At 38.8% G+C, this 139752-nt stretch overlaps 2 protein-coding genes, 1 non-coding gene and 1 pseudogene across 4 annotated transcripts; 1 reads left to right on the forward strand and 3 right to left on the reverse strand.

Annotated features, from left to right (window-relative positions):
• Positions 1 to 7761: 7761 nt before the first annotated feature.
• NDC80 (NDC80, kinetochore complex component) lies at positions 7762 to 53731 on the reverse strand. Its single transcript, XM_025365431.1, has 17 exons — positions 53559 to 53731; positions 52162 to 52271; positions 50173 to 50250; positions 47383 to 47506; positions 47111 to 47283; positions 46227 to 46329; positions 39560 to 39649; positions 36844 to 36937; positions 35461 to 35567; positions 34635 to 34779; positions 28910 to 29115; positions 25977 to 26129; positions 23662 to 23751; positions 18676 to 18768; positions 16382 to 16512; positions 14303 to 14405; positions 7762 to 7960 (listed from the first exon to the last, which is right to left on the reverse strand). The coding sequence occupies exons 2-17, from the start codon at positions 52260 to 52262 to the stop codon at positions 7823 to 7825; spliced, it is 1929 nt and encodes a 642-aa protein (XP_025221216.1). The 5' UTR covers positions 52263 to 52271; positions 53559 to 53731; the 3' UTR covers positions 7762 to 7822.
• Positions 53732 to 53739: 8 nt separating this feature from the next.
• On the forward strand, positions 53740 to 86902 carry METTL4 (methyltransferase like 4). Of its 2 annotated transcripts, XM_025365432.1 has the most exons (9): positions 53740 to 54108; positions 57601 to 58424; positions 61123 to 61185; positions 67831 to 68200; positions 70151 to 70220; positions 75300 to 75474; positions 78108 to 78214; positions 78580 to 78671; positions 85292 to 86902. In XM_025365432.1, the coding sequence occupies exons 2-9, from the start codon at positions 58029 to 58031 to the stop codon at positions 85435 to 85437; spliced, it is 1419 nt and encodes a 472-aa protein (XP_025221217.1). In that variant the 5' UTR covers positions 53740 to 54108; positions 57601 to 58028; the 3' UTR covers positions 85438 to 86902. The 2 variants fall into 2 exon arrangements, with proteins under 2 accessions (XP_025221217.1, XP_025221218.1); XM_025365433.1 differs by lacking the exon at positions 78580 to 78671 and having other exon boundaries at positions 85292 to 86893.
• On the reverse strand, positions 56076 to 56861 carry LOC112611719 (annotated as a pseudogene).
• LOC112611773 lies at positions 67369 to 67503 on the reverse strand. The gene has a single exon (XR_003116746.1). It is a non-coding gene; the product is annotated as a small nucleolar RNA U109 (small nucleolar RNA).
• Positions 86903 to 139752: the final 52850 nt, after the last annotated feature.

The following is a 139752-nucleotide window of genomic DNA, read 5'->3' on the forward strand; positions in this document are numbered from 1 at the left end:
TTTTTGAGACGGAGTCTCGCTCTGCCGCCCAGGCTGGAGTGCAGTGGCCGGATCTCAGCTCACTGCAAGCTCCGCCTCCCGGGTTCACGCCATTCTCCTGCCTCAGCCTCCCGAGTAGCTGGGACTACAGGCGCCCGCCACCTCGCCCGGCTAGTTTTCTGTATTTTTTAGTAGAGACGGGGTTTCACCGTGTCGGCCAGGATGGTCTCGATCTCCTGACCTCGTGATCCGCCCGTCTCGGCCTCCCAAAGTGCTGGGATTACAGGCTTGAGCCACCGCGCCCGGCCTCTCCAGATATTCTAAACCCGGATAATCTAATGTAATTTATCATCTTTATGGGACATATCTGTGTACCTATCAACTTTTGCATCCACATTCATAGTTTGCATCGATTTTCTGAAGTCCCTGAAGTCCCATGATCCCCAGATCAAGAGCCCTGACTAAAATTCCATTTATCTCTGAACTAAGGAGACAGATCTCTGAAGGCCCTGGAGTCATCTTAAAGATTTTGTACTTTGTTGGAACTCAAGAGGCTGAGGCAGAAGGATTGCTTGAGTCCAGGAGATTGAGGCTGTAGTGAGCTATGATCATGTCACTGCACCGCAGCCTGGGAGACAGAGTGAGACCCTGTTTCTAAAAAAAGAGAGATTTATCGTACAACACGGTGACTATAGTTAATAACAATGTATTGTATTCTTGAAAATTGCTAAGAGAATAGATTTTAAGTGTTCTCACCACAAAAAATGAGAGTATGTGAGGTAATACATATGATAATTGATTAGCTTGACTTAGCCATTCCATGATGTATGTATACTTCAAAACAACATGTTATACACTGAATGTTTACAATCATATATATTTAAGTTGTATACAATAAATATGTACAATTTTTGTCACTTAAAATAACAAGAAAAGAAAATATTATAAATACAAAATATATTTTAAGTAAAAATAATAGAAAATAAAAATAATAGCATAAAAAATAGGAGGGGTTATGACTGTATTATGGACAGATGTGAAAGACTTTTAGGAAATGAAATTGACAGATCCTGGATAAAAAAGTGAGGAGAGGGCTGGGCACGGTGGCTCACGCCTGTAATCCCAGCACTTTGGGAGGCCGAGGCAGGTGGATCACAAGGTCTGGAGTCCAAGATCAGCCTGGCCAAGACGGTGAAACTCCGTCTCTACTAAAAATACAAAAATTAGCCGGGCATGGTGGCGGGTGCCTGTAATCTCAGCTACTTGGGTGGCTAAGGCAGAGAATTGTTTGAACCTGGGAGATGGAGGTTGCAGTGAGCCGAGATCGTGCCACTGCACTGCAGCCTGGGCGACAAAACAAGACTCTGTCTAAAAATAAAAAAGGTGAGGAGAGGTAGGAATCACAGATGACTCCCAAGTTTAGGATTTAGGCCACTGGGTAGATGATGATGCTTTCATTGAGCTGGGGGAGAGAAGTGCTATGACTGCAATAGAAGGGATTCCCAAGAGCACAGTACAAAGGGATGGAAGAGAGTGTCACAGGGATCCTCAGGAGGCTTCTGCATTTAGAAGAGGAAAGAGATTCTCATAATGAAAATAGTAAGTATATAAGGTAATACATATAGTAATTAGCTTGATTTACCCACTCCAGTATGGTATGTATATATATTTTGAAACATTCTATTGTACACAATAACTATGTACAATTTTTATTTCTCAGTTTAAAAATATGTATTATTTTTAAAAGCCTAATTCCACTCTGAAAATTAAAAACAGAAGAAAAAGAGACAAGGAAAGAGAAACTTTACTTGCTGTCAGTATAAGGGTGTCAGACTTCTTTCTGAGAAAGCCAGAAAGAGTGGCTCAGCAAATTCAAAACACAAGTATTTAAAGGGAAAGAAAGACAAAATTATCAGGACACTAAGTTTGTATCAGCCTGTTGAAGGTGGGGAAAAAAGCCACTTACTCATACAGGTATCATATATGCAAAAATCATTCATGTTGGCCAGACACAGTGGCTCACAACTATAATCCTGGCACTTTGGAAGTCTAAAGTGGGTGGATCGCTTGAGCCTAGGAGTTCGAGACCAGCCTGGGCAACATGGCAAAACCCCATCTCTATAACAAAGTACAAACATTAGCGAGGTATGGTGGCACACACCTGTAGTCTCAGTTACTGAGGTGGGAGGATCGCTTAAGCCTAGGAGGTCGAGGCTACAGTGAGCCATGATTGTGCCACCGCACTCCAGCCTGAGTGACAGAGTGAGATCCTGTCTCCAAAAAATTAAAACAAAAAAAAAGAAAAAGATCATTCATGTCTTTAGACATCAGCATAGCAAAAGTCAGGGACAGCATTATTTAGAGAATCCAGGCTCACTGCAAATTTTTTAGAGTTTATTATTTTGGAGACCAGAACCAGTCAGGATGACCCTATTTTTTAAGTTTTTCTTAAGAGTGTGAAGTGGTTTGATTTTGTTCCTATCTATAGTATGTGATGTGCTTAACCACACTGGAAGCAGAACAAAGTGTGAGTTTTGCTTCTACAGGAGATTAGCATGGCATAGGGCATGTGGAGGGGAGGAAAGGTGAGCAGGAAGGAGGGGCTGACCACACAGAGACATAGAGTTGGTGTGCATGGCACGCATGTGTGACAAAGAGCAATATAAACTATTATTGGGGCTCCTGTGAGTCTGTGTCATCACTCAGGTGTCCAGGCCTCATTAGGCCACACAGCCGACTGATCAATAATTTCCAACCTTTCATTTGGGCTCCAGATCAAATAGTGATGAGGAGTCTTTGTAGTACTTGGAGAAGGTAGAACTGAAACTGAAGGGAGATCCTACTAAAATGGTTACAGAAGGCATTGTCTAATTCAAAGAAGATCACTTTCGAAAGGATTTAACAGTAGTCCAAGTTGAAAACCTCAGGCTTCATGTGTTGGCAAATAATACATAAGGTATTTCTGGGCTTCTCCAGAGAGAAAGAGTCAAAGTCTGCAGGAAATCACTAGCTCCTGCAATATCAATCAAATTGAAACCCCACAATTGGCAAGAGATAGGCAATTTACACATGGGCTCTGTAGAATAGCTAGAGTTTGAAGCCCCAATCTTCCCTTTGGGGTCCCTTTGTATTGCTATCACTGCCACTTCCTTTTTCGTAAATTCTACTACTTTTTTTTTTTTTTGTGGTGGGGAGAGGATCTCTGTCACGCAGGCTGGAGTTCAATGGTGTAATCACAGCTCACTGTAGCCTCGATCTCCCTGGGCTCAGGAGAGCCTCTCACCTCAGCCTCCCTAGTAGACGGAACTACAGGTGTCCGCCACTATGCCTGGCTAATTTTTGTATTTTTTGTAGAGACGGGGTTTTGCCATGTTGCCCAGGCTAGTCTTGAATTCCTGACCTCAGGCGATGCACTTGCCTCAGCCTCCCAAAGTGCTGGGATTACAGGCATGAGCCACTGAGCCCAGACATTATCACCTTTTATGAACACAAGTTCCCACCTTAACTCCTGGCAGCATAATTGAGACTTTGCTGGGTGTTCAGACTATGGTATGTGTAAGAATAACCCGTACTGTGTGTTTCAAATACAAATTCCTAGGTTCCACACCTAGGTAGTAATATTTTCAATCAGTCAAATATGAGACTGAGAATGTATATTTTTAACAGCTTCCATGTGGTTCTAAGAGAAATAGTTCAAACACCACATTTTGAGAAATACTGAACCAAATGGGACAAAAAAGATGACGGATATAGAAAAGAATACATTGAAGTCAATCTGAAAGGGCTACATACTGAATGATGTCAAGTATATGACATTTCTGGAAAAAGCAAGACTATGGAGACAGGAAAATGATCAGTGGTTGCCAACCGCTGTGAAGAGGGAGGAATGAGCAGGCAAAGCACAGAGGATTTTTAGGGCAGTGAAATTATTCTGTCTGATACCATAGTGGTGAATACATGTCACTTATACGTTTGTCCAAACCCACAGAATGTGCAACATGAAGAGTGAACCCTTATGTAAACTACGGACATCCGGTGGTTGTGATGTATCTGCACAGATTCCCTCATTGTAACACATGCGCTGCTCTGGTGGGCTATGTTGAAAACCAGGGAGCTGGCACGTGTGGGGGCAGGGGGTACCTTTCTTTCCATTTTGCTGTGAACCTAAAACTGTTCTAAAAACATAGTCTATCTCTCTCTCTCTCTCTTTTTTTTTTTTTTTGAGACGGAGTCTCGCTCTGTGGCCCAGGCTGGAGTGCAGTGGTGTGGTGCAATCTCAGCTCACTGCAAGCTCCGCCTCCTTCCCGGGTTCACGCCATTCTCCTGCCTCAGCCTCCTGAGTAGCTGGGACTACAGGCGCCCGCCACCACGCCCGGCTAATTTTTTTTTTTTTTTGTATTTTTAGTAGAGACGGGGTTTCACCGTGTTAGCCAGGATGGTCTCGATCTCCTGACCTCATGATCCGCCAGCCTTGGCCTCCCAAAGCGCTGGGATTACAGGCGTGAGCCACCACGCCCGGCCTTTGTTTGTTTTTGAGACAGAGTCTCCTTCTGTCCTCCAGGCTGGAGTGCAGTGGTGCGATCTTGGCTCACTGCAACCTCTGCCTCCCGAATCTCCTGTGAGTCTCCTGCCTCAGCCTCCAGAATAGCTGGGATTACAGGCACACGCTACTGTGCCCAGCTAACTTTTTGTATTATTGGTAGAGACGGGGTTTCACTCTGTTGGCCAGGCTAGTTTCGAACTCCTGACCTCAAGTGATCCGCCCACCTCGGCCTCCCAAAGTGTTAGGCATGAGCCACTGTGTCTGGCCCACAGTCTCCTTTTGTAAAGAAAACATATAGATGGTCTGATTTACAACACAGATCGAACTTGTTTGTCTGTCGTAGTCCTTGTTGGGTGGGCAGAGATCACCTTCCCTAACAGTGACTAGTACCCTCAAATGTCTCCACTTTATTTCAAATATGGTCCCAAGACAGAGCCCAGAGAGAAAGAGAAGTTCTTCCTATGGACTAAATTTCCATCTCTCTCTCTCTCTCTCTTTTTTTTTTTTTTTTGAGACGAGCCTCGCTCTATCGCCCAGGCTGGAGTGCTGTGGCTGGATCTCAGCTCGCTGCAAGCTCTGCCTCCCGGATTTACGCCATTCTCCCGCCTCAGCCTCCTGAGTAGCTGGGACTACAGGCGCCGCCACCACGCCCGGCGGGGTTTCATCGTGTTAGCCAGGATGGTCTCCATCTCCTGATCTCGTGATCCGCCCGCCTCGGCCTCCCAAAGTGCTGGTATTACAGGCGTGAGACACCGCGCCCGGCCTAAATTTACATTTCTTATCTAAGTTTCACTTTCTTTAGAGAGAAACAAATCTCTTCTCTAAAACTATGTATTACTCATCCTCCCCTTACAAGGAAATTGGCCAGTTCTGGAGTTAGAATGTAGCATCCCCACACAAGATACACAGATCATATAGCACACAGGTCATTAGCCATCCACAACCATATAAATTATGAAAAATAAGGACACTTTTTATTTGTCACATTCCTCAAAATGTATATTTTTCAGTTCTAAATATCGCTATTAATAGTTAATTTAAGTCCGGGCACGATGGCTCACGCCTGTAATATCAGCACTTTAGGAGGCTGAGGCGGGCAGATCACTTGAGGTCAGGAGTTTGAGACCAGTATGGCCAACATGGTGAAACCCCATTTCAACTAAAAATACAAAAATTAGTTGGGTGTGGTGGTACGCACCTGTAATGCCAGCTACTTGGGAGGCTGAGGCAGGAGAATCACTTGAACCCGGGAAGTGGAGGCTGCACTGAGCCGAGATTGTGCCATTACACTCCAGCCTGGGTGACAGAGTGAGACTCTTGTCTCAAAAACAAAACAAAACAAAACAAAACCGTTAATTCAAGCTGACATTTGCCAAGCTGGGGTCAGTTCCTCCTCACAGTCTGTACTCTGGCTTGATGTGAATCTGACTCCTATAATTGCCCCGTGCTGTCCTGTGGGACATAACTCCTGATACTTCTGAGATGTGATTTAGAAAACGAATACTTCTCCAAAGGAAACAATAAATTTGCAGAGATAAAACTGCCTGAATCATGCTGAATACACCGCACAAAGAGAAACAAGCCCTCCCTATTCCCAATCATATACATAGAAGTGTAGGCTTTTTCAAGATAGTTAGCAGGAACAAAATATGCTCAAAGACTCTGTTTTCGTGTTTTTGTACTTTAGTTTTGTATTAGATGTTTCCTGCTTCTACAGCTGTTGGGTGTGTCCCTCCTCCTGTTCCGGTGATGTAAACCAAAAAAAAAAAAAAAGGAAAANCTAATTTTTTTTTTTTTTTGTATTTTTTAGTGAAGATGGGGTTTCAGCGTGTTAGCCAGGATGGTCTCGATCTCCTGACCTCGTGATCCACTCGCCTTGGCCTCCCAAAATGTTGGGATTACAGGCGTGAGCCACCACGCCCGGCCTATTCTTGTCATTATTAGTTATCCCTAAACTGTAACGTCTTTTTATTCCACTCTAAATGCTCTTCTCTTCATAAAGTCTTGCTGTAATTCCATTCCAAGTTTTTATCGTATATTACTTACATTTCTTTTTATGTTCTGCATTCTGACTCACATTTGAAAGAACAGAAATTTAAACCTCACATTCTAACATCCTGAATATTCACTTGTCATGGCTCCTGCGGCTGAACCCTGGATTGTGCACCAGCTCGAGTAAGTTCCATTGTGGCTTCCAGCACTACTAAGAGGTGTAATCTGAGGGAAATCAGAGCTTCTCTAGACATAAACTCCCATCTCTAAAATGAGGGGGTTGAACTCTTTTATTATTTCTTATGTTTCTCACATTCTATATTCTTCTGTTTCAGGGTAAAGACAGCATGAAGCCAGAAAGAACTTTATCTTCTTGGAAAACTGTAGGGCTCTGGATTAGGAGTGGGTTGTACTATATGCCTAGAGTCATTGAAAAGTTTAGTTAGTACCAACCTTTGTATAATTTGTACAAGGGATCAGCAAACTTTCTGTAAAAGGTCAGACAGTAAACATTTCTAAACATTTGTGGCTTTGCAGGCCACATGGTCTCTTTGGAATATACTCAACTCTGCCATTGTAGTAAGAAAGCAGTCATAGACAATACGAAGATAAATGGGTGCGACTGGATTTGGCCCACATAATGTAGGTTGAGAACATCTCTAATCCAAAATGTCTCAAAATCTGAAACTTTTCTTTTTTTCTTTTTTGGAGATAGGGTATTGCTCTGCCACCCAGGCTGGTGTGCAGAACTGTGGCAGAACTGCAGGTGTGTGCCACCACGCCTGGCTTATTTTTACACTTTTTGTAGGGTCTCACACCTTGGCCTCCCAACGTGCTTGGATTACACGCATGAGCCACTGCAAACAGTCTAAAATCTGAACTTTTTGAGCTCTGACATAATGCCAATTGGAAAATGCCACACTTGACCCCATGAAGGATTGCAGTCAAAATTGTTTCATGCACAAATTTATTAAAAATATTGTATAAAATAACCTTCAGCCTATGTGTATAAGGTGTATAAATAAATCTCATGTTTAGACAAGAGTCCTGTCCTCAAGATATCATGAAAATTCCAAAATCTGAAAACAAAACAAAACACCCAACCCCCAAAAATCCAATTCCAAAACAATTCTGGGCCAAGCATTTTGGGCAAGGGATCCTCAACCTGTATTTTGCCAACTTCTGGTTTAAATCATACTACCTTGTCTTCTCACCATTTGAAGTTATTAAGAAATAAGAGAGAAAAATACACTTTACTGAGACAATTTTATTCACTATGGATATATATACATGATCAACATTTTATCTTCATTCTTCAGAAGACTTAATTAGAGCAGCTTTCTTCTCATACTTATCTCTAATCTCTTTAATATTTTCCGAGAGATCTTCTGACACGCATTCTTCATATTCTCTATCAGCTTTAGCAATCTGCTCCTCAAGATGTTTCTAGTGAAGATAATTAACAATTGTCAAAGTAAAAAAATATTAATTTCTTTAAAAATGTTTAATTGTAAAATTTACAAACAAGAGGATAACATTTTAAAGTTAAGAATAAAAAGGGCTGGGCGTGGTAGTTCACTCCTGTAATCCCAACACTTTATGAGGCTGAGGTGGGCGGATCACTTGAGGTCAGGAGTTTGAGACCAGCCTGACCAACATGGTGAAACACACTCTCTACTAAAAATACAAAAATTAGCCAGGTGTGGTCGTGTGTGCCTGTAATTCCAACTATGCAGGAAGCTGAGACAGGAGGATCATCTGAGATTGGGAGGTGGAGGTTGCAGTGGGCCAAGATTGGACCACTGCACTCCAACCTGGGTCACAGACCAAGACGCTAGCAAAAAAAAAAAAGTAAAAAGAATATATTTGTATTCACCATGTAGGCTCTCTTTTTGTGCCCTTTCCTAATTGTATCTTCTTTTTTCTCCCCAAGATATAACCTCTTGCCTGAATAGTGTTTTGCTTTTCTTTTTTTTTTTTTTTTTTTTTTTTGAGACTGAGTCCCGCTTAGTCGCCCAGGCTGGAGTGCAGTGGCGCGATCTCGGCTCACTGCAAGCTCCGCCTCCCGGGTTCACGCCATTCTCCTGCCTCAGCCTCCCGAGTAGCTGGGACTACAGGCGCCCGCCGCCTCGCCCGGCTAATTTTTTGCATTTTTAGTAGAGACGGGGTTTCACCGTGTTAGCCAGGATGGTCTCGATCTCCTGACCTCGTGATCCGCCCGCCTCGGCCTTCCAAAGTGCTGGGATTACAGGCGTGAGCCACCGCGCCCGGCCTTTGCTTTTCTTTACATTATACCTTTATTACACACACATACAGAGATGAATGTATCTCTAAATAATATATTGATTTAATAGTACCTAGTTTTAACCTTCATATTTATCAAATGATATTAAATATAATGTTCTATGACTTTTTCATCCAGTATTTTAAAATTCATTCATGTTACTACATATGGTTGCAGTTTATTCAATGTACTGCTGCATAGTATTCTAGAATGAATATATCAACATTTACTTATTTTGCTGGTAATGAAGTTTTGTTTGTTCCCAGGTGTGGCAGGCTGAGTAACAGCCTTTCCAAAAATGTCCATGACCTAATTTCAGAAAGGAACCTGTGACTGTTAGCTTGCATAGCAAAATAAACTGTAGATGTAACTAAGTTAAGGATCTTGAGAAAAGGAGATTATTCTGCAGTATCCAGGTGGGTCCTTAGAAGAGGAAATCACCAGTGTCAGAGTCAGAGAAGGAATTTAAGGACAGCGGCAGAGGGCAGAGAGGAGAGAAGATGCCATGCACTGGCTTTAATGATAAAGGAAGGAGCTACAAGCCAAGGACTGTAGGTGGCCTTTAGAAGCTGGCAAAGGCCCCAGAAATATTACAGCCCTTTGGACCCATTTTAGACTAACCTTAATAACTCTAAGATGATAAATTTGTGTTGCTTTAAGCCATTAGGTTGTTGGTAATTTGTTACATTAGCAATGGGAAACTAACATGCCACATTATTTGTTTTTTTTGTTTGTTTGTTTGTTTTTGCTATTTCAAATACTGATACTGTTACAAATTACCACAAACTAGGTTGCTTAAAACAACAGAAATGTAATCTTTTAGTTCTAGAGGCCAGAAGTTTGAAATCAAGATGTCAGCAGGGCCATGATCTCTCTGAAGGCTCTAGGGAAGAATCCTTCTTTGCTTCTTCCCAGCTTCTGGTGGCTCCTGGCAGTCCTTGGTGTTCCTTAGCATGGCTGCTTCACTCCAATATCTGCCTCTGTCTTAACATGACCTTCATATAAGGATACCAGTCACTGGATTTAGGGCCTACCCTAATCCAGTATGACCTCATCTTAACCAGTTACATTTGCAAAGATCCTACTTCCAAATAAGGTCAGTTTCTGTGATTTAGGATAGATGTGACTTTTGCGGGGGGCACTACTCAACCTAGTAAGCCCCCTAGCATATAGTGTAAATATTTTTTTAGGGCAAATATACCTAGAGTGAAAGTTGGCTTTGGGAATTGACAAATTACTTTCTTTCTTTTCTTTTTTTTTTTTTGAGACAAAGTCTTGCTGTGTCACCAGGCTGGGGTGCAGTGGCGCGATCTCAGCTCACTGCAAGCTCCGCCCCCTGGGTTCAAGCGATCCTTGTGCCTCAGCCTCCTGAGTAGCTGGGATTACAGGCACGTGCCACCACACCCAGCTAATTTTTGTATTTTTAGTAGAGATGGGGTTTCACCATGTTGGCCAGGATGGTCTCGATCTCCTGACCTTGTGATCTGGAGATCACAGGTCTTTGATCTGGAGATCACAGGCCTTGGCCTCCCAAAGTGCTGGGATTACAGATATGACCCACCATGCCTGGCCACCAAATTATTTTCTAAAATTATTTTATCAATTTACATAATTGCTAACAATAAATTAGAACTCACATTTCTCCACATCCTTGCTGGCATTTGGTAATGATCAAACTAAATTTTTGCCAATTTCTTAAGTGTGGAATATGACGTATATTTTCATATGTTTATTGGCCACCTTGGTTCTTCTGTGATAAATTCTCATTCAAGTAGAAAAATTACTTTTATTGATACATATTAGATGTATATATTTTCGGGGCCCCTTCAAATCTTTGGTCCATTTATTTTTCAGAGGCCATTGTATATCTGGATGGTAATCCTTTACCAGTTGTGTTTTAAAAATCATCTTATATCAGTTTGTGGCTTGTCTTTCCACTCTCTTTCCATGTATTTTGATGTAGAGAAGATTTTAATTTTAATAAAGGTAAATTTGTAAATAATTTTTTTTTGTGGTTTGTACTTTTTGTGTCTAATTTAAGAACTCATTTACAACCCCTAAAGCATAAAGATAGTCTCTTATAATTCTTGTAAAAGTTAAAAAAGTGAGCCTCACGTTAATTTCTGAATTCATCTGGAACTGATTTCTGTGTAGAGTTTAAGCTAGGGATCCAACTTCATTAATTGAACAATTCATTTTATCTGACTATTCTGAAATACTGTTTCTCTCATAGACATATATTTCCTGTCTATGCTCATGCATCTATGTCTGCACTCTTAATCACAGAGACTGGTCTTTCTGCATCAATACTACAATGTGCTAGTTACTACAGCTTTATAATAATTCTTGGTATGCCTAAACAGACCCCTTCCCCTCGACAAAAAAAAAAAGGTGATTTTGTGTACTGCAGGAAAAGCAAAGTTTTTCTGTAAAGAACCAAATAATAACTACTTTAGCCTTGGCAGTCTAGATGGTTTTCTTAATAATTGCTCAATCCTGCCATTGTAGCGCAAAACCAGCCAAAGATATACTAAAACAAATGAGGTGGCTGTGTTGCAATAAAACTTTATTTACAAAAGCAGGCTGTAGGCCCAATTGGGCCTGCAGGTTGCAGTTTGCTGACCCCTGTTCTAGAACATCAAGCGACACGTGAGACCTTTATGGGGCTCCAACCAGGAACTGCTCAAATAAACACTTTGTCCCACAAGAAAAATATTCCATCTAAAGGTACCTTTAGACCTAAACCCCTCTGTTTTCTTTTCTTTTCTTTTCTTTTTTTTTTTTTTGAGACGGAGTCTCGCTCTGTCGCCCAGGCTGGAGTGCAGTGGCCGGATCTCAGCTCACTGCAAGCTCCGCCTCCTGGGTTCACGCCATTCTCCTGCCTCAGCCTCCCGAGTAGCTGGGACTACAGGCGCCCGCCACCACGCCCGGCTAGTTTTTTGTATTTTTTAGTAGAGACGGGGTTTCACCGTGTTAGCCAGGATGGTCTCGATCTCCTGACCTCGTGATCCGCCCGTCTCGGCCTCCCAAAGTGCTGGGATTACAGGCTTGAGCTACCGGGCCCGGCCTCGGTTTTCTTTAGTCCAACTTCATTACTCACTGTAAAATTTCTTCATTGTGCCTTATTCAACCAGTGTTGTTCATTGGACAACCAAACTAGTGTGTTTTGACTTTCTATGGTTCTTCCGTATTTTACGAAAGCTATTAAGAATTTATATTGATTAATCGGCCGGGCGCGGTGGCTCAAGCCTGTAATCCCAGCACTTTGGGAGGCCGAGGCAGGTGGATCACGAGGTCAGGAGATCGAGACCATCCTGGCTAACATGGTGAAACCCCGTCTCTACTAAAAATACAAAAAACTAGCCGGGCGTGGTGGCGGGCGCCTGTAGTCCCAGCTACTCGGAGGCTGAGGCAGGAGAATGGCGTGAACCTGGGAGGCGGAGCTTGCAGTGAGCCGAGATCGCGCCACTGCACTCCAGCCTGGGTGACACAGCGCAAGACTCCGTCTCAAAAAAAAAAAAAAAAAAAAAAAGAATTTATATTGATTAATCATAAATTTTGCATAGTGCAAAGTAAGTGCTTAGTGTTTGCTGAATTTGGTCTAATTTTCCCAATAACACCAAACTGTACAGAAACTAAAAAATAATAGTAACTTACCATTAGGTTTTCAATTCTAACTTTAACTGATTAAAACATTGATAACTGTGATTACACAAATCCCTAGTGATAAGTTACTACTGAATTAACAAAGAAGACAGACAGTAGAGCTGCAGATAATAGAAAATCATGGCCCAGCGCAGCGGCTCACATCTGCAATCCCAGCACTTTGGGAGGTCAAGGCAGGCAGATCACTTGAGGTCAGGAGTTTGAGACCAGCCTGGCCAACATGGTGAAACCCTGTCTCCACTAAAAATACAAATATTAGCTAGGCATGGTGGCACATGCCTGTAATCCCAGCTACTTGGGAGGCTGAGGCAGGAGAATCCCTTGAACCTGGGAGGCGAAGTTGCAGTGAGCCGAGATCACGCCATTGCACTCCTATCTAGGCGACAGAATGAGGCTCTGTCTCAAAAAAAAAAAAAAAAGAAAGAAAGAAAGAAAAGAAAGTCAGAGGTGCTAAGGATGTTCACAACTGTTTAGCACAACTGCTTCATTTTTACAGATGAAGAAACTAAAGACCCAAAGATGTAAAATGATATATACAAACAGGCTCTGTCAACCTAAGCCATCAATTGTATGCTATGAATAAACTTTTCTCTTATGCATCTAGAATAGAATTATTGTACACTATCCTTGGGAAATTGAAAACACACTCACTCAGATAATTTTTTGTCATATGGTTCAGATGAGTAACACTGGTTGAAAAGGATCAGGCAAGGTTATAGAACCACCAAGTGCTTGAATTAGAAAGTGAGTAGAACCCACATTTTCTGACATAGTATCTAGGATGCTTTTCTTAGTTCTTCACACTAAAAAGTGAAGACCATTGACACCAAGAAAGCAGCAGTTCAATGGCTTTCAGGAGATAGGATGGGTAGTAGGGTATCACATGCTCATGTTTTCAATAAATGGAAGTCTATTAATATGACAAAGTGAATTTTTTTCTTAAACTGGAAATATATTATCACCTAATACATTAACCAGGAATTCTATAGCTCAGCAATTTATCTTAGCTTCTGGGGCTCCGTGCAGCAGGTTGGAGGGATAATTTTATTGGTGAACTTTAGCTGTATGAAGAGTGGGGATAAGGTAAATCAACCTCATGCTTCTGAAACACTTTACTTGGTGCTTATATGAAATCACAGAAAGGAATAACAATCATCATAAGATACGCCCTTTCATCTTAAACTTAATGAAATCCTAAATGTATGAATGTAAATGTACTAATATGTTTCCAGTATGTAGAACATGGCCTGGCATAGCATCATCATACATTGTCGATGTAATACATAACATGATATGTTGTTTATGCAAATACAATAGATTACTTTATAAAATGCACAAGTGGGCTGGGCGCAGTGGCTGAAGTCTGTAATCCTAGTACTTTGGGAGGCGGAGAAGGGTGAATCGCCTGAGGTCAGGAATTTGAGACCAGCCTGGCCAACATGGTGAAACCCTGTCTCTACTAAAAATACAAAACTTAGCTGGGTATGGTGATGGGATCCTGTAATCCCAGCTACTTGGGAGGCTGAGACAGGAGAATCACTTGAACCTGGGAGGTGGAGGTTGCAGTGAGTCAAGACCATGCCATTGGACTCTAGCCTGGGTGACGAGAGTGAAACTCTGTCTCAGAAAATAAATAAATATAAATAAAATAAAATGCACAAATGTTCCCCTGCATCATGTTGCCATACCACTAGACAAGATTATTCTGATAAATTTTTGCTAGATCACACTTTAAATAGAAATAAAATTCATCATTCAATTTCCATGGAAGAAAGCAGAAATACATCAAACTTTTAAAAACCTTTCTTGGAATATAGGAAAGACTATCACATACTTACCTCTACCGACCCGACATGTGTAGCAACCATCTCTAACAGACGTTGTAAGTTATTTCCCACTTTTCGTCTTTCTTCAGTCGTGGTTTGCACAACTAGTTGGTATCTGCAGAACAAAAACTCTTGTTTAAGTTGTCCAGGAAAAAAATGAATACATCAGTTCTAGTTAGCTCACTTCCCATTTCCACATTCAATAAAACCAAACTGTGATTGATTTGTATGCTGCATGCTATATGCATAATCTGTAGAGGTCCTACTATCAATCATTAAAAGAGAAATATAAACATTTTCAAAGATTCTTTGCAAGCAACAAAACAAAAGAGCGCCAAAACTTCATGTTTTAACGTCTAAAGCTTTGGAGCGAAGGGTTGTAACTGAGTCTCCAAAGGGATTGTAAACTCAAATGCTTTCTGGGCAAGACAAAACTTTGCAAATGGGGGAGTAGAAGTCTTACTTGTAGGAATTCAAATTCAAATTAAAACCAATAAAATTGCAGGCCAAATAAATCTCAACTGAGTTTTCTACCCTTGGCCTACAAATAAAGAAGTGAAGAGAAATGACTCTTACAAGGCTTGTACTTGCAGTCTCAAAGTAGGAAATTTTTCAGTTATGTACTTGCAGTCTCAAAGTAGGAAATTTTTCAGTTATTTGACGGCAACTTAAGACTTAAAAAATGCATATTTTACATAAATGTACACAAAGCCTATGGATTAACTGTTCAGTATATTGATTTTATATAAGTTGCACAAGAGCATTATACACACAGAGACAGAATATTATTTAAAGAAAGGATGCCACTGTTTGTTGTTGTAGTTGTTATATAGTGTGGCTAAAACTTTTCCTATGTAAGTTTAAAAAATTGTAAGGAAACTGAGAAGGAGGAGATCCTGACAATGTACAATTTGATTATACAGTACTTCTAAGAAATACAATAAAATATATAGGCAGTTCTGTTATGTTTGTTTGGAAATATGAGCATAATCTGGCAAATTTCATGTTTGCTTATGCCAATTTCTTCCCTGAGAAATACTTGGTGAATGCAGAAAACTGCACCCAGCTGAATCCAGATGCAAAGGAACACACAAACGTAAGCACACACATCAAATGTACACTAGCCACTCAGGGCACTACATATGTAATGAGCCACATGCATCCACTACTGATGTTGCAATTTCCATCCCACTTCAGATAACCCACTTTCTACCCTTTACAGTAACTCAGTCTGCCGCCTCCTGAATGCCTGTTTCTCAAATCAAACTAGAGGTCTTTTTAATACGAAGGGTCCCATATTGATCGTAGCATTATGTATTTCTTAACCATTAAATATGTGTATCATTGTGCTAACATTTTTGTTTGATTCTTATCTTTTGTTTATATGTGTCACCGATGGAGTTTTAAATTTTTTTTTAGAGACGGAGTCTTGCTATGTTGCCCAGGATAGCCTTGAACTTCTATGCTCAAGTGATTCTCCTGTCTGGGCCTCGCGAGTAGCTGGGACTACAGGTGTGTGCCACTGAGCCTGACTACTGATGAAGGTTTTTAATGCTATGCCTCAATATCAGTTTTCCCATAGGTCCTGTGATTTTTATGGCATGATTTTTGCATAGCATGGTAACTACTTAGAAGGCACATGCTGTGTTATAGTAGACTGACTATAATTTATAGTATAATTACATTTTATTATATAATATACATAATTTCTAGGAAATAAAAACATGAGCTCAGTGGAGTTTATTAAAGCTTAGTGGAATTTTATTAAAATTCACTAACAAATAGCCAAATTTATTTGAATTGATGTAAAATATTTTATGTTTTTTTCAGGGATTAAAAGCCATGTATTAACTAGATCTAAAGATTAATGATTTCTTGGTAGAGAGTAACTGTAATATTAACAGAATGTATCTGTTGATAGGGAAAGCTCTCAGGTTGTGAGTAGTTGTACTTAAGTTCTATATACCATTCTTTCCATCCTAAATACCTGTATACTATAAATTAAAGCAAATAAAAATAGATAGAATTTTACAGAACTGTTAAATTAATAATCTGAAAAGAAAGGTATAAATCTTGGTGATATAAACTTACTCCCGCTGAACAGCATCTAATTCATTCATAGCTTCACTGAGCCCCTGGTTAACAGTACTTTCTAGCAGGTGCTTGTGTTTCTCCAAGGACTCAAGCTCACTGGCACATTTTTCATCCTCTTCCTCTGCTTCCTATTAGGATAAAGTCATGGTTATAGGTTTCTTGATATTCACATTCTGTATACTCTAGGTGGATTTAAAACAATTATAAAAAGCACTTAAGTAAAATCAGGTTGCATCATTTGTATTCTCAAGATGCTTACTGTTTTACATGCAAGAGACTTTAAAGCGCTCCTTTGGGAATTCTGTATTATAAAAACAAATGCGGCTGGGCGTGGTGGCTCATGCCCGTCATCCCAGCACTTTGGGAGGTCGAGGTGGGAAGAGCACTTGAGGTCAAGAGTTTGAGACCAGCCTGGCCAGCAGGGTGAGACCCCCATCTCTACTAAAAATACAAAAATTAGTTGGGCATGGTGGCATGCGCCTGTAATCCCAGTTACTCAGGAGGCTGAGGCATGAGAATCGCTTGAACCCAGGAGATGGAGGTTGCAGTGAGCTCAGACTGTGCCATTGCATTCCAGCCTGGGCGACAGAGAGAGACACTGTCTCAAAAAAAAAAAAAAAAAAAAAAAAAAGATTTTATTATTATTTTTTAATTTGAAAATATTTATTAAAATTTAAAATATATATAACCTTTAACTCAATGGTTCTGCTTCAGAAATTTATCAAAGGGAAGGAATGGAAAAATACATAAAGATATACAAAGATATTCACAGCAACATTATTTGTCAGTTGAAAATTTAGGGAAAAAATTAATAAGGGGCTAGCTAAATAAGTTATATATATACTTATGTATATATGTAAAATAAAAACACAATAGAAGGATTGCTCTCTCTACATTTATATGAAAAGATATCATGGATATCCTGAGAAAGACAGATTATGAAAAACTGCATAATTTGGTACCATTAAAAAAATATATGTTTGTATATCTGGAAGACACTCCCTAAACTTTAACCATTGTTTCTAGTGATGGCATTATGGTAGACTATAAGGTACATTTCAGTTCCCATTTTATACTTTTCTCTCTTGAGTCTCTATTGTTTGTAATGAGCATTTATATTGTGAACAAAAAATACTTTTTCCTTTAAAAAATTAAAAGTCATTTTATTCTCAAAGATGCAGAAACTAAATAAAATTGGTTCAGTTTTTAGGGTGCCAAGGTCAACTGGCTAGAATTTAGGAAGTGAAGTTTTTTAGTTTTTTGGTGAGTTGGAAGTATTTACCAAATGTGACCTTTTCAAAAAGCTTGCATAGGATTCATTCAGCAGTATTTTCCAGTTTGAACAACAGGAAATTTTATAATATTTTAATTAAGATTTTTTCTCAAGAGCTTCAAGGAGGCCTTATGTAGGTCCTTATTTCACAGATGTATTAACTATGCACAGGCAAAGTAGCCCAAATTCATCATTTCTAAGGTTTGTGAAGATGAAGTATCATAAAGCCTTTCATTTAAGTGCATCAGAGAGTAAACTCAAGCATTGTCATAGAGGATGTGTGAAAAAATAAAAATGATTACCAATGTCTTATATTTCACATTTAGATCATATTATGTGGCGTATTTTCTAAACATTTCACACTGTTTAAGAAAACAAATAGGTCCTAAATATAATACAAGCCAAGAGAAAAGTTTTCAGTTCCTAATACTTCGTTGACATAAGTAAAAAATATTGGCATAGTTAAAATTTTCACATGAATTGTGTAAGTGGTAATAAATAGAATCATCTGAATATTTTAAAATGCTGGTCAGACAGTAGAATGGTGGAGAGTCAGTCTTTTTATTTTACCTACCTTCTAGACTGCATGTAAACGGTCTTTGGAATGTGACCAGGATAGTCAATTTACAATGACTCTTGGCAGGCAACTACATATTCAAAAGACCTTATTGGGGTTCAGGCTTTAGCAGTACATAACACTAAATCTCTATAAAAAGGTAGGAGAGATTCTGTTTAGTTTTGCAAGGATATTGAGTCACATATGCAAGTATAAAATATCAGATAAAGGAACAGTAAATGTGTTCTATGGTAAAATAGCTCTAATCCAGAAAAATGTCCTTTAAAGAACAAAATAAAACGACTCCTTACCATAAACTTTGGCAGAGAAAACTAACCTAAGATACAAGTTATAGGATGTATATAGCTTAAAGATTTTGGTTTTGATGTCAGAATATATGACTCATCAAGCAATCATGACATAGCTTTGGATAACCTACACAAACAGTAGCAAAGTTCTTACCTTAATTTTTTGTTGGTAAAGATCATCCAGCTTTTGAACTTCTTCTTTCAGAGTTCTCACACTTCTCTTACTTTCTGTTATCATTGCATTCAACTGGGGAAATAAAACCTTGGTTGAGAAATCATAACTATACATCAAAGTTATTTTAACAAGTTATAGAGTTTTTATATTATCCATCAATTAACCGAACAATGTTATTTCTTCTAATCCTTTTGGACTCTCACTTATCATTTGTCCAAAAATTTTATTATTCTCCAAAGAGAAATTAATTTCAAAGAAACCTCAAAGTTAAGGAGGTTAATATCTGTTTTTCCACTAGTTGTTGTGTGAGTGCTTTTTAAGCTCTCATATATATTACATATATTATTAATATTGCCATATTACTTTATTCATATATAAATAATTTTTGCCTCTGGATTTGAAATCTAGCTTTATTTAGACTACATCTACTATAGTTATTTAGCTTTTCATTTTTATGTTCATTTTCTAAAATGTTAAAAAAGAATTGTTTGTATTAATTTTATTAGATGTTTGCTATTAGTTATAGTCATGCTTTCCTTCAAAAAGTAATAAGGTAACCACATTTAATCTTGTTAAAGCTTGAACTTTAAGATCAGTTGAAACCAAAACTGAAAGAAAAAAGTGTTTTTCAAGTTCATTTCCTGTTGGCAAGTGCTGATACCAGTTGATGTCAGCAATTAATAGAGAATGTTCTTCAGCTATACCAAGAGGAAACTGTTTCCTGCAGGAAACATAAAATAGTAAAATGTATAATAGCTGACTTTTTTTAAAAAGGATAATTCTACACACATATGAAATTAAAAAAAAATCTAGGGGTTAAAATTTAGTGAAGCTATTGCTATTTGCTAAAACACAGGTTAGTGACACATACAACTAGCATACGCCCAGAACTCAAAACCAGATCTAACACCAAGAACTTTTTCTAAAGGTATGTTTTATCTGCAGTAACTAACAAGTTAAACAAGTTGTTTTAAATTCACCTATAATAACACCAACAGATACTCAAGCAACCAGAACTTCCACTGATCCTCATGGTTGGTCAAAACCATGTTTACTCATCTCCGAGCAGCTTCCACTTTCCATGTCAGCAGTACTAAAGCTGCATCAATTACTTAAACCTGTTTTTCTGATTCCCAAAGTACACATTTCATATATATGTATACACACACACACACACACACACACACACACACACACACACAGCCCAGCTCCAGTTACCTACTGGACATTCTCCACTTTGATGCCCCAGAGACCTGAAACTCAGCATATCCCAACCTACAATTCTCTCTTCTATACCCTTCTCTTTTACATTCTCTATCAATCACTACATACCCATTTGCCAAAGATAAGACACCTGGGCATTCTCGATTTCTTTCTCGACCTTCACATACAAATGGACAACCAAACTGTTGCTTCCAACTTTAAATCTCCTTTCTCCATCTTCACTGTAATAGCCTTGCTTTGGGTCCCTACCATTTATTATTCACTGTATAGGATATTGATAGGTCTCTTAATTGCATGGTCTAGTCTCATGTACCTCTATCTATTCTTCAAAAGGCCAACAGTGTGAAATTACTGAAATAACAATAATTATTGTTATTTCCTTACTTAAAAATCTTCAATGATCTCTACTGCCTATAGAATAAAAAAAATTCAACCAGTAAGCAAGCCCCTTCATAATTAGGTTCTTGTCTCTCCAGGCTTCTCCCTTATCTCACTTACACTCATGGTAATTTATTAATATGCTGTGCTCTTTGTTTTTTCTGTTTGGAGAAGGGGTCTCACTTTGTCACCTAGGCTGGAGTGCAGTGGCACAACCTCAGCTCACTGCAGCCTCCACCTCCAGGGCTCAAGCAATTCTCCCACCTCAGCCTCCAGAGTAGTTGGGACTACAGGTGCACGCCACTACACCCAGCTAATTTTTATATTTTTTTGTAGCGGCTGGGTTTTGCCATGTTGCCCGGCTGGTCTTGACCTCCTGAGCTCAAGCAATCCACCCACCTTGGCCTCCCAAAGTGCTAGGATTACAGGTATGAGCCACCACGCCCGGTCCATGCTGTAGAATGTGTGTGTGCATGCATGTGGATGAGCATGAGCATCCTTTGGTGTATCCATTGGCCAACTCCTACTTTTATTCACAACTCAGCTCAGCTATCACTTCTCTCAGGAGCCTGTACTTAAGTGTATTATGAGAATCCATAGTGCACTGTATTCACATTACAAAAAGTTATGAGAGAAGAAGTTGTTTTCATGCCCATCTTCCCACTTAAAATGAAGTTCACAAAGGCAGATGCCACACTGTACTAGTATCACCATCTATTACAGTACTAGGCACATAAGCACTCAAAAAATATTTGCTGCATAAATTTCAGTTTCAAATATTTAACTTTAACCTTTATTTACATTCATATTCACAAGTGTGATTAGATTAATTTCTTCTTTTTGTGATCTATTTGTCAGGTTGTGGCATGAGGCCTACATGAATTTGGTCTCTTTATGCTCTATGATAATTTACATGTCACAGAAATCAGTCAGTCTTCAGTATTTGAAAACACTGACCTGTGAAATTATCTATTATTGGAGTCTTTTGAAGAGCAAATTTTTTTTTTTTTACTTTAGTTTCTGGTTACTTACATATTTGGCTTTCTTGGGATTTCTATTGTTCAGGTTATAATCCATTTCATCAAAAAATTTTAAATATAAATTTCTGTTTATACTATATTACTTCATAATTCAAATAGATTTCCACCATTGCTATAAGCCATTTCTCATTTTATATTTTCCTGCTTTTTCTTAAATGGTTTTGGCAATTATTTTAAAATACTTTTCAGGTTACATGTTTCGTTACTCTAATTTATTAATTTCTCTATAACCTTTATTATTTCCAGTTGCATTTTACCCCATCCCACCTTAACTTAGTTAAACTATTTGTCCAATAGGAAAAACAATTTTAGTTGTTAGTCTCCGTATGACATTATTGATCTCTCCCTTCTTGAAAAGTTTTCGCTACTTTGGCTTATATATATTACATATACATATAAGCGTATTCTCTTCTGTTGTTTTCCAACTAACTTTGTCTACTTTTTCTAAGAGTTTTTCCCAGAATTTCCTTCCTTTGCCAGTCTCTTAAATGTTGTTACTGTTTAGGATTCAATCCTCTGTCACTTTCCCCTCCACATTCATCCACATATATGGCTTCAACTATTACATATGCTCTAATGACCCTCAAATCTGTATTTTCAGCCCTGATCTCCTTCTTACACTCTGAATCTATAGCTTCTGCTTCCTCCTGGATATCCCACAGACAGCAAGCTCAACATCTCCAACACTGTCCCCACCACACCCTGCTCTCAGTTTTCCTCCTCTAGGTTAATAGCACTATGATCCACTCAGTTGCCCACATCAAAAATATGGAAGTCATGTTGATATTTCTTTCTCCTCAAGCTTGCACATTCAGCCACGAAATCCTTGGGTTCTACCTCCTTAACATTTCCTAAACCTGTTTCCTTCCCTCTAGTTCTGCTATACATTGGTTTAAGTCTCCCAACATTTTCAGGAAAGAAATCAAGAACGCCCACGTGTCTTATCTTTGGCAGATGGGTATGTGCATCCCCTCTAAGCTATGTTTTCCTGTAGCCCAAAGGGTTTTGTAAACCTAAAAATCGGATAAGCATAACTGTACCTATGTCAGCCATTTTCTCTAAATGGGAGTGCCTGAAGGATGTATTTATCTTTAGGACACTAACATGGGGCCTAGTCTATAGTAGGCATTTTATAACTTTCCCCCATCTATATCCTTTAAAAACTTCAAGTCAGTTTGAAAGATGTTTTGGACATGAAGTTCCTGTTGTTTGGAATTCATACCTTTTGAGAATCTCCAGGTTTTAGCACCTATTCCAACAAAAACCAGAAATCAAAATGAAGCAGGCTAAAGGAAGACTTCACTGCAAATCATCATCATTCCCAGGCAGCAGTCCAAATTCCTCATCTTTTCTCCATAGATATTTTAGAAACCTCAAATTACAGTCATAGTATGAGGTGATGAAACTCTTCACTTACCTAATGTTACAAATTTTTCTATTTTTCTGAGAATGTAAAAATTCTAATACAAACGAAGTCTTGATAGAATTTATTAACATTGGAAAAATGTCTTTCTGTGAGTTGCCAGCATAATTATTTGTGAAATGCTATAGGTTTTGTTTCCAGATGAGAAAAATAAATAAACTTCTCTTCTGAGAAAACTTCATTTTCTGAGAAAATTTCATTTTATATCTTGAAGTCTATTAGCCAGATCATAGTAGTTCCTGAAGAGCTGAATTAACAAGGGGTTTCCTTTAACTGCTTGGTGTCTTATAAATTAAACCCTTTGTGTGTGCATTTGAGAAGTAGCTTAAATTTTCTTAACTAACAATGTTTACTTTAAAGGTTACTAAATACAATAATAGAATTTTCCTTTTCAGGGACATAGGTGATATTCAGGATCTCAGAAGCAGAGACTACCTGAAATTCACTTTTGGAAATAGACTTCAAAAGGAATTTGAGTTCTCCTGAAATTCCATGATCCAGAATGCAAAAACTTGGTAAAAAGAAACCTCTTAATCTATCACAGCTAATTAGCCTCTAACCCCATAATTATACTTGCCTACTTTCAAGGTAGCCACCTGAAACCTCTTTTAGTATAAAAATACTAAATTATCTCAAGTTAGAGGCACTTCTCTATCAAAAAAAGGAAAATTTACTTAGTTCCATCTCACTCCATCATATGTGATATGTGAAGGCTAGGATGTTTAAATGTCTTAATAAATTACTTCAAATATTTCTGTCGAGGGTATACCCAATTCTCATTTTTTCATAGTTTTATTAAAAAATTATTTCCTTAGCAATCAGAAACCACAAATAACATTTAATTTTAGGTTTTAAAATCTAATTTTTGCTTTTTATGACTTTTTATGTTTTATTACTTACTTGTTCTAAAGTATCCTCCAAACCCATTTTTTTATTTCGAGCTTTATTAATTTCTTCTTCAGTTTCGTTCAGGAGTTCCTTAAGAGGTACCTATAAAATACATAGGAATGTGGGTGACATATAACATTTAATTACAAAATATCTGTCCTGAGGCATTCACACACTGTGATAGGAGGAGTCACTTTTGGAGAAAAAGTGAACCTATAACATTTAAAATCTAATATACTGTCAAATAGAAAACAAAGCTAGTTTTTAATCAAATTTCTGTTAAGTGTAGACTATAACCTGCTTTTGTTTTGAATACTTGCAAAATTCAAGATTCGCTCACCTATCCTGGAAATTCATTGCTATTATTTAAACATTTTACAAGTACACTTAGTTTACTGCAGTATTTTTTTTGAAAAGAATTTATATGTAGGTTGTATTTTTATGCTATGTTATCCAGAAGTATCAATTTCTCTTAATCCTTTTCAACTGTTTAGTTTTAGGATTCTCTGCTTGTATTTCTTATGTTTATTCTGTTCTACTGACTTTAACACAGCACTTCATTGCTTGTCATTTTTAAAAATTGAGGTGAAATTCACACTTTAAAATGGTTAAACTGAAATATTTAGGTTAAAATGATGTTAACATAAAATTAAACATACAACATAAAATAAACATAAAGTTTAACATAAAATCATAGTGTGTAATTCAGTGGCATTTAATACAGTAACCATCACATCACCTCTAGTTCCAAAACATTTCATTATGCTGAAAGAAAATCCCATATACCATTATGTTTTAAGTAGGTCTTTTGAAGTTACTGCTGAGTTTTAATTTTGGCCTGCTCCTTTCAAAAGATGCAATGGCCTCTTTAATCTCTCTTTTTCGCTCTCTTTTTTTTTTTTTTTTTTTTTTGAGATGGAATCTCACTCTGCTGCCCGGGCTGGAGTGTAGTGGCGCGATCTTGGCTCACTGTAACCTCTGCCTTTGGGTTCAAGCGATTCCTCTGCCTCAGCCTCCCAAGTAGCTGGGACTACAGGTGCGTGCCACCACACATGGCTAATTTTTGTATTTTTAGTAGAGATGGGGTTTCACCATATTGGCCAGGCTGCTCTCGAACTCCTGACCTCATGATCTGCCCACCTTGGCCTCCTAAAGTGCTGGGATTATAGGCCTGAGCCACCGTGCCTGGCCTCTTTAATCTGTTAAAGAACTTTTCACTAAGTACGACTTATAACACTTGGCTTTGTACCTTATTGATTCTATTTTATTTTTCTATTATTATGTAAAACTATTTCTAGAGATGAAAGCAAAATTTCTCCTTGAGCATATTCATTCTTCTTTTTGCATTGTGTAATCTTTTCTACAAGAATGTGATTCATGTAATTATTTTCTTGCATCAGCCATGTCAAACTACTCGAAACAGTGTTGAGCAAACTCTGCCTATCTATAGATAGATTACTAACAGACTAAATGTTTACTGGATGTATTTTTTCTATTGAAAATGAATATAGCTTGATTTAATCAGTGTCTGTCCGTTCACAAATTGTTATCTCTGGGAAAGGAGGGATGTATGTTTCTTGATAGTTTATCTCTAACACGTACCTGGTCTGGAACATATTATGCACTTAATAAATACTTGTTAAATGAATAATTCTCAAGGGAAAAATGTATAGCTTGTGACTTTAATATTCTTCTATTAAAAACTGAAGTATTTTGAAAATTGGCATTTTTAGGGGCAACTCTAAAATCTATAAATAACTGACAAGTTACAATAGAGCTATTTAAAAATTTTCTTCCCCAACTTACTGCCTTGGCCATATTTTAAAATTAGGCACGAATTTCTCCTTGTCAATTACCAGTGTTCTTAGTACTCTAACACATTTTATGCCTTCATGTGTGCCTTTGTGCCTGGAATTCTTTCTACAGACCATTCCCATAAATGTCTCATCTTTCAAGATTTCATTCCACGGTTACCATCTCCAAAGTCTTTTTTGCTACATGGGAAGAACTGATCTTTTCGTTACCACTTGTAAAGATTTCTAATGAAGCACATATATAGCATCTGACGTCTTTCTCCTCTGGGGGGATCATTAGCAACTTGACAATAAGGGTTAGGCCCTCTGTCTTTATAGTACTGGTATCTATTTTACATGTAATCAACTTTTTTTACTGGATAGTTCAAGATTTCTATGATCAAGAAGAAAGAAGATACAGCTTCAGTGTTTTCTTCCTTTGTTTAGCACTGGGTTATGAACATGCCAAAGTTCAAACTCTAGAGATATCAATCATAGAATTAAAAAATCTTAAAAGTAGTCATCATTACTTACATAAACTTGAGCCCTGTATTTGACAAGGCAGTTGGCACCAGCCTCGGGATTAAACTTAATTTCAAAATCATAACCTTTGGAATTCTCAGCACCTTTAGGAATAAGTTTTAATTTTCTAGCCAATTTGTGATACTCTGCTAATTGTGTTTCAATCTGTAAGAAGAGAACACAAAAAGAAATGTTAAAGCAGCCCCATTCCATATGTTTTTTTCAATTGGCATTTCTGCAATTTTTTTTTTTTTTTGAGACGGAGTCTCGCTCTGTCGCCTAGGCTGGAGTGCAGTGGCCGGATCTCAGCTCACTGCAAGCTCCGCCTCCTGGGTTTAGGCCATTCTCTGCCTCAGCCTCTCGAGTAGCTGGGACTACAGGCGCCCGCCACCTCGCTCGGCTAGTTTTTTTTTGTATTTTTTAGTAGAGACGGGGTTTCACCAGGTTAGCCAGGATGGTCTCCATCTCCTGACCTCGTGATCCGCCTGCCTCAGCCTCCCAAAGTGCTGGGATTACAGGCTTGAGCCACCGCGCCTGGCCTCAATTGGCATTTCTGCAATTTTATACAAAACATATTACACCTATTTTTAGTAGTTTAGTAATTCAGTAATCTTTAGTAGTAAGACTAGCACTTTTAAAATATACAAAGAAGATAAGGTTTTAGTAACACTTAAATTTACAGGATAATGAAGACTATCAATTGGTGTGTGATGTACTGGTATCTTCCATTTACCTGACAGCTTGGAATACGAGTCCACATTTAGGTATTAACTAAAATTTACTTTTTGAAGTGCCAGATAAAGAAATTATGAAACATGTAAAACAAACAACCTTAGTTTTGTCAATGTACAAATTAAAACATTTCATGTATCCAAAATAAGTAGAAGGTAATCATTTATGTCTGAAAATGTTATTTTAACTCTATTGATAAAAATATTTTAGTAACATATTTCACATTTCCTGCACTCCTTCTTCCTTCAGGGCTCTGTTCAAATAAGGTCATCAGAAAGGCTGTCTCCTAATATAGCCCCCTAATTCTTCTAAATGCTTATTTTGTTCTATTTTTCTTCATAGCAATCATCACTACCTGACATATATTGGTTCATCTCCACTTCCTGAATATAAGTTCCATGAAAGCAGCTCTATCCTCAGCACCTAGAACAGTGCTTGGCATATAGTAGATACTTAATATTTGATTGAATAAATGAATTTGCAGAGTCTAGGCAATTTGTTTTTAATCTGCTTCCTCCATTAAACGCATACTTCGTTTCTCATTGTTATTACTCATCCATAAAAATCAATTTGAGTGAAGGAATGCAACGGTAAGAGGACACATTGGAACTTGCTTAACCAATTTGCAGTTTCCAAAAATGCATTAGATCTCAAAAGCAATATTACTTATACATTAAAATTTGGGCTTATTACTTATACATTAAATGTTGGCCAAATTGGTAATGTATTACCCATAACATTGAAATTAAGTTGAATAATTGGCTTCTCTCATGCCAAGGCCCAGATCCAAATATATAACAGCCTATTACCTATTTTCACTTAGACATGGATATAATACATCCATCCCCGTTCCTGTCTCACAACTTCTTCCTTCTCTTCTCTCCCCGAGTGAGTGGCACCTGCCCAATTACCCAAGCCAGACAGGGCAACCACTTCCTCCCTCTTTCATCAAGTCTCATTCACTCCACCTCCTAAGTTGTCAGAATCGACTTACTTCTTTGAATTTTTACTATCTTTAACTTTTTTTTTTTTTGAGACAGAGTTTTGCTATTTTTGCCCAGGCTGGAGTACAATAGTATGATCTTGGCTCACTGCAACTTCCACCTCCTGGGTTCAAGTGATTCTCTGCCTCAGCCTCCCAAGTAGCTGGGATTACAGGCACGTGCCACCACACCTGGTTTCTTTTTGTATTTTTAGTAAAGACAGGGCTTTGCCATGTTGGCCAGGCTGGTCTCGAACTCATAACTTCTGATGATCCACCTGCCTCGGCCTCCTAAAGTGCTGGGATTACAGGCGTGTGCCACTGCACCCAGCCCGGATCCTTACTATCTTTTAGAGAATGATAGTAATTTCTTATTAGATTGCTGCCACAGATTTTCACATTATCAGAAATAAGATCTTTCTAAGACGTAACCACATCTGTTTAAAAATGTTAAGGCCTTCTTAGAGCTTTCTGGATAAAGTCCAATCTTCTAAACAAGAAAAGACTCCTCATCCTCTGGTCTATTCTTATCTCTTGATTCTCATCTCTTGCTCTGTCCCACTTGCTATGAAGCTCCAGCTGTATGAAGAACTTACACATCAGACTGTTTTATCTCTGAACTTTCCCATACACAGTTCTTTGGCAAATCCCCTACCTGTGCCATGCTAACCCTTCCCTATACTTCCCAATTCAGTTGTTTTTCCCTCTTTAAGAAATTCTCTTCTAAAAACCTCTCAGCCATCTCCCAACACCATGTACACTAAATTTGGTACCCTGTGCACCAAACATCTATTAAAGGTCTCATTTCATGGGAGTAAATGCAAACTCAGCTGGAAGTTTTTGAGTGGAAAGCCAATGTTTTATCTTTATTTCCTCTATGCCCAGCGTACGTGACACACAGCAGATGTGCAATCTTAATGTTTAAGTAGTGAATGAAGGACTCATTTCCTCTTCTACAGAGGAAAAGGAGCGGGACCTAAGAACATTATTTTCATAGTTTTAGACTTTTTTGCTTACTTTTTGGTTGAGTTATGAAATATAAGTTATCTTAAATTTGAGAGAAATTGGGACGTTACTGAATTGACATAAAGGGATGAGTGTTTCATTAAAATGCCAATGCTAATGTTTTACCTCTTAAGCCAATTTACCCACTGACTTCTTCTTAATTGGGACAGACCTTTAGAAAGGTCAGCTATGATGACTTGCCACTTTGGAAATGGTAATGACATACCGCTTCTTTGCCTCTGGCATATTTTAACTCCTCATTCCACAGCTTCTGTTGTTCAGCTTCCAGGTCCTTAGTTAATTTATTAATAGTCTGCTGCAATTCATTTCTCTCATGATTTATTCGCTCAATGTCTGCAACTGAGTACTTCTGGTTGTCAATAATATTCTGTAGTCGAGTGTTCTCCTGTTTTATTGTTTCACATTCTAGTTCTGTGTTGGAAAAAACCAAATTTTTAATGTATCTTCAATTACTACAAAGAAACAGATGCCATCATGTAATAGAGCTAAGATAGCTAAATTTCCAAATCATATATATGTGTGTATATATAATATACATATGTTTTTATATATACTTCATATATATATAAATTTCCAAGTCTCATTTACATATATATATATACATTTCCAAGTCATATATATACATATATATGTATATTCTCTTTTTTTGGGATAATTCTTTTTGATCTTTCATAAAATATTTCATAAAAGATTTGTTATAAACAAATGTTATTTGTTTATAACATTCTGGAAGATAGTAAAATTAAAGTTTTATGTTAAGAAACTTATTTCCCTATTAGCTTGCAATGGTTTTCAAAAAGTACTACATGAAAAAAAATGTGGCTTCATAAATAATGACTGTCATTAAGAATTCTGGGTTCATGCATGCACCTACATTTGAATGGCCCTGCACGGGACCAAAGGACATTCTAGGCTGAGGCTCCATGATACCACAAGGTGTCAATATTTAAGAGAATATGACACTTGAAACTCACAATGTGAACAAAATGAAACTTTTGTAATATCGAGGATCACTCCATTGACCTTCCTAGAAAAAGGATCTCTAATTTCACTAACAAAACATGAAGAAGGTTAAGAAATATCCAAAACAGCTGGCTGCTTACATAAACAGAACAGTTGGACAAGGTGAAAAGCCCAGATTAAACCACATAAGGCAGTCTATTTCAGAAAGTTAAACATCGCTTTCTAAATTCTTGTTACAGAAAAAACAGTCCCCTAGAAGTGGGGATTGTGCCATGGCAAACAATAAATGAAGTGACTTGCGTAGGCTACCTGCCTGAAAAACTAAGCCATGACAGTTGAGTCACACATATTTGGTTAATCCCAGTGATTCTGGTTCTTCCCAAACAGAAAACCCATAATCAAAATATAGTGTTTTTTTTTTCTAAGGTTTCTCAGGACCATGAAACAATGGCCAAAATTTTGTTCAGCAGGAAAACTTTTGATTTTTTTCAAAAAGGCTCATTGAATGTAGTTTTAACTTTCTGGAGAAAGAAAAGTATAAGTGAAGAGCTTGGAGTTGTAGTGGATTGCCTTCCTGGGCTTACCAACAGTTTACAGAAGAAAGCCAGTACATTTGTTATTTCTAGTTAAGTCACTGCTTTAAAGCAAATTTGAAAAGTATGTAATAGTACATTAAACTGGCTTCAGTGGCCAGGTGCGGTGGCTCACGCCAGTAATCCCAGTGCTTTGGGAAGCCCCGAGGCAGTTGGATCACCTGAGGTCAGGAGTTCGAGACCAGCCTGGCCAACATGGCGAAATCCTGTCTCTACTAAATCAGCTGGGCATGGTGGCGCATGCCTGTAATCCCAGCTACTCGGGTGGTTGAGGCACGTGAATCACTTGAATCTGGGAGGCGGAGGCTGCTGTGAGCCGAGATCGCGCCACTGCACGCCAGCCTGGGGGACAGAGTGAGACTCTGTCTTGGGAAAATAAAGTAAAATAAAATAAAATAAAATAAACTAGCTTCAAGCAGTCATAAAAAGGTGGTGGTCAGAATTATCATCCGAACAGAAATTATAAATGACAGAAATGTTCTGATTTTAAAACAATTAAGTGGATTGTAGGAAATCCATAGGAAAATCATCTTACTTTGGTTCCAGGATATATGTATATGATGAGACGCCATAAATAAGAATCAGGATATAGATGCTTATTTATTACAGTCACATTGAGAGATTTCATCTACTAAAGAGCATCTGGTTATTCAAAACGTAGTTGGACTATATGATTTACAAAAAAGGTTACTGTCTGAGAACTGTGAATTGTAGAAGAATTGTCAAAACCATTTTTTCTTTAAAAGGACACATAATTAAACCCCTAATGAAACCTTACCAGTCTACTTCACATTGAAGTGGAAAAATATAGTAAAGGAACAGCTTCAACTTCAATGAGATAAAAGTGCACTGTGAAGACTGTCTGCCTTTGGGACATGTGGTTATTTGGTAACACTGTTTAAGAACTACTGGGTCTTAATGTCGTCCTGCATAAGAATATGATTTATACTATGTGAAAAAATGAGATAAGACTTATTATGGCTGAGGCAGGTGGATCACCTGAGGTCAGGAGTTCGAGACCAGTCTGGCCAACATGATGAAACCCTGTCTCTACTAAAAATACAAAATTAGCCAGGTATGGTGGCACATATCTGTGGTCCCAGCTACTTGGGAGGCTGAAGCAGGAGAATTGCTTGAACCCAGGAGACAGAGGTTGCAGTGAGCTGAGATCATGCCATTGCACTCCAGGCTGGGTGACAGAGTGAGACTCCAGCTCAAAAAAAAAAACACACACACACACACACACACACACACACCAGAGTTTATTCATATTTTACTGACATTTTCAGTGATAACTATACCAAACTGGTTAGGTTTTTGCTTTCTCTGTTTACCAATAGTGTTTTCCAACCTTCTGTGACTCATGACCTATATAGAATATGATAGCATTTTTATAGCAGGCTGGGACGAAAGGATGAAGATGACCAAGGGGTCAAGAAAGTCATCCTGAAGGTGGAGAGGATTGGTATTTTGGTATATTGGTTTGTTACAACCTATTTGCAGCACAGTGAGCTTAAAGCAAATTCATGGTTAAAGTCAAACTTTATGCATTTATCACCGGCATCCGCACAAAAAAATCCACAACATATAATATCTATAAAATTTATGGTTGGGCATAGTGGCTCATGCCTGTAACCCCAGCACTTTGGGAGGCTGAGGCGGGCGGATCACCTGAAGTCAGGAGTTTGAGACCAGCTTGGTCAACATATAGTGAAACCCTGTCTCTACTAAAAAAGATGAAAATTAGCTGGGCCTGGTGGTGCATGCCTGTAGTCCCAGCTACCTGGGAAACTGAGGGAGGAGACTCGCTTGAACCCAGGAGGCAGGGGTTGCAGTGGGCCAAGATTGAGCCACTCTACTCCAGCCTGGGCGACAAAGTGACACTCTGTCTCTCAAACAAAACAAAACAAAAACAAAATAAAATTTAAATACGTCGCATTCACTCAAGCCATGAATGGCTTTACATAATCAAAAAAGTTAAAACACTCATAGGATAAAAACATCTTAGATTAACAGTTATAAAATTAATGTCTCAAACTAAATCACTCTGGAATGGCAAATGATTAAGTGTTTCTCTCTCACCTACTGAGTTTGCAGCTGTCAGAAAAAGTTCTCACAAGAACAAGAAGGATGTCATACGCTGACAAGAAAGATAAAGTATTAGTATTAGAAAGTATTGATTAAAGGCCAGGTGCTGTGGCTCACGCCTGCAATCCCAGCACTTTGGGAGGCTGAGGCAGGCGGATCACGAGGTCAGGAGTTTGAGACCAGCCTGGCCAGCATGGTGAAACACCGTCTCTACTAAAAATACAAAAAATTAGCCGGGCATGGTGGCACGTGCCTGTAATCCCAGCTACTTGGGAGACTGAGGCAGGAGAATTATTTGAACCCGGGAGGCAGAGGTTACAGTGAGCCGAGATGGTACCACTGCACTGCAGCCTGGGTGGCAGAGCATGACTACATCTCAAAAAAAAAAAAAAAAAGAAAAAGTATTGATTAATTGCATTATAAAAATTGTTATAATAATAATTTAGTCCAAGTTTCTTTGTCATCATGGAGAATAAACAAAGGACATGATTGGGGTGAAGTGTAAAGTAGTTAATATATTTAAAGAGTTGGTTTAGAGCAAATCCTATATATATATATATATATATAAAAAAATCAGAGTTATTTGGGAAAAAAAAAACAGATTCAGCAAATAACCCTGGTAATTACTAGTCTTGAGTTGACAATCAATACTCCATAGACTAACAGTTAAATCAAATATCCTAAGGGCCATGTATACAACTTCCACATGGGACAGACACAGCCTGCAAAATCCCAAAAGAAACAAACAGAAGTAGGCAAAGTCCTGGGAGAATAGTACAGTTGTCAATAAATTTATTTTTAAAACTGTAGCCCAGTGGCTCTGTGACTTATAGATACCTTTCTTTACTCTCCTTCAGGCACTGCAGAAGAATCAAACAACTGCATGTGCCACAGTGTTTTACAGAATTTTATGATTAAGATTGCTGTGTTTATGAAAGTAAGCTTACAAGACATAAAAGAGCTTTCTATAGTTGCTCTTTTCCCCAAGAACTGCAGTACCTGCAGCTTTAAATCAGTTTCAGCTGCCCAGCTGCTTAGGCGGTAGTGATGGAGGATAGCCAGTTACAGCCACTGAGACAGGCAGAGATCAAGAATCTGGCTTATTAGAGCCAAGCACGGTGGAGCCCACCTATAGTCCCAGCTATGTAGGAGGCTGAAGTGGGGGGATTATTTGAACCCAGGAGTTCAAGATCAGCCTGGGCAAAATAACAAGACTTCATCTCAAAAAAACAAAAGAACCTGGTTTATCTGGTTTATTAATTACAAAGTGGAATAGAGTATATATTTGTATAGAATATTTTATATATTTCTATATTCAGGCAGCATGTTTTCTTAGGTTAGGCCCTTCTTGGCTTCAAAAAGCCAAATGCTTGAAAACATGTAAGGAGTAGTAGGCTGAATAATGGCCACCTAAATATATAAAGTTCTGTCTCTGGCAACTGTGAAATTACCTTATTTGGGAAAAGGGTCTTTGCAGATGTGATTAAGTATCTTGAGATAAAGAGATAGCCCTGTATTATTACCCAGGTGGGCCCTGAATCTCATCCTAAATGTCCTTATAAGACAGAGGCAGAGGTAGATATTTCACACAGGTAGTAGAATACAAACACACAGAGGAGAAGGCAATGTGAAGATGGAGGCAGAGATCGGAGTAATGTGAACATAGCCCAGTAATGCTGTCAGCCACTAAAAGCTGCAAGAGGCAAAGAATAGATCCTGAGTCATTGGAGGGATGCAGATCTGCTGGAATAGCCTCTAGAACTCTGCGAGAATACATTTCTGTGTTTTTTTTTTTTTTGAGACGGAGTCATGCTCAGTCGCCCAGGCTGGAGTGCGGTGGCGCGATCTCAGCTCACTGCAAGCTCCGCCTCCCGAGTTCACGCCATTCTCCCGCCTCAGCCTCCCGAGTAGCTGGGACTACAGGCGCCCGCGACGGCGCCCGGCTAATTTTTTTGCATTTTTAGTAGAGACGGGGTTTCACCGTGTTAGCCAGGATGGTCTCGATCTCCTGACCTCGTGATCCACCCGTCTCGGCCTCCCAAAGTGCTGGGATTACAGGCGTGAGCCACCGCGCCCGGCCCACTTCTGTGGTTTTAAGCCATCCAAACTTGTGGTCATTTGTTACAGCAGCCTTAGGAAACAAATACGAAACACACTGAAAACTTGGTAGCCTGCTCTAGGCATGTATCACAGAAGAACAAAAGATATGGATAACAAAGCTGTTTTGACACGTGATAAATCCCACATGGGTTCGCATCCCAGTCTTTCAGCATTAGCTCTGCTTACCTACTCTAGCAATTTCCTCATTGAGACCATTTAATTTCTGGTCAAGAATGGCTGAATGAGACTCCAAATTGCTCATGTATGCCTGATACTTTTGAACATCTCCTTGTAAGGAAGCCTTCAGTTTTCTCAACGACTCTAGACGATTCTTTAAGAGAAAAGAATATCACTTCAGTTATTTTCAATAATCATTCCATATTTTATTTTAAATTAAAGCAATATTATTTAAATTTATTTTAGAGAAAGGTAGATCTGAGTTTTCCTTTCACTTTTAGAGGGAGTCAAAATAACTAAAGGGGGACTACACTGTCAGTTTGAAATAGGAAAAAAACAATGGCTAGAGTCGAAAAAGCACAAACATTTAAAATCTGGTATTTTACAACAACAGTTTGAGTGCTTCACTAATAATGCAGAAAATAAAGTTAGATATCTGAAAAACTCAGGATACAATATACTATATAAACCCATTTATTAACCATTCCTTTTGCACTATCTCCAAAACTCAGGGCTTCTTGTGACTAATGCTCCCTAGAGGTATATAATACAGGGCCTTTATTCAAAAGTACTTTTGGTCTTATGTAAGCAGGTAAGAATCTTTCATCATATTCAGAGCACCATTAGTCTAAGACTGATAGACCACAAGGGAAAACAAGGCTCCACAGATACCAAACATGTTTTCATTGGGAGTTCACTATGTGAAAATTTAACTTTTAAGAGGCTTAATTTGTTAATCTATTTTAAAAAAATTTTTGATAAAGACAGCTAATATCCAAGGACACTCAAAAGTCTAAAGGAGCTCTCAAGTAAGTGTGTAAACATGTTTACTAACCGGTTCCTTTTCTCTTTCTTGTTCCAATCTTGCAATCTGTTCATTCAATGCTCTGTTTTTTGCTTCTAATGATTCCAGCTTAAAAGCATCCACGTTAAATAAATCCTCTGGAGACAAAATCCAAAAGCTTTTTAAGACCTCAAATTTGCCTAGAACATTCTGTCCCAAGTTTTCACCATTAGTCCCTCCCTCACTTCCTTCTGGTCTCTGCCCAAAACACTATTAGTGAAGTACATCCCATCCTTGTAAAATAGCAAACGCTTTCCATTACTCCACTGTACTTCGACTCTCCTTGTCCTGCTTGATTTTTCTCCAAAGCACTTATCACCATTTGACTTAGAGTTGCTCACTTCATTGTTTTCCTCTTTCTGTCTACTAAAACGTAAGCTCTTAAGGGCAGAGGTTTTTATCCTATTCATTACTGTATCCTCAGTGCCTAAATGGTGGCTGGCGCATAGTAGGTATACAATAAATATTTATTTGAATGAATGAATGCAGTTTTTATGCTTGGTTAATTATATACAGAGCTATCAAATTCCTCACTAGATGCTTGGATCACTCTAAATTTTCCTCTCTTAAAGCCATTTATTTTGCTCCCTTTCCCATGTGAACAAGCTGAAATTGTCCTGTTTACTCTTTAGGAAGATACAGATCCAGAGGACTATAAGGGAATGCTTTCACCTTTGTGCTAATACTGTGCAAGGTGATTGATTCCATTGTCTTTGGAGGAATAGCTTCACCTCCATTTATCTACTTTACCTTCCATTTTGGCATTTTATATACAAGACTATTTCAATAGAAAGAACAAAAATGTAAAATAATACCTCTGGAATGTTTTAGAGTCAGCTAGTAAATACTGTATGTCACTAGGTTGTAAATGAGTAAAAAAAAAAAAAAAAAAAAAAGATTTTCCTTACATATTTGGAAGTATGTCTTGTTAACTTTTGCCACAAATTTTGAAAGAGACCTTAGGTCTTTTGACTAATTGGTGCTTTAATTTCTCAAATAGTAAGCAAGGACAACATAGGGATATTATTCCCCAAGAGGAATAACATTTGCTAATTATCGTCTGTGCTTCTGGTAGCATGTTTGGTACTTTATTACACTGACATCTACTGCTGTTAAACTTTGTCAGATAGGTCAAACATTTTATTAAGGCCTCACAGACTGTAAGAGGTTCTGCCTCAGGTCTGGCTCCAACACTAGTATTCTTTTAGCTTAACTACTCTCCACCAAAGAAACCACAAAGATAAAAATCACTAGGCATCCAGATACATTTAAAGTAAGTAACTCATATGAACATTGGATATGGTACATAAATTACCACTCCATGAGCTGAGTTAAATGACCAAAAGCAAACACCCTAAGAACAAGATCACTTACTCAGTTTTGACTGCAACTCTGCATTCATCTCATCAAAGCTGTCGGCACCACTCATAAAACTCTCATAGCATTTTATGGTGTAGTCCAAAAACAACTATGGGGTTAAGCAGATTATAAAAACAAAGTCATGATTCTCTATTTGGTTTGTTTCACTTTTCTAGGTGGAAATTTAAATTTGAATTTAAAAAATAGTCAGAAACACTAAGTAGTCAGATGAACCTATAAATAAGAGACAAAAACCTAGGCTATATAATTATGCTATACAGATGTATTTAGTCTGATACTTCTAAATATGAATAATGAGGATAAAATAACACTTAAATTTGGATAAAGGCAATATTTAAAAACAGTAAGCCATACCTTCAGAATTTTGAGAAGGTCAAACAAACAAGGAAGCTTATTAATACATGTAATTCAACATGAAATATACAAACTTAATCATCTTTAGGAATAAAGCACCTGATGAAAAATTTAAATAAACTGCTAATCATCTAAGTCCAATTGAATTGAGAAGGTCTAATTGCAAAAACCCAAATGTAATTAATGAAGGCTACAATTACATTGTAACTTCAGTCTACAAAACGAGTTGCATGATGAATAGCAATCCAAACAGCACAATACTAGAATTCTTAACATTTATCCAAGAGAAAATAACACTATATTTTGCATTCATGAGATGTTTTGGTCACTGAGAATGTAGATTTTATGAGAAGGCAAGAATGGATGATCAGCATTTTCCATAGCCTAGATGAAGTAAATATCCCTCAAGACAGACCAATTCCCTTTGTGCTAATTTGTTGCTTATTAAGGTGACTTTGAAGTGAGTACTCTGAATAGGTAGTCTGAGTATTCCTGTAACTGGAAAAGTGTATCACTGATGGTAAATTAATACATTTTCATTCTACTTCAAATCAGTTGCTGTGAATTTGGTAAGACTGAATCAGTTTCCTTAAGCTTGGTCAATTTTGATCTTATAGGTTTAAAAATATTGAGTTTGTTGACTCACAAAACTGAGTATCAGAATCTTGTGAAGACAGATACTCTGACAACTTTAATTACAAACAGTACTTTATAGTTTCCCATGTGCTTCTTTATATATTGTCATTTGAAATAATAGCTATAATAGCTCAGATAGCAAGAATAATTTTTAACCTTTAGGATGGATGTCAAGACATTTAACACTTTTTTTTTTTTTTGAGATAGGGTCTCACTTTGTCCCTCAGGCTGGAGTACAGTGACATGATCTTGGCTCACTGTAGCCTTGACCTCCTGGGCTCAAGTGATCCTGTAGCCTCAGCCTCCTGAGTAGCTGGGACCACAGGCATTCACCACCATACCCAGTTAATTTTTGTACTTTTTGTAGAGATGGGGTTTCGCCATGTTGCCTAGGCTGGTCTTGAACTCCGGAGCTCAAGCAATCTGCCCACCTCGGCCTCCCAAAGTGCTAGAATTACAGGTGTGAGCCACTGTGTCTGGTAAGACATTTAATATTTAATAGATGTTGTAATGTACTTGGGTGAAAACTGAGGTGCAATTAGAGGCAGCCCAATATACATATTGCAATGTGTGAGGATAATTTTCTCAAGGGGAGGATCAAAGGTTTTCTAGGAGCCCTTGCAGCTGGGATCATTGTTGAAGTAGTAAAGGTGCGTGTTTATTTTTTGTTAAAAAGAAAAAGGCAATGATGCCAACACTAGTCGGTTGATGTATCTTTGAACTACATCCCAGGCAGTCATAAAAGATGGGACTGAAATTATTCCCACTTTTCTTTTGTGACAAAAGTTTCAAAGAATGAAGGTTAGAACAGAGAATAGTTTTTCTTCTAAGTGGCCTGTGTGATGACTGGTTTTTTATGTATGCTAGGAAATATTAATGTATAATCTTAACGTTTCTTTTATCTCAACCACTTTTGGAAGTGGTGACTCTGAGCTAAGTGGCAATATGACTAATAAAAAAGGTCAAAACAAAATAAACAACCCACCCACGTGCAATATCTTAAGACTCAACCTATTATGTTTTGTATTGACAAAGAATTATATTAAAATAATGTTGCCAATATTGATATCTTCAGTCTACAACAGAAAGGAGGAAAATAAACATTACGTCTATAACATATAACGTGTTATGATTTAATTCAATCTCCTTCCATTTTTTACTTAGTTAACATTTTCAAATTTTTGTGACTAGTTAATTCTAAGAAATTATAATGTGATTCAAACAGATCCATTAATATTAAAAAAATCAAATTTAGAATGTTTTCAGGAAGCAAAAAGACAACTTTACAAAAGAATATACAGACAATCCCTGACTTAACGATGGTTAGACCTCAGATTTTTCAGCTTTCTGATGGTTCGAAAGCAATGGAGTAGCAACCATCCTTTAAGTATCCATACAACCTTTTTGCTTTTCACTGTTAGTATAGTATTCAATAAATTACAAGAGCTATTCAATACTTTATTATAAAAATACGCTTTGTGTTAGATAATTTTGCCCAACTGTAAGCTAGTTTAATTGTTCTGAGAATGTTTAAGGTAGGCTAGGCTAAACTATGACGTTTGGCAGGTTAGGTGTATTAAGTGCATTTTCGACACGATATTTTCACCTTAGAGTCGGTTTATTACTCTATCATAAGTCGAGGGGCATCTGTATTAAATCCAATAGTGACACAATAATACCAAAGCAATTCATCATTACAGTTTATGATAATACATGGTACCTTATTATGCATAATTCCATCTTCAGTTTCTTCTCCCCAAGGCTGCCCATCATCAAATAAAGGTGAACTTTCTTTCATGGCAGTATGTATCTAATTAGTACACAAGCAAGAAAAGCAAGTTGATTTGAAAAATGCAACTTTCATATTTTGGCAAATTCTGTTTTTAGTGTCAATTTTAGAAGCATTTACATTATTGTGTAACTAAAAGTCTCCTTTGATAGGTCATTACATTGAACACATTAACACTTTTGACTTTCTTTTGAATAAAACAATTTGAAGGTATCCTTTTGATAATTTCAAAACCCTTTCGTTTAGTAACTAAACTCTTCAGGATCTAGAAAGGACGGACTCTATATTTACTTCCGTTCTACAAGGAAAAATGTTGACCTTTATGCTGTTATTAACCCACTGAGAGCAAATATACACATTTTAATGCAACTTTAAGAATCCAAAACAGAATTGCCACATAAAAGGTGAGTCAATAATAATTTTTCAGTATGTACAATATGAACTTTAGACGAAATTTTACAATAGAAAATCTTTAGAAATACAATAGTTTCAATTGAAAGTGATAACATAAATTATAGCAAAACATTCAGATGTTTAAAATTGACAAGCTAAAAGGAAAATAGTTAAAGGTTTTTAAGGCATAGAAATTCTATTTTGGAATGCCTGTTTTTATATCTTCTTTTAAAAATATAACATTTAAAACATGAAAAAATAGAAAATTTAAATGAAATTGCTATAAATATACATACATGTAGATATAAACACAGATATACTAGATATAAATATATCTATTAATATCTATTATTATCTTGATATATAGATATCTAGATATAAATATGTATTTTTTTTTTTTTTTGAGACGGAGTCTCACTTTGTCACCCAGGATGGAGTGTGGTAATGCAATCTCGGCTCAATGCAACCTCTGCCTCCCAAGTTTAGGTGATTCTCCTGTCTCAGCCTCCGGAGTAGCTGGGATTACAGGCATGAGCCACCATGCCTGATTCATTTTTATATTTTCAGTAGAGACGGGGTTTCACCACGTTGGCCAGGCTGGTCTCGAACTCCTGACCTCAGGTGATCCAACCGCCTTGGCTTCCCAAAGTGCAGGGAATAACAATAATAACAATAACAGGGAATAACACTGCACCTGGCCAAGATATAAATATGTATCTAATAGTATAATGAACACTAAGTATAAGAATACTAACTTCTAGGAAAAGGATTATGCATTAGGAGTACATAAAAGAAGAATGGGGTTTCGAAAAACAATTAAGTTTTGTCATCTTGGAATTCACATACAGGATTTCTCAGGGAGACAATGTCCTTCCCCTAGAGTTGTTTGCCCTGCTACCCCTTTCCTATTCTAAAGGCACTCAGAAGATTCTTTGTTTATCTAAGGAGGATGCAGAAGAGCTCTAACAACTGGGTCTTTTATCTTGTCTTTTTTTTGACAAGGCCTCAGGTGGCAGATAGATTTTTTTTTTTTTTGAGACGGAGTCTCCCTTTGTCGCCCACGCTGGAGTGCAGTGGCTGAGATCTTGGCTCACTGCAACCTCCACCTTCTGGGTTCAAGCGATTCTCTTGCCTCAGCCTCCTGAGTAGCTGGGATTACAGGTGCCTGTCACCATGCCTAATTTTTGCATTTTTAGTAGAGACAGCGTTTCACTATATTGGCCAGGCTGGTCTCAATCTCCTGACCTCACGTGATCCACCCACCTCGGCCTCCCAAAGTGCTGGGATTACAGGCATGAGCCACCATGCCCGGTCAACACATAGATTTAATAAAGTCTGAAAGACATGTAGGGCAGAACCCAAGATAAGGAAAAGAATCTTATATCTTGTCATCAGGGTAAAGACAGTTTCTGTCACCTTGTCAAGGTCCTTATGAAAACTCTTGCTACTTTGCAAGATTCAAGGAGAGCCTTACACAGGGACATACAGATCCCCAAGAGCTATAGAAAAGACTACTGAAAGGACTGAAGAATTACGAACTAGGAAGACTGGTTGAAATAGTATCAACCTGTAATTGTAGATATAAAAAGTATAGATTTGGATCATGTTTTCCTCTACAGGTGGCATTTTCTACTATAACACCACTTCTTAATATTGTGAGACATCAGAGGAGGAAAAGGACACAGAGGGATCTGGGATAAGTCAGGCCCAAGTTCACTTTGATCACTAACCAAAAGGCTAACAAGACGCTCCTGAAGTGTATGCAACCCTCCTATTTATGGTCCTTAGTAGAGAAGACATGGTAACTTTGGCTAAATTATTATCACTTAGACACCATAATAAGGACTGATTATCTGCCAAGTTCTGTGCAAGGAGGCATAGTGAGATAGGAAATCAAAGTTTATTTATAAAGCATGAACAAACAATTCAGGAGCATAATGAATAATAAACAATGAACAAATAGAGGTCATTAGGAAATCAACATATTAGATCAATAGGTCAAGACAACAACAATAATTTCAATACATCCTGCAAAAGCATAGGATAACCTTCAAAGACCATTCTTGATAAAAGTGAATAAACTTCAACACGAAAAACATTATCTTCTATTGAATACATCATACTAAATGATAAAATGAAAAATATTTAATTTAAAAACAGTGGTTAGTAATAGAAATCAACTGAGAACAGTAGTTGTAATAAAGCAATTCGATAAGGGTAGTAAACACAAAAAACTCTTTTAGTAATAATCACCATAGAAATAGAATTAAAAAAAGAGAAAACCTGTTCATCATAGTAACAAAACACATGGCATTGATAAAAAATATGTTGTTTGATATTAAGAAAACTACATGGCCAGGTATGGTGGCTCATGCCTGTAATCCCAGCACTTTGGGAGGCTGTGGCAGGTGGATCACCTTACGTCAGGAGTTCAAGACCAGCCTGGCCAACATGGTGACACCCTGTCTCTACTGAAAACACAAAAATTAGCCAGACGTTGTGGTGGGCACCTGTAATCCTAGCTACTTGGGAGGCTGAGGCATGAGAATTGCTTGAACCTGGGAGGTGGAGGTTGCAGTGAGCTGAGATCACGCCACTGCATTCCCGCCTGGGCAACAAAGCAAGACTCTGTCTCAAAACAAACAAACAAACAAACAAACAAAAAACAAACAAAAAAACCCCATAAAACGAAAAAACAAAAAACAAAAACAAAATCTTACTGAAGGAACAAAAGAGATGAATAAATGAGATTTAACACATTCCCAAATGACAAGATTAAACATTGACAGGATGGAAATTTCCCCTTATATATCATGAATTCAATGTTATATCAATAATAACAAAATCACAAGATTTTGTTAAAATCTGAAAAAATAATTTAGAGAGTGAGGATATGACAATAGCTAACATTGTAAAAAGAAGTTCCTCCTCTACATAAAATATATTAGAAAGTGACAGGAATTAGTATGGTCATGAAGCAGGGATAGAAAAAAAAGAGCAGAGAAATAGGTTTAATTAAGAACATACTGGTGACAGTTCAAACTGTGGGGAAAATATCAGCTATTTATTTTTGAAATGGAGTTTTGCTCTGTTGCCTAGGCTGGAGTGCAGTGGTGTGATATTGGCTCACTGCAACCTCCACCTCCTGGGTTCAAATGATTCTCGTGCCTCAGCTTCCCAAGTAGCCGGGACTTCAGGCATGCACCATCACACCTGGCTAATAATTTTGTATTTTTAGTGGAGACGGGGTTTTGTCATGTTGACCAGGCTGGTCTCTAACTCCTGACCTCAGGTGATCTACCTGCCTCAGTCTCCCAAAGTGCTGGGATTACAGGCATGAGCCACAGCACCCGGCCAACATCAGTTATTCCATAAATGGGACTGAGATACATGAGTGAATCATTTAAAAAAGAAGGCCTTGTCTTTCTTTTACTAACATAAACTGGAGATGAATTAAGATTTAAACACAGCACAAAGATTTAAATACACATAAAAATACTAGGAGAAAATTTGAAAAATTGTTTTTTAAAAAACACTGGGGAGGAAAACAAGCCTTCCTAAATGTGGCTAAATTTCTAGGCTTATGTTAAGTGAGAGAGAAAATTAGAAAAAGAAACCTGCAGTCTCTCATGGATTAATACATCACATCATGCAAAGCAATATAAAAAGGAGGGGATTCCAACTTAAATAATGGGCTTGGAGGGCCGGGCGCGGTGACTCACGCCTGTACTCCCAGCACTTTGGGAGGCTGAGGTGGGCGGATCACGAGGTCAGGAGATAGAGACCAGCCTGGCTAACATGGTGAAACCCCATCTCTACTAAAAACACAAAAAATTAGCTGGATGTGATGGCAGGTGCCTATAATCCCTGCTACTCAAGAGGCTGAGGCAGAGAATTGCTTGAACCTGAGAGGTGAAGTTTGCAGTGAGCTGAGATTGCACCACTGCACTCCAGCCCGGGCGAAAAAGTGAGACTCGTCTCAAAAAAAAAAAAAAAAAAAAAGGAAAAAGGAAAAAAAAGAGGGGCTTGGAGGTATCGCAAGAGGCCCCTCCCCAAGTGAAGCTACTGTAGGTAATCCACAAGCTCCACATGCTATCTCCCAACCACACAATATCATAAGCTGCTTAGGCAAACAAGGGTTAAGTGTTCTAGTGACAATGGGGATATCTGATGGTGAGAGCAAAAAAGTAGATATCAAATGTCCATGGGCATCACTGGAGAGAAACAAGTTGAATGCATAAATGTTCTATATAAAGTCCAATGAAACTTGGATTTTTATTAATGGGCTATGGCATTGGAATTCTGCTCTCTTGACAATGGGTGGTACTATATGTATCAGCATGGCTCCTGGGTCAAAACCCATATACCCAGTGCCTGACTTCATTTAGTTAAAGGCTTGTTGATGGCCAAGACAATGTCAGAGGAACAGTATTAGCTTTAGGAATTCTAGCTCTAAGTAGGACAGGAAACTCAGAAGCTACAACAGGAGAGACTGCATTAAATTAGATAAAAACTCACATTTCTGAACAGACAAAACAGCACATGAAATTAAAAAACAAAGAAAGGGAGAAAAAAATTACTTGCACCATAGAGACGGGAGCTAATTTCTCTGACTCAACCATTTTTGCCTTAACAAAATGGCATTCTTGCAAATCAATACAAAAAAAGAAAAATATCAAGAGAGTAGATATTATAATAAATGTAAAAAAGTTCACCTTTAAAAACAAAAAATGTAAATAAGAAAAAATTAGCTATCAATTTTTTTTGCTTGTTGTGTTGCCAACTATTAAAACTATCAGTAAGTTTAATAAAGATTCAAATTCATAGCAAAAAGCAAATGGTAAAATATAAACGTGCCTAAAAAACCATGTACAAGCAAGTTAAAAGAAAAATAATGGTAAAAACATAAATTGTTTAAATATATGCATACACGCACACATATATACACATATACATATACATTTCTATATAAACAGCGATCTGTCACCTCCTAAATTGATAAAGATTGAAAACAACAATGCTTACGGTTTGGAAAAATGGCTGTGCTCAAACATTGTTGAGCTTTTAATTGGTACAAGTTTTCTAGAGAAAAATTTCTCGGTATGTATCAAAAGTTTAAAAAATATACATATAGTACTTTGCACAGCAACACACACTTTTAAAACTGTATCACAAGGGGCTGGTCATGGTGGCTCACGCCTGTAATCCCAGCACTTTGGGAAGCTGAGGCGGGCAGATCACCTGAGGTCAGGAGTTTGAGACCAGCCTGGCTAACGAGGTGGAACCCTGTCTTCACTAAAAATACAAAATTAGCTGGGTGTGGTGGTGCATGCCTGTAATCCCAGCTACTCAGGAGGCTGAGGCAGGAGAATTTCTTGAACTTGGGAGGCGGAGGTTGCAGTGAGCTGAAATCATGCCACTGCCCTCCAGCCTGGGCAACACAGCGAGACTGCATCTCAAAAACAAAACAAAACAAAACAAAACAAAAACAAACTATCACAAGGAAATGTTTTATGTTATTGTCACTGAGTTTGGAGATTATGGTTATATCACTGCATTCTCCAAACTTCTTGCAGTGAATATGGATTTTAATTAAAAAGGGTGAAAATGGGCCGGGCACGGTGGTTCACGCTTGTAATCCCAGCACTTTGGGAGGCCGAGACGGGCGGATCAGGAGGTCAGGAGATTGAGACCATCCTGGCTAACACGGTGAAACCCCGTCTCTACTAAAAAATACAAAAAAAAAAAAATTAGCCGGGCGTGGTGGCGGGTGCCTGTAGTCTCAGCTACTCGGGAGGCTGAGGCAGGAGAATGGCGTGAACCCGGGAGGCGGAGGTTGCAGTGAGCCAAGATCGCGCCACTGCACTCCAGCCTGGGCGGCAGAGCAAGACTCTGTCTCAAAAAAAAAAAAAAAAAAAGGGGTGAAAATGATTTTCATGAGAGAAAATAAAAAATGAATTTCCTATTGATTCATTTTTTGAGTTGTAAAGCCTCATGATAATAAATCATCTCCTTGTCAATTTGGTACTTTCTTCCTTTTACCTCGTGATAATAGTTTGAAAAACATAAAATTAAATGTGCTTTGAAAAATGAAAACTTTGAAGCAGACTTTGAGAATACTGTCAAAAGACTGGGAGAGAAAAATATCTTTTTGAGGAAAAAAACCCTTTCCCATGTATACATTTCAAAAGAACAAATCAAATACCTTGATGCAGTCTATTAGCCAAACTAAGGCTGCCACAATGTGAGGCCACGTATGAGGAGCCCCTACTGTATACATGGAGCTTTTGGATAGTGCAAAAGGATACCTATGAGAAATCAGAAAAACATAAGCTAATTTGATGTTACTATAATCTACTAAACATAATAGTTAATCAAGAAGCTACATTTAAACAATTCCACATATACACCCAGTCTTGACTTGTGTAGAGGTAAGATATGTTGGGATTCTATCCTTAGTCATCTTAATCTCTGTGTATTTCTCTGTAGATTATTTTGTACATCTATCCCTCAAGCTGCAGAACTTGATCTATACAACCAAAACGCTGGACTACTCTCCCAAAGGATTTTTGTTCCCTCAAATTCAATATACCCCCAATAAACAACAAGTATGTACACCTCCAAATCCATTCTTCCCCCCTTTCAATTTCATCACACTCTGTTTTCACCAGGCATGAACCCTGGTTTTTGTTTTTGGCTTCTGTAAAATCTGTGGTATCCAGCCTGTCTTTTCTACTCTCTGTCACTTCAGCAGTTCAGGGCTTTATATTCTATCTTCTGTTGCTCTGTAATAACCTACGGGTAGTTTTTTTCTTAACAAAGAAAGTGTATTTAATCCGTCTGTATCCATCATCAAACTTCATCAGCTACTAACAATTTGTTAATCCTTCCTGCTTCTACCACCAGCACTTTTTATTTGTTTTTTGTAAGCAGTTGCTTTTTTTCTCTTCAATTTATCCTACATATATTTTTCCCAGTGGTCATCCTAAAACATTATTATTTCTGTAACTCAAACATTTTACAAATTGATGTAATTTGTTTTGTCTCTGTGTGCCAGTCACATCTCTAACTAATGAGAAATATACATACCCAAGGTCTTTAAAGATTCTTGGAACCTCTTCTTCAAACTTTGTGTCGGGAAGTTCGTATGAGGGACACAGGAAGCCATAAAGAAATGTGAAGATCTTCAGGAAGTCTTTAACAGAGGGAGCTTGTAGAGATTTCATGGACACATTATGTGCATAACCATTTTCTGTAAGAAACTACGATAATTTTTATGAAACACCAAACATTTTGTAATGGGAAATTATTGGAAAATACCTATGACAACAATCACAGTCGAGATTAAAATCCTAAAGTACCTCACAGAGTTGTCGAATACATTGCTGAATGAATGCTTTGTCATTAAGTGGTCTCGGGTCCTTGATTTTCTCAGAACTGGAAAATATACCAAGTTGACTATTCCGGGATCCATGTCCACTAGTTCTGGAAATATATTTTTAAAAAGCCAGTTAAAACTATTTCCTTCTGTGATCAAGACTAAATTATTTCAAGGCAGTTTTGCAATTTAATATCAACATCAAACATTACATTCTTATAACTAAACAGATTTATCTCATTTAAAGCAGAGAAAAAGAGCAAATAATGAAGAGTAAAATATGAGGTTACAGCAGTTAAACATAAGAATGTAAAACAAGGCAAGAAGAAACACACACTTGGCCGGGCACAGTGACTCATGCCTGTAATCCCAGCACTTTGGGAGGCCGAGGTGGGTGGATCATGAGGTCAGGAGTTTAAGACCAGTCTGGCCAAGATGGTGAAACCTCGTCTCTACTAAAAATACAAAAAAATTAGCTGGATGTGTTGGCAGGTGCCTGTAATCCTAGCTACTTGGGAGGCTGAGGCAGGAGAATTGCTTGAACCGGGGAGGCGGAGGTTGCAGTGAGCCGAGATCGCGCCACTGCATTCCAGCCTGGGCGACAGAGCGAGACTCCATCTCAAAAAAAAAAAAAAAAAAAAAAAATGCAGACAATATCACTATCTTCTCATAGGGCAGTTCTGAGGATTGATTGAAAGATTTAATATAGATAAAACACTTAATGTCTGGCCTATAGGAATGCTCCACAAATATTAGATTTCATTACTATCACCTCTAAAGTTTAGCTCTGAGATGAGTTACATTACAAAAATACCTTAAGATTTTTTATCAACTGAAATAAATACCAAAATGGAAGTTTAAACCAATAAAACCAAATTGGTTTCACGGCAGAGATTTTTTAAAAGGTGACAAGTACTTCATCTCTAAATATTTTCAAAACAATGGAAGAAACAGGTTTGTCTTAAAGTTTTGTTTTGGCGAGACAACAACATAATTTATCATCTTAATTTTGGGGTTGAACACTTTAAAAAAAATATCAATTTTATTGACATAATTTGTTGATAATAAAATGCACCTGTTTAAAGCATACAGTTTGATGAAGTTTGACAATATACGCATTTGTGTCACCTCTGCCAATCAAAATATGACCATTTCTATCATCCCCCAAAGTCTCCTTATGCCCATTAACAGTCAATCCTTCTGCAACCTGCAGCCTAGACAACCACTGACCTACTCCAGATAGAGGGTTGTTCTCAAAGTGTTGTCTAGGGATCACTGAGAAGTCAAAACTAGTTTTATGATAAAACTAAGATGTTATTTGCTCTTTTCATTTTCAATCTCTCATGAGTGTACAGTGGAGTTTTCCAAAGGCTGGTAACATGATGTATGATACTGTAACCGATTAAATGCAGAAGCAAGTATTAGAATCTAGCTGTCTGCTATTAAGCCGTAAGAGATTTGCAAAAACGTATAACAATGTCACTCTTCTTACTGAAATTGTTATATTTTTGAAAATATGTTTTTTAAAAGTTGAAAACATGTTATTTATGTTACCATGTGATGGATTGTTATTTTAAATTGAATATATATTTTAAATTTTTCTCAGTTTTACTTTCTACTACAGTTAATTTAGACAGATATAGCCCATAAAACAAAAGCACTGTGGAGTTCTCATTAACCTTTTAGACTGTAAAAAAAGACTAAAATGTTGGACTAGATGATGTTTTTTCATTTTACATTTATTTTTTTGAGACAGGGTGTTTCTCTGTTGCCTAGGCTGGAGTGCAGTGGCACTAACAAGGCTCACTGGAGCCTCGACCTTCTGGGCTCAAGCAAACCTGCCTAAGCCTCTTGAGTAGCTAGGATTATAGGCGTGCACCATGATGCTTGGCTAATTTTTAAATTTAAAAAAGTTTTTTTTTGAGACAGAGTTTCACTGTCACCCAGGGTGGAGTTCACTGGTACGATCTCAACTCACTGGACCCTCCACCTCCTGGGTTCACGTGATCCTCTTGCCTCAGCCTCCCAAGTAAATGGGATTACAGGCATGTGCCACTGCCCCCGGCTAATAATTGTATTTTTTGTAGAGACAGGGTTTCACCATGTTGCCCAGCTGGGTCTTGAACTCCTGAACTCAAGTGATCTGCCCGCCTTGGCCTCCCAAAGTGTTGGGATTACAGGTGTGAGCCACCACACCTGGCTAATTAAAAACAATTTTTTTTGTAAAGACAGGGTCTTGCAATGTTGCCCAGGGTGGTCTTGAACTCTTGGACTCAAGATCATCTCAGCCTCCCATCTCAGCCTCCTAAAGTGCTGGGATTACAGGTGTGAGCCACTGCACCTGGTCTACATGCCTGCCTGGCTAATTAAAAAAATGTAGAGTCAGAGCCTTGTCGTGTTGCCCAGGCTGGTCTTGGACTCCTGGACTCAAGCAATCCTCCCATCTCGGCCTCCCACAGTGCTGGGATTACAGGTATGCCACCATGCCTGGCCACTCCTTATTTTAAAATGCTATGACTCCACTGTGTCTGAAAGCTAGGTATAGAATTTTCGATCAACTATTTACTTGTAACAATGAAAGTGGTCTGAATGTGTTAGCTATAGTGTCTAAAGCAGATATAACCTAAAATTTTAACCATTTAAAATCAGAGGAAAACTAGATTATAACTTTTCTCTCGAAAGGAACCATGTCATCTAATGTATTTGTTCTCAGAGGGCAACAATGTATGGCTATAAGAATCCCTTTATTAGAGCTAATAAAAAATATAATTACCTTTTGCCAAATAGTGAGACTTTTCTTTCAGATGTTGGTTTGTTTATACTCAACTTTCCAAAGGTTGGTCTCTCTTTGCTTTAAAGAAAAATAGAAAACAACTCTTTAAAATAAAAATAAAAATTAGCTTGAGAAACTTTTAGAAATATGTTAGAACCAACAACTCTTCCCCACTACCTATAAAAATAATTCAAAAATCATAAAAATGTTTAGCAGTCATGAAAGCTGTCACAAACAGGATGGGCTACACACAGTACTATAAGTTATAATGCTTGTAATGTTGGGGGACCAGCAGAGGTCCCTCTGGCATATGTAACCTTTGGTAGATTTAGTCTTTGTTTTAACCTCAGCATGGTCTGTTTTACTCATCTCATTTTTAATAACTATCTAAACATTTTCTACCCTAAATTTGCATTTCCAAAGGGTAAAAACAAGGTGAAAAAACACCCCTGAAGGTAAAGAACAAGATAGAAAATTTGTAGCTCAAAGACACAGAACATACTTTCAGGCCTAAATATCATTATTATTATTACTTTCTAATTTTAAATTAACAGAAAAAACTAAAAATTGACACATAATTATACCAATTTATGGGGTAGATAGTGATGCTGTGATACATATAATGTACAGTGATCAGATCAGGGTAATTACCATATCCATCATCTCAAATATTTATCATTTCTTTGTGTTGGGAACAGTCAATATTCTCCTAGCTATTTAAAACTATACAATATGTTATTGTTAACTATAGTCGTTATACAGTGCTATAGAACAACAGAACTTATTCCTCCTATTTAGCTATAATTTTGTGTCCTTTCACAGATCTCTCCCTATTTCCCTCTTCTCTTTACCCTTCCCAGCCTGTAGCATCCATTTTATTTTTTACTTCTATGAGATAAACTTTTTTCAGCTTTCACCTATGAGAACATGTGCTGTTTAATTGTCTATTCCCGGCTTATTTCACTTATTTGCCAAGACAAAGAAAAGTGTAGGTAGGAAGTCCAGTTAAGACAAAATGGTCGAAGATAAGGCTTGTTATGCAGATTTAAGTCTTTGGCTTCTCTCCTGAACAAAATCCTATCTACATTATGATTTCCATTATCTTAACCACATTTACATTTTATTTTTCTTTTAGAACCTACTCTGTATCAGAATGTAGCTGCACTTATTATATTATCTAAACTGCAGGCAAAAAACATTGACAATGGTGACCTTTTAGCTTCTAATACAATTAAACGCATAACGTCTTTTTGGCATAAGTAATGTATAACAGCACAAAAATTTTCCTGGTTTACAGTATTCAAAAGGAAAAATATATAAATATTTCAGATTTCTAAAAGTAGCATAGGCTCATGCTATGTAAATCCAACTAATTTAAAAACAGCAAGTAATTCGTACCTCGGTCCTAGAGAAGAATTTACACAGCTCTACAATGGCTTATAGATCGCCTTCTCTTATCTGGAAGATAATCACTCATAATGAAAAACTATAGTTTTATGATAGCAAGTTCTTTCAGATATTTTTTCCAGCAGATCTTGAGGAATGAGTTTGGGGGAGTGGTGTTTTGTAGGCTGCTACTATATTATACCTTATTATGAGAGCAAATAATTTTGCTCTGATTTGACTGAAGCTTTGCTAATTGGAGATACCTCAGTGAACTGTAAGTTACAGCACAGAGTCCGCTTAAACAAGTAGCTCTAGCGTAAAAGGGAAAAATAACAGAGTACTGAAGAAGAATTAACAGTCTTTTTAGGGGGTGCCTGGTAAAGCATTTGGCTTTGCGAATTTAAGAAATAAATGAGACACACAACACCTAGCAGAGTATCATGTCCACTTTTAGATTTCATTGATCTAAAATTAGGTACCTCTGGGAACAGACAAGAGTCACCAAGACATCACTCATATTACATATTTGTATTAACTATTTTGATGATTGCTTGGCTTAAGATGATAAGGCATGCAAGCTGGAACCACAAGGGAAATACTCACGTTTGAGGGGTATAGAGGCCTTGTTTATTTACATCCTGGGATCTTAGCTCCTGCATGGAGAGGCGGCCAGCACCACCAGTGGAAACTGAACTGCGCTTCATGCTGATGACCTACATTCACGAATTCAGTATTAAAAAAAAAACTTTCCAGACAGAGATGGTACATTAAGCAACTATTTATCCTTAAACAGAAAGGCAGTCAGGTTTCATCGTTTCTTCAGGATCATCATCTTTCCCCTGGGGTATCTGTATTTGTTAATGTGCACTGAAGTTCTCATTTGCATGGAACATCTATTTAATTCCATTTAAAAATATTCAACATAAACATTTATTAACTGCTCACTATGTATAAGGGAGTGTGCTAGGCAATGCAGGAGATGCAAAGATGAATAAGTTACGGTTTTTGCCTTCACAAAGGTATCCGTGGTAGCTAAAGCCCTGTCTATTACCCAGACCACATCACTGCTGTTGGCTGTGCCTACTTCAATAGGGAGACAAAAAAATTACCTCAAATTCTCTTATTCATCTCAAAATGTTTCCTTTTCTTTTGTTTCAGAGAATGGAACTATTCTGTTTTCCTAATGTCAATCTCTCCTGCTCTATCCTTAACCCATTGTTTCTCAATTACTGCCCTTTTGGCATCAATCTCCCCTTCAACAAGGATAAATCACCTGGTCCATAAAATGGTCTATAGGCTGCCTCCATTTACAAGCCACAGTAACAGGTCACTCCCTTCACATCTGCTAAAAAGGTTGTCTCCTAGGATACACATGATTGACAAAACTTTTGATCCAGTCTCATCTCTGCACCCAGACTTCTCAGGTCCTGCCCTGGCTTTCAGGAAGGTGACAATCCTTTTACTTCTCTGGGTACTCCTTAGTCTTTTACACTGATTACACTCTTCTTGGTTTTGGCCGCCTATTTCTTCTTCGATGTGCGCTTGTTCATCTATTCAACTTTTCCACCCACACCTGTGTGTCCACGTTTAATCTCCACTTACAGTGTACTCTCATGATTTAAGATGAAGACTTCTACGTAGTCCTACACGGCCACTAAGAAGCTACACTAGTATTTGGACGCAACCCACCCAACGGATCCTCTCTTGTCCATCTCTTTCCGCCCCCTTCAATCCTTCCCCGTTTCCTCTCCCGAGCCTCCACTCCTCATCAGTGTTCCCCAGGCCCTCCCCTTTCCTCCTTGGGAAATCGTTGCCACTAGAAATTTAATGGACCCCATGAAACCAGCGCCTCGCACAGTTTTGGCCTCGAGGCTTCTCTCAACAGCAAACACACACCAAAACATTGCCTTAGGACCTCTAAATTGAAGTCATTTGCGCCATTACTTTCTTCATCCAGAACAGTTCTGCAGAAACAAAGTTAATCCAATGTCATCAGTCACCTTTTATCCAGTTTCCTGACACGACCCAGGGACCAAATTTCTGTAAACCGTGCAAGTATCCGCTAGATAGGACAGCAGTCATCAAAACACCAGCTCCTTCCTCAGCCCGCCAAGGCCGTTCGAATTTGAAAGTCTCCGCCGGCGCTGACGTCATTACGCACGACGCGCTCCGTAACTTTCCTGCGACCGCCTGGTCTCTGGAAGTATGTGTGCTGGTCGCGCCCAGCCGCCTCACCCAAAACTGGTGTCTGTGGGACAGTGTAAGCGTCCCTTCGAGGTCGGACCCCGTCTTTAGGGCACGACCCCTAAAGTTAGGTCTGAAGACCCGTGGGCAGCCTGAGCGCCGAGGAGCGCCCTGAGCGCTCCAACTAGCCCTGGAAACGTTTTTCCGTACAGCAACATGGCGGCGCCCATGGACTCTTAGTAAAGAAGAAAGCTTTTTTTTTCTGTGGACTGAAAGGGGCGTTTTTCATGATCAGTATTTAGATGGGTGCTGTTTTCATGAGGAGAGTCTGGGAAGGCGGCGTCCGCTTCTCTGACAAGGGAAGAGGTGAGGTGGGAGAGGGGCTGCGGAGTGGGGGCGGTGGGCTCCAAGGATTGCGTTGGTACGGCTGCCGCCGAAATTCGGGGTCAGTATTTGATCACTTGCCGGTGTCTCACAGTCCTCGAGTGGTGGCTGACCTGTGAGAGGCTAGGAAGAATCCGAGTGGTTGGGGGCGGGCGGCGAGAGAGTGGATGTGAAGCAGAGACGCAGGAGAGGGGTACACTAAGAACGGTAACAGTAAATCACTTTGCTAAAATAGGATTTCCTCGCTGCTGTGAGTTTGAACCCAGAAACAGGCACTGCCTGGTACCTGGAGAGTGGTGGTGATGAAAGATCTCGCAGCTCCAGGAAGTCTGGATACTTGGGTCTGGTAGCAATTGTGCCATTAACTAGCGTTGTTATTTTTGGGCAGGTTGCCTTTCTGCTCTGAGTTTCAATTTTCCCTTCTGAATTTCTAGCTTTCAGTAGCCATTCCAGGACCATTTGACCTCAGCTGTGGCCTATGAAGGGGATGGGGAGGAACCAAGGATTATATTAATATAAAAATTGTATTAAAATTAGACAACAGTCCGATAATAGAAAGTCTCCTTGTGGAATACTGTTAGCTTAAACTTTACCTACAGATTGTTAAATCCTTAGCACTAATGTTTTCCCCAGAAAATATTAATGGAAACATCGTTTGCTTTTCAGACTAGATAGTTGTTGCTTCAAAAGGTGGTTTTACACAAATATGAAATTTAAAAAAACTTTAGTACAGAAAGAATTGCTTGTATTTCGGTATACATCCACAATTCAGCATTTAGTGGTACTGGCAGCAGTTTGCCAGGAAGTCAAGCCTGACAATTTCCTGATACTCCTGCTGTGCACCCCAAGTTCTTAATCCCTGCTGAGGATCTTGAGAAGCAGCAGCACCAAAACCAAAGTAGGCACCAAATTCAAGGTTCTTTTGGTTCCAGTTGTCACATTTCAAGCTAGACTCCAATAGATTGCAAGGATGATGAAATGAGAGCCCTGTTTAAGACTTCAATTTTTAAGAGCAAGCACAATTGCAGGAAAAGAAAACAATTCAGAGGGATCATGTGTGCTTACAGTTGTCTTCATGTGGCCTTTTCCCAGGTTTAACTACCAAAGACCCTGAGAGCCGGGGTGTCTGAATAACCCTGGTGACTCTTCTTTTCACCATATCAAAACCTGAGTTAAAAGCCTGATGATAACAGCAGAAGGTGGCAGGGCTGAGGACCCAATATTCATTTCCTAGGCTGGTGGAGAGTGAATAAATGTGCTTCCAACCTTACCTTATGGCTTCTGGTCAAAGCAAGGAAGTGTTGGGTGGTGACAGTGCAAAAAGAGACTTGACGGGGAGGGAGCAGCATCTCTTGATAAAGGTGGGGAAGAGAAGATATGGGGGAAAGCCCTGAATTCCTCATGGAAGGCCAGTCTCAGAGGGGAGCAGAGTGGAGGGCTTATGATCTGTGCTTTGGCCAAGGTGGGAGTGGAAGAGGTGGGGACAGGACAGTGGTTTGGAAGGAGCATCATTGAATACTTAAACTGAGTGCCCACACACTCAGCAGTGGTCCCACAGGCTGTGAACTTGGCATCTACTCTAGCGAGCCTCCCAGGCTAGAGGGCTGTTGCAGGGGGTGGGGGTGGGAGGCAGGGAGAGTGGTAGGGGGAGAAGGCAGAGACCCCAGGATATGTAAGAGCAGCAAGGTGATTGTGTGATGTCTTTCCACAGTCGAATTAGATGTACCTCACCAGTTATGAAGGGGATCAATTTAAATATACTTTCTTGATCCTGTCGCTTGACAGGATGATTTGTTATAGCACAACTTACATATTTCAAATGGACATAAAAGTATCATTCACAGAATCTTAAGATACATTTCTTTTGAATAGGAGCAGCCTTTCTAGTACTTCGAGGTCTACAAGATGTATCTAGAAAATTTACTGTTGAAAATGAAGACTGCTTAAATTCAATGGGAGTGGGGAAAAGTGGTTTTTCTTTTTGATTGATTGCTGTAACACTGTCTTTCAGGCTGCTGAGGGAGTTTCATGTTTTCTTTAGATGTCATTAGGTGTCCAACCTCTTGTAAGACAACTTTGATGCTATGTGAATTCTGCTATTTTGCTGGCACTGAAATGGCTCCTAAGTCCACCACTCGTTTAGAACAGCTAATTCCATATTAATTTTTGTTACACATCTTACAGAGGGGAGTGCTGCTGGGTATTTAGGTCCACATTCTATTTTAAGGCTGTGTATTCTGTTTTCGTAAATTGTTCTTGGAGGCCCAATTATCATCCCTGTCCATTTGGTAAGGGTCATGTCTTTATCATCTTCAAGACTCTAGCTAACTGTGCCATCTCATACTCCTTTCTTTTTTCTTTTTTTTTTTGAGATGTAGTTTCACTCTTGTTGCCCTGGCTGGAGTGCAGTGGTGCAATCTCGGCTCACTGCAACCTCTCTCTCCTGGGTTCAAGTGATTCTCATGCCTCAGCCTCCCGAGTAGCTGGGATTACAGGCGCATGCCACCACGCCTAGCTAATTTTTGTACTGTTAGTAGAGACGGGGTTTCACCATGTTGGCCGGGCTGGTCTCAAACTCCCAGCTTCAGGCCATCCGCCCGCCCCGGCCTCCCAAAGTGCTGGGATTACAGGTGTGAGCCACCATGCCTGGCCACCCCTTTCTAACCTTCTTCAGGTTCTTCCAACAGTTGGAAATTGAGAGGTACTCCTACTCCTGAGCCTGTGGTGGCTGCCATCATGTGTCACTGTCACTCTTAGGCTGGCCCTTTCTTCCCTCTAATTCATTTCTGACACTATTTATATCTCGAGATAGTGTCACATCTCCCAGATTCATTGTATAGACATGAGTAATTACATCATTGGTCAGTGGTGATCAACTCAGCCTTCATCCCCGCACTTGGTAAGGCTGCAGGGGCTGTGAGCCAGGAACTGTGGATGAATACCAATGTACATCATAATACATAATATCACTTATGGAGTTAGAAATTTGAATCTAAATGCTATGATTATTAGTGCCATTAGTCACTCATTTATTTATTATTCTGTCCCCTCTTAAGTTCTCCACTGCACTGGATTTAGAAAGCAATATTTATAATTCTAATCCATCTTTTGAACAAAAGTTGGTTCTGAGAAACCTAGTTACCCAAATGGTATTGCTCAGAACCTATTACAGATGTAGACTCTTAACCTTGCAGTTTTGGTAGGGTTTAATGCTTCTGATGTGCTGTTAAAATTGCATTTTCTCTGACTAGAACAATTTTTTCTTTTAACCTTATTACTCCATCGGTAGTAGTGATTAAGCAGGGCAGCTGATACTGGAGAATGGGCTGACTTATTATGACAAGTGTAGTTTGAAAAAACGAGGGATTACCTGCTAACAGCGCCTTCTGAAATTCTGTGCCCCTCTCTAGATAGGTTTATCTCATTAAAACGGGTGAATTCACGTAGCTAATATAGTGTTCTTTGCTTTTACAGAATACTTTGTCCTTTTAAGGATTCAGTGACTTCGTGACTTGGAGGATAGTGGCTAGACCCAAGGACCAAAGCAAGAAGTCGTGGGGGGCCCAGAAAGACAGGAGGATCACATTGAGATTCCAGACATAAGATCAGGTTTTAACCCCTTTTGGCCAAATTTAGGCTGAAAATGTTGAATTATCAACTCTGAAGTTAAAAAGAAAGTTTATATTAAAACATTGCAATTTTCCTTAGAATTTCTGTATATATTAACATATCATGAATGCTAAATTCTCTTCAATGTGCATGTCAGGTTTATGTACTTGTACATCACATCTGTGTGTATGAAGTGTATGTTTATTGAAATACAAGACATTTAAGAAGCTGATCTGGGAAGTTGAATTTTACTTCTAGTTCCTAATTCCCAGAGGCTTTTTTAAAGGAAGGGAATGTCTGTGGTTCACCAGTTGTCAGCTGGGTGGTTACTGGATCATCTTTCTTTTATCAACAAGATAAACTATCAACTTCACCAGCATCATGAACCTTGTTGCAGTAAAAATGAGTTCACTACTTCTGTTCACTTTGAGTCTCTTCAAATGGATTCTGTGTCCTCTTCTGGAGCCTGTGCTGCATTTATTGCTTCTGACCCTACTACTAAGCCAGAGAATGATGATGGAGGAAATTATGAAATGTTCACACAAAAATTTGTTTTTCGACCTGAACTGTTTGATGTCACCAAACCTTATATAACTCCAGCTGTTCACAAAGAATGCCAGCAAAGTAATGAAAAGGAAGATCTGATGAATGGTGTTAAAAAAGAAATCTCCATTTCTATTATTGGGAAGGTAGAAAGTTTAAAGAAATACTTATTTTTCTGCAGAAAACATAATTGAGATTTATCATCTAAATGTCTTAAATATCTGGTGATTCATTAAGTATGAAGAAGAATCAATAAAACCCAAGAAGGCTTTAGCATATCCAAAATAATTTGTAGCTTTTTTCTAGCTTCAACTATTCTTAGAAGACCAAATTGCATAGCATTTCAAAAATAAGCAAAGTTGGCTGGGAAGTGAATTCTCTGTAAATTAAGCAAAGAAAATAAACCCAGAAAAAAAAAAAAAAAAAAAAAAAACCAAACAAAAAACTCCCAAAAAATCCTTTTCTTGATTAGGCATTTGTATTAATGAATATGTTCACAACTGTTTTTACTTTAAAAAAAAAAGTTTTTCTGCAAAATTTCTAAGCCGTAAGTGGTTTTTTGGAGGTTTTTAGAGAGCTATCCCTTGGAGATAATGTAATAAAAGTTTGTAAGAAGGGTGATTGTTTTAAAAGTTTCTAGTGATACAAGTAGAAAGCTCCTGTGGTAAATATACCCGTTTGTAAAGTATATGTATTTGTATATTCACACTGGTGTAGTCTTTTAGTAGAGTTTTGAGAATGCCATACAGGATCAAATTAATTATGCTTTAATACTTTTTATATCTTTCAGGAGTTTAGAGGTGATTTTACAAAGTCCGTTTTAGGTAGATGATAATCAGGATTTTCTTTTTTTAAATTTTTATTATTACTCTTTATGTTCTAGGGTACAGTGCATTTTCTTTTTTAGTGATAGGATTAACATTCATTACTCACGGACCAAACATTTGAGCTCTTTCTATGTGCCATTGTATGCAGAGTGATGAAACAAGATAAACATAATCCCTCCCTCATGGATCTTATAATTAGGTGGAGAAGAAAGATATTAAATATGAAAGTTTCTTGAGAATTAGAATAAGGGAAGTAATAAGGAAAATACGTTTTCTGAAGTAGAACTTTTTAATGTTGTGACTTTTGTGCATATTTTTCTTTTTTTAATTTTAATTTTAATTTTTAACTTTTAAGTTCACAGATACATGTATAGGGTTGTTATATAGATAAACTTGTGTCATGGGGGTTTGTTGTACAAATTATTTCATCACCCAGGTATTAAGCCTAGTACCCATTAGTTATTTGTCCTGATCCTTCCCCTCCTCCCATCCTCTGACCTTCACCCTCCAGTAGGCCCCAGTGTCTGTTGTTCCCCTCTATGTGTTCATGTGTTGATCCCCCTTTTTTTTTTGAGATGGAGTCTTGCTCCCAGGCTGGAGTGCAGTGGTGTGATCTTGGTTCACTGAAACCTCTGCCTACCAGGTTCAAGCAATTCTCCTCTCTCAGCCTCCCGAGTAGCTGGGATTACATGCGTCCACCACCATACCTGGCCAATTTTTTGTATTTTTAGTAGACACCTTGTTGGCCAGGCTGGTCTTGAACTCTTGATCTCTGGTGATCCACCTGCCTCGGCCTCCCAAAGTGCTGAGATTATAGGCATGAGCCACCAGGCCCAGCCCCCTTTTTTCTTCCGTCAAATATTTATTGGTCATCTACTGTGTGTCATGCACAGAAAAGAAAATATTTAGTGTTGTCTGAGGTCTTAGTAAAATAGTATGTTGTAATATAAGTAATTCAGATAATAACAAGCCTTTGTAAAGGACTTTATAGTTTGCAGGGTATGGGCATTAATTTTTAATGTTTAATCTCTTAGGCTGGGTAAATTTCTCATAACATGGAAAAAGAATAGATGAGCCTATGTAATAAATGTAATCTTGATGACACTGTCTGATATGCTAAAGCAAATTATACAATACTAACTCAATTTATTTATGTAGCCAACAAACATTTATTGTTAGCTTGCTAAGACTTTGACACAAGGTAAACACTGGGGTTTCAGCAGTAAAAAGTACAAAGTCCTTACTCTATATTGCATGGCCTTATGTGTTCTTTTCTATGGAATTGTTAGATATAGAACAGTGTTAATATAAATCTGATTCATACCTAACCCTCAGATCAGTCATAAGGTGCATTGGAATTTCTTTTGATGATAGCATCTGGCTAGTTCCTCTCCTCAGAAATGAAGGAAATTGAGAATAATTATACCATATATAAAGTGATAGATGGCACTAGTAACTTCATACAGTGTCATAGTTTCCTTGTATTTCATGGGCGCTGATGCTACACTTTATCATGTGGAACTAGTTCTTTTTTTTTTGAGACGGAGTCTCACACGCTATTCTCCTGCCTTAGCCTCCCAAGTAGCTGGGACTACAGGCGCCTAACACCACGCCTGGCTAATTTTTTTTTTGTATTTTTAGTAGAGACGGGGTTTCACCATGTTAGCTGGGATGGTGTTGATCTCCTGACCTTGTGATCCGCCCGCCTCGGCCTCCCAAAATGCTGGGATTACAGGTGTGAGACACCGCGCCTGGCCGGAACTACTACTTATTAATAGCAGATAAAGCTGAGGTGACATTTTACAATCCATTTTGTTTATGTCGTTGTTTTTAATTTACTTTGGGAAAACTTACCCCCTCAGTCTATACCCTTTGCATTGATTTTGACCTCAGTAGACAATTATTACTATTATTAATTATTATTAGACTGAGATATAAGACATAAATAATGTTATAATGATAAAGCAAAATATTAACGGCACCATAACTTTTCCTCTATAATTGATCTACCCTTTAGAAGCGTAAAAGATGTGTTGTTTTCAATCAAGGTGAATTGGATGCGATGGAATACCATACAAAGGTAAGTGTAAAATGTTCATTGATCACATTGGAAGATTAATATGAAGTAGTAGAGAATAAATGAACAACATAAATAAGGATTTTTTTTCAAAATCAAGCAATCATTTTGATCAGGCTTGGCACTTAATATATTTATTGTTAATTTTTTTTTTTTTTTTTTTTTTGGGACAGTCTCATTCTGTTGCCCAGGCTGGGGTGGAGTGGTCGTGGTGCAATCTCAGCTCACTGTAGCCTCCTCCTCCCGGGATCAAGCAATCTCATGCCTTGGCCTCCTGAGTAGCTGGGATTATAGGCATGTGCCACCATGCCCTGCTAATTTTTTGTATTTTTAGTGGAGATGGTGTTTCACTGTGTTGGCCAGGCTGGTCTCGAACTCCTGAGCTCTGGCAGTCTGCCAGCCTCAGCCTCCCAAAGTGCTAGGATTTTACAGGAGTGAGCGACTGTGTCTAGCCTAAACCAGTTTTTATTGAAACTTCATGTACTTCTATTAGTTTAAATATTTAACAAAGTAAACTTATGCTATATTGGTTAAGTTTAGAGATTTTAGATATTATAAAATCCTATTGTCTATAATATAAACAACATATAGACAATGTAATAAAACAATTTAATATAAACAATATAATAAAACCATATATTAAGATAGTGGCAGAAGAGAGCATGAGTAATGTGAAGGATATATTTCTAGAACTTAGCGATAAATGAGATCAGATAGTTAAAGAAATGAGAAGAAACAGAATGAACACAAATATTTTAAGCTTAATTTTTTTTTTTTTTTTTTCCGTGGGGCACCAGGCTGGTCTGGAACTGCTGACCTCATGATCCACCCACCTCGGCCTCCCAAAGTGCTGGGATTACAGGCATGAGCCACTGTGCCCGGCCTCTACTGGATTTTATTTGCTAATATTTTATTTGGGACAGTCATAAGAAAGATTGGTCTGATATATTTACTTCTTTGGTCTTATATATAATTATATATGTAAATATGTAGGATGTTTGCACACTGGAGAACTTATTAGCCCTCTCGTGTTGAAAGCTAGAAGTTTTCCTTCTTTTTACTTTCCAATTTTCTGGAGCAATAGAAAAAGAATTGGGATAATTTATTCTTTAAAAGTTTGATAAAGTTTGATAGAACCCCGCTTTGTAACCATCTCAGTGTGTTGCTTTTTGTGGTGGATACTTTTTTGGCAGCTTTCCTTTTTTTCTCTTTTCTTTTTTCTTTATTTATTGATAGAAGAATTTAATGGTGAGGCTTTTTCTCTGGGCACTGCTTTAGCAACATTCTGTAAGTTCTGATGTGTTGTGTTTTAATTGTCATGCGGGAAGGTTTTTAGTAACAAAATCAGGTTTTTAAATAGAGAACAGGATTTTCAGGTTTTTTGTTTCTGTTGATGTCAGTTTTCACAAGTTTTATTTTCTAAGAAGTGCGTCCATTTCAGGCCAGACATGGTGGTTCATGCCTGTAATTGCAGCACTTTGGGAGGCCAAGGCAGGCGGATCACTTGATGTTAGGAATTGGAGACCAGTCTGAACAACATGGTGAAATCCCATCTCTACTAAAAATATAAAAAAATTAGCCAGGTGCAGTGGTGGGCTCCTATAATCCCAGCTACTCGGGAGGCTGAGGGAGGAGAATTGTTGGAACCTGGGAGACAGAGATTGCAGTGAGCCGAGATAGTGCCACTCCATTCTAGCCTGGCTGACAGAGAGACTCCCTCTCAAAAAAATAAAAAACAAAAAACAGAAATGTGCTCATTTCATCCTAGTTGTCAAATTTGTTAGCATGAAGTCGTGTTATCTTATGCTTGCTTTTAGTGTCTGTAGGATCTGTGGTGATAATAACTTTTTCATTGCTTTTATTGGTAATCTGTGTTTTTTTAAAATAGGTAAAATATACATACAAAATTTACTGTTTTAACCATTTTTAGATGTACAATTTAGTGGTACTAAGTACATTCAGAGTGTCATGCCATCATTACCACATCCATCTTCAGAACGTGTTCATCATTCCAAACTGAAACTATACACTAAATAGTAACTCCCCATTCCCCCTTCCTTTGCTGCCTAGTAGCTAGTATTCTACTTTCTGTCTCTGTGAATTTGCCTGCACCTCATATAAGTGAAATCACATAATACTTGTCCTTTTGCATCTGACTGATTTCGCTGTGTCTTCAAGGTTTGTCCATGTAGCATATATCAGAATTTCCTTCCTTTTTAAGGCTGAAAAATATTCCATTTTATGTAAATATTACATTTTGTTTATCCATTTGTTTATGGACTTTTGGGTAGTTTCTACCTTTGGCTATTGTGAATAATGCTTCTCTGAAAATAGGTGTACAGATATCTATTCCAGTTCTTGCTTTTAATTCTTTTGGATATATACCCAGAAGTGGAATTGCTGGATTTTATCGTAATTCTGTGATTAAGTTTTGGAGGAACCACCACGCAGCCTTCCACAGTGGATCTATCATTTCACATTCCTACCAGCAATACTCAAGGGCTCCAGTTTCTCCACATCCCTGCCAACACTGAATAGCTATTCTAGTAGGTGTGGAGTAGTATTTCATTGTGGTTTTGATTTATATTTACCTAATGGTTAGTAATGTTGAGCATCTTTTTATGTGCTTGTTGGCCATTTGTATATTTTCTTGAGAGAAATGTCTGTTCATATCCTTTGTTCATTTTACAGTTGGGCTGTTTGTTTTTTTTCTTGTTGAATTTTAGAAGTTCTTTATATATTCTGGATGTTAACCCTGTATCAGATATATGATTTACAAATATTGAAAGAACCAGCTTTTAATTTAGTTAATTTTCCTTACTATCTCTGTGTTTTCCATTTTATTGATTTCTGTTTTTTAATTATTTCTTTTGGTTTACTTTGCTCTTCTTTTTCTAACTTTTTTAATTTTTAATTTTCTTGGGTATTTTCTTAAAGTGGAATATGTCAGTTAACTTATATATTTTTTTGTTTTCTAACTTAAGCACTTGAAGCTGTAAGTTTTCCTCTAAATCACTGCTTTGGTTGCCTTCCACCTATTTTGATATTTTGTATTTTCACTTTGATTCAATAAAAAGTATTTTCTGATTGTCCTTATTATTTCATCTTTGACCTATATGAATTATTTAGAATTGTTCCATTTCATTTCCAGATAATGAGTTTATCTCAGTGTCGTCTTGTTCTTGATTTCTAATTTAAACCCAATGGGGCATAGAGCATACTCTTAGGATTTCAGTCCTTTTACATTTATCGAACCTTGTTTTATGGCCCAGCATGAGTTATCTTTGTGCCTGTATTATATGCTTTTGGGAAGAATATGTATTGTCTATACATATTCTTTCCAAAAATTGTTAGATGCAGTGTTCTATGAATGTCGGATGCAGTGTTAAATGCATTGTTCTATGAATGTCAGATAAAGTTAGTTGATAGTGTTTTTCAGGACTTCTGGGTCTTTAGAGATTTTTGCATTAATTAATCTCTCACTTGCTGGGTAGCTTTTTAAGGTTGGTTTAGAATAGTATTTAAGGCTAATTATGCCGCTATACAGATGCAAGATCCATGTAATTACCTAATACCTCTGTCAAGAACTGTGAAGTGTCTGAAATTTTACCCTATTTGGAAGCTAACAAGTTAGCTTGCCTTAGTTTCATGGATGCTAGCAGAAGATAGGAGACTCCTAGGTCGGAGACAAAGGACTTTATTGCTTCTGGCACAGCATGTGCTTTATGCTCACAGGCTCCCTTTGCGCCCCATATCCCATGAGGACGATGGCAGTCAACCTAGTTGGATGCTGTGCATGCAGTTGGTTTGCTATGCATGCAGCGATTCTTTGATTCACAGCTAAGGGATCCCAAGCTTAAGGAACTCTCGTCTTTTAAGTGGGTTGTGAACAAACCTGTCCGACTTTTTGCCCCAGAGGGAGACTTTATTAACCTGGACAGCATACAAGTCTGTCCTCTGCCTTGGGGAGACACTACTCCATCTTCCATGTTGTATACATATCCTTGGAATTTTTTTCTGGAACAAAAGCTGTCAGTGCCTCTGCTCAGAGATTCAGGATGAATTGTCTCCCAATTGCCCTGTGAATCATGAGGTGTTCCCATCTGAGTGGTAGAAACGGGCACTATTGTTGGCCCTAGGGAGCATCAGACACTTTTAAAAACTTTTTTTCTTTTTTTTTTTTTTTGAGACGGAGCCTGGCTCTCTCGTCCAGGCTGGAGTGCAGTGGCCGGATCTCAGCTCACTGCAAGCTCCGCCTCCCGGGTTCCCGCCATTCTCCTGCCTCAGCCTCCTGAGTAGCTGGGACTACAGGCGCCCGCCACCTCGCCCGGCTAGTTTTTTGTATTTTTTAGTAGAGACGGGGTTTCACCGTGTTAGTATTTTTAAAATTTTTGGGGTACTCCTTTTCCCAGCTTCTGATAGTTCCTTCACACACTTGTACTGATCAGTACATAGGTGAATTTCTCTAGTGTGCCTACCTGCAGATCTCGAGTTCTCTCTCTGTGGAGCTCTTTCCTCTCTGATAGTCTGTCCTGTAAACTAGTAACTGTACTCTCATTTCCATCTCCTCAGCTGAGGGATTCTTCCAGACTCTGCTCAGATTCTTCCTTTCTGTGGCCTGAATGCTCTCTCCAGGCAATTTGCTGGGGCTATCGATTTCTTTCCCATCGCTTAGGGCTACTGCCCTTCCTTACCTAATGTTTTAAAAGCTCTTGTTACTGTTTCTCTTTGTTATTCCAGCCAGTGGAAGTCTCTGGCAACATTTCTCTTTATCACTGTTTCTTTTAGCAATTTGATTAGGATGTTACATAGTGCAGATTCCTCCTCCTCCTTTTCTCCTTCCTCCTCCCCTTACGCCACCTCCTCCTCTCCTTCTTCAGCAAATTTGGAAATTTTCAGCCATTTCCTCAAACAGTTTTTCTGTCTTCATTTTGGACACATTTGGTCCTTTTTTTAATGTCTCTATGTCACTTCTTTCTATGCTCATTTCCTTTACATCTTTGTACATATGAATATAGTATAAATACTTTAATATCCTTTTCTACTTTTATTCCCAATATATTTATTTGGATTGCAAGTAAACCTGCCTGAACTTTTCTACTAATTTTATCATCTGTGTCATTCCTATGTGTTTCCATTTGGTGATTTTTTTCCGTTTATAATAAATTTTTCTGCTTCTTTACATTCCTGGTAATTTTAATTTTTTTGTAAGATATTTCTACTTTAGCTTTTTGGGTAGTTCATATTTTCGTATTCCTGTAAATATTCTTGAGCTTTGTTCTCAGAAAACGTTTCTTTGCAACTGGGTGATCTTTCTGAGACTCTCTGTGAGCTTATTTATTTAGTTATGATCAGAGCAGACTTTGGTCTAGAGCTATTTTTTTTTTTTCTTCCAATTGCCAAGGCAATACCCTTGTGAATTGTCTGTCTGATGTTCTGTTTGTTATGAGGTTTTCCATTTTGACGTTGGGGAGCACTAACTATTCTCAGCCCTGGGTGAGCCCTGGGCATTGTTTCCTCTAGTCATTTCTTCTGGTTCTTCCTTCCTTGGTGCTTGGTAGTTTCATCCCATGCATGTGTTGATTGTGAGTGGGCTGGAATTTTGGGCAGATCGCCTGCAGCTCTTAGGAGCTCTGTCTGTGCTCTCTCCTCTCTGACACCTTCCTTGGCCTTTCTAGACTCCAAGCTCCATCTCCTCAACTCAGAGAGACTGTTGGACTCTGCATGTGTCTTCCCTGTGCCTGGGAACTTTCTGAAGGCAGTAAGCTGGAGCAGTCCTTTGTTTTTGCTGTGTAGGGACCACTGTTATACACTGCATGGCATCCGAAGTCTGAAAGCCTTTTTTTTTTTTTTTTTTTTTAAACCAACCAACCAACCAACCAAACAAACATATCTTGTGCCTTTAAAAAAAGTAATTTCAGTTGAAAGGGTAAATCTGATCCATGATACTCCTTCTTGTCCAGAAGGGTAACTTGGGTTTTATTTTTTATAATTATTTTAGTTGTATTTTTACAAACCTTTGTTATATGTTTATTTTACAAAGTTATGTTTTTCTTTATAATTCAAGCTATGTTTTATGAAAGAAAAGATATGTTTATTTTAAAATTAGATAGCCAGAAAAATCTAAGATTAAATGTGTGATTTAAACTTAATTCTCTCTATAGATTATTATTATTATTATTTTTCTTATATAGGAGTAATATACTACCACTCAACCTCTATTGAAACGTTGGCGGCCCTGAGACCTCCTTTTGTAATTTAGCATGTGATGGATGTATTTCTGCCCCCAAAGGAATGAAGAGCAGATACTTCCTCATGCAATCCCTATAGATTAGAAATCCCATTTTCTTCTAGAAACATTCAAATTATCAAATTTACCTTATACATGTTTGAGGATATATTTTCTTATATATATTGTTTGGTTATTTAGTTGTCAATGAATTTGTGAGGGTTGTTTCACTCTACAGTTGGAAAACAGCAGTTCAAAGGTGTGCTCACACATTCTTATCTTTTCATTGTAATACAGAATTATTTTACTGTAAGCGTTAAGGATATTGATTTCAATTTATAAACTCAGATATTCAAAGCGCAGTCAATGTTCTTTTTTAATGTCAATGTTCTTTTAATGTACTTAAAATTCTCTTTCAGATCAGGGAGCTGATTTTGGATGGATCTTTACAATTGATCCAGGAAGGTCTCAAAAGTGGTTTTCTTTATCCACTTTTTGAAAAACAGGACAAGTGTAGTAAGCCCATTACTTTACCACTTGACACCTGCAATTTGCCAGAATTATGTGAAATGGCAAAGCATTTGCCTTCTCTGAATGAAATGGAACATCAGACATTGCAATTGGTGGAAGAGGATACATCTGTTACAGAACAGGATTTATTTTTGCAAGTTGTTGAAAACAACTCTAGCTTTACAAAAGTGATTACTTTAATGGGACAAAAATACCTGCTACCACCGAAAAGCAGTTTTCTTTTATCTGACATTTCTTGTATGCAACCACTTCTGAACTGTAAGTAATTCTTGTTTGTTGTTAGACAAATATAATTTTTCTGTGGGCTGAAAGTTAAGAGCTAGTCTGAAATTTGAATATGGGTCAGCATTTATGAGGATAGGGTAAACACTTTTCCTCGTGTTATTTCTCTCTTAGGTTTAATTTTAAGGTGCTGACTTTTGCTTTTTTTAAAAAAATAAATTTTTATTATGAATAAAGAGTCAAAAGCTTATTTCGAAGAGAACAAATATGGTTATTTCTCTGTACTTAGGAATTCAGTATGCAGTTGTGTTTAACCAAATCACTTTTTTTAACTTCTTCATAGCAAAGTAGAAACGCTTCAGTTATGAATATCGATTCGCGAATCATTCCTAGCCTTGTATAAAGGATACATTTTAAGCTAGTGTTCAAGCTCATTGTCTAAAATTTCTTGAAACATTTTCCTGTACAAAGTTAAAAAATTTACATATTGAAGTCCACAGTCACACAGACCTGTATTTGGCTTTAGAGCCTGAAACTTATTTAACTGTGAGTCTTAGGGGTATTCATTTCACAAAACTGAGCCCTAGTCTCCTAATCTATAAAATGGACCTGATAATACCTGCTTCTTAGGGTCATTTTGAGGTATATTGATCAAATTGAGGTAGATTGGTCAAATTGAATTGAATTTCCTGTTTATTGTTATTGGGACTTTTTAAGCAAAATTTTAAGTTATTCGGCAACTACAACACAACTTACTAATGAAAAGCTTCTTTTAATTGCTATCAAGCCTTCTTACACATGAGTGGTTATCCGTGTAGCAGTGCCATAAATTCTTCAGAGTAAATGACAGGATAACAAATTAATGAGAAAACCATGCTATGCATGAACATTTTTTCTCTTCTTTTTGATCTTTGTTACTCTAATAGCTTACAAAGTGTCACTTCTTTATTTTAATTTGCATTCTTTTGATTCCTTATGAGATTGCACACATTTATAAAAACATACCTATGTTTATAAAAGGGGGAGAAGGGACAGCTCTTCCTTACAGTATTGGAATTATTCCTTACATAATTGGAATTATTGATTCCAATGAATAAATTAATGGAATGATGGATCTAGAGAATTTCCATTTGACAAACACCATAAAAATTGGATGTCAAAATAGTGGGTGAAAAGATGAGACAGGCTATTTTCATGGTCTTAAAGTATCTCTTCCCAAGATACTTGTTAATTACAAGGGAAAAACTGGTGAAACTCAGCAGATAACACTTTAACCAAAGACTTTTTAACATCCTTTACCTCCTGATATGTTGCACTGATAGGGCATGGCAGGCATTACTTTGGTGGTTCTCTTGCCAAAAACAAATAACCTAAATTTAATCATGAGAAAATACTAGACCCAGATTGAGGGATATCCTATAAAATAATTGGTAGCATTTAAAAGTTTCAAAATCATGAAAGATGAAGAAAGACCGAGGAACTTTTTCAGGTTGGAGTAGAGTTAGGAGGGATGGCAGCTAAATGCAATGTTTGATCCTGGCTTTGATCCTGAGTCTGAAAAAGTACATTAGTAAATAATTGGGGAAGTTTTATTATGGTCAATATGTCAGTTATAAAGGGTGAAATTGTTTTAAAATAAAAAGTAAAAAAAATGACCTAGATTTCTTAGGACTATATTAATATGGCTGCCAAGATGCATAGGTAATTCACAGATCATTAGGTTCAGCTTACTGAGCTATGGTCATCTGCAGGTAGTCTCTGTAAAAATTGCAGTAGGTGAAAATTATGATACAATGCTAGAGGTAAGGGAAACATCTAATATTTAATGATAAATTACTCTGTTTGAATAAATGCGACGTATACAGATCCTTTCAGTGCATTCCATTATATTCCATAGTTAAATCACTTGAGTTTTGAAGAACATGTTTAGTTTTTAAAGTGATCACATAGAGAAGGTATTTTCTGAAATTGTATCTTTGTTTTCAGATAGGAAAACATTTGATGTAATTGTGATAGATCCGCCATGGCAGAACAAATCAGTTAAAAGAAGTAATAGGTAAGTGGAAATGAATTAACTGTTAGAAATGCTTTCTAAAAAGCCTGTAGTCCTTTGTACATAATAGTTTAATATACTATTGGTATTACTTCATGATATAGGTTATCTGAAACTCCTAAAATGCTTTCAATAGTTTTAACAGTTTAATTTCCTTAACTAGTTAATTCTCTTGAACTGTAACTATATATAAGTGTAACAATGTCAAAAGTAGTGCATTTATTAATCACCATAAGCAGTTCAGGGCTGTTTCTGTTAACACCAAAGGACAACATATCTGTCTTCTTTGGTATCAAATTCTAAAGTTTAGAAATATGTGCCAAAATATTTCTAGTTTTCCTTAATAATGTGTTATGAATGAATTTATCTAATTCATTCTTAAATTTGTTTTTATTTTTAATTTTTTAGTTTATGTTACATCTTAGGGTGATATGTTCAATTAGTTACTAAGATGATATTTCCTTTCAATAGCATTAAACGTTTCAATTCTTTTTTTTTTGAGATGGAGTCTCACTCTGTCGCCAGGCTGGAGTGCAGTGGTGTAATCTCGGCTTACTGGAACCACCACCTCCTAAGTTCAAGCCATTCTTCTGCGTCAGCCTCCCGAGTAGCTGGGACTACAGGCACATACCACCATGCCTGGCTAATTTTTGTTTTTTCAGTAGATATGGGGTTTCACCATATTGGCCAGGCTGGTCTTGAAGTCTTGACCTCATGACCTGTCTGCCTCAGCCTCCCAAAGTGACTGGGATTACAGGCGTGAGCTACCGCGCCTGGCCTTTTCCTTTCAATTTTAATGAATGTCTTCAGTTACATTTTCTCTCACTTTTCAGTTTTCTAGACTGAAAAATTCCAATTTCCTTGACTTAAACTTCATATGAAATTTCTTCTTCTCCACAGTGATCCTCACCTTTCTTATGCTTCTTATGAACTGTGCCAGTAGGATTTGTTTCTTTTGTTTTCTTTTTCTTCTTCTTCTTCTTCTTCTTCTTTTTTTTTTTTTTTTTTTGAGATAGGGCCTCACTCTGTTGCCCATGCTGGAATGCAGTGATGCAATCACAGCTCACTACAGCCTCAAACTTCTGGTTCAAATGTGCCTGCTGCCTCAGCCTCCTGAGTAGCTGGGACTGCAGGTGCATGCCACTACACTCGGCTATTTAAAACATTTTTTTTGTAGAGACAGTGTCTTGCTATGTTGCCCAGGTTGGTCTTGAACTCCTAGTCTCAAACGATCCTCCTGCCTCAGCCTCCCATAGTGCTGAGACTACACATGTGAGCCATCATGCCTGGCCAGATTTGTTTCTTTTAAAGTTGCAAGAATCATACAAAGAATTCATGTATGTCTTTTCTGTGTGTGTAGATATCTATATCTTTATATAATTTTTTTGTGAGTTACTTGAGAATGGATTAAGAGAAAGGGAAAGTTACCCTTGAATATTTCAGTATGTATTTCCTAAAAACAAAGATAATTGTCTTACATAACGTAATTATCAAAATAGGTAATCAACATTGATAAATATTATGTACAGATATTTTTCAGGTTACACTGATTGTCCCAGGAATGTTCTTTGTAGCAAATAAAATTCTGGATTGTACATGTTCAGTTGTCATATTTCTTTTTTTTTTTTTTTTTTTTTTTTTTGAGACGGAGTCTTGCTCTGTAGCCCGGGCTGGAGTGCAGTGGCCGGATCTCAGCTCACTGCAAGCTCCGCCTCCCGGGTTTGCGCCATTCTCCTGCCTCAGCCTCCGGAGTAGCTCGGACTACAGGCGCCCGCCACCTCGCCCGGCTAGTTTTTTGTATTTTTAGTAGAGACGGGGTTTCACTGTGTTAGCCAGGATGGTCTCGATCTCCTGACCTCGTGATCCGCCCGTCTCGGCCTCCCAAAGTGCTGGGATTACAGGCTTGAGCCACCGCGCCCGGCCGTCATATTTCTTTAGTATCTTTTAACTCTCTTTCTTTGGCTGATTTTAATTTGTATCCTTACCCTTGAGAAATTGTAACTGAATATAAAAGCTTTCAGTAAGTTTTGTTCATTTAGCAAATTTTTGATTCTGTGGGTTGCTTTGGAAACTACCTTAACTTGTAGTTGGTTTTTGAAGTGAGGTGTCTTGAGGACTGGGCCTTCAAACTTTGCAGTTTGGCTAACTCTGGGCAATACATTTTTATTAATAGTTCTCTTGGATGTGTACCTAGGAGTAGAATTACTGCACCATGTAATTCTATCTTTAAGTTTTTGAGGAGCTATCAAACTATTTTCTACAGTGCCTGCAGCATTTTGTATTCCCACCAGCAATGAGGGGTCTAGTTTTTCTACATTCTCATCATTTTCTTTTTGTTTTTTGCGTACTTTCCATTGCATCACATTAATATGCATGTTTTAGAATTTGCTCAGTGATTTCCATGAAATTAGAGCTAGAAGAGGCGATATGAATATTGCCTCTTTCTCCACACAAATCAACCCAATTAAATTAAGGCAATCAAGGAATCTGCAGTTATTGAAACCATGTAACTTCAGATGTTTGACCTGACATTCTTCATACTGTAGCAAAATTAGTTCTTTCATCACTTTGATTATGAAGAGTACTTGTTTAGATGGCAGGAAACGTGGGTGCTTGAAATCTGAATTCTTTTGCTCTTTTTTTTTTTTTTGAGACAGAGTTTCGCTCTTGTCACCCAGGCTGGAGTGCAATGGTTTGATCTCAGCTCATTGCAACCTCCACCTCCTGGGTTCAGGTGATTCTCCTGCCTTAGCCTCCTGAGTAGCTGGGATTACAGGTGTCCACCACCACACCCGGCTAATTTTTGTCTTTTTTTTAGTAGAGATGGGGTTTCACCATGTTGGCCAGGCTAATCTCAAACTTCTGATCTCAGGTGATCCACCTGCCTTGGCCTCCCAAAGTGTTAAGATTACAGGCGTGAGCTACCACGCCCTACTCTATTTGTTTTAAGAAGTATTTATTGATTGTTCCTGACATACAGTTGTCACATGCTAGAGCTGGATTCCAATGTTTGTTGCATTTGGCCATTGGGAAGTCATTTACGTTTTTCAGGGTAGGCATAATGGTAAAAGTCTCATTGGAGTCAACTAAGGAATAAAATAAAGGAGAGAAAGTAGAAGGATTTACATGCAAGTCATTAGCTTAGTTGTAGATGGAAGGAGACAGAATTGAGGGAATTTCTCTTCTGTATACCCTGTCCCCTTCTTTCTCCTCTCCTCCCCTCCGCACCTTTTCCTCTCCTTACTCTCTCTTCTCCTTTTCTCTGTTCTCCTTTTCTCATCTTCTTTTCAAATGAGATAGGATAATCATAGGTTGATGGTAAAGAACTACTAGAGAAGTTGAAAATACAGAAGGAGAGGATAATTGGTATTACAAGATACTAGTATATGGGAATAAGAGAATACAACTGGAGGGATAAGCTTTAATAGGTGAAATCATGCCATTTCCTTTAAAAGGAAATGTATGGAAATAGATAAGTAAAGGTATATAAAGGAGAGGGGTTAGGATTGGGTAGTTGAAGGAGGTTGGTGGCCTTGTTGTGGTGATGTATGAGAGAGTTTGGGTAAGGGATCTGAACGGGGTGAGGGTTTGTAGTACTTGACCAAGGATAAATAAAGGAATTGCTGAGTAGTTTGAGATCCTGAGAGTGGATTTAAAGAACTTTTAATATCCAGTTTGTCTGCATTTTCTTCACCTGATTTTCCCTATACAAACAAATTGAATAAAACTGTGATATTGATTTAAGATTGGAGGTTTGCGGAAACTGTGAGGTTGAAGGGTAAAGGAAGGATGGGAACTGAGAGTGCTAGTGAGAAGGCAATGAAGCGATTGGTGGTCCACAGGCACGAAGAGTAAGTGTGGTCAGGAATAAACTGCTAGATAAGGTCAAAGAGTAGGTGAGGCATAGGAAGTTATTGCCAGAGATTGATGTTTATGGTTTCAGAGAGGGAGCAAGTGTGAGTGATGACAGGGTCCAGGTTATGGCATTGGAGTGGATTATGGAAGTGGGATGAAGGCAGTTGTATTTGTTTAGGTGAAAAATAGTTGAAGTATGTACATTATATGAATTGTGCTTTGAAATTGTTTAGAATAATGGCCAGTTTTGTGTTGGTGAGGTACAGGGATCTCAGAGCTTAAGTCCTTATTGAATATGTTGAGGATGAAATGGATTCAATAAGCAACAGTAGAGGCTAACATAGCTGGATAGCATACCTCTCAAAGAGAAAGGGTTTTTTGCAAAGGTGGATGAGTTATACCCTAGAAACAGCAATGGGGGAGCCAGGAGAATAATGACTTCTCCCCTCCCTCTGAATGTTGGAGAAAGGGCCATATTCATTTGATTGAATATTGTAGAGCAAGTAGTATTTTTGCAGGACAAACTAGACATTATACTCTATGGCCAGGAGGTACAAGATTATAGATTTTGTTTTATACAGTGAAAACATGAGGGCTTCAGAGAACCCAGTGGAATTGACTGGGAAGGCAGAAAGCGAGATGATAGATTGGGGGTTGTAAATGCAGTGGGATGGAGATGAGGATGGGTGAGATGATAGATGACACAGGGAGTCAGCATTTTGTGCAGGGTTTGAGGATTCTAGGGCTAGGAGAAGCTTCATTGGAATAGATTGGCTTTAGCATTACCAATTTTGCAACACTGATTTGGTACCAGGTAAGGCTTGTAGGGTTTGACTTAGGTTATTGAGAGACTAGTTTCGAGACTCACTGTGATGGGGCTCCTGTGTAACACAGACTATGAGATCTAAACAACAATATTTGCTTAATTTTGAATTGGAGAAAAAGTATTGTAAATAGTAAAATTACTGAAATGTAATGCATTTAGAAGTGACTAAAAAAAAAAATACAGCCTGACGTTTTTAAACTAGTAAAAAAAAAAAAGGTGATTTTTGACTTGTGTGTAATAATGGGTCCACTGGGTGGCACTGTGGCTTTATAGTTTGCTACACAAATAACTAGCAGTAAGAGCTTTGCATTTGTGGAGTCGGTGTTATGCATGTCTTCTCCCTGCTTATTTTTCTTTTTTTACAGTGAATTTTGCTCATCCTTTTTTCTGTTTATTTTTAGGTACAGTTATTTGTCACCCCTGCAAATAAAGCAAATACCTATCCCTAAATTGGCTGCTCCAAACTGTCTTCTTGTTACTTGGGTGACCAATAGACAGAAACACCTACGTTTTATAAAGGAAGAACTTTATCCCTCTTGGTCTGTGGAGGTAGTTGCTGAGTGGCACTGGGTAAAAGTAAGTTCAGAAGTTAGCTTGTTTGTTAATACAGCTTGATAGAAGTCACGTAAAGGTAGCATCTACTTTGTAATGCTCAACATGTCACTGCTCTACTCCTTCAACATGGGCTAAATCAGACTTTTGCGTTGCTGCTTAGCACTTTTATATTTTTATTCTCAAGGCTATTTTTTTTTTTTTTGTATGTCTTTTTGTAATGGGGCCTCAAACTGCTGGCTTTGGGAAATCAGTCAGGAAGATATCAGGATGAAAATTTTAAAAGCTCTGATTATGTCTTGTTTAAAAAACAGCAAAAACTTAGGGAGGTTATATATCACCAAACACAAGACTAAGTCACAAGAGACTAAGACTTAGTCACAAGACTAAGAAATAGTCTTACCCTTCATCTTCTTCCCCTTTATATACTCACAATTTCAACCACCCTTTGTGATTTCTTTTTCTTATTTCGTGGGGGATGAGGGCAAGGAAGAGCAAAGTAACCCATTGTAGAGGGGATGGGAAGATGCCAGAACCAAGAACCTTTTATGCTCTAAATCTTGTTAACTTATGTCCTCAGTGCCTTTTGTGCTGCTGTGCATAGTTTTGAAAGAAATGATTCAAACTCTAGAATTGGTTGAATGATCTTTAATATCTCTGCATGCTACAAGATTACCAAAAAAATACAGAAAAATAAGGCATCAATTTAGAGTTCATCAGGCTTCCTTTTAAAGATACATTGACTATTTAGATGATCTATAAAAGCCTTCCTAAATTTGGAAAAGATAAGCCAAGCTATTATTTTAGTGTTTGATGTTTATATTGCAAGCATATTCATTTTTAACACAGTGGAGTTGTACTTTTTATGGGTTTGTGTATACTTTTTCATCTACTGGAATATCTTCTAAAAGCTGTGTACAGTAGTTCCTCCTTATCCTTGGGGGATACATTCCAGGACCCCTAATGGATGCCTGAAACCATAGATGGTACTGAACCCCATATATGATTTTTTTTCTATAATACATACCTATGAGAAAGTTTATTTATAAATAGAGAGATAAACAATAATAACTAATAATAAAATAGAATATTATAGCAATATACTGTAAATTTTATATAAATGTGGTCTCTCTCTCTCTCTCAAAATATCTTACTGTACTATATTTACCTATCTCTGGGCTGCGGTTGACCATGAGTACCTGAAACCCTGGAAAGTGAAACTGTGGATAAGCAGGGACAAGTATATATTGTTTATTTATACCTATGTTATGGGACTTGACAAAGACTTACAGTTGTATCTTTGTTTTCATGCTGTACTTTGGTCTTAGTGTTGGTTAATTTGGTATAGGACCATGATAGGAGTATACTACCCCATTCCATCTTGCCTATTATGATAGTTCTTTTATAGTCAGAAACTGGGACCACAGTCAGGAGGAGGTCATCTTTTGAAATCAAACCCAGTAAAATGTTAATACATAAAAGTAAGATTATTAATCTGTAGTAGTAATCAGTTCTAAGAGATGGTATAATTCAAAACATAAATATCATCTATTATGTTATATGAAGCATTTATTAGGTAATTATACATATTGTTATGATAGGAGGAGTAATGTGCATTGAATATAAAGGCTACCCAACGTGCCAGTATTTATACGGCACTTTTTGTAGGAGATGCTGTGTCTGATTGGCCCTAGAGGAGATAAAAGACTTTTGATTACTGATTTGGTTGTTTAGGTACATTGCTATAGGATAAAGGGTTTCACAGATAGCAGTGTTCTGACAGTGAAAATATATATTCCCATGGTAAATTAATGAATTGATATTTTAAATTATTTTTGAGTTTGATTAGCTTAAATGAATCTTTGAGAGTATGATCATCCCAGGGTGAAATGATGAAATTGAATTTCTGAATTTATAATGCCCAGGGCCAGTCTCTGGACTAGGTATTGTCTATCAGCCACCCAGTTTCTATCCTTATTAATTTTGGCTTTGACAATGTTTAATGATACTATTTCCTATAACTAAAGGGAAGTGTGTATTATGATCTACTTAGTCATATTGCTAATTCATTTATTAGTTCATTCATTAGTAATTCATTTATTAGTTCATTTGCATGAACTAATAAATTACTGATGTCATGGTTTCTAGGAATCAATTTCAGTTAAGAGTAGAGATTGTTTTACGTGCAAGATGATAATGAAGTTATATTTGAAATATTTATATGATATTTTAAAAAATCTCTTATAGAAGCAATGTCTAATATGATAGCCACTAACACGTGTGACACTTCAGCACTTGAAATGTGGCTAATCCAAACTGAAATGTACTGTTAAGTATAAACTATACTTTGGATTTCAGGCATAGTACAAAAGAAAGAATGTAACATATCTCAATAAGTTTTCTAAATTGATTACATATTGAAATGATAGTATATCAGGTATGTTAGATTGAATTAAATATGTAATTAAAATTGATTTCATTGCATTTTTTTTACTTCTTTAGGTGTTCCTGTTAGAAAATTTAAAATGATAAATGTGGCTCACATAATATTTGTACTGAACAGCACTAGCCTGGAGGTTTAATTTCTTTGGTGTGTGTGTGGAAGCTCTATAGTGATGGGAAAAAATAACCCTCTTTTGTTGGCTCCTTCCTATCAGATCACCAATTCAGGAGAGTTCGTGTTCCCATTAGATTCTCCACACAAAAAGCCTTATGAAGGTCTTATACTGGGGAGAGTTCAAGAAAAAACTGCTCTACCATTGAGGTAGGAAAGGCGATTTTTCAAAATTGTATACATGTATTAATTTTTATGCTTTAAATGATTATCTTAGTAATCATTGACTTTTTGAAATTTTTATGTTTTTGAAAATCTGAAAATGGCCCAGTGTAGAAAAGAATGGGTGGTATGGCACAGGAAACTTTATATTTTATCTAGTGTGTACTTGTCATTATTATGGAAAATGAAATGATAGGAATGTCTCAATACTTAAATTGTTAATTTCTTTCATTGATTGTAAAATTTGTTTTAAAATCAGATACAGAAAGAGAACAAAAATCAATGCAGCTGTGACTTATATATAAAAAATTGTTTTTAAAAATATAGTTTACTTTCTTGTTCTGTTTAATTAGGAATGCAGATGTAAACGTGCTCCCCATTCCAGACCACAAATTAATTGTCAGCGTGCCCTGTACTCTTCACTCACATAAGCCACCGCTTGCTGGTATGTTTTTATAAAATAGAATTGTTACCACTTTTGTCAAATTTGAAAAAAAGAATACATTTAGTATTTAAATGGCCTACAGATTCGGAAATTAAGTCAGATGTGGGTTAATGAATATTCTAAAACTATTTCTCTATCTCTATAAAATAGAGAATAGATTAGTTTTGTGTTACTCAGCTTTTCCAGTTATACCATTTTTCAGATTCCCCTTGCTATCAGTTGCTTCCCATCACTGGGCTGACACAATGAATGCTGATGGGCATCTGAGAATGTAGTTCAGATAGACCCTTTATTTTACTACCGGGGCTCTATCTCTTGCTTGTCCTAAAACCAGGAACTCAGAATAGTAGTCAGAGAGATAGAAGTCCCTTGATATTTGGTTAGCGGCTCTCACTTTTACGTTTTTTTTAAAAGGTAGTGTTGCTTTTCTGGAACATTGACAGCTAATTGCTGCAGCCAGCAAATTCTCACTAGTCTTAATACTTTTTTTTTTTTTTTTGAGACGGAGTCTCGCTCTGTCGCCCAGGCTGGAGTGCAGTGGCCGGATCTCGGCTCACTGCAAGCTCCGCCTCCCGGGTTCACGCCATTCTCCTGCCTCAGCCTCCTGAGTAGCTGGGACTACAGGTGCCTGCCACCTCGCCCGGCTAGTTTTTTGTATTTTTTAGTAGAGACGGGGTTTCACCGTGTTAGCCAGGATGGTCTCGATCTCCTGACCTCGTGATCCGCCCGTCTCGGCCTCCCAAAGTGCTGGGATTACAGGCTTGAGCCACCGCGCCCGGCCTAGTCTTAATACTTTAGTATAATGTTTATCATTCAATGAAACTAAGCAGCAGGGAATAATGGGGAATTTGGCTTTAGAAATGGACTAACATGAGTTTGAATCCTGGCTCTGGGAGTTGGGCAAGTCACTCAGATATTTTTCTATATCAAAGTCCTCATTTAAAGAGGGAACAGTGATATTTAGTCTTCTAGAGTTGTGAGAATTAGTTATATTGAAAGTTCTGTAGCATGTGGTAGAAGCTCAATGAATGCTAAATTTTTCAAGTCAGAGTTTAAAAACATCAAAATGTAAAGTCCTTGAGAGATACTGAATTTAATATTCAAAGTTTATGTGAACAGATACTTCTCAAAAGAAGACATTTATGCAGCCAACAGACACATGAAAAAATGCTCATCATCACTAAGAAATGCAAATCAAAACCACAATGAGATACCATCTCACATCAGTTAGAATGGCGATCGTTAAAAAGTCAGGAAACAACAGGTGCTGGAGAGGATGTGGAGACACAGGAACACTTTCAAACTGTTGGTGGGACTCTAAACTAGTTCAACCATTGTGGAAGACAGTGTGGCGATTCCTCAAGGATCTAGAACTAGAAATACCATTTGACCCAGGCATCCCATTACTGGGCATATACCCAAAGGATTATAAATCATGCTGTTATAAAGACACATGCACACATTTGTTTATTGCAGCACTATTCACAATAGCAAAGACTTGGAACCAACCCAAATGTCCATCAATGACAGACTGGATTAAGAAAATGTGTCACATATATACCATGGGATACTATGCAGCCATAAAAAAGGGTGAGTTCATGTCCTTTGTAGGGACATGAATGAAGCTGGAAACCATTATTCTCAGCAAACTATCACAAGGACAGGAAACCAAACACCACATCTTCTCACTCATAGGTGGGAATTGAACAGTGAGAACACTCGGACACAGGAAGGGGAACATCACACACCGGGGCCTGTTGTGGGGTCGGGGGAGGGAGGAGGGGTAGCATTAGGAGATATACCTAATGTAAATGATGAGTTAATGGGTGCAGCACACCAACATGGCACATGTATACATATGTAACAAACCTGCACATTGTGCACATGTACCCTAGAACTTAAAGTATAATAAAAATAAAAATAAAAAAAAGAAAGAAAGAAAGAAACAAAAAAAACACAAAGAATTTCTTCAGGAATACATATTTTGTTAGTTTGGTAATTTCTACCAACAACAACAACTACAAAACTCCTATAAGTTGCCACTCAGGAAAGCTACAGGGAGCTTATGTTACCTTGCAGAATATGAGGCAGTTCATGAACTGGGATGTGTAGAAAGTGAACACAAATTCCCAGAGAATTTTTGTTGCTAGCACTTAGGATTTCTGTTATCTTAAATGGCTTATGCAGTAGGGTCTTCTTTTAATGTTTTTTTTTTTGAGACAGAGTCTCACTCTGTCACAAACAGTGGCCTGATCTTGGGTCACTGCAGCCTCTGCCTCCTGTGTTCAAGTGATTCTTCTGCCTCAGCCTCCTGAGTGGCTGGGCCTGCAGACATGTGCCACTATGCCTGGCTGATTTTTGTATTTTTAGTAGAGACGAGGTTTCGCCATGTTCGCCACGCTGGTCTCGAACTTCTGACCTCAAGTGATTCACCTGCCTCAGCCTCCCAAAGTGCTGGGATTACAGGCATGAGCCACTGCGCCCAGCCTCTAGAAGGGTGTTTATAGTATTACTTCATTTGAGACATATACAGATGTCTACCTGATAATCTGTTCTTTGACTAAGAAGGAACCTCAGTGAATAATCGATTGCCTAACACTTTGGACTGTCATAGACTTTTAATGCTTTAATATATAACTCAAATGGAAAGTGAGATTGCATTGTTCCTTGTGAAAAAAAATTACACTTGGTACTAGTAATACCTGATTATATATGTATATGTATTCCTCTCATTTGAATTTTATTTATCATTTGGTAACAAAGCTTAAGTTAGTGTTTATCTCAAGCCTTATTTTTTTCTTTTAAAAATTCAAAAGCTAAGACCGTAAACTTCTCATTCTGAAATGATAGTAAACTATGTATCAATTCCTTTAAAATAAAATAAAGTTATATTTAAAGATGAGCCTCGGGAGACAGGTTTTAAAATAGTGAATAAAAATGAGTCTTGCCCTATAAAGCATAACAGCTTATATCTTTGAGATGCAGTTCTTCCTCATTCCCTGTAGAGAGCAGCACAAACACATTTTTAGGATTGAAAACATTTAAAAACAGAAGTTAGATTCTGGAGGAAACATCTGAATAACTCCATATATATAAAATCTTATGTTTTGGTTAAGTAGTGATAGGAAATATTGTAATATTTTATTTTTGAGTTCATGTTACTGTATGTATATTTAGTATAGTTCACCTTTCTATATATTTCAGAAAGCATCTCTCAGATTTCTGCAGTATATTTTACCCTGAAATCATAACTCTAGAAGTTTGGGATGTTATATATTCTGTATATAATGCTTACAACTTTTACATTTAAATGTTCTTAAACTGTTTTATGCAAATTCATAAAATGAAATGTTTTCTCTTTGGTATCTAGAAACACCCGATTTTTTTTTCTAAAGTTTAATTGGTTATTTCTGCTGCAAAATGTAGGAGACCACATTGGTAGCATATGGCATTTCAAAATGATACATTTGCATAAGTTTTGAAATTTTGTCCGATAGATTGAAAGATAAGCTATCAATAGCTATGGTTTACAACCTAACATTATAAAGTGATATTGTTTGAAGATTTAAGGTAGGAAAATCATGAAATGAAGTATTTAAATCAAAATTTTAGCTTTCATGTTTTACCTTAGAGGAATTTCCACTTCTTTTTACTGCTTTACATACTAACAGTTTCCATCTGAAGAGTGAAGTTTAGTTGACGGGATTATATGCACTGATGTTTGGGCCACTTCTCTCTTACTCCTGCCCCATGCTTTCAGAACAAAAAGGAAATGACTAGCTGTGCACGGATTGCATCCCCTCCATTGGTTAAATTGTGTTTTACTAACTCCAGATGTTATGTAATTGTCGAAGTTTATGTGTCATACTCATGTTTAAATTTATACATTCACATTTATTTATTTATTTATTTATTTATTTATTTTTTTTGAGACGGAGTCTCGCTCTGTCGCCCAGGCTGGAGGGCAGTGGTGCAATCTCGGCTCACTGCAAGCTCCGCCTCCCAGGTTCATGCCATTCTCCTGCCTCAGCCTCCCGAGTAGCTGGGACTACAGGCGCCCGCCACCTCGCCCGGCTAGATTTTTGTATTTTTTAGTAGAGACGGGGTTTCACCGTGTTAGCCAGGATGGTCTCGATCTCCTGACCTCGTGATCCGCCCGTCTCGGCCTCCCAAAGTGCTGGGATTACAGGCTTGAGCCACCGCGCCCGGCCTCACATTTATTTTTAAATTAATATTTAAAAACCGGAATAATACATTTTCATTAATTTGCCTTTATTTCTTCTACCTTATTTTGAAATAAAATAATTGTAGTTAACATTATAAAAACACAATATTCTGGTTTAACTAGAAAGGAGAAGAACCATGCAAAAATTTATTACATTGAGAAAATAGGATGGTAGTAAATGGGTTTAGGTTGTATATATGTTTCTACTCCATCCAAGTACCTGACCATCATTTTCTATTAGATTGTAAACGCTCATAAAACATGGATATTCTGCTTCTTTTGTTAAGTTTTTTTTTTTTTTTTTTGAGATGGAGTCTCGCTCTGTCGCCCAGGCTGGAGTACAGTGGCCGGATCTCAGCTCACTGCAAGCTCCGCCTCCCGGGTTCACGCCATTCTCCTGCCTCAGCCTCCCAAGTAGCTGGGACTACAGGCGCCCGCCACCTCACCCAGCTAGTTTTTTGTATTTTTTAGTAGAGACGGGGTTTCACTGTGTTAGCCAGGATGGTCTCGATCTCCTGACCTCGTGATCCGCCCGTCTCGGCCTCCCAAAGTGCTGGGATTACAGGCTTGAGCCACTACGCCCGGCCTTCTTTTGTTAAGTTTTATAAAACTGATTATAGTGGGTGCTCAAAAAAGGAAACATTTTTGACTGGCTGACTCCAGTTTACATTTTTAAAATAGTGTTGCTAACCTCTTCGTACCAAAAATCTGAACAAATGAAACAAAAACAAACAAAACCTTTCTTCATTGTAACCTTAGAGCACATTAAAAGGGAATTGAGGCTGGTAAGGCATTAAATTCATGGGAAGAAAATGGAAAAGTGATGTAGGGTTATTGTCCTCTAAGACTCTAGGGAAATCTTTCTCTTTCAAGGTTAGTAGCATTTAATTTATGTACTTATGAAAGGGTTAGAAGCCTTCATGCCAGCATCTCCTAGAACCCATGAAAGCCCAAATTTGAGTTCACTTGAATTATAGACAGTGAACCTTTTACTACTACTTTGATTTTTGCTAAACAGGACCAGTACTTTCTGACAGATGAACAAGTGTTTTGCTGTGGGGAGCAACTAAAGAACATGATGAAACCTAAAATAATATATTCTCTTTTAAACCTTACCTATCTTTAGTATTCCTAAAGAACCCTTATCATTCCTAAAGGAAATTTGATAGATTTCTTCCAAGCTCAATCTTACATAGCAATTATGAACCATATTTTACCTTTTCTAGCGATTTTTCTTATCTGAATTTTATACCAAATTCGTATTAGGTGGTTAGCATAGCTAACCAGCAGCATGATCAAGATTACATTGATTTAAGTATTTGTCATCCAATTGAGTGAACATGTGCTTTTCAAAAGTTTCTGTGTCCTTCTTTTCTCTCTTTTAGTGTAGACAACAGCTCTTTAGCCTACAGCTCTTTCCCCAAGAAAATACAATGTTCAGTAGTTATTAATACATTGAATAATACAAGGAATACTTAACTGTGGAAATGCCATGATGAAATTTTACGTAAAGAAGGATCTATAATTTGAAAATGAAGAAATGTTCTTAGTGCTACCAACTTATTGCTGAGGGGGCTAGTTATTTAAATGTTAGTTATTTGTTCTCAGTATTTCTGTTTATATACAGCTCTTCATTTATTATTATTTTGTTGAAATTTATATTGCAGAGAGAGTTTTATTTTATCTTATTTTTTAAAAATGGGTTGTTTTTGAATTTTTGTAGAGCTCTTTTTCATGTATGGATTATATTTGTTAAAAATAAATTGGCTGGGTGCGGTGGCTCCCGCCTGTAATCCTAGCACTTTAGGAGGCCGAGGTGAGTGGATTGCCTGAGCTCAGGAGTTCGAGACCAGCCTGGGGAACACGGTGAAACCCCATCTCTACTAAAATACAAAAAATTAGCCAAGAGTGGCGACGTGTGCCTGTAATCTCAGCTACTTGGGAGGCTGAGATAGGAGAATTGCTTGAACTGGGGAGGTGGAGGTTGCAGTGAGCTGAGATTGCACCATTGCACTCCAGCCTGGGTGACAGTGTGAGACTCTGTCTCAAAAAAATAAAAATTAAAAAAATAAATAAAGTTAGTACTCAGGAGATATATCAGCAGTATTGGAAAACTGAAAAGTCACCTATGTAGGTATTAAGGTCCTCATTTCTCATCGACAAATGAAAACCAGTAAACTAGGACTATGGAAGTTCGGATGATATTTTTCCCATTCTCAAGGGTACTTATTTTAAATGGCTAACTATAAATAGTAAAGCCTGTGATGAAATCCTTGAAATTAATTTGCTTTTAAGAACAAAATGAAACATTTCTCCCTTTCTACTCTTAACTGCTAAAAGGAAATGGATTCCTTCCTCAATAATAATTTTTGTGTTTTTTCTCTTTTTTAAACAGAGGTTTTAAAAGACTACATCAAGCCAGATGGGGAATATTTGGAATTGTTTGCTCGAAATTTACAGCCAGGTTGGACTAGTTGGGGCAATGAAGTTCTCAAATTTCAGCATGTGGATTATTTTATTGCTCTGGAGTCTGGAAGCTGACTATGATCTTGATTAAAGTAGTGGTTTCTTCATTGTTTCCTCACCACTTTTCCCTTCATTCTAACTCACTTTTAAAATTTTGTTACTAACCCATATTCTTAGAATATAAACAGGACTTGTTTTTTTCAGTAAGGGACCAGAAGTGACTAGCCTTCATGCAATTTTGAGATGAATTTTACTTGAGATGCACTAACATTCTATGTTATTCTAGACTATACAAATTAAGTGGTAAGCAGCTACAAAGATGGCAAGACCATGCTATTGAAAAAGTTCAGAAAACATACACCGTGGACCAGAGGTCATAATCCTATCTATGAATGTGTTTGTGTGGCCCATGTAGTGTTGTAAAAAACATTTAGAACCATTATTCTAAAAAATGGGGATATTTCACATTAAAGTTCAGATTTCTGCCTCTTTTTTAAACATCAGAGACTCTGGCTACACCGAGGCCTCTGTTCTTTCCTGGCATCAGTCTGCAGGACCTAGTGGTGGTGGCTCACTTGGAAGGAGCCTCGTGCTCTCCACTTTGCCACAGTACCACTGCCGCCGTACTGCTCACTTATGTCATCCACTTGGCCCTTGTATGACCTGAATTTGCAACCTCGGTATACTATTACGTCCTGGAAAAAATAATCAAAGACCTGCCAAGTACTGCATTAGTATTCTGAGTTTATACAGCATTTTTGTAGGGTTTTCAATTGTATTCAAGGTCACTTTCTAAGCACTTCTTGGTTTTGCTTTTCTAGAAGAAAATGAAAAGCTATTCCTTATAATAAACATGGCGGCAAGTAAACATTGTGATTGTGAAAAAAATATTATTTATAGATTTTCTACAAATTAATAATTGTCTACCAAGTAAAATATTTTGACTGAAATTATTCTTTGAAATGCATATTGATTCATGCGTATTTTAAAAAATTGAGGTATAATTTTCACAAAATTCTCCAATTTTCAGCGTCGAATTCAGTGAATTTTGAAAACAATATATACAATAGTGTGTCTGCCACAGTGATCGTGATACAGAACACTTTCTTCACCCTGAAAACGTCTCATTTTTTCTTTTGCAGTCAATCCCCTGCTCCTATCCTTGACCCCGGCAAACAGTGGTTTGCTTTCTATCATTAGTTCTGCTGTTTGAGAATTTCATATAAATGGAATCATCCTGCAATGTGTCATCTATTGTGCCTGACTTCTTTCACTTAGCATTTTGAGAAAAGCATTTATACTATTTACAGATTGTCGACAAATATTTATCCACTAAAATGTTAGACTGAAATGATTCTTTGACAAGCTTGCCAATTTTACTGATTTTGTCAAAGAAAAATATGTTATTTTTGAAGTTTGTTCATCCTTTGAGCGTGTGAGTGTAGTATCAGAGGCTTAATTTTGTGTTTATGGAGCTATTCTAACTTGTTATTTAGAAGGAAAAAGGTATTAAACGTGAAGCAAACTTCTCACGATCTCATTTGAATTCTTTCCAGCTTCTTTTAGTATTTATAGATTTTATATACTTTGTGGGAACATTTTATCCTCACCAAGTTTTTGGACTTTCATTTTTGCGTCATAAATATTGGTACTGAAGGAAAAAGAGAGAGTCTTAATTCAATAGTCTGTTATTCACGTTGCAAGAGCTATAGTTTTAGCTCTGCTCCAAAGCTGTAAAACCTTTGGACCTTGTTTTAACACCAGTTTAATTATTGGACTCCTTTTTAAACAAAGGATGAGTCTGCAAATTTTAACAATAACACACCTTGATGAGAACAAAAATGAAGGAGTATGAACATCAAACTTTGACTTCATTACTACAGTTGCTTTAGCCAGCTGACCTGTTGGACTTACATATTTTAGAGCATTTTCATTCAGAGCTTCCTATATTATTTTTATAACTTGTAAGAATTTTGTGGGTTTTTTTTTTCTATCACATTCTTTTCATAGGCTTAAAGTCTTTTAGGACTCTCGGTAATAATGCTTAGGCAAAGGGGTGCAGCTAACATTTGTTGAGTAGTATATGTTACTCTGTGCTATGCTTTTTACTTACTGCATTTAATCCTTGCATAACCCTGAGAGATAGATACAACCTTCATTTAATAGTTGAGAAAGCTGAAGCCCAGGGGACTATTTTGTCTGTAAACACACAACAAGTTTTGAAACTAGGATGCAGTTTCCTGACTCCATAGGCCATGCTGTATTTTATGTAAAAACATGGAAAACTGAGCAAATGACTAAGGATCTCTCAAGTGATAGGATTACACTCTAGCTTTCCCCATCGAGCTCTTTTGCCTTTACGTGCTTAACTGCTAATACCACTCAAGAAACTGGGGGAATTGTGCCTCATAACGTCATATCTTTGGAATTCTTGGCCTTTCTCTGACACTCTTTCACCCTTCTACATGAGATCCAGTAGAGTAAAATCACAACACAAAACACACAAAAGCACAACTACTCTTGGAAACAGATTCTCTTTAAAAAACTTGATCCTTTTTATCATTTGTCCTCCTTTCTTCCTCAGCCTTTATTTGTGTCCTCTTGTCAAAGTTTGACCCAGTTTTTCTTTTCTCTTGGCCGCTGTAGACACAGGGTCTTTTTTGTACCTAAATCAGTAAGTTCAGTGCGGCACAGTCAGTGTAATCTAAAGCCAACTTGTGTAGGTTTGAACCCAACTGACTTTTGACTTTGAGCAAGTTAATTAAATCTTTAGGCCTTGGCGTCCATTCATGCATATAGGCGATAATAATACTACCTCATAGAGTTATGAGGATTAAATGAGTTAATACATGCAAGGCACTTGTAATAGTGCTTGGAATATTTTAAGCACTCCAAAAATGTGACACTTTTTTTTTTTTTTTTTAAATTTCAGGTCAAAAAGTTCTTATCACAGTCTGGACTCTCATTCAGGGAACACACTGGAAATTAAATGTTAGTTCCATCCCTTTGCCCGAGCATATTAAACTGCCCATACAGATTTTCTGTCTAAACATCCTTTTTTTCTTACTCTGTTTCTTGTTCGTAACCTGCACCTAATTTCATACATGAGGTAGCTGTGAAATCTCCTCTCCCATTGTGGTCCTGCCTGAGAAACAAATTAAAACAAGGGCCACATGTGGCTTTGGGCTTCGTGTTTTGATTGCCTCCTGCCATGCTGACTAAGCTGTGTGGCTACTCTACATTGTTCTTTGTTGAATTCCACAGGTGCTAAATAGGTCGCCTTTTAGTGATGATGTTTCTTCCATGTTCAGAGACTTCGGGCCCATGCCACATAAATTTGGTTCAAAATAGATGTGTTACGCTTTGCTGCAGGTGTTAGGAAGTTGATCTTTATGTGCCACCCAGGGAATTTTCCAGTTGATAAGGCACAGACCAAGTAAAGAAGGCCTATTTCTGCAGATGGTCTGAAAGGCACCAATGGGATAGGTTTCTTCTCTTGAATGCCAACCTTTGAGGGAGGCCAACATCACCATGGGCCGGTGGCCTTCAGCCTAGTTCAGGACACTGGGGATATAGGTCTGGATCTAGATCTGGGTATAGCTTTAGTTCTGCCTTTGCTCTGTCCTTGCAGGAGGCTCTCTTTACCTTGTCCTGTTCTAGTCCTCTAAATACTATGATGCAAACTCATTCTCACAAGAGAATCATTGGCTCCCAAATCTTACCGTCTCAGACTTACTACCCAAGAGACACATATCTTTTGAGCATTTTTATGTATTCGGCTTCAGGCAGATGCTGGCTTTTCTCCTGATATGATTGAGAGGATTATAATCACTTCAGAGGACCTTCCCTTCCCTGAAGATGCTGTCCGATTTACCTCATTTGATTCATGTCTTGCACCATTGGCGTACCACACCTTGGTAAGCACCACAGCACTGTTGGCACTGTTCTGTGGTTACTAGAGTTCTTTTGCTTCAATTGTTTCACTTTATCTTCCAAACAATCTTACGAAGGTATAGGTATAATGAGGGAATAGGTTCATAGAGGCTACTCATAAGGTTAATAACCAAGACTTGAATTCTATTCTGGTTCCTAAATTAAGGGACTTTTTGTTGTATCATGTTTGCTAATGAACTTCAGATCTTAATAGTAGGTCCATCAACTACTAATGAGAGGTTCATTGTATGGCCTGGGGCAAATGTAGAATGGTTCATATGTACTCACCCAAACATACCTTTCTCAATATACCACATCATCATTCTTGTGTTATTAACATAGTATTTTTTGTTAGAGATTTTAGTGACATTGGTTGAACTGACAGCCTCAGTCAACTCAGAATCACTCAGAATCTGACATAACCCTTTGACATAAGCCATAAGCATTTTTACCATGCCATTGTATTTTAACAGCTCAATCAGATGAGCCATTTTAAGCTCACATTTTAAGGAAGCTCTTCTGCAAAATATTCAACTGGATTTGAGGCTGTATGGGTAGTTAGAAAAGGGAATAAGTAACGCAAGTACAAGTGCAGATAATTTATGGTGATCTGATACCAGTGTTTGGATATATGGGCCAACTCAACTCCAGACGGGGTCTTGATTAAATTCACAGCTCTATTGACCAGTCTGCACCAGGTTGAAAGTAAGTCAGAACTACCATGATAACTTCACAACCAGCTTTTCCCCCCTAAATATTCCTAGGGGGTTAACCTAGACCTCCTGGGACTTCTGTGAACTTGACTGGGACCTCTTAGATTTTTCAGTATCCATCCAAGTCCCTGGAGCCATATACAAACACATTGATACCTAGTAGTGGAGAGCATCAGGAAAACTAATTTATTTTGTGAGATGAAGTGTTGGCCTGGTTGTCAGGTAGCTGACAATGGGAAACTTTTGGATGATGGGTTAGGCAAACAGAGTGGTTGCAGTATTAAAACTGTTTTTAGTCAATATCATTAAAGAAAAACATGGTTCCCCACCTGCTTTTAAATTACTTCTCCCAACACTGTCCACATGTACCCTGAATGTTAATCAGACTGGACTATATGCTGTTACCTGATTGAGGCCTCTGCTTTTGCTCATGGTACTTTCTCTGCCAGGAAAAAACTAGCTAGACTTTAAGATCAGCTAGATCTACACGTTGAGTCTTGATGTATTTAGCTTCTGAGTGACTTTCAGCAATTAAACTATATTATCTTGAACTTCCTTTTTCTAAGGAATAAGAAGGCTAATCTTTGGGCCTTATAGAATTATTTTGAGGGTGAAATGAAATAACTGAACGTGATTAGCATAGGACCTAATAACCTAGCAGGTATTCCATATTTGCTCATTTAAAAAAAAATTACAGTCTTCCTGGCAACACCTCTAATTTCATGACCCACTTAAAAAAAATCCCTTATTTTGGACTAGTTTTAGGCTTATGGAAAATATGCAAAAGTACCAAAGCGTTTCTAAATTATTTTTCACCTCTGTAACCTCTGTGAAACCTCCTATTTTATAGTCACAGGTAATTATTATCGAAGTGAGCATTTTGCATGCTTCTTTTAGAACACGTAGAACAAATTTGTATCTATATCATTGATATCTATATCTGTACCTCTCTCTTCATTTCCCTCTCCTCCCTCCTCTCCCCCCTTCTTCCCTCCCTCCCTCCCTCCCTTGCTCCGTTCCTCCCTTCTTTCTTTCTTCCCTTTTTCCTCCCTTAATAAATTATTGGAGGTAGGACTAATTATTATTTTTTTCTTTATTCCAACAAAGAGTAGCAGAATATGCACCCCAAAATGTGCCACTTTGGTGTGAGGATTATTTTGAACTAAAGGCAATTGAGAAGAAGTAGATATAAGAAAATCTCTCTGTCCCCCCACCACCCATTTGCCTAAAAGCAAGAAAAAAATTGACAAGGGTGTCCCTTCCCTCTCTACAAGGAAGGACAAATGTTAATCACCAGACTGTAGACCCTTAGCCCAGAGACAGCACAGAGGAATCTCTATGATAAACTTTACTAACTAGCTGGTTATTTTTACCATTTTCTTTTTTTAAATTGACAGATAACATTGTACATTTTTATCCTTTTGCCATAAAAATGATAACTATATGAGGTACTGCATTTTTTAAAATTAGCTAGATTTAACCATTCTGCCTTTACCATTAGTTTCCCATTTATTTGCCTTTCAATTTTCCTGCCTTGTGAGTCTCAAGGTCCTTTTCCTTTGTCTTTTCACTTGTCTAAAAATGTATTATTCTTTGTTGAAGATGCTGATATGGTTTGGCTCTGTGTCCTTATCCAAATCTCACTTTGAATTGTAAACCCCATAATCCCCATAGGTCAAGGGTGGGACCAGGTGGAGGTAATTGAATCATGAGGGTGGTATCTCCTGTGCTGTTCTCATGATAATGAGCGAGTCTCATGCGATCTGATGGTTTTATAAGCCTGGCATTTCCCCTGCTTGTACTCATTCTCTCTCCTGCTGCCCTGTGAAGAGGTGCTGTCCACCATGATTGCACTGAGTCTTCCCCAGCCATGTGGAACTATGAGTCAATTAAACCTCTTTTCTTTATAAATTTCCCAGTCTCAGGTATTTCTTCCTAGCAGTGTGAGAATGGGCTAATACAGATGCTGTATAAGCCAGGGTTCTAAGCCACCTCTTTGAGGATTACTAGTTCCCTGGGTATCTCCCATGTATATGATATATACATGTTAATAAGCTTCTGTTTGTTTTTCTTTTGTTAATCTGTCTTTCGTTACGGGGTCCCAGCCAAGAACTTAGAAAGTTTGAGGGAAAATTACATTTTCCTGCCCTACACCAACATACCTGGAACTGCCAATATTTAATCAATGAATGAACTGATTCTTGGACTTCAAGTATCTTAGAATTTAATTGAATATACAAGGTTCCTGTAAGAAACAAGTAACAAGCCATGGAATACAGTCAAACACTAAGAGTTGTGAAAGAGATGGAAAGTGATACAGAAGTTTAGAGAAGCAGATCACTTAGAGATTGTTAAGCAGTATGAGAAAAGGAGAGTGGGAACTGTGTCCTGATTAAATTTTCGTTTATTTCCTAACTGTAGGTAGTAGCCATATTGTTGTTACTAGACAGTAGGCAGCTAAAATATGCTGGTTCAGAAAAGTTACAAAGGAAGAATTTTGTTCTCTAAAAAATTTGTTTCCTGGCTGGGCATGGTGGCTCACGCCTGTAATCCCAGCACTTTGGGAGGCCAAGGTGGGTGGATCGCCTGAGGTCAGGAGTTTGAGACCAGCCTGGCCAACATGGTGAAACCCTGTCTCTACTAAAAAAAATACAAAAATTAGCTGGGCGTGGTGGTGCGTGCCTGTAATCCCAGCTACTGGGGGGCTGAGGCAGGAGGATTGCTTGAATCTGGGAGGCGGAGGTTGCAGTGAGCAGAGACTGTGCCACTACACTCCAGTCTGGGTAACAGAGCGAGACTCCAACTCAAAAAAAAAAAAAATTGTTTGCTGGAAATTTAGAAGGTATTAATGCATACAGTTTATTTTGTCAATATAACAGAACTAGGGATGAAATTAAGTGAGGATTTTTTTTTTAACCTTCTTGTCTGCATTCTCCACTTTTTGAATGAAACTGGTATTTGGGTTTCTTCTCTACAGTCATCTAGGAGGCTTATTTTTTATTATTTTTACAGAGGTATAATTGATATATAATAAGTTGCACATATTTAAAATGTACAGTTCAATGAGTTTTTACTTAGGTGTATACCTTGTGAAACCACCACCACAAACAAAATAAACATCACCACTCAAAATTTTCTGATGATCTTTTATAATCCATCTCTCCCTAATTGCCCTTCCCCATCTCTCCCTAATTGCCCTTCCATCTCTGGGAAATTACTGATCTGCTTTCTGTACTAGAGTTTTGTGCATTTTCTAGGATTTTACATAGATGAAATTATATGGCATGTACTGTTTTTTGGGGCCTAACTTACAATTAGCATAATTATTTTGAGATCTTCTGTTTCATGTATCAATAATTCATTCCTCTTTATTGCTGAGTACTATTCAATTGTATGGATGCGCCACATTTAATCTATTCATGTAGTACTCTTCTACTGCTGATATAACAAGTTACCACATCATAATGGCTTAAAACAGCACCCATTAGTAGCTCACAGTTTTTAGGTCAGAAGTCCTGGGCAGTCTGGGCTGAGTTTTACTTCTTAGGGTCTCACAAGGCCAAAGGTAAGGCATTGGGTGGGCTGGGCTCTTAAGTGGAGGCTCTGGGGAAGAATCTGTTTTCATGCTCATTCACATTGATAGCAGAATTCACTTCCGTGTGGTCGTACGACTGAGGTGCCCAGTTCCTTCTGGCTGTTGACTGGGAGTCACTCTCAGCTCCTAGAGGCTGCTCTCCAGTCCTTGCCCGTGGTGCTCTCCATCATCACAGCCTCAATAGCACTACTCGAGTCCTTATCCTTTGAATTTCTCTGACTTCCCCTTATGTAACAATCTAGAGAAAACTCTCTACTTTTAGAGTTTTGTGATTAGATTGGGCCCACCTGAATAATCGCTCTTGTCTAATATAATGTAACATAATCACAGGAGTGATATTTCATCATATTTACAGGTTCCAAACACATTTATCAGGGAGAGGATTATACAAACATGAAGGACACTGGGAGCCATTCTTAGAATTTTACCTACCACTGCCTCATGTCTGGCTGCCAGTAATCCATGTTCATCTCACACATGCAATACATTCAGTTTTCCCAAGGTTCTCAAGGGTATCATTCCTGCCATTACAGCATCAGTTCAAAATTCAGAATCTCATCAGCTCAAAAGTCCCAAATCTCATCATCTAAATCACCTAAGTTAGGTGAGAACAGAGGGTTCTGGTGTAATCCATTAAGTATAGCTCCTGGGAAAAATTCCTCTCCATTTGCAAGTGGTACCTGCCCCCAACATTCCTAAAATAACAATAGTAGGATAGGGATAGGATAAAAATTACAGCCATACCAATTAAAAAAGAGAAAATGGATGAAAAAAGCCTCACTGGTTTGAAGCAAATTTTAAATCCAGCCAGGTAACTCCAGGCAGAATTCCTTGATTAGATTTCAAGGCCTGGCAATAATCCATGACTCTTAGTTCTGCCCTTTGGTCTCTTGGCTTTATCTTTTGAACTCTTGGTTCAACCCTCTGGATGTTTGGTTCCATCCTCTGAGATATCCTTCCTTTTCTATGAAAGACAGCACGTGCTTGCATCTGAGTTCTTTTTTCAACCTGCTTCCTGTATGTAGAGTTTTGGGGATCTGACAGCCTTCTTTTCATCTCATACTTTCTCTCCCTTTTAGGCCAAGTTTTCTGCTGTTCTGCAATTCTCAAGGACCTTGTGGATCTTGCTTGGAATTCATTGGGATTCACATAATCAGACTAGAGCCGAATCCACAGATCTTTTCAAGATAGTCCCTCTGTTCTTTGGGCTTCTGCTGAGATGGCTGAGGGCCAGTGCTCTTAAATTTCCTGTAGGTGCTCTGCATTGATTGAGCAGATTTATTAGGAACACTTAATCTCTTGGAAGGATATTCTGTGTGGCTGAACACTCTGACCCTTTGGTTTTCCAAGGTGTCAGGGAAGGGTTGTACAGTCACGTGGGGGACGGAGGCTGGCTCTGTCGCCCAGGCTGGAGTGCAGTGGCGTGATCTCAGCTCACTGCAAGCTCCGCCTCCCAGGTTCAGGCCATTCTCCTGCCTCAGACTCCTGAGTAGCTGGGACTACAAGCGCTTGCCACGGCGCCCAGCTAATTTTTTGTATTATTATTTTTAGTAGGACGGGATTTCACCGTGTTAGCCAGCATGGTCTCCATCTCCTGACATCGTGACCCGCCCGCCTCGGCCTCCCACAGTGCTGGGATCACAGGCGTGAACCACCATGCCCGACCCATTCACAGAATAAATATTTTAATTTCAATGAAGTCCAATTCATACATTTTTCCTTTTATTGATTATATTTTTGGTGTTAAGTCTAAGAACTCTGCCCATCCCTAGGTCATGAATATTTTCTCCTATTTTATAAAAATGTTTCATGTTTTGTATTTAAGTCCATAATAATTTTGATTTTTTTTGTATGAGGTGTGAGGTTTAAGTCTAGGTTCTCTTGTTTTTGTTTGTTTGTTTTGAGATGGAGTTTCACTCTTGTAGCCCAGGCTGGAGTGCAATGGCACAATCTCAGCTCACCACAACCTCCACCTCCCAGGTTCAAGCAATTCTCCTGCCTCAGCTTCCCGAGTAGCTGGGATTACAGGCATGCACCACCATGCCTGGCTAATTTTGTGTTTTTAGTAGAGATGAGGTTTCTCCATGTTGGTAAGGCTGGTCTCGAACTCCCGACCTCAGGTGATCCGCCTGCCTTGGCCACCCAAAGTGCTGGGATTACAGGTGTGAGCCACCGTGCCCAGCCTCATTTTCTTATTTTCTATGAGTCCTTTAGCTCTTGCATTTTGTTGTCACTTCATTCTTTCTCATTTGCCATACCATCTCAATGACCTTTTCCTTTTTTGAGTGCCTTAGATTGATGGAAACTTTAAAGACAGTATATTCTAAATTGAAGAAAACCTTTTTAATTGAAAAATTGGAGCAGACGTATAAGCATAGGGAACTTCAGTGCTGAAAATGAGATTCTGATTCACCTGAGTGGATTAGCTTTGCTTTTGCATTATCTGCAATGACATGTAAATTAATAATTTTACATTGATATGAGAATTGAAATTGATTGTCTTGAGGCCAAAATATTGATGATAGATGCAAAAAAATTCCTGTGTTTCAGTCTTCAACTTGATTAAGATCACCACGATTATTGATTATACGCATATATATTTGAAGGCTATTCTTTCTTTTTTTTTTTTTTTAGTTTTTTATATTTATTTTAGTTTTTCAAGTTCTGGGGTACATGTGCAGGACGTCCAGGTTTGTCACATAGGTAAACATGTGCCATGGTGGTTTGCTGTACCTATTAACCCATCACCTAGGTATGAAGCCCAGCATGCATTAGCTCTTTTCCCTAATTCTCTCCCCCTGCATTCCCTCCCACAGCAGGTCCCAGTGTGTGTTGTTCCCCTCCCTGTGTCCATGTGTTCTCATTGTTCAGCTCCCACTTATAAGTGAGAACATGTGGTGTTTATTTTTCTGTTCCTGCACTGGTTTGCTGAAGATAATGGCTTCCAGTGAAGGCTTTTCTTTGGAATTTACTGATAAGCAGTTCTTGACTGAGTTTGGGAGGTCTTTAACGCAAGTTAAGGATAACGACAATGACAAAATCAGCACTATCAGCTGTCATGTGTCACACACTGATTAAGAACTTTTATTCAGGAAATAATTTAATCTTTGTAACATTTGTGAAGCAATGTTGTTAGCCTGCTTTACAGAGGTAACAAGAAATTAAATGACTTGCCCAAGGCCACGGTTGAGATTTTGGTTAAATTTCAAGCATAAATTTAAATCTCTTTTAAAATTAATTGAAACTTATTTTATCACCCAGCATATGGTTTATTTTGGTGAATATTTCATATGTATTTAGAAAAATAGTATTCTGCTGTTGTTAGTTGGAATGTTCTGTAAACGTCTAATAGGTAAAATTGGTTTTTACCTATTAGTAATGGTGTCCAAATCAGCTTTATGGGACATTAAAAAGATTTTGGGAGATGGAAAGCCAGAAGAGGCTACAATTAAGTTATTGACTCGATTGTGTCAGCTGAGGAGTAATAGGGCAAACACAGTTGTTGCATGCCTTATTTTGGGAGATTAATTCGGTAGTGTTTGCTGCGTTATACTGTGTAACAGTAAACCACTTCAAAATCTCAGTGGTTTACATTAACATGATTTATTTCTCACTCTATATGTTTGTAGTTGCAGGTTGGCTGGCATGGTTCTGCTTCAGATCACAGGTCAGATTCAGACACTGTGTACATCTTCTCATTCAGTGTCTCAGGCCAGAGGAACAGCCTTGAATAGGACATGACTTTCTCATGGCAGAAGGCACGGGAGTAAGAGCCCAGCTGAACTCATACTTACCCCTTCCTCCCTCCTAGAGAAAAGAAGCTTGATCTAGAATGAAATCCTCAGGTCCTTATATCCAGACCATGGGGTGGAGCCTGGCATAAAGGGGAAAGTTTCAGGGGAAAGTATGAAGAAGCTAAAAGTGCTTTTCTTCACATGTTACTTTTTGGGGGTGGCCATTTACTTTTGGATCTCTTCCTTTCTCCTTATCCTTCTCTTTCTTTCTGTTCCCCTCTTGTCTCTTCTCTCCAATGGCTGGAAAGAAGGGCCCAGGGGTACCTCTTTCACTTGGGAGGGTGCCTAGGAAAGCCCAGCAGGCAATATGGCAGGGCCCAGAGGACACATGGACAGTCCAGCCCAAGCCTAACTCTAGACAAAGTGATCTTTGCATTATGCTTGATCTGTCCAAGCTTACAACAGATGAGGTTCTAAAACTCACTCTTGGACCTATGATGGAGGTGGGCGGTCCATGGAGGAATCAGGGCCTTGAGACTCTGTCAACCTTTCCATATGTTAAGACTGAGAAATATACTATATTTGGCATTATATCACACTAGGATTTTAAACATATTGATAGGACAGATGGTTTATTGTCTCTGAGGACACATGTTCTGTTGTAAGCTTGGTACTCTAAAAGCTTTTAATTTCAGAAAATATATGTTTGCTCTCTTGAAATTTCTGAAAGTTATTAAGTAAAAGAACATAAAGAGAGAAAAAACTCTCAAAGTCAAGCATTTTGATTATGCTTGTACACAACATGTCTCAAGGTTGTTCTATTCTGTTACACACAATGGGATAGCTGAGCTCCTGCAGTTTTCAGCCTCCTCCCTGACTCTTCCCTTTTGGATCTTTAGCTCCTAGCACCTTGCTTTATGCATGGTAGGAACTTGAGAAAGATGTGTTTCATGCTGGATTGGAAATGTTTGTATTGAAGTTGAAGGTTAATGTAGGGAAGGGAGGTTTTTGATGGAGTGAGTGGAAATTTTCGTTGCCAGACATAATGCATTAGTGCGTTTGTAAAGTTGTGCAGTTTACAAAGGACTGCCACATGCAGCATCTTATTTATCCTCACAACTCTGTGGGGCAGACATTATTTACATTATTATACATCCCTCTTTTACAAATGAGGCCCGGAGAGGTTAAGTGACTTGTCTACCGTTTTACCCACAGTGACAGGTCTCAAACCCTCTTCTCCTTTCTCCCAAATGGAAGTAAGAGTTTTCCAGAAGGTGGGGATTAATAGAGGGTTCAGACCTGTAGAAATATTTAAGAAGATGTAATATTGCAATAATGTTCATAACTTTCCTAAGAAACAGGCATGTCAGTGGAATAGAAAGATTGGAAGACAGTTGGCCGGGCACGGTGGCTCACGCCTGTAATCCCAGCACTTTTGGAGGCCAAGGCAGGCGGATCATGAGATCAGGAGATTGAGACCATCTTGGCCAACATGCTGAAACCCTGTCTCTACTAAAAATACAATAATTAGCCAGATGTGGTGGTGTGTACCTGTAATCCCAGCTACTTGGGAGGCTGAGGCAGGAGAGTCACTTGAACTCGGGAGGCAGAGGTTGCAGTGAGCCGAGATCATGCCACTGCACTCCAGCCTGGCGACAGAGCGAGACTCCATCTCAAAAAATAAAAAAAATACAAAAAAGGAAGATTGGAAGACAGTTAAAGATAGGCTGGTTCCTAAAAGAGTAGACACTCATGCTTTCTTCATAGGGGGAAATCTTTTCTTAAGTAGAATGATTTTCTTCCATATTTATTAACTAGAGAAAGTGAATGATTTTAATAACCCCACAAGCTATTTTATAATATTAGCTCAGTTGTAAATGCATGGTTTTCAAATAATTTAGAGTTGCTAAAGTGGTACAACTTATAATACTAAGAGAACATTGTCAATTCTTTTGCACATAGAAATAATTATTTTCTGGAGTGTTTAAAGACTACAAATCTGTGCCCTGATTCTCTAAAGTATTCATAAGCATTTTATAAAAGACATATATTGGTAAGAATTGCTATTATGCAACATTTATTTTAATTAGGATTTTACTGAATTTCTTATATCATTCAGGCTTTTCATGTCATTTTTTTTTCAGTGTTCCATACTTTAATGATGGAATACCTGTGGAAATAAATGTTTTAGAAAACTTACTCCTATAAATATCAAGACGATTTTTTTTTTTTTTGAGACAGGGTCTTGCTCTGTTGCCCAAGTGGGAGTGCATTGGGGGTGATATGGCTCACTGCAGCCTCAACCTCCCAGGCTTAAGGAACCCTCCCACCTCTCAGTCTCCCAAGTAGCTGGGGCTACAGGTGCAGGGCACCACACACCACACATGGCTAATTTTTGTATTTTTGTAGAGAATCAGTCTCACCATGTTACCCAGGCTGATCTCGAACTGTACCAAGACAATTTTGTTAAAAATTATACAACTGCTATTGTTCTGATAGTCATATACCATCCCATGTCTGCACAAATATAGTGAAGAGTGCATTCACATGATAGAAATGTAGTGCCCACAGGGATGCATATCTGAAGCTTGTCTCCACCTTACTGAGACCCAGGGGATTTTGCGTATTGATAGACTTTATTTTTACAATATTCTCAGTATTCTACTTGTAATTTCAAATGTTGGAGTTCACTTAAAAATTTTTTTTTTTGAGCTGGGGTCTTGCTCTGTCACTCAGACTGGAGTGTAGTGGCACGATCTCGACTCACTGCAGTCTCTGCCTCCTGGGTTCAGGCGATTCTCCTGCCTCAGCCTCCTGAGTAGCTGGGACTATAGGTGCGTGCCACCACGCCTGGCTAATTTTTGTATTTTTAATAGAGATGAGGTTTCACCATATTGGTCAGGCTGGTCTTGAACTCCTGACCTTGTGATCCACCTACCTCGGCCTCCCAAAGTGCTGGGATTACAGCTGTGAGCCACCGCGCCTGGCCCACTTTAAATTTTTAATCTATGACATAATTGTTTTGTACATACCCAAGAAAAAGGACCAAAATATGACATGGGAATATTTTAGAAGTTTTTAGCTTTTTAGTGCATCTTGATAGAGTGGAAGATATGATGATCAAGTATTTGGCACTTGGGTCAACAATCTAGTTTCTTCAGTAGCTGAGCAAATATTTTAAATATATCTACTACTTAGCATGTAGTCCAAGGGGATGTAGTGTGGAACAAGATAGACATGGTCCTTGGCCTCCTGGGTTTACAATTTATAATTGCTGGATTACAGAGTATAGAATAGTAACAAAATGATAGAAAACTTAAGTGTAAAAGATAAAAGTGCAACAGGAGTCATGTGAGTTTGAGTGTGAGGACAGATAGCATGGCCATGGTGGCATTTTGTTCTGCCTCCTTAAAAGGTCACTGGAAGTTGGTTAATTCCATTCTGATATAGGCCTCACCCTCCCCTGGCCACCCAGTCCACTAACACCTGTATTTTGCTGAAGCATAAAACCTTTAAGCCAATGTTCCCGTCAGAGCCCAGACAGCCCTCTGCGGGTTGGAGAGCTCTTACTGGATTGCACTAACAAAGGCTAATCTGTTTCGGGCAACTCTAGACACTTTCCTCTGTGTCAGCACAGTCACCTGGAATGTGTTCCAGCCACAGCTGTGACTAGATAATCTCACTTTGTCTCTTAGCCCTGTCATCTTCCACACCCCTGAAGTGTCAGTCTCTGTAGGCCTCTGTCCTTTCCGGCGAGGCTATTCCAGCAAGGCTTCAGGCCTGCAACCCCTTCTCAAGCCATCCCCTTCATTGTCCAAAATTTTTGCCAGGCCTTCTGCTGTGTGCTTTGGACTTCCTATAGGCATGCATTCTATAGATTAACAGGGATGCTCATCCTGGCTAAGGATTCCACAGGTTCAAAACCAAGCTCATTGGAGTTTGATGTATTAATTCTCATAATTAGTCATATGTAAGTTTACTGCTGCTGGAAGTGAAGCTGAGACCAAGAAGTGAAGTGCCAGATGCAGCGGCAAAATGATTATATATAGATGAGGGAGATAGACCTTGAGAAAATCTCCTGCGTGGGACTGGACACTCAGGAAACAATGTTTCCTTCTCATGGAAAGCAGATGGGATGCCTAGAGATGACTGTGACCTGCAGTGCTTACGTGATGTAAACTTGGTCCTTTGTGCCCCTTCCCAGAGGTGGGAACATGAGAAAATGTGGAAGGTCTACTCATCTCCTGCTAAAAGCTCTTACATTTCATAATCATGATTATTTGCTTTATATATGTTTCCTTCAGTAGCCCATGGAAGGTAAGAGAAAATTACAAGTAGACTTACAGTTGGAATCATAACTTCTTGGCTGAGTGGAACAGCTAAAGGGATGGGGACACTCTCCTCTTCCTACCCCTACTTCCACCTCTGCCCTACCTCCATAAGACCATCTGGTCACACATACAGATGCTTAATTGTCAAAGTCAAGCACCATCCCTCTATCACTCACCCAAGAAACTCATTGCTGAGGGAGTGTCGCTGCCTCTCAAATCCGGGACGTGTAGGTGGTTGTAGAATCTCACCTTTCAGGCAGAAGTGTAGGAAATGCACAGGTGAAACTACTAGGCCCTGCATTTGGTAGGAAATAAAGACTAAAGTCTCTGGACAAATTTGATCACTTATATAATTTCTGTTTAATTGGGAGCAAAACAACTGACACAAAATCGTGGCCAGAGAAAGAAGGTATTCCTGGACCAGGCACAATGGCTCACGCCTGTAATCCCAGCACTTTGGGAGGCCAAGGTGGGTGGATCACCTGAGGTCAGGAGTTGGAGACCAGCCTGCCAACATGGTGAAACCCTGCCTCTACTAAAATACAAAAGATAACAGGGTGTGGTAGCCTGCCTGTAGTCCCAGCTACTGGGGAGGCTGAGGCAGGAGAATTGCTTGAACCCGGGAGGTGGAGGCTGCCGTGAGCCGAGATCGCGCCACTGCACTCCAGCCTGGGTGGTAGTTATGGTATATTCTGACATACACGTACTTACATTTTCATTTTATCAGATCATTTTTCTCTTCCACAGAAACTCTGTGAAACTCCAAATACTACAATGTTGGGTTTCTTAAAACAGCCAGGGACTCCAGCATACGGCACCCTCCATTCCTCCTCTGAAAGTGCTTTTCATCTATAGCTATTAGAGTTCTCAGTTGAAAACGACAGAAACCAACTTTGGTTAACTTAAACATAAAAGGAATTGATTGCCAAGAAACCCAATAATGAGAAGGCTTGAGAATCAGGGTCGGAAGATGGGTAGGAGACAAGTGAGTCTGTGCAGCTGCAGCTGGAATCACGGCCCGGGCCCGGCACAGGGTCAGTTTGTTGTGGGGCCTGCTGCTGGGTCACCACCTCTGTCACTGCCATCACTGAGCCCTTGGCTATCTGTATTCTGTAGTTTAATAATAAAATGTATGTGAAAATTAATATTTTAGAGTTAAAAATTACCATGACACTGTATTATTAAAAATTCTACTAACCTCTGTTTTCAAATTGTCTTCTCCCCACTTCCCCCAAATTGTCACATGAGAACAGACAATAGACTATATCACATGACAGGAAGTGGTGCTTTTAGGGCGGAAGTGGGTATTGGAAGTCCTTTCCTGCCCCACTGAAGCCCGAACAATATTGGGTATGGCATGTTTAATGTTACAATACGCCTCATGTCCTAATGAGTCATGGGACCATCAGTTGAATTGCTGCTTGTGCTGTGAAAAATTTCTCAAGTTCACCGTGCCCTTACACAACTGTCTCAAGGTCCAGGGCGGGACATGGAGATGGCAGAACCTAAGTCATGTGCTAGTGCCTTCTTTGTAAGGCTTCCCAAAAGTGTGCCCTGCCCCCACCTCCTCTGGGATTTCCCCCACAGTAGAAAGGGGGTATGGATGCTGGAGAGTCAAAACAGAAGACTTCATAGTGCGCTTGTTTGCCCTTGCTGATACCCAGTGTTCTCCCACCCACTTCACATCCTGGCCAAGTGATTGCTGCTGCTCTCCAATCTCCATGACCAGATCTGGACAGGGGTCAGGTCAGCGTTCATTTTGTCCTTACTTCTATTTCAAAACCTTTGTTTCTCCTCATGTTAGATCTTTCTGGAGGCTCATGCCATCTGGCTAGAATGTCCTTTATACCATTGTAGTTGGGGTTATTTATTAATTTGTCTCTTCCACATTGATTAGAAATGTCATCTAGCTCCCCTTTCTGGTTATATCTTTGTCCTGAGTGTGACTTTAATATATTTATGCCTTAATCATCTAACATTTGACTTTATAATTAAAGTTGATCTTATAGTTGGCTTTACAGTATGAGTTGGCCTCCATTTCAATCCTATAGACAACTTTAACACTAAACTGAATTTATCATCTATCCATTCCAAACCTGCCTCTATTCCTGAATTCTTAGTTAACAGCATGACTATCCTCCAAGTTTCCCAAGCCAGGAAACAGTGAGTCATTCTGAATCCTCTTCCTTTCTGGGCATCTAATACCCAATCTAGTTACTGTAGATACCACATCCTTAAAAATCTCGAATCCATTTCTTGTCTTTATTTGTCTTAACCATTGCCTTAGTACAAGTTTAGATTTCTTTTCATGTGGATAACTGTAATATCTTTCTAACTTGTGTCTATTTTTAAAATGCATTCTCTTCAATCTATTCCCATATGCCAAACTAATCTTCCTAAAACAAATCTGATCATCTCATTCTTTTCCTGAAATCCTTTTGTGGCCCCCTTTGGTCTCAGAATAAAAATAAAATTCATCCCTTTAAATAAAAGTCTGACCTTGATATGACCTTTGACTATTTTTATGATTCAACTACTGTATTTCCTGTTAGGTGAATTTTGTTCCAGACAAATATAGAATTCTCCAAAGTGGTGTCTTACTCTCTTTGCTTCTTTTCTATGTTTATTCCTATTAATAGTTTATTTTTTTATTTTATTTTATTTTTTTTTTGAGTCTCGCCCTGTTGCCCAGTCTGGAGTGCAGTGGTGTGATCTTGGCTCACTGCAACCTCTGCCTCCCGGGTTCAAGCAGTTCTCATGCCTCAGCCTCCAGAGTTGCTGGGATTACAGGCATGTGCCACTACACCCGGCTAATTTTTGTATTTTTGGTAGAGAGGGAGTTTTGCCATATTGGCTAGGCTGATCCTGAACTCCTGACCTCAAGTGATCCACCCGCCTTGGCCTCCCAAAGTGTTGGAATAACAGGCGTGAGCCACCGTGCCCAGTCCTCGTATTAACATTTTAAAACTCAATTAATTTTTGAGTGATATATTATAGGCAGGTAATATTTTTGAGATTTTCAGTATGGGCTTGTGATCCAACTTGGAGCCAGCAGAGGCATTATCTGGGACTTTTCTCTTGAAGGAGCAGGAAAAGCCATATTTTGCCTTTCAGGATAGGGTGCTGTAAAGATGTGAACCTGGGATTCCTACCACTTGGAGTAGGAACTCACAGAGTAGGGTACTCATGACAGAAAGAATGACATCCATGTCGAGAGGGAAGCAGAGATAAGGACTAGTGCAAGGGAGTATGAGAGTAAGAAACCAAGTCTTGGTGACTTTATTTGGGTCCTAGATCTGTTGTGCTTCATGTGAGACCTATTCTGGTCCTTTCTAGCTATTTGCTGATTAAATCCATTCCTCCACTTTTCACTCCAGCTAGAATGATTTAGCTTTTATCACTTGAGATCAAAAAAGTCCGTGGAAATTCAATAGAATCAAAGAATTAACATTCTTTATAATTGTAGTTTTTAACATGTTGGTTCTAGCTAGTATAATTTTGACAGATGGTTTTCATGGGAAACCTAGAGGCTTGTGTATATGTATGTGTTAACTTTTAAGTCTACATAAAGAGGGCTGTACTAAAGAGTAGCTCAGACTTTGCCTGAATTAGCACTGAAAGTATAAAGAGGGAAAATGTGTCTTTTTAGAAAGCTTATTTGTAATTTTATATCATTTAGCCTAATGGTTCTCAACTCTGGCTGTACATTATATGCATCTAATAATTTTTTTTTTTTTTTGAGAGGGATGTCCCAATATGTTGCCCAGGCTGATCTATCAACTCTTGGGCTCAAGGGATCCTCCTGTTTCAGCCTCCTGAGTAGCTGGTATTTTAAGTGTGCACCACTGTCCCGGCAATGCCTGTGACTCTCCCAGACAAAGTAAATAGAATGCTAGGGATGGGAGACAAGCAATGGTTTTTTGTTTTTTGTTTTTAAGCTTCTCAGGTTTCTACTTTCAACAAGGATTGAGAACCACTGATCTAACATAACATTTTTCCTCTTTCCTTTGAGGAGTTCAGGTTGCTCACACATGGCATTTGTTGGCCTCCTTTGCTCAATGTAATGTTCCCCATAGTGAGCATAACATTAGAAACTCAGTTGCTGGCTTTCATGTTGTTTTCTAGGTTGACATTACTTTCTGCAAAACTGGCCAGGAACATATGATGGGCACGCCAACCTTTATTTCTTAACGTAATAATGTGGCTATAAATGCAAATCTCTATAAACTAAGTTACCCTAAATTGTCTTGCTTAGATTTGTATTTTCTGAGATTTATCTTGGTAAGAGCTTTCTTTAAAAAAGTGACACTAGAAGTGAGGAGAAGATAACTTTCAGGAATAAAACTGATGCAAAAGAAAACCATTAGAATGATACTGAAATAAACTCAACTTATGTAATTATGTGTTTAATCTGTGGACAAAAATGTTCCTTAGATTCAGATGTACATTTTAGTCTATTTTCCCTAAGAGTTCACCAACATTTCCATATTAAAAGCAGTTTCTGTCCAAGGTTAAAAGTGTATTCATTTCAGTTTTTGATGATGTATCTGATTAAAGACAGATATGTATATGTGTGTGTGTGTGTGTGTGTGTGTATATATATATATATTTTTTTTCTTTTGAAATGGAGTCTCACTGTCACCCAGGCTCTAGTGCAGTGGCACTGTCTAGGCTCACTGCAACATTCTGCCACCAAGGCTCAAGTGATTCTCGTGCCTCAGCCTCCCTAGTGGCTGGGATTACAGGCACCCAGCACCACACCCAGCTAATTTTGTAATTTTTAGTAGAGATGGGGTTTCACCATGTTGGCCACGGTCTTGAACTCTTGCCTCAAGTGATATACTGCCTTGGCCCCCTAAAGGGCTGGGATTACAGACGTGAGCCACTGCACCCTGCCAAAGGCAGATACATTTTTCTTAATTCCCAGTTTATGACAGCTACCAGTTGCCTTTAGGTATTATATATACATAGACACATACACATACATATATTTGTTTACTCTAATTGCAATAGTGTTTAAATAAATCCACAGAAAATGATGGCTAGAAAGAAAACAATAGAGAAATGTAGAAATTAATTAAATTTACTTAATTAATCATACAAGCATTTAACAGCATGCTGGCAGGGTGCAATGGCTCATGCCCGTAATCCCAGCACTTTGGGAGGCCCACGTGGGAAGATTGCTTGAGGCCAGAAGGTCAAAATTAGCCTGGGCAACATAGGAAGACCCCCCTCTCTACAAAAAAATTTAAAAATTAGCCAGGTGTTGTGGTGTGTGCCTATAGTCCCAGCAACTCAGGAGGTTGGGCAGGAGGATCACTCAAGCCTAGGAGCTCGAGGCTGCAGTGAGCTGTGATCACGCCACTGCACTCCAGCCTGGGCAACAGCGTGGGACTTGGTCACAAACAAACATCCAGCATGCCTTCTTTGTGCCCCACATGGCCTTTAGGCTGAGAGGAATACAATGCTGATCATCTGGAATTTATAATCTAATTGGAATGAGAAGACATAACAGAAAAATTAAATAAACTTACAGGAAGTAGGTGATTGAATGTCAGTCTGAATGGTAATGACAATAAAGTACTGTATCTCAGATAAGAGATGTGTACAAAATAAGCTTCCTAAAAGATGTGAAATGAGAAAGACTTTTTGGATTTTCTCTGTAGGCTTCAATTCCCTGTGGTGGGTTTTTAGTTTCATATTTTTGACAAGATCCAAATCAGAAGCAAGTTCCCTTGGTAGTCAACTTTTTGTTTTCACAATCTACCTTTTTTAGAACATTGCTTAGAAAGTTATATATTGAGGGGTGAGCTGACATTATTTCACTAGATGTCCAAAATTTAAAATATGTAGGTTATAGTTTTAAAAATTTAGATTGAATTTTGTTTATCCCTATTTCTTCTGTTATAGTAGAAGGTTGTGCGAGCTCATAGAGAAATCTTGGCTGTTGGTCTAGAAGGTTGTTAGTGAGTGACAGGGCTGAGATCCACAGAGCCTTTGGGGAATGGCTAATTATTTTAACCCAGGGGCTCTCATGAGCTTATTGACAGGTAGTCAGACACTCTGGCCTTCCCTAGGCATTTCCAGTTGCCCTTTCTAGTTTATCTTAACCTCTGCTCGGGAGTGGTAGCAACTAGAGGTGTCTCAATCATTCTGAATAATTAATGATTGACTTTTCCCACCCATTACAGTGCCTATCCCACACAGATGACAGTCACATGTGACAATTCTAGAGTGGAAGAGAAAGAAATGAAATGTGGTGAACAGTTGCACCTATCTAATATGCTAGGTTTTTTGTGCTTGTAAGGGTGTGTCTAAATGGAAACATTATTTGCCACATGTGTCTTGGTGGGCAAAAGGTACAAAACAATTGCTCTAGCATTAGGATAGAGGTATTTCTCTCTCCGTATACTTACTGGGAAAGAAAGTTTCCCTCCATTTTTTTTTGTCTGGGTTTAAATCTACTTTTTGGTGGCTGGTCAAAATTGCTTTCCTTTCAGCCACTTGAATGCTGGTTCAATTAGGCCCTTTCTCCTCAGGGCACCTAACTCTTGTAAAAAATCACCTAAGTTGCCCTTGATGTTTAACGATGCCATCCACTTTTAATGACTTCTTGCTGTTTTTTTTTTTTTTTTCTCCTGAAATTCTCTGACTTTCTTTACATATTTGCCTCTTTGCTTTCATTCACAGTGGCTTTTTATTTGGATTCCTCCTCTGAGCATCAACTTGTGGTCCACTGTCTCAAATAAATTCTAGTATATCTACCAACTAATTACATTTCAATCCCTACAATGTTAGGTACCTTGGGCTTTTTCAAATTACTTTTGATTTGGGGAAAGAATTGTAAAAAATGTTTCCACTGCAATTATTTAATGATTCAACCTTCATAGAAACTTAAACTTCAGAGGAGCAAATAGCCTCAACAGAGGACTAATTAAGCTTCATGTTACCCTGGCAAAGTAGGGAGAATAAGTACGCAGTGAGGCTGCAATCATTTCCTCTGAAGTTCGATTAAAAGCCAAGTTTTAAAATGTTAGACCAGTGCTAATCTGCATGAGTGCTTTGGGTTTCATTTGAGAAAGAATTGTGGTTGCAAACATTAACACTAAAATATGTGAATCTATTTCCATAATCAGGGTCCTATGGGATGGAGCCTAGATTTAATATGGCTTTGGCGCTTACATGTTTTCCAGTACATTGATTAATACTGTCCTCTCATGTGGAACCCAATCAGGGGCAACCTGCCAGAGGACTATTTTCTATAAATTTAAGCTGAACTAATATCTGTGGAAATCTTAAGACTAAAGAAGAGTTGATGAATATACTACAATTAAAGTTGCCTTGTGAATTGAAGAATGAAGCAAAGGATAATGAACATATTGAAATGATTCCACATGTTTTATGCATGACACATTTGTAATTAAAACAGATCCTGAAGGTAAGTTTGTATATACTAACATAATCATTGCAAAAAAGCAGAGTGTGTTATTAAATATCTCCAGGGCATATTTCCCAAATGCAGAATGTGAAAATTTGGTGCATTTCACTTCCTCAACAGTTGCTTATTAGAAACTAAAGATTGGGTGCCCTGGCAAAACATACTTGTTAGGAAATTTGTCTATATGAATCAAATATATGCATATTATATAATCATCTATTGGTTCATTCCCAATATATAACTTTCTAAACAATGTTTTAGAATAACTTTAATTTCAATAACTCAATTAAATATTAGCATTTGTCAGCCAGGTGTGGTGGCTCATGCCTGTAATCCCAGCACTTTGGGAGGTGGAGGCTGGCAGATCACCTGAGGTCAGGAGTTTGAGACCAGCCTGGCCAACATGGTGAAACCTGGTCTCTATTATGTGAAAAAAAAAATAAGAAATTAACATTTGCCAAAATTGCTCAATCTTACCAGAATCCTTCGAAATCTTTAACAACTCAGTGGTTATTATCCGTAGCAGCTCAATACTGCATGACTATTATAGCCTGAGCCACCTCAGGATTTAATAATGATAACAAATGCTAATAATGATTTACATTTGCGAAATATATCAATCCCTTTGCAGTTTTTAAAATATTGTTACAACTTGTTTGATCATTTGATCTTTAAAATGTAGGAATAAATATTCTCTTACAAATGAGGGATATGGAGGCAAACTACATGTTCCATAGACTCTCATTTTTAGATTATAAGTAAGAACTAGTTCCAATAATCTTTTGAATGAGTTATTAAAGTTGACTAAAATTTGGTTTCATAAATGAAAATTAGCAGGTAACTAGGGATTCTAATTCAGTATCTTTTGGCTAAAGCATCTGGCTATCATGTAGTTGTTGGCAAGTTTGTAAAACTCTTATTGCCCTTGTTCACATTTAGACAAATGCAATTCCCACAATATCAAAGAGAAATTCTTATCCTTAAATCATTCCTGGTTTTTTGAGTGTGGTATTATTTTTAGTTGCTGCTCTTTTGCTTTGTAGTTTTAAGTTAGTGTTGGGAGTTGTTTGGTTACAGTGTAGAGCATTGCATATTTGCAACAACTGTATTCTTGGCCCTACTTTTCATCGAAAGTAGATTTTTAGCTGTGTGTGGCAACTTCTAAACCACTAAGTTGTGTGTATGCACAGGTATAAACCAGAATGTTTCTGTATTGAGTGAAGCAGATTCTTACCACAGCGAGAATGGGTGGGATGAGAAGGTCTTGGGGTCTTTGACTTTCCTTAAGTGGACTGTGTTAAAAAGTGAGAACTACTTGTCTTCAGGAGTCCTGAGTTGGAGAATTACAAGTACCTGCTTGCTTGGCATGTGGTTACAGAGGCTCTACATAGACACCTCCAATTTTCATAAAGACCATGTTGATGTCATGTGTTTGTAAGAAGGAGGGGTAGGCCTGCTTGCATTGAATCCAGGCTTTTGCTACACGACTATGAAGAAATAGAATCACAATTGCATGGGCCAGAGCCACCGTTAAACTTTATATATACAATGTGTAAAAGTATTATTCTATTTTTTTCCCTGAAGCCATGATTTCTTACATATGCCTAACTAAAACTCTAAAATTAGAGGGAAACGGACAGGTTTGCCAGTCTAACTTTCTTATTTTTTGAAGGGAAAAAATGAGCTACAGAGAAATGCAGTGATTCAAGATCACAGAGGCTGAGATAGAATCAGTGATCAGAGTTCAAGTGTCCTTTTATTTTCAATTTTTAAATTTATTTTTTGCATATGAAATATAGTCACGATTCAAAATTACAATAAGGCTTATAAATTTCCCTTCCATCCCATTCATCAGCCAAGCAGTCTTCTCTCTTTGTAAGGAAACAATGCTATGAGTTTTGTAAACATGCTTCCAGAACTACTTTATGTATATGCCAACAAACACGTAAGCAGACAGTCCCCCCTCTCTTTTCATACAAATGGTAGCATACTCTTCACATGGTTTTATACTTTGTGTTTTTTTAACTTAACATTTGAAATTATTTTATATTGTTACAAAAAAGCATCCTCATTAATTTTAATGGCTGTAGGATCTTCCCCTCTCTCCCTCCCTCCCTCCCTCCCTCCCTCCCTCCCTCCCTCCCTTCCTTCCTTCCTTCCTTCCTCCCTCCCTTCCTTCTTTCCTTCCTCTTTCTTTTCTTTTTTCTTTTCTTTTCTTTTTTTCTTTTTGACTTTTAGTGCCTGGGCTGGAGTGCAATGGCACGATCTTGGCTCACTGCAGCCTCCTCCATCTGGGTTCAAGTGATTCTCCTGCCTCAGCCTCCCGAGTAGCTGGGATTACAGGTACCTGCCGCCATGCCCAGCTAATTCTTTGTATTTTTTTAGTAGAGACGGGGTTTTGCCATGTTGGCCAAGCTGGTCTCGAACTCCTGCCCAGCTTGGCCTCCCAAAGTGCTGGGACTACAGGCATGAGCTCCAGCACCCTGCCGGCATAGGATATTTCATTGAGTGGATATATCATAATTTATTTAGCCAGTCACCTATTGACAGGCTTATAGGTTGTTTCTAGTCTTTTGCTATAACAAGTAACGCTGCAGTGTATATCTTGTACATGTGTTGTTTTGTAGTTGTTTGAATATATCTATGTAATTCCTAGAAAAGGAATTTTCTGTGTTTATGAATAGATTATCTGATATATATTGCAAAACTGTACTTCAGAAAGGTTGAATCAACTTATGTTCTTGCCATAAGCAATTATACTGCTTATTTTCCCATATTCTTACCAACAGAGTGTTATTAAATGTTACCTATCAACATTTTTCAGAAATTGAAAAATGATGACTGAGTGTTGTTTTAAGTTGCACTTTTTTTTTGAGACTGAGTTTTGCTCTTGTTGCCCAGGCTGGAGTGCAGTGGCACAGTATCAGCTCACTGCAACCTCTGCCTCCTGGGTTCAAGCAATTCTCCTGCTTCAGCCTCCCAAGTAGCTGGGACTATAGGCCCCGCCACCACGCCTGGCTAATTTTGTAGGGGTTTCCCTATGTTGGCCAGGCTGGTCTCGAACTCCTGATCTCAGGTGATCCACTTGCCTTGGCCTCCCAAAGTGCTGGGATTACAGGTGTGAGCCATCACGCCTGGCCTTAAACTGCACTTCTCTTATGTTGAGAAATTTTGAACATCATTTCACATGCTCCAGAGCCATTTTGTCTTTCCTTTTCTGTGAACTGTATGTCAATATGTTTGGCCATTTTTCTACTAGTTTGTTGGTCTTTTCTTTATCAGTGTTTGGGAAATTCTTCATGAATGAACTTAACATTTTTTTTTTTTCCCAGCTATTCCCACTAAGTGCTCGGCACTGGGCTAGGACATGCCGCTCACTATTGCGAGTGATTGTAGCAACTCAGTTTTGAATATTTACATATGTTGAGGTGAAGAATCTTCCTTGACTACATCTGAGGAGTTGTGGAATCATCAGAAGAAAGTCTTTCTAACAACACACTACAGTAAGATGCGTTTCTGATCCAAGCTGCCGTGGATCCATGTCAGGAGAAGCCTTCAGTTGTGTTTTAATAAATGGAAACCCAGAAGGGCTAAGAAATCTGCAGCAACCTGGAAAAATCAACTCCTTTCCCCCTGGAAACTGCTAGTTTCTTAAACACCCACATTTGCATTTAGTTTTGGGAATTTATATTGTTTCGGTAAAAGTGAGCATATTTGGTTTCGGCTTTGTTCTGTGTTATATCCTTACCATCTAACTCAAAGAGGGACCTTCCGCTTATTAACACTAGGCAGTCTTCATTTATTAGGCATGTGAGGTAGGCATTCCTCTCCCCACGAGACTAGGCTTAAAGAGGTTAAATAAAATAAAAATTGAGGCTGGGCGCGGTGGCTCAAGCCTGTAATCCCAGCACTTTGGGAGGCCGAGGCGGGTGGATCACGAGGTCAGGAGATCGAGACCATCCTGGCTAACACGGTGAAACCCCGTCTCTACTAAAAAATACAAAAAACTAGCCGGGCAAGGTGGCGGGCGCCTGTAGTCCCAGCTACACGGGAGGCTGAGGCAGGAGAATGGCGTGAACCCGGGAGGCTGAGCTTGCAGTGAGCTGAGATCCGGCCACTGCACTCCAGCCCGGGCGACAGAGACTCCGTCTCAAAAAAAATAAATAAATAAAATAAAATAAAAATTGAAAAGGCATCCTTTTGTAGTGTATAGATCTGAGTGGTTTAGGCTTTGCAAAAATACTTCCTTATTTGAAAATAATCTAGAGAGTCCTAATATTAGCTGTTTACCTCTTCAAGTCCTCTGCGGTCATGGATTTCCACAGTAAACTGACAGAATGAGAGCAGCAGGGAGAGTTTCTGATGAGACCACAGAAACGGAAAATAATAAAAACATATACGAGGAAGAAATTAAATTTGGTATTACAGTGTTATCTGTAATATACAACATTGAGACAAAAGATCAATTTTCATTATTGTCCAAGAGGTATTGATAAAAAAATTATTCAAACTATTATCTACAAATACCACAGCATATGAGTGAAGAAGAAGGGGAAAATGCCCAGGAGTAAATAAATTTGGCACTGAATAAATAACTCAAAAACTTTATTTATTTATTTACATTTTTTAAAGACAGGTCTTGCTCTGTCATCCAGGCTGGAGTGCAGTGGCACAGTCGTGGCTCCCTGCAACCTCGACCTCCTCGCCTCAACCAGTCCTCCCACCTCAGCCTCTTGAGTAGCTGGGACTATTGGCACATGCCACCATGCCTGGGTAATTTTTGTACTTTTTGTAGAGACTGGGTTTTGCCATGTTTCCCAGGATGGACTAATTCTAAAATCTGATGACTTATGTTCCTGAAGTAGTATATCTGGCTCTAGTTAATAGGGCATATTAACTCTAGTTAATACTGTATAGGTGACCAGGCGCGGTGGCTCACGCCTGTAATCCCAGCACTTTGGGAGGCCGAGGGGGGCAGATTATGAGATCAGGAGATCGAGACAATCCTGGCCAACAGGGTAAAACCCTGTCTCTACTAAAAATACAAAAATTAGCTGAGTGTGGAGGCGCGCGCCTGTAATCCCAGCTACTCAGGAGGCTGAGGCAGGAGAATCACTTGAACCCAGGAGGCAGAGGTTGCAGTGAGCTGAGATCATGCCACTGCACTCCAGCCTGGCCACAGTGGGAGACTCTGGCTCAAAACAACAACAAAATAGCCTATATAGGCAAAAGCACAGAACTTATCTAAATAACATCAGTTAACCAATTATGATTATGTTGTCAGAGAGGGAAGGAAAGAGTTGCTCTTACTGACAAATGGCTGAAGATCCCTGAGGGACTGCATCAATGGCAGCAATGTATCAATGCACAAATGGTATCTATGCATCAAGGCATCAATAGTATCCATGCACCAATGGCATCAATGCATCAGTGCAGCTGTGGCATCAGTGCATCTATGCATCAAAGGTGCAACCACCCCATCAGTAAAACAGCCACAGCATGAGAGGAAGTTTTAAGTTAATTTATGTAGAGTACATTTTATTCACATAGAAGTCTACAAAGCATTTTAAATCTTTGGATAATATGGCCATAGGAAACCTATTGCAGGACCTCAAAGAATGTACCTTGTTTCTTACTTCTAGGCTTTGGAACGTACAGTTTCCCTGCCATAAATCTTCACCATCTCTGCCATTCTCCTTCTGTTGTGTCAACCCTTGCTCCTCATTTTACAGGTAATTGCCCCTTCAATTTTACAAGATTGTTAATTTTACAAGATTAATTGTCCCTTCCTTCTGGAAGCTTCCATGACCTCTCAAGAATGGGTTAAGGGCTTCCTTAAGCACTACCAGAACAGCTCAGACTTCCCCATCATGACACTCACTGCTCTGCATTGTATTCTAACTGTCTGCTTGCTTGTCTCTGCCTTACTGGACTATAAATTCCCAGGGCTAGACTCCATTTCTCTTTTGTGTATTATTTTTTCTCCAGGTACAAACTAGGCTTCAAGAAATATTTGTTGAATAAAAAAAGTGCGAATACACTTATTTAAGTTATAGTTACTCTAAATGCTCTGATACAATTTTGGTGAAAAAAGAAACCATGGCTTAAGTTATAGATATAATAGTTTTTTAAAAGTTTATATCAATATATTTTTAATGAGGATGTTATGCACTCTAATCTCCTGCAATGAATTATTTGCTAATGTATTAGCAGGTACATTGTAAAAAATCAAACTAATATCAATACTGTTTGTAAAATTTATAGGTATGATTTACTAATGTATTGATAATCTATTGTAGTCAGTGGTTTCTAGAGTATACTCTTTTGCTGTGCTGGCTATTTACAGTGTATTATGTTTTTATAATAAAATATCAAAATATTATCTTCCAGAATTGATGATGAAAATTGAGATATAGTTTGGTATTTGTGGTATTAATAGTATAATACCCAATAGTATAGAAAAATCCTATAATCTTTTTTTTTTTTTTTTTTTTTTTGTGAGACGGAGTCTCGCTCTGTCGCCCAGGCTGGAGTGCAGTGGCCGGATCTCAGCTCACTGCAAGCTCCGCCTCCCGGGTTCCCGCCATTCTCCTGCCTCAGCCTCCCGAGTAGCTGGGACTACAGGCGCCCACAACCGCGCCCGGCTAATTTTTTTGTATTTTTAGTAGAGACGAGGTTTCACCGTGGTCTCGATCTCCTGACCTTGTGATCCGCCCGCCTCGGCCTCCCAAAGTGCTGGGATTACAGGCGTGAGCCACCGCGCCCGGCCAATCCTATAATCTTATAGAGAATCAGTCTGGACCTTGTTGGGTTATTGAACTTTAAATGAAATTTGCCACACGGTGAGCATCTGTTAGGTGGCAGAGCCCTCGTTGTTGGGTGAGTCAAGCTGGTCAGGCAAAGTCACTGTACTGTTCGATACAGTTTTCCTGTTCTAATATGGTTCCTTAGAGAGGTTACTGAATAACTGTGCTGATGAATAAAAGAGACAAGAGAAAGGATAATATTTTGAGAGAGTAAAGTACAATATGTAACATAACATATAAAGCAAATGAAATATGTACATTTTTTATAGTTATCAGAATGTGATTTTTAGCTAGCCAAGAATCGAATTGTCATTTTTTTCTTTTAAAGTGGTGTCTTGGGACCACTTAATAATTTTATTTTATTTTATTATTTTTTTTGGAGAGAGAGTCTTGCTCTATTGTCCAGGCTGGAGTACAGTGGCACAATCTTGGCTCAGTGCAGCCTCCACCTCCTGGGTTCAAGCGATTCTCCTGCCTCAGCCTCTGGAGTAGCTGGGACTACAGGTGCGTGCCACCACGCCTGGCTATTTTTTTGTATTTTTTTTTTTAATATGGGGTTTCACTATGTTGACCAGGATTGTTTCGATTTCCTGACCTCATGATCTGCCTACCTCGGCCTCCCAAAGTGTGGGGATTACAGGTATGAGCCACCACATCCGGCCTTGAGACCACTTTAAAAGTGGTCTTTACTTTACTTTCTTTAAATTAGTTTATTGTATTTTCGGTAGAATTTTCCTCTCCTTCCCCATTCAGAGCCTGAATCATGATCATGTTTTGTCTTCCAGTGAGATGGTTACAGGATCAAGGTCAAATGAATGTCAGAAAGAAATAAGACTTCAATAAATGGAATTTGTAGAATCTCATAGCAAGGGGTGATCAGATAGGGTTTAAAAAATATAAGTATATGATGCTGAGGCAGAGAAGGGTGGGTGGGTGAGGAGAAGGGTGAACCGACATGAAAGAGCGAAATGTATACAAACTTCTCTTTTCTCCTTCTCCTCCTCCTCCTCCTTCTCCTCCTCCTCCTCCTCCTTCTCCTCCTTCTTCCCCTTCCCCTTCTCCTTCCTTCCTTCCTTCCTTCCTTCCTTCCTTCCTTCCTTCCTTCCNTCTTCCTTCCTTCCTTCCTTCCTTCCTTCCTTCCTTCCTTCCTTCCTTCCTTCCTTCTCCTCCTCCTCCTCTTCTTCTTCATTAGATTTAATCCTCACATCTCTTTTATTGATCACTGTTTATTGCACATCAGATGGAAAAAGGGAGGACTTTGATAAAACAGATCTATGCAAAGTGTTTTATCAAAAGTATGCCTTTGTGTAAGCCTGAGAGCAGAGTCTGAGACAAGAACTTGTGGGCACGTAAGGGAAAGAGAGGGAGCTGATTCACAGGTTCCTCATCAGGATGTAGAATGCGTCTCAGCATTGTCCACCTGAGTGTCACAGGAGGGTGGTATTTATCTTGTGGCCCCCATCCTCTATTGCTCCAGTGTTGCCTCATGGATCGTAATTCGTCCAGGCTTCCAGATTGCACATATATGAACGCCATGGTGTTAAAGAAGCACTGGGGCAGAAAATGAGAGATAACTGGTACATCAGAGGGGAGGAGCTGTCAACAGCACCTGTGCCAAGGGCATGTTACCTGTGCCAAGGTAATGTAACCTGTACAACCGCACAAGGTCTGGGTTTGGTTTAATGCGCTCATGTTGTTGGCTTGATATTCTTAATAATTTTTGGAACAAGTGGCTTTGCATTTTTATTTTTCACTGGTCCTTCCAAATTATTTGGCTGTCTGGCTGTCAGATGATGTTGCATGAAGTTGGTTATTACACAGTAGTTGGAGTAAAATAGTTGTTCCACGAGAATGTGGTAGGGCACAGTGGGTGTTTGATATACTGATATAATGTTCATAACATCCCTATGAGTTAGGTGCTGTTACCCCCATTTTAAAGATGAAGAAATGGGTCTGGGCATAGTGGCCCACGCCTGTAATCCCAGCACTTTGGGAGGGTGAGGTGGGTGGATTACTTGAGGCCAGCAGTTTGAGACCAGGCTGAGCAACATGATGAAACCCCGTCTCTACAAAAAATAGAAAAATTAGCCACGTGTGGTGGTGCACGCCTGTAATCCTAGCTACTCAAGAGGCTGAGGCAGGAGAATCACTTGAACCCGGGAGATAGAGGTTGCAGTGAGTGGAGACTGTGCTGCTACACTCCAGCTGGGTGACAGAGTGAGACTCCGTCTCAAGAAAAAAAAAAAAAAAAAGATGAAGAAATAAGGCTGGGTACAGTGGCTCACACCTATAATCCCAGCATTTTGAGAGGGCGAGGCAGGTGGATCACTTGAGGACAGGAGTTCAAGACCAGCCTGGCCAACATGATGAAACCCGTCTCTACTAAAAATACAAAAATTAGCTGGATGTAGTGGACATCTGTAGTCCCAGCTACTGTGGAAGCTGAGGCATGAGAATTGCTTGAGCCCAGGAGGTGGAGGTTGTGGTGAGTGGAGATCATGCCACTACACTCCAGCCTGGGCTACAGAGTGGAGGAAGAATATCTTGAGGCCAGGAGGTTGAGACCAGCCTGGGCAACATAGTGAAACTTCATTTGTACACAAATTTAAAAAAATTTGCTGGGCATGGTGGTGTACACCTATAGACCCAGCTACTCTGGAGGCTGAGGTGAGAGGATCATTTTAAGCCCAGGAGTTCAAGGCTGCAGTGAGCTATGATGGTACCACTGCACTCCAGCCTGGGTGACAGAGCGAGACTCTGTGGCTAAAAAATCAAAATGAAAAAAGATTAAGAAACAGATTCAGGTAAGGTAATTAATGTGATGGTTAATTTACAAGGCTGGTGGTAAATGATGAAGCTAGGATTCAAACTAGGGTCTGTGAACGGAAACTCGTGATTCTTTCTGTCACACATGCTTGAGAGTGAGGATGAGCCCTTTTTTTTTCTGCCTTGTATCTTCTGTACAGACTAAAGTTTAGAGGTATGTTCCCCATCAGCCGTAAGTGATGCTCTCGCCACATTCTAACACACTGGACGCTGTGTGGACACTTGGGTAGACCTGGGTTTGGCAACATCACCAAATTTTCTTCTTCCTTCTTGGATAAGTGAAGAGAGAAGCCATAGAAGTTAGCCAGAGATGCCACAGGGAAGAAGGCATCTGGGCGCATTTTAATTTATTTTTATTTTTTAGAGATAGTGTCTCACTGCACTGCCCAGGCTGGTCTCAAACTCCTGCGCTCTAGCAGTCCTCCCACCTTGGCATCCCAAAGTGCTGGAGTACAGGCAGGGTACATCTTAAAATTAAAGGGGCCAGGCATGGTGGCTCACGCCTGTAATCCTGGCATTTTGGGAGGCTGAGGCAGGCAGATCACTTCAGGTCAGGAGTTAGAGACCAGCCTGGCCAACATGGTGAAACCCGTGTCTACTAAAAAAAAAATACCAAAATTAGCCGGGCGTCGTGGTGTGAGCCTATAATCCCAGCTACTCAGGAGGCTGAGGCAGGAGAATCGCTTGAACCCAAGAGGTGGTGGTTGCACTGAACCGAGGTCGCGCCACTGCACTCCAGCCTGGGCAACAAGAGTGAAACTCTGTCTCAAAAAAAAAAAAAACAAAACAAAAAACAATGTTATCTGGGTGAGACTACATATACCTCCTATCTAATGAATGGAGAGCAATTAAGTGCAGCAAGAGTAGAACGTGGTGGAGCCGATTTGTTGGCTGAGATTCGGGTGATCAGCTGATTCCAAACCCAGCGTGGTGAGAGCTGCATGTTCCCACCCAGCCTCTCTCCTAGGCACTGTGACCTGCACCGCGTCCCCTCCCTGCTGGAGCCACACAGTGGCTGGAGTGTCGCAATCATGTGAAAGTTGCTCCTGCCCAGCACACACCATTGAAAACCTGAAGCAGACTTTTTTCTTTTCATTTCTTTTTTAAAAAATTTCCCTCTGAAAAACTTCACAAGGCATCTGTGTGTGGCCCACTTCACTGGATATGAAAGTAATAAGAAGGTAATGCTTGATTGGACCGTAGGCCTGGCTTGACTGAGACAGCCCTGGTTTATACGTGATATTATTATTAATAGTGTCGCCTTTTACTCTTAAAGGGCCCAGGTTTGGGTCATAAATTAAATGGTTGCTCTAGTTATATTACATCTTCAGACAGCAAGTAACTTATCTAATTGAATATTTGTTTGGCTTTCCTGTTTTCGAAAAGCTTTATGGTTGTCAGAGCAGGCTCCACACTACCTGTGGCACCATTACTACGCTAGCAAGTATGCTCTTCTCAGCCCCGCGGAGCAGGTGACTTAAGTTGGGCCAACCACACTACCTGGCCTCGGTGACTGGTCTGAGGGAGTGGACATGTGGCCTAAGCCAGGATCCCATTATCATCATCTGGGATTGTCTAACTGAATCCAGGATAGAAGATAATCTTTCCTCTTGTGAGCTGAGATATTATAAGGATCCAAGCCCAGTGTTGCCTGAGGTTAAACGCCCTGGCAGGAAAAAGTGGCTTCAGTTATAGGACAATGTGGCTCATCTCCCAGAGTGTGCCTGTGACTTCCTTTCTCCTCCCATCTTCTCCTTTGTTCTCTTGCCTCTTTGCCCCCAATTCCTGTCCCCTTTGCATACAGATCAGTTCAGCTTTCTCCAGCCCTACATCCAAACGTAGGCACTGCATGTCATTGGTGCATCTGAACACCCTTATGGGGCAATCCTAAACAATGGGCTGCCACGGGCATGGTGGCACATGCCTGTAACCCAGCTACTTGGGAGGCTGAGGCAGGAGAATCTCTTGAACCTAGGAGGCGGAGGTTGCAGTGAGCCACGATTGAGCCATTGCACTTCAGCCTGGGCAACAAGAGTGAAACTCTGTCTCAAAAAATTAAAAAATAAAAATTAAAAACACTGGGCTGCCAACCTCAGGACCCAGTCCCCACCTCCCGCTTCAGGAGGAACAGGGCAAAATGGAGATCTGTCCCCACTCCTCAGCCCCACTCGGATCACAGAGATAGAGCATTTTTATTTCCAAAATCACTTGTTCTGTCTATTACAGTAGTAAATTGTGATACTATATATTCATGTTGAGAAGAAGATAGGCAAAGAACAATATACCATCAACTAAGAATGATAAAAGGAAATAGTGAGATTTTCATTTCAAATGCAAAGTTCAATAAAACAGCATTAAATCAGTCCATGATCTTACACACAAAAACTTAAGATTGTGGCTTTTTTGCATAAAAAGTAGAAAACATTAGTCTAGACTCTTTTGTTCTGAGTTTCAGAAAGTTAACTTGAACAAACCTGAACAAAAATGGGGAGTGAATTGGTTTATGGAACCAACAGTGAGATGAGTAGGGAGAGCTTTCTCGAGGACAACTGGAACAAGATAATCAAAGTTTTCAAAGTGCTCTTTCCATCCATGAGTTTTGATCCTCTCTACCTGTTTGCTTCACTTTCTCCTCCTTCATGTGGGCTTTTTCCACTATCAGGGCACTTAGCCTTAGGCAACACTGGGCTTGGATCCTCTAGCATCATAGCTCACAAGAGGAAAGGGTATCCTGGATTCAGCTAGAAAATTCCAGGTGAAACCCCGTCTGTATTAGCTGGGCATGGTGGCAGGCACCTGTAGTCCCAGATACTCAAGAGGCTGAGGCAGGAGATCGCTTGAACCCTGAAGGCAGATGTTGCAGTGGGCTGAGACTGTGCCATTGCCCTCCAGCCTGGGCAACAGAGTGAGACTGTGCCAAAAAAAAAAAAAAAAAAGCCAGGCGCAGTGACTCATGCCTGTAATCCCAACACTTTGGGAGGCCAAGGCGGGCAGCTCACCTGAAGTCAGGAGTTCGAGACCAGCTTGGCCAACATGGTAACACCCTGTCTCTACTAAAAATACAAAAAAATTAGCCAGACACGGTGTCGCCCACCTGTAGTCCCAGCTACTCAGGAGGTAGAGGCAGGAGAATTGCTTGAACCCAGGAGGTGGAGGTTGCAGTGAGCCTAGATTGCACCACTGCACTCCAGCCAGGGTGACAGAGTCTCCACAGGGTGACTCTGTATCGAAAAAAAAAAAAAAATTCCAGGTAAGAATATTTTTGCTTAGGCCACAGGCCCTCAGACCAGTCACGGAGGCCAGGTAGTGTGCTTGGCCTAGCTGAAGTCACCTACTCCCACATGGGTGGGTAGGGCACACTTGTTAGCATAGTAGTAGTGCCTTAGGTGTGTGGAGCCTGCTCTGATGGCCAGGCAGGAACTAGCAAGGCCTGGCTCTGTGTGAACATGCAGTGTTTGATTTTTTTGTCCTTGTGATAGTTTACTGAGAATGATGGTTTCCAGCTTCATCTATGTCCCTATAAAGGACATGAACTCATCCTTTTTTATGGCTGCATAGTATCCCATGGTGTATATGTGCCACATTTTCTTAATCCAGTCTGTCACTGATGGTCATTTGGGTTGATTCCAAGTCTTGCTATTGTGAATAGTGCTGCAATAAACATACGTGTGCATGTGTCTTTATAGCAGCATGATTTATAATCCTTTGGGTATGCACCCAGTAATGGGATGGCTGGGTCAAATGGTATTTCTAGCTCTAGATCCTTGAGGAATCGCCACACTGTTTTCCACAACGGTTGAACTAGTTTACAGTCCCACCAACAGTGTAAAAGTGTTCCTATTTCTCCACATCCTCTCCAGCACCTGTTGGTGAAACTCAGTTTCTACTAAAAATACAAAAAAATTAGCTGGCTGTGGTGGCGTGTGCCGGTAACCCCAGCTACTTGGGAGGCTGAGGCAGGAGAATCAGTTGAATCCCAGAGGCAGAGGTTGCAATAAGCCAAGATTGCACCATTGTACTTCAGCCCGGACAACAAGAGCGAAACTCCGTCTCACAAAAGCAAAAACAAAAACAACCTTATGACCTTAATTTATTGAAACAGATACTCACAACTCTCCTTCATGGTGGCTTAAACTTGAGTGCCCTTGAGCTGCTTTTATTTCTTTTCTTAGCCTTGGAAGATTATTTTCCTTACCTTCTTACTCTCTAGGAATGCATTTAAGTGGGTGTGATTATATTGAAGTTAACATTTGTCAGAGACTTGCAGGTTGTCTGGTCTGCTATGTTGTTAGATTTGGAGTCTCCATCTAGAACTTTTGAGTCTGTCTCAGAGATAGTCTTTTCTTTTTCTTTCCCCACAAGTCACTTCACTGCCCTGTCAGGGGTTGTGGGAGGAGTCGGTTGTAGTAGTGAGCACCACTGCTTTGTTCTAGCTTTTAATGTACTAGAACTCTATAGGCAATGCATATTTGGAAATGATTCTATATGGCAAGTATGCTTATAAATGAATGAAACTGTATGTTAGAAATAATAGCAGCCAATATTGCTTAGTAAGTGTGATCCTAAAATGTGGCATGTAAACAATTTCAAAATTCACTAGAGGCTAGAACACGTTCTTTAAGTGAATCTCACATGAACACTTTTGTAAAATAACTAAGATTTTCCTAATTCATGGATTTTTGTAGGATATATATCTCTATATTTTTAATGCTGACATACATTAGTGGACCTGAAATTGTTCAACCACAAACGTGAAGGGTGAGAGGGGGAGCTGACAGAGGAGGAAATCCTGAACGATTTTTATTTGGAATAATGAGAAAGGTCTTTGAGGTAGCATTTAGCCAAGACATTGTTTCCTCCTTGCTGGGGGTGGAAGGTGTGGTGGTCCTTAAGATAAACTGCAGTGAGAGCTGAGGAAAAAATAAACAGCTGTGTTGTTACAGGCAGTTGAAGAAAAGCTATGATGGTGGAAAAGTTTATAAATCTGAACTGTGGGCAATTTTAGACAAGAGAAAATTCATCTGTTTTGAGAAAGGAAGTGACTAGTATGGCTACAATATAGTTATGTGTAGTTATAAAAGAGGATTAGTAAATAATATACATTGGACAATAAAAGAAAAAAGGATCTGTACGGAACCAGAATAGGCATGTTTCCCTCAGCTGCTCCCTTGCTAAGGGTCTCATCAATGCCTTCAAAGGGACAAGTTGGTGGCAACACCAGGATGCCTCTGTAGTTATATTTGTGCCATGGGGTCTGTGTCTGTTGCATGAATGACCTTCTCTCTATTCCTAGGTTCTTTGTTACACACTTCATTAGGTGTGTTCGGTCACTCTCAACATTGTTTTTAGTTGTATTCTTAAGGATTGAAGCCAACCAACCAATTAACCAACCAGCCAACCGTCAGATGAGTATGCCCAAGCCTCCTGATATTATTCAGGAGAGAAACCTGAATTGGGTCAATTCACCTAAGGTTGGCAGTGCAGGTACACAGCCTCCTTCAGGGTGGATTCTGCATTAGGTCTTTCTAGCTGGGTATGCCGTGGTATTTTTGCTTGGATCAGCAACGTAAGAGCATTTCTGTAACAAGGACAACACACTGGAATGGGACGCAAAGCCCCTTTAACTGCTGACAGGGCCCTGCTTCAGGCAGCACACAGTTCTGTCTAAAATCTCTAGAGAGCCACCCCTTGAACACCTGGTGGGAAGAGAGTGGCAGGTTTGTTGGAAGCAATCACACCCTTGGCACAGATAAGAAGATATGATCCTGGGTGTGATTATCCCAGCCTGAAATCTATTGAAACCGTCTCTCTCATTTTCTCTGCAGTAAGTTTTTATTTTCTATTTGGTCTGCTTTGTTATCCTCCTGGACAAACGTCGAGCAAGGTATGGAAAAGAGGACCTTTTTTTTGATAGGAAGGAAGGGCTAAAAAAAAAAAAAAAAAAAAAAAAAAGGCAGCTGCATAGTCTGTTTTTCCTGGTAATTTACCAGCAATGAAAACCCCAGCAGTGACTGTGATGCCTCCTTTCTGAGCAGTGAGATCTTCCTGATCACAAACTGCCCAGAAGTCACAGGTGATGCCTTCTTCCCTCCCTAGAAAGGAATGGTTATGGTGAAGTTGCTTCCTGGTGGAGGAAGTGAATACTCCAGGATGTGACGCACGTATTGATAGAAGTTAGAGGACTGCCTTTAGTAATGTAGCAGTTATTACATGTAACTCTCATCATTTAAAGATGGATGATTGGTTTTACTCCTTTTCAATATTTAGCTGCCTCAAACTATAACTGCTTTCTATTTTAAGATCAAAATAAGCAAGAAAAACTTGTGGTTAGTAAATAACAGACTAGGTAAATCCTAAAGGATTTGATTTCATACCATCAAAGAGAGACATTTGCTAACAGGCAAAACATATTTCAGTCCACATTTGTGTCAATGGCATAAAAGCGACAAGATTCCTGCCCTTTTGTGTTTCACATATCTGTAATTAACACTTTCCTTAATATGTCCTTTGAGTGTTTATATACATATATACATGTATGCATTCATATAATTGAAGCCTGATGAAACCCAAACATTTATGTGAAAATTAAGTGTTTTTTAATTTACCATTTAGTGCCTGTTGCCAGCTACTGAGGATCTCTTCTTGAAAAAATAGAAAGTGGAAATGACGTAACAGTCTATTTGATGACCAAAGATAAAATGATTATTATATGGTTTAAATGGTTTCTTTAGTTAAAAGCAATTAAATCTTTGGCCTTGTAATACTGCATGTTGGTTGACTAGTTCTCATTCCCACACCAGCTGGCTGGCAGACCTAGATTCTTCAGTATTTTCCACATAAAATCTGGAATGAACATTGTCTTAGTTGGTTTCTGATGCTATAACAAAATACCTTAGAGTGGGTAATTTGTAAACAACAGGAATCCATTGCTTACAGTTCTGGAGGCTGGGTAGTCCAAGACCAAGGATCCAGCAAGTTCAGTGTCTGGTGAGGGTCAGTTCCTCATTGATGGTGCCTTGTTGCTGTGTCCTCACAAAGCAGAAGAGGAAAAAGGAGACAAGCAGGCTCCCTCAAGCCCTTTTATAAGGCACAAATCCCATTCATGAGGGTGGAGTCTTCATGCCTAATCACCTCTTAAAGTCTCTACCTCATAATACTATTGCATTAGAAATTAAGTTTCAATATGAATTTTGGAGGCGACACAAACCGTAGCAGACACTTACTGTTCTGTGTGTCAAAACTCTGCCCTTTTAAAGTAGACCACCACCTCCACTGTCAGGCAATGGAAGCTGTCATCATTTTGGCCACAGCGATTGGTCTAGGGGTGGACACTTGACCCATGCTGGGCCTGCCACAGGATCCCCTCTGGCCTCAGTAGGTGGTGGAGCTGTAAGACCTGGGGCTGTGGGGGACTGTGTTCCCTGCCACAGTGAGGTATTGAGGTCAGCATCCAGAGACGAGCAGAGATGAGAAATGGAGAGTGAGTGGGTTCCTGCTCCTGGTTCCACGCCCATTTCTAGCTTTTCAGAGATGGGCTTAAGTGAACATCTCCCTTCTTTCCACACCCCCACTCTTTTTTCTAAACTAGTTAGAATCAGGTTTTTTTGTTTTTCTTTTTTTTCACATGCAAACTAAAGAGTCTATAAAGGAAGAAAATTCAGCCACATGGGAGATTACCTTCAGCATTTCACTTAAAATATCTCCCTCCAGGCTTTTGTTACTCGCCCAAGTTTCTCCTTCCCTATGAGCCCAGTGTCTTCCTCCAAATGCACTCCGTACCCCTCCGCCATTAGAATTGGGCAGTCTGCATTTCTTCTCTTCCACTGATTGAAGCAAAACTTTTCTTTCTTTTAAAAAACATATTTTTCCTCTTACTTAAGAAACCAAAGCCCAACCAATGTGTTGCTATTGCAAATGTGGCTTTATTAAGATGTTCTTCCTACAAAGGAATTTTTGTATTGACTGCTAAGAGAATACAAATTATTCCATATTATAATGCCTGTGATTTTTTTGATCATTGTCCTCACTAGCTAAGCAGCTTAATGTCATTTTCAAGGCACTTTAACAGTACATTTTATTTGGAATAGCCAATCTTTCTCTCTTTCTTTTTCCACCCCATTTTCCATGTAAAACCTAGACACACCTCTCATTGATTCTGCCATTACATCCCACGCTGACCAATATAATCTAAATCTTCTTTCTTTTCATTGAAGATCTTCAAATTCTACCACTTCCACATATTTTATGATTTACTTGAATGAAATGTTTGAAGTGACTTGTGATTTTGCTCAAAATAAATGCACATGCCATATTTAGGAATTTCTCCCTCACTCCCACCTTTCCCACTTCCCCCAACTGTTCTTGCTGTTGAAATAGAGGTGTGTCTGAGAGGGCAGAAGATTGGAAAGGAAGAAATGACAATTTTCTTAAATTATTTCTAATGTTACCGAGAAGGGGAATTCTGGAGGAAGATGACTATTATAGCTCCATCCTGGGGTGCAATTCTCTCTCTGAAATCTAAATAAGAACACTTGACGGTGTAGGGATAGGGCTTAAGGAGGCTTTTTTTTTTGTGCTTGCAGCAAATGAGACATTGATATTTTCTCAATTACCTTGACTGTGCTGGATCAAAAATGGCCATCAATTCTTTTCAGCCTCTCCCATGAAAAGCTGGTGTGCCTTTCTCCTCCCTTCAAATCTGGGCTGCTGGCTTTGTAAATTGCTTTGACCAGTAAAATGTAGTGGAAGTGATGTATGACTTCTCAGCAAGGTCTTCAGAGGTCTTGCAGTTTTTGCTCATTCCCACCTGGAATGTTTCTCCACCATACTACAAATGGAGCAGTCCTGCCAGGTCAGCTGTGTGGAAGAGGTTAGTGTTTTCATACTTAACTGAGACCTATCGACTGTGCGCTTTTCTCTAGCCATATTCAGATGTTTGGGTACAGATGTGAAGTAGGTGCAAAGTTGAATTCAATTACGATTGGGGTTTAGAGTGTGAAGGAGTTCAGGATGGTCAAGATAACTGATCATGTGTGGAAGGGAGTGGTTACAATGATGGCTCCCGGAAGGAATATAAGCCCATTAAGGGGACAAGTGAAGAAGACATGAGGAGGGTAAGGATTTAGGAAAAGGGGCAACATAAATGGATTGAATACAACCTTGTGAGAAAAGCTGCCAGTGGTGTTACTTGTTTAGCATCTGATGCTAGTACACATTGTGATCGTAGGAAAACTACTTACATTTATTGATTTGTACAATCAGGGAGTTGTACTAGAATAAACTCTAAGATTTCTTTGCAGCTCTAATGATTTGTCATTCTAGGAGTCCATGTAAAAGTAGCCTATGACATAGACACTAATGAGGAATGATTCAGTTTTACCAAAAAAAAAAAAAAAAAAAAAATACTGGCAAACCGCTGCTAAGGTCTCTCATAAAGCTTAAGGTTAATTAGCCACTAATTATTTCTCTCACTTGTTTGCTGCGTTCTTTTTGGATGGCTGCTGCACAAATAAGTACTTTTGGAATAAGCATTTAGAGATTTAATGAGACGTATCTGGAATCACTGGAAACATGGGCTAAAGGACAGAACAACACAGTGGGAGGAAGGAGTGCTGGGTTTCTGCCCTACCTCTAACTCTGTTCTGTTTTGTTGTGTAAGTCATGCTTACTGCTTTCACTATGATTTATTAAAAGTTCTGAGAGACTTTGTAATTTTTGCTTCACATGAATATTTGACTAAATCAGAGCTGGATACAGAAGCCCTGGAATAGAAGGGGTATGATTGTATTATTTCACTTGTTCGTCAGTAACTAGACTAGATAATGCAGCCATGATGGCATTTTGGGAAAGATGTGAAAGCAAATAAGATTTTTAGCATCCTAGTCAAAGGGTTTTCATTTTAATTGAAAAGAAGCTTCTAATACTCATGCCATTGCTCGTGCTGGCAATTGCAGCCACCACTGTACCTGACTATTGCAATTTCTTCAAACTTGTCTGCCTGCGTTCTTTGGTTCTTGCTTCAGTTTATTCACCACCTAGCGGCTAGAGGTGACCTTTTATAAAGTAAGTCAAGTTGTTTCACTTCCTTTCTTGAAGCCTTCCATTGACTTCCTATTAGGTTGACCATAAAGTCCAGACTCCTCATTTTTGCCTTCAAACTCTTGCAGGAAATGACCTGCCCTGAACTAATTTCCACTTCATTCACCATGTTCCGGACACACTGATCTACTCTCCCCAAAACATAGAGAATTCTTCCCTATCTCAGGACTTGGTACCAGTGGGTCTCTCTACTTGGAAAGCTCTTTCAGATCTCTGCAGGGCTCGCTGATCACTATAAACACTTGCCTTTTTTGTTTGTCTTTTGGTTTTCTGTCTCTCTTTGAACTAGACAGAAATATGTGATATGCCCTTGTCTATTCCACTGGCTGGTGTAGCCCCTGTGCTTAGGAGAGCATCTAGTAGGTACACAGCACAATTTTTAATGGCAAAGAGAGGGAGCACATAAGTACGTGGAGTAGAAGGTAGTTTGTCTAGAGTCAGTTGAAGGGGCTTGAGCCTGGGCTACTCAATTCTAAAATACTGGCTATTTCTAAGAAACTTTTATTTTAGTTTCGGGGTACATGTGAAGGTTTGTTTCATAGGTAAACTCATGTCATGGAGGTTTGTTGTACAGATTATTTCATCACTCAGGAATTAAACCGAGTACCCAATTATCTTTTCTGCTCCTCTCCCTCCTCCCACCTTCCATCTTCAAGTAAACCCCAGTGTCTGCTGTTTCCTTCTTTGTGTTCGTAAGTTCTCAGCATTTAGCTCCCACCTATAAGTGAGATCATGTGATATTTGGTTTTCTGTTCCTGCGTTACTTTTCTGAGGATAATAGCCTTTAGCTCCATCCATGTTCCTGCAAAAAACATGATCTCAATTTTTCTATGGTTGCATGGTATTCCATGATATGTATGTACCACATTTTCTTTATCCAATCTGTCATCGATGGGCATTTAGGTTGATTCCATGTCTTTGCTATTGTGAATAGAGCTGCAGTGAACATTTGTGTGCATATGTCTTTGTGGTAGAATGGTTCATATTCCTTTGGGTATATACCCATTAATGGGATTGCTGGGACGAATGGTAGTTCTGCTTTTAGCTCTTTGAGGAATCACCACACTGCTTTCCACAATACTGACCATATTATCTGTCCCATGACTATTAAAGCTTTACTTCTTACATCTTGAAAAATCTGTAGGTTTCAAGATTCCCTGCTTAAAATGCAAATAAACTTGTGAGTTTACTTATAAAGCTTATACCAACTAACGTTTTGGTTCCTAGTGACCACCTAGGAATCAATAGGATACAGGATGTGTAAGTGGCAAAGCCATGAGCGGGGAAGTAAACAGAGCCAAAGGGCAAAGGGGCAACTAGGAAGAAAAATGTCAGAAAAGGGACAAAGTGAAAAAGTGGTGGGAGGAGAGAATGATACCAGCATTTTGTCTAGAGTGGGAACATTTTTGTGTCCCAGTCTATAAGACAGTGGTACTGTTGACAACTGGTAATGTATGTTTCCAAGTATCAGAAAGTTTTTGGCTTTTAAGCTGATTCTCTCTCTTTTTTTTGTGTGTGCATAATAAAGGATCAAGCAATTTAAAGCAGATCCTTGATAGTTTTTCTTGGTTACAGATAAACTGGGGAAGGGAAAGCTATGTCTGCTAACAAACAAGGAGAACCCACCATTATTACATAAGACAATGTAAGTTGCTCAGCATAAGCATTTCAAAGAAAGATTTGGTATCCTATAAAGTTGCAGTTTCTATGGTGACAATGTATTTTTAATGACACCATTAAACGGTAGTATGACTAGTTGTAACTAAGGAGTACTGAATAGTCACAGCTGTGCTGTTTGAAGTTTATGTGTCTATTTTCCAGGATGGTTTTAAATGACTTCAAAAATAAAAGTGTTGTATAGCAGAACATCACTTTGGTATATAATATATTTACATTTTACAAATAGAAAAGGCCTTAGAGAATGTGAATTCTCATTTCACCGCATGCATGCACACATGAACATGAGTTAAACACATATGTGTGCACATGTTATAGACGAAGATATGGAGACAAAGATTAAGTAGTTTTTCCAGCTTATTTAGTTAGTGACAGAATTAGGCTAAGAGCTCAGGTTTTCCCACCTGGAAAGCAGTTTCCGTCTACCATTGCATACTGCTTCTTCCCCACACAATACAGCACACAGCCACTCCATGTTCTTTTCATACATCACAATTAGTAAGAAGTTGCAGGCCGGGCACGGTGGCTCACGCCTGTAATCACAGCACGTTGGGAGGCCGAGGCGGGCGGATCACAAGGTCAGGAGTTAGAGACCAGCCTGGCCAACATGGTGAAACCCCATCTCTACTAAAGATACAAAAAATTAGCTGGGCGTGGTGGCAGGTGCCTGTAATCCCAGCTACTCGGGAACCCGAGGCAGGAGAATCGCTTGAATCCGGGAGGCGGAGGTTGCAGTGAGCTGAGGTCGCGCCATTGCACTCTAGACTGGGTGACAGGGCGAGACTCTGTCTCAAAAAAAAAAAACCAAACAAAAAAATAAGTAGCAATGCGTTTGTATCACCCTGTGGGGTTGCGAGGTGATTAGGACCCAGTTGAAATAGTAATGAATTAGTAACATAATTGATAGAGTCTATAGATGGATTTCAAGAGCTTTAAAAATTGTTCACAGGTGTGTACATGCATATATTTTTCTAATGAGGGGCTTTACCAATTCTTAAGGAATTTGTGACCTCTTTCCAAATAAGTGACAAATTATGGCTCTTGCCCCATTTATAATGTCAAAATACCATAAACAAAAAGGAAAAGTAAATAGTATATTGAGAAAAACATTTATGATAAAAGATTAATATCCTTAATTTATGAAGAACATATACACATCCAGAAAAATATCAAGACCCAGCTGAAATTAGAGTAAAGGAAATAAATGGAAAATATACCTAACAGGAGGTAAAAATGGTTAATATAAATGAAAATTATTCTTCCTCTTTAGTTATTAGTGAAAAGAAAATTAAAACAATAAAAATTTACCATTTTCACCTATTGAAATAGCACAGATTGAAGACAACCATGGTAGTATTCTATGTGGTGAAGAGACGGTGAGATAACCGGATTTCTATACTGTTGACTGTTACTGGGAGCACAGGTTGGGGTGAAGTTTTTGGGAATTAAATTAATAATTTGGACTAAGAGCCTTAAAAATGTTCATAACCGGGTATGGTGGCTCATGCCTGTAATCCTAGCACTTTGGGAGGCTGAGGCAGGCAGATCACGAGGTCAGGAGTTCCAGCCCATCCTGGCCAACATGGTGAAACTTTGACTCTACTAAAAATACAAAAATTAGCCAGGCATGGTGGCGCATGCCTGTAATCCCAGCTACTCAAGAAGCTGAGGCAGGATAATTGTTTGAACCCAGGAGGCAGAGGTTGCAGTGAGCTGAGATTGTGCCACTGCACTCCAGCCTGGGTGACAGAGAGAGACTCCAAGGCTCTGTCTCAAAAAAAATAAAAATAAAAAGTTCATAACCAGTAATTCAAATTCCAAGGAAATGCTTTCATTCTAAGGCAATAATCAGAAGTGCTCACTAAGATTTATCTGTAGAAGTGTTTCTTTTAGTGTTAGGTAAAATAGTAAAAAATGTGGAAAAACACAGATGTCATGTATAACATAGGGAAAATGTTAAATAAAATATTGCATTTCTGTGAATCCAATAAATTGTCTTGATAATTTTGTTAATGATATGGAAACCTCTTGTGATATAAGATGATATTTAAAACTACTCAGACTTCTAAAATGCTTGTAGATTATTATTCTAATTAGATAACCTAATTAAAAGATACTTGAAGGAAATATACTAAAATGTTAGTAATGGTTATCTCCAGGGCCAGGGGATTCTTAATTATTATTTTTTTCCTTTTTGTACTTTTGTATATTTTCTCAGATTTCTATAGCGAATTTTTGTATTTTCAGAAGTGAAATAAAAGTTATGTAAAAAAGTTTGCTGAACATATTTTTCATGTTACCTCAGTTCTGATGTCACAAAAATCTGTTTTCCTAAAGAATGGTAGAAATTAGAAACACATCTTTTTGGGGGGGAAAAACAACCCAGCTCACTAAAATGCGATAAAATTTGACCTTTTTTTTCATTTAAAAAATATCTGTGTATCTGGGCGCAGTGGATCACGCCTGTAATCCCAGCACTTTGGAAGGGTGAGGCAGGAGAAAGGCTTGAGTCCAGGAGTTCGAAACCAGCTTAGACAACATTTCTATTACAAATAATAAAATAAAATAAAATAAAAATCTATGTAACCTATTTGGGCCAGATGCTGAGGAAACACACATGAATAAGATATTGTTGCTGACACCCACAGTTTATGTTCTACTGGGAAAGACAGGCATTTAATAAGGTTAGTAACACAGCTCATTTGTACTTTGTCATGTGGCAACACGAAGAAAAGAGTGATGAGGGATTCCTGAGGAAATAGAAAGATGGGGTGATATTTGATTCCAATCTTGAATGATGGGTAGGAGGTCATGAGGTGAGCAAAAATGAAATGATTTGCCCCATAAAGGGAAGATGATGTGTTAAGCATGGGGACATAAAAGGGGAGTACTGTTTTGAGAACAGGCCTTTTAATTTGGCCAGAAAGATGGAGAAAGGCCAGCTGTTGCAAGCTGTTTGTTTGTCAGATGTCTGAACCATGCCTTGTAAGCAAAAAGGGGTTATGAAAGTCACTGAGCCATACAAGTAAATCAGATTTGATTAGATAATGAATACGTAAAGGAATCATCTTTGCCTGCAACAACAGAAATAATGATTCAAGAATCATCCATTCAATAATTATTTAGATCTTTTTATTGAAGCAATACTCAATATGGTAGAGCTTTAAAAAAAATCTAAAGGTTCTACCAAGGTGCCGCTTTGCAGTGATTATCCCACAGAGGACATCTGATATCGGAGATGCATTGGTTGGGCATAAATTGGTATTAATGTGGCCAAAACCACAGTCTCCTTGTAAATTCAGTTGACAGACAAAAAATTTTGTTTTGTGGCTGCCAGCTCCATGAAGCAGTTTGCAATGGCATCTGCTATTTATAAAGGCTGTTTATATGTTGGAAGAGTGTGGCTGCATCCGTATCAAATCTTAACTTTAAATTAAAATTGAGCAAAGTGCGGGTTCTCTCTGTGTGCTTCACGTCAGTGTCCTGGTGAAGCTCTGTGGTGATCTTTATAATAAGAAGGTTATCTAATGGTCTAAGAACACTCTGGTTGTCTTTGCTTGGCCCAGGTATTATTCCTGAGCTTGCTATTAAATTGGTGCAAATGTGATTGTGGTTTTTGCCATTACTTTTAATGGCAAAACCCATTACTTTTAATGGCAAAAACCTCAATTATTTTTGCACCAACCTAATATAATCACGAATTACAACATGGGTGTATTTATCCCTCACATTTTTCAAGTGCCAGTATTTTTTAGAAGGATCACTTTTTTCAGGACTACTATTGCATTGTTTCTGAATTGTGACGCTCTCCCACTTCCCAGTTGTAATAGTAGATAAATAATTGTAGTAATAGAGATAAATAACCAACTCCCAAATTAACTTACCCCTACACCCACATTCTTGGTTATCTTTATTTTTCATTTTTATTTATTTGTTTTTTTTGAGATGGAGTCTCGCTCTGTCACCCAGGCTGGAGTGCAGTGGTGCGATCTTGGCTCGCTGCAAGCTCCACCTCCCGGGTTCAAGCTATTCTCCTGCCTCAGCCTCCAGGGTAGCTGGGACTATGCCCGCCACCACGCCCGGCTAATTTTTTGTGTTTTTAATAGAGATGGGGTTTCACCGTGTTAGCCAGGATAGTCTCGATCTCCTGACCTCATGATCCGCCCTCCTCGGCCTCCCAAAGTGCTGGGATTACAGGCGTGAGCCACCGCGCCCGGCCCATTCTTGGTTATCTTTTAAAAAGCATCTACCAGTTTAATTTGTATTTAAGATATGTAGCTCAGTTCTTGAATACTAGTGGTGATTATGTAAACGTGTTATTTAAGCATTTCCTGAGGTTTATCTTTCTCTCCTCTGCTGAGTGGTGGGAGGGAAGCTGCATGCTTATTCGTCACCTTATTTAAGATGACGATGTTGTTTAGTGAAAGAGGATTGGATTGTGATGCAGAAGACATAGTTCAATTTCAGCTTCAAAGTTTACTCACTGTATGATCTGTGACGGTTATGTGTCAACTTGACTGGGCAAGGGATGCCCAAATAGCCAGTAAAACATTATTTCTGAGTATGTCTGTGAGGTTGCTTCCAGAAGGGATTATATTTGAAGTGATAGACTGAGTAAAGATCTTTCCTCACCAATATGGGAGGGCATGATTCAATCCATTGAGGGCTCAAATAGAATAAAGGGTGAGGAAGAGTGAATTCACTCCTTCTCTTCTTTAGCTGAGACATCCATCTTCTCCTGCCCTTGGGCAGCAGATCTCCTGGTTCTTGAGCCTTCAGACTCTGGGACTTACACCAGTGCCAGCTTCCCACTCCTGGCCCTGGTTCTTGGGTCTTCTGACTTCGACTGAATTATATCACGGGCTTTCCTGATTCTTCAGCTTGCAGATGGCATATTGTGAGACTTCTCAACCTCCATAGTTACATAAACCAATTCCCATAATAAATATCCTTTTCTCTATCTCTATAAATCCTACTGGTTCTGTTTCTCTGAAGAACTCTAAATAATATACACCTAAGCCAAGAGCTGCTTAATTTCACTACAGTTTTTTCCTATATTCTTTATTTGTTGGTCGTATGTTATCCCAAGTTGAATCTGTGAAACCTGCTTGAGAAACAGACTTTTTAGAGCGATCTCGAAATAGAGAAAACCTTCAGGAGAGGATTTAAAATATAGTAATTTCTGGAAAATAAGATAGCAAGATAGCTAGAAAGATAAGGAGGCATGAAACTCAGGGAATCCATAAGAGTTAGAGAAGTGCAAGGAAATCCAGGGCCTAAGAGATCATTTCTCCATTGAAAGAAAGCAGTGGGGGATTATCTAAAATAATCATAATCATAATAAAATGATACATGTCAGGTAGGAAAGAGCTTTAAAATATCTGATGCAGAAGGCTGTGGGAAATAAGGAGACATAAAGAACTAATGCAATGAAGTAACCGATGGGGAAGATTTTTCTTTTTGTAGAAAATAGCCCAGGATGAATCACAATCTATAGACTTAACTCAGCTTATTTACTTGGAGTCTGAGAAAACAGCGTAGGGCTATTTAGTGAAAAGCACTCTTGGAAAATTACATGTAGATACCACTTCGTTTGATAAACTATACTCTGCTTTTGTTCTGAGACTTTCAACATTAGAGCAGGAATGTTTGTTTAGAGATTTAAAAATCTTTTAATAGACAATGCTTTAGAGCAATTCTAGGTTTATAGAAAAATTGCACAGAAATTACAGGGAGTTCCCAAATAATCCCCCTTCTCTCACAAGCAGTTTCCCCTATTATTAAAATCTTGAGCCGGGTGTGGTGGCTCATGCCTATAATCCCAGCACTTTGGGGGGCTGAGGCAGGCGGACCACTTGAGGTCAGGAGTTCGAGACCAGCCTGGCCAACATGGTGAAACCTAATCTCTACTGAAAATACAAACAATTAGTCAGGCGTGTGGTGCACACCTACAATCCCAGCTACTTGGGAGGCTGAGACAGGAGAATGGCTTGAACCCGGGAAGTGAAGGTTGCAGCGAGCCAAGATTGTGCCACTGTACTCTAGCCTGGGCAACAGAGTGAGACTTTGTCAAAAAAACAAAAACAAAAACAAAAAACAACAAACAAACAAACAAAAACTTGCATTAGTGTGGTACATTTGTTATAATTAGTGAACCAATACAAATGGATTATTATTAACTAAAGTACACAATCAATTTTGGGGCTCCCTCTTTTGTTGTATAGTTCTATGAATTTTGACAAATGCATGTCTCCACCATTACAATATCATACAGAATACTTTCACTGTCCTCAGAATCCTGCTTACCCCCTCTTCCTTTTCCTCAACCTGTGGCAACCACGGATCTTTTTGCTTTCTCTCTCCTAGTTTTGTCTAATATGCCATATAGTTGGAATCATATAGTACATAACTTTTTCAGATAAGCTTCTTTTACTTAGTAATACGCATTTAAGTTTCCTCGACATCTTTCATGACCTGATAACTCTTTTCTTGTTAGTGTTGACTAATATTCCATTGTCTGTATGTACCACAGTCTATTCATTCACCTACTGAAGGACATCTTAGTTGTTTCCAAGTTTTGACAATTAGGTGCTATAAACATCTGTGTAGTGGATTGTGTGTATCAGTTAGGTAAATATTAAGATGTGCGATTGCTGGATATGTTGTAAAAATTTGTTTAGTTTTGCAAGAAACTGCCAAACCATCTTTCAAAGCGACTCCACCATTTTGCTTTCCTACCAACAGTGGAAGTTCCTATCGCTCCACATCCTCATCTGCATTTGGTGGTGTCTGTTTTGGATTTTAGGCATTCTAGAGATGTGTAGTGCCATCTTACTGTTGTTGTAATTTGCAATTCCCTGCATATGATGTTGAGCATCTTTTAATTTTCTTGTTTGACATCTGTATATCTCTGGTAAGGCATCTGTTCAGTGATTTTGCCCATTTTAAAACTGAGCAGGCTGGGTGCGGTCGCTCACACCTGTAATCCCAGCACTTTGGGAGGCCGAGGGGACGTATCATGAGGTCAGGAGATGGAGACCATCCTGGCTAACATGGTGAAACCCCATCTCTGCTAAAAATACAAAAAATTAGCCGGGCGTGATGGCAGGTGCCTGTAGTCCCAGCCACTCGGGAGGCTGAGACAGGAGAATGATGTGAACCTGGGAGGTGGAGCTTGCAGGGAGCCGAGATCGCGCCACTGCACTCCAGCCTGGGCCATGAGCAAGACTCCATCTCAAAAAAAAAAAAAAAAAAAAAAAAACTGAGCACAGATCAGAACAAGGATCTCTGAGGGAGAAAAAAAGAAGTAAAATTGATCCACTATTTTTGTTTTAACAGTTGTTTGCATATTTTAACCACAAGACCTTTATTAGTTATGCATTTTGCAAAGATTTTCTCCCAGTCAGTAAGTTAGTTGTCTTTTTATTCTCTCAAGAGTGGATTAGAAGTTTTTAATTTCAATGAAGTCCAACTTATCAATTTATTTTTCATTGATTATGCTTTTGTTGTTGTATTAAAAAACTCACTTTAGGTCACCCTGCTTCTCTGTTGTTTTCTTCTAGAAGTTTTTTCTAGAAGTGTCTTTCATTTAGATCTATGATCCATTTTTAGTTAATTTTTGTAAAAGGTACAAGGCCCGTGTCTAGATTCTTCTTCCTCCTCCCCCTACTGCCCTTCCCCGCCCTCCTTCTCCTTCTTCCTCCTCCTCCTTCTTCCTCCTCTTCCTCCTTCTTCCTCCTCTTCCTCCTTCTTCCTCCTCCTCCTCCTTCTTCCTCCTCCTTCTTCTTCCCCTTCATGTAGATTTCCATTTGCTCCAGCACTATTTTTTGAAAGGAAAATCCTTTCTTGGTTGTATATCCTTTGCTGCTGTGTCAAAGATCTGTTGGATATATTTGTGTGGGTCTATTTCTGGACTCTCTGTCCTGTTTCATTTACCTTTTAATCAGTGTTTTTCAATACCGTACTGTATTGCTATAGTTTTATAGTATGTTTTGAAGTTAGGTAGTATCTGTCCTCCAAGTATTTTCTTTTTCAGCATTGTGTTGGCTATTTTGGGTCTTGCCTTTCCATGTATACTTTAGAACCAGCTTGTTAGTTGCCAGTTTGTCTATAGACAAAAAGCAAGCATCAGAACCAGATTCAGTTATGGCAGAGATTATGAATTATCAGACTGGTATTTTAAAATAATTATGATTACTAAACAAAGAGCACTAATGGAAAAAGTGGACAACATACAAGAATAGGTGCATAATATAAGCAGAGAGGTAGAAACTCTAAGAAAGAATCAAAAGGAAATGCTAGAAATAAAAAATATAAATAAAAAGGAACCGTAACAAAAATAAAGAATGCCTTTTATGCTCATCAGTGGACTGGGCATGGCCAGGGAAAAACTCAGTGAGTTTGAACGTATGTCAAGAAAACCTTTCAAAATTAAGATGCAAGGGGAAAAGAATAAAACAAATGGAACAAAATTATCAGGAACTCTGGGAGAATTACAAAATGTGTGGCATATGTGTAAGGGAATACCAAGAGAAGGAGAGAAAGAGACAGGACCCAGTGGCTCATACCTATAATCCTAGCACTTTGGGAAGCCAAAGTGGGCAAATCGTTTCAGCCCAGGAGTCAGAGACCAGCCTGGGTGGCATGGCAAAAGCCCATATCTACTATCACTAAAAAAAAAAAAAAAAGAAAATTAGTGGGGCAGGGTGGCATACACCTGTAGCCCCAGCTACTTGGAAGGCTGAGGTGAGAGAATCACCTGAGCCAGGAAGTTGAGGCTGCAGTGAGCTGTGATTGTGCCACTGCACTCCAGCCTGGCTGATGGGAGTGAGACTCCATCTCAGGTAGGGTAGGGGGAAGAAGGGGTGGGGGAGATAGAGAGACAGAGAGAGAGAGAGAGAGAATATTTGAAGTAATAATGACTGAGAATTTTTCGAGATTAATCACAGACACCAAACCACAGATTCAGGAAGCTCAAAGAACACTGCTATGGTTTGAATATTTGTGCCCTCCAAAATCATGTTGAAATTTAATCCCAAATGTGGCAGTATTGAGAGGTGGGATCTGTATGAGGTGATTGAATGGATTAATCCATTCGTGGATTAGTGGGTTAATAAATTAATGGGTTATCATGGGAGCAGGACTAGTGGCTGTATAAGAAGAGGAAGAAAGAGCTGAGCTAGCATGCTCAGTCTCTCACTATTTCCTTTTTTTTTTTTTTTTTTTTTTTTTTTTTTTTT

The sequence above is a fragment of the Theropithecus gelada genome, chromosome 18, assembly GCF_003255815.1.
Source record: "Theropithecus gelada isolate Dixy chromosome 18, Tgel_1.0, whole genome shotgun sequence".
Classification (NCBI taxonomy): Eukaryota; Metazoa; Chordata; class Mammalia; order Primates; family Cercopithecidae; genus Theropithecus; species Theropithecus gelada.

Excerpts from the sequence above, each read along its gene's own strand:
- METTL4 (XM_025365432.1), top strand. The coding sequence starts at position 58,029 with ATGTCTGTGGTTCACCAGTTGTCAGCTGGGTGGTTACTGGATCATCTT. Across the intron at positions 68,201-70,150 it reads TATGCAACCACTTCTGAACT|ATAGGAAAACATTTGATGTA; the intron begins GTAAGTAATTCT and ends CTTTGTTTTCAG. Across the intron at positions 70,221-75,299 it reads TCAGTTAAAAGAAGTAATAG|GTACAGTTATTTGTCACCCC; the intron begins GTAAGTGGAAAT and ends GTTTATTTTTAG.
- NDC80 (XM_025365431.1), bottom strand. The coding sequence starts at position 52,262 with ATGAAGCGCAGTTCAGTTTCCACTGGTGGTGCTGGCCGCCTCTCCATG. Across the intron at positions 39,650-46,226 it reads GGCTAATAGACTGCATCAAG|ATACATACTGCCATGAAAGA; the intron begins GTATTTGATTTG and ends TGTACTAATTAG. Across the intron at positions 26,130-28,909 it reads ATGCCAGAGGCAAAGAAGCG|ATTGAAACACAATTAGCAGA; the intron begins GTATGTCATTAC and ends CTCTTCTTACAG.